Here is a 118,196-nt window from a genome sequence, read left to right on the forward strand (position 1 = left end):
ACATTAGGTTTTTCTTTGTCAAATGACACAAAAATAACCACATAGGAATCGAATATGTTTCTCAGAAATGCACGTACTAAGCTAGCCACAAGGCCTCTTTCCACTTCCAAGCTCCATTACTCAAAATAGCTCTATCTCTGAAGTATTTCCTGAAGCTGCCAAGACACAAAGAAGCAACTTGCAGCCACTTGTTTCTCACCTGCTAGGTGATGGTGAAGGGGTATGGAGAGGTCTTGATCAGATTAAACCTTTCCTCCACCATAAGCACCAGACATCAGTATGTAGCTACTTCTCGTACCGTGCTTTTCTTCAGCACAGACAGCACACTTACAGGGGTGAGTATTGTAACTTCTGACATGTTATAAACTTTTTCTGAAGGACAACATAACAGATCTTAGGCAGGGTATCTCTAATGCCACTGCAAAATAGAAACAGCCACTTTCAGTCCTCAAATAAAGAGTCCATAGAATTTTGCTTGATGAAACTGTAGGAAACAAGTTATAAGGAATCACACTAAATCACACAAGCTGCCTAACGAGGTCAGAAAGCAGTCACCTGAAATGGGACTATCACCAGTCAGAGATTTAGATGGACGTTTAGCTTCCTTACATTGAGTTCTTTGGCTAGTCTTTGTCAGGGGGAAAGTATTTCTTGCCATACTTCCTGAGCACATCCTCACTTTCTACTGCATAGCACAAGCCATGATCACCTTCCTGTTCATTTTTGTTAACATTAGACAAGAGGCCAGCTCAGTAAACCAAATCTTCAGAAACTGAAGGGAGAACAAAGGCAGCACAGACTCTGTCATATGGTAAACCTTACCAAGTCTCCCAAAATGCCGTGCTATAGTATAATTGAACCGAGTGCCATCAAACACACACAGGCACCCACCACCAAGAGTGAAACAGCAGGAAACTGGAGCTGAAAAGCTCACGTCTCCTCTTCTCAAAAGTCAGTCCTGTGGTGCTTCAGGAAGCAGGGCTCCAAGCCGAGCACCAGCAGACCTACAGGATGATGTGGACTTTGAGAATTCCAGAGTTTGCTGCTCCAAAAATACACTGTTTGACCAGCCTGCTGTCAGAGACGATTCCTACTAAAACAAACATTTAACATGTGCAAATACTAAAAGATGAATTTCCTGTTTGAACAGTCAGCACAACAGAATATTGCCAAAAGAATCATTGCAACATCTGTCAACGTAACCAACCACCTACCAGCCAGAAAACAGGACAACCATGATCTGTCATTAAGAGACACAAAGAATGTCTCAGCAAAGCCTTCCTATATCAAATTCCACCATGGAAACAAATGACAGCAGGACAGGGTGCAAACAAGATGGTTGCTGTGACCTCCTACCCTTCCCTTCATATCCAAATAAGCCAGTAACCAGTGTAGGAATGAAAGCATCTTTGATACTTAGCTCAAGGAACACATGAAAGTAGCAAAGGAATCACCCTCTGGGCAGTTACAACTTCGAGACCCATTCTGCTCTCCCCAAAATGTACCACGTTGCTTATCACCACAGTGCCACTTCCCTCAGACACCAGAGTTAACAGAGCTTACAGGCCTGGCCAGATGTTCACAGAAGAACATAAAGACATTGTAATGATGGCAATGACAAGTCATTAGTATCAACAAGAGACTATGCTGCTTTTTTTTTTTTTTTAATAAACATTTCCAAGGTATTTGGTCATTTTCTAAGCATTCACATGTTCATCATCACTCACTTCGAATCAACTGATAATAAAAAGGTTTAAATTAAGTTCTGAGGGAAAAGCTGTTACGGCTGACAGCTCATTGCACACATCTGCTCAAAAGAAGCAGGTGTGTTCTGGTATCCGCAAGAGTATTACAGACCTCGACAATTCCTTCTTCCAGGACAGCATGGACTCACTCTGAAAAGCTGTCTGTGTATACAGTGGGACACTCTCTGCCATGAGAGATATTTCTGTATTGAGAGAAATTCTGCTGACGCTTCTATGTTTTTTTTTTTAACCTATTTGAGGAAACAAAATTTCCTCTTCAGCCTGAGCACCTGAAAAGTTATTGCAGGTGTGTGCAGTGAAAGGGTAAAGGTTATAATTATTGCAGCTGTGCTTTAAAAAAATATGTAAGAAAAAACAACCAAAACACAAAAACAGAGGAAAGCAAATTAAATCTTGCCTAATTTGACCAGCAAATTAATGAATGCTCCAGTGCCAAGGAGAAGGCTTCTGGCCACAGATGGCCAGGGAAGATTCTCCTTGTGAACTTGCTGCCGGTGGCAATCTGGTGTAGAATTTTCTGAGCCAGTTCTTAATATTGTGGTATATGGAACATGAGGGAGGAAAGAGGGAGGAAAGAGGGAGGAAAGAGGGAGGAAAGAGGGAGGAAAGAGGGAGGAAAGAGGGAGGAAAGAGGGAGGAAAGAGGGAGGAAAGAGGGAGGAAAGAGGGAGGAAAGAGGGAGGAAAGAGGGAGGAAAGAGGAGTTTATAATATCTCACCTGGCATGTGCTAGAGGAAAACTAGCAGTAGCAAGACACAGCTGCTTTCCAAACACTCTGCCCGTGGATACGTGCACCAAACTTGCAGGGAGAAACTGAGCTACCATTTCAGCCAGAGCTTGCACGCCTAGGATTTGTGAATGTGAATGGGGCCCTTAACCTCCGAAAACCTTTTTCCTGTTTCTATTTTAAACTAAAAGGATACACTGAGGACTTGTAGAAGAAGGTATGTCCATAAATATCAGGGCATCTAAATCACTAGCAAAAAATGTTGCATTTGCAGTTTGTTGCAAGCGTGCTGACTGCTATTTGTAACATCATAAAATCACAGAAAGTAAAATTGAATGGAAAAAAAATAAGCCATTGCCACTGCTCAGGACTGACACCTGCACTGGTATATCAGAGGCTTCCAGGGTTTTACACTGTTTCCAGCTTATTTTCACACACTGCTGATGGTGGTTTCCCTTGTTTGCTTTGGGAAATCGCCCCCAGACATAATGCACCTCATTATGAAGCAGCTTTTCTCGAGCTCTGTATTCTTTTTTCCTTAAGTTTGCCTTACCAGTCTTTTCCCTCATTCTAAATTACTCCTCTATTACTTTTATATTTAATATTTTCCTTCTCACTGGTAATCAGTGAACCAGTTACATTCAGAAAAACCCAAGATCAATACAGCTAATTTATGGGAAAATTTTGTAAATCACTGGCTGCATAAATAAAAACCTCACCTGATGACCACTTACCTTTCCTGCAAAATAGCAAAACCTATTTTGATAGCTTGGATTCAATTATTTGACAGGAAGTTTGGAAGATAAAGAGCCAAATGCGTCTTTAAAGACAGGGTACGGCTATAGAGCGGTTTCCTGAAGACAGGACACTCAGTTTGAAGCAGTTAAATCCAGCTGGCTGAATGATCCATACAGCTGTGGCTTCCCTCAGCTCTTAAATAAAATATTAGGGTGTGTTTCTATTGTTTGTTAGCTGTCATCAGCCCATCTTTCAGCTGACGGAGGTTAAAGGCTGTGTAGATTCCTGGGACAGCTGTTTGGTAATTGTCACAGCCAGTTACTTGGTAACCCACAAACAGCAATCTCAGGAGGTAGACTCTTGGTTGCTAAGCGATAAATTCAGGTAAAATAACCTTTTCCTGGATTTTATTGCAACTACAGGCTCCAACTGTATAGTCAAAAGCTCTTTCGTTCTTTTTCTTCCCAGGGATGGGATTTAAAATTATTGCTGAATAACTTTTCTAGGATCTTATGTGGCATTCAGCCTGGGTTAAATGAAGTGGCACTATATTCTGCTCCTATTTAAATAGACAAATCTACAACAGACTTCCTACAGCATTTTGCAGTGGATGTAGTTAATTTGCTGGGTATAAGAGAGTGATTTACACAATAACAGGCTGAGGAAAACAGAAAAAGAGGCAGGACCTTCTGCAAAAGGGACTTTGTGTTTCTATTTCCTTTGCTTTTTGTGTTTGGGATTTATTTTTATTTTTAAGAAAATGCAACATAGAGATTTGAGCTGAGCCAGATGCTTGTGTGACTAACGCTTGCTAAGCAAACCACCAAAGACCTCGCCGCCCTTGGCAGCGTTATAGGGGTCAAACTTCCACATGTACATGTGTTTCTTTAGCAATTTTTCCCACATGTGTTTCAAAAGCAAGAGTTCTTGAGCATGATCTTAGCTTTGGTGCCAACTCTTGGTGCTCTTTTATTTCTTCACCTATGAAACAAGGATACTAGCTAGCATTATTTTCCTACATCACAATTTTACTTATGAAGGTCTTTGAGGATTAAAGTCTTCTCTTGCCCAACAGACTCATAATTTTCTGATGTTTCATCAGCAGAGATACAGTTGTGCACAGTCGGGTTGGCACATCACTGGCAATGCGTGAAAGAGAGAACAGGTTCACTTGGCCCTGGCTCTCAGCAGTTCGTCCTAAGTCCAGATCCAGTATTTGTGTGTGACCCCACACAGAGCAATGTGGGCTGGCTCTCAGGGCAGACTGATGGCTTTCCATCAGGGAGAAAAGGGCAGCTGCTCTGCCCTCTCTGCTAGGGGACTGGTTAACGTCCCTGGCTGCTTCGGTTCTATCTTACACAAACATGCTTTGCATTTCTGTCTGTTCTTTTCATCTGTATTTTCAACAAAGATATTGGTTGTTACTGGAAAAAATCCCTCCTTCCTCTTGTTGTTATTTATTAATTCTCATCTCCATCTTCAAGGAAATTTTGATTAATAAATCAAGCTGGCTGATTGGCTGCACTAACCCCATCTTGCCATTATAAAGCAGGACAGAAAAGTGTTATGATTAGAGTTTGGCTGCTGGGTGCACAACAAAAGTTCTGCTTGGGCTTTCAGTTGGAAGCACAGTGTAGCTGTCCACAAAACTAGTGCAGCCACCTACATGTGTCTATTAGCAAGCATAAGTGGCCACCAAAGGCAGTGGCAGTAGCCCAGGGACTAGCTGACTCACTTGTCCAGGAGTGTCTGACCAGTGTGAAGAAAAACCCATCACACTCCTTATAACTGTGCAGTGCAGCAGGCATGGCCTCTCCCCCAAAACCTGAAGGAGGATAATGTGATGGTCCATACTCTGGGATCACTCTGTCTACATTCCACTTTCTTTCTGGCAACGTGGGCAATGCTGAGACAACTTCCCAGACACACTGGAAGGACTGTTACAGGACTCCTGAGTGACTTATATTCCTTTCAAGGGGAAGAAATCTAAGGTGTTCCCTTGTCCAGATCCTCATACAATAACCTGCGATGTGGGAACATTAAGTTTTTGAAGCTATCAGTCTGGCATCATGCAGCGGAACTTAGAGGAATGATTTCTGTGGCCAGTCCTGCTACAAAAACCCAGTGTGTAAGACCAACCCCTGCCTAACTTTTCAGGGACTTGAGCATGTTCACACTTGCCTTATTCACTCAACCAGTAACAAATGAACTCTTTGAGCCATACTGAAAAGCTGCCTCAGCCACTACCTGAGTTGGTACTGTGAGGACTGTTCAGTGTGATGTTTGTGTGCTGGTTACACTGAGCAGAACATCCATCCCTCTACACAGAAGAGTGACAGAAAACACAATGCAGCATCTTAAAGGAAAAGAAAACCACAAAGAATTACGATCATGAGGAGCATGTACATAATGTATTTCTGTGTTGCATGTGTGCATTGTCTGCCAAGATTTCAACCAAAACACTCAGAACTGTGATGAAAATACACCTTGCTTAAGGAGGAGCATGGACTACAGCAGAAACTATTTTAGTATAGGTAGGCCAATTGCCTTGTTAATGCCCACACTTCAGGCGGGTTGGCTCCAAGGAAATATATACAAAGGAACCATCTCCTTTTAGAAGATGAGTCCTAAAACCTTGGGAAATGGGGACAAATTCTGAAAGCACTTTCTATCCTGATACTCTACGAGAAACTAATGAAATACATTTGGTAATATTCAAATTTAGACTATTATTTCTTCAGTATCTTTTGTGTTCTAACCACTGAACTGCTGGTGCTATGCTGAGAAAGGATAACTCAGCTAGCCAAACATCTTCCTTTTTTTCTAATAAAGGTTAAAGGAGTGAACTTAAACCAGTGAATGGGTTTTAATGAGTAATACACGGACATGTAACAAACGCTTTTATATACAGTCACTGTCACAAAAATTGCTGGAAAAGTGTTATTTCAAGTCCTACAAAAATTGCTATTGACTATAATGACAATTTGGCCTGTATCTATATGGAAACAGTAGAAAAGTGGTGGTTTACAGTGAAACAATAGGCACATTTTTCAGAGACATTACATTTCTGGTAAAGTGAGAAGCCCAGTTGCTGATGGCAATGTCCTGCCCTTTCTCCTAAACAAAAATTAGACTAATTATTTTGAAATTAAAATTCATGGTTCCCCCAGTCTTACTTTTTTTTTTTTTAAGTTACATATTCAAAACAGTTGCAACAGACATTTGGAAAAAAAAATGCATTAGTAAGGAAGCAATTGCTCCAGTCAAATATGGGGGAGGTGGCTCACTCCAGCATGATCCGAGGCTTTAGTCAGTACAGGCTGTTTCCTGCAGGAGTAGAGACAGCTCACGGAAGGTCTGCTTGAACTGCCCAGCCCTGGTCATCAACTAGAGTACCCACAACACGCTACCTTTTCTGCTCCTGAATGTGTCACATCACAAGTGAAGATATCTGGCTGAGTTTTCTTATTGATAATTTTAGCTTTATGCTCTGTCTCTACAATGCCAGAAACATAAAATCTCTAAAGCTGCATTATTGTTTAACGTATTCGATTTGCATGCAATCAACAGATAGAAAATATCAACTGCTTTGGATGTGCAATTGGCAGAATGGGTACATTGGGTGCAATGTTTTAAATGGAGTCCGCATAATATCTAGTGGAAAACTGGAGTCTAAGGGTAGTGTAGGTAAAAAGAAGAATGGGAAGTGGCTTTCAAATACAAACACAGAAGGCAAAATATAGTAACTGGGAATAGCAAAGGGTAGGCATGGGTCAGGTTTTGTATTTACAGGAATTAAAGAAAATACATATGCATTTGCACACAACTCACCTAAAAGTGTTAAAAGATGTAATCAGATTAAATGTAATCATATGCTACATCCATCCACAAACCATCCATCCTGATGCATTTCACTTCTTTAAAATAGGGAAAAGTGGTGGTATTCAAAAAAAGGAAAATATTTTCTTCTGTGTAATCTGAAGCTGATCCAGCACCTACGGAGTCAATGAAAACATTCCTGTTGACTCCAATGTGTTTCAGATCAGCATTTTAGTAAGAAAAAGTCTTATACCAGGGAAATCTCTATTACTAAAGGAGAACATCTCCTCATCTGTCTCATAGCCCAGTCTTCCTGTTCCTCAAAAATACTTTTTTGAGGAAACATGGTCCCACCTTTTCTGAGACATTTTCAGGCAGCTCTGAAAGCTGAGTAAAATTAACTCTATACAGCTATCATTCTGATAAAGCGTTAGCAAATGTATTTAAAAATCCTATGAAGATCCACCTCAAGAACTAAGCATTATATCATATCTCTGTGTTATGCAGAAAGGAAACAAATGCCCTTTTTTTTCTACAGCATATTATCATCTTGTGCCTGGGATTAATTTCTTCACTTAAAATGATGGTATTTTCATATTATTCTTTATTTTATTGTTAATGTTTCAGAGGAGAATTAACTTTTTGATAATTAAACTTTTTAATAATTAAGCAACGCCTTCCTCAGAATGGCCAGGTCCTCTTTCTGTTTGCTTATTCTCCTGCTGCTTTGTCACTAAGCCTACCTAAAGCAGTAGTGATTAAACAAGCCACGACTTTTTGGGACACGGGCAAATGTAGAGTAGAGCAGAGAAGGTGAAGATTTTTAAGTCATCCAAATGTTAAAATAGCACCCTCCTCACTTGTCATTTTTGTACCTTGACAAGATGTCCAGCAAAAAAATTTTGCATTTTCAGTCTCACAAAAACCATGGGTTCTCAGCAATGAGGCAACGGAAAAAATCAATACTTGCCATGTACCATGTAACCAATAGAATAAGGGCAATGATTTATGTATGGATGGATGCAGACTGAATCAGCTGGGGCCTCAAACGGAGTGAGAGAGAGAGAAGGAGAGAGAGAGAAAGAGAGGTGTGGGGGTGAGCTGGACTGCAGTGATTATTCGTACACTATGGCCAGATTTTTTTCTTTCTGCAGCAATAATCCCCCTCTCTAGCACTGCAGGACATAGAGGAAACCCTAGCAATGTGTGGAATATATGATGGACCAGCTTTTCTCTTTTTGCCTCAGAATAATGATGCTATGTTGAATATTAAGGTACAGTAAAAAAAAAGAAGAATGATATATGGTCTGCAGTCCTTCAGTCTTCCAGCTACCTCCACCCTAATAAAGACCAGCCCAGTGGGTCAACAAGAAATAGTTTAAAGAGAGTCAAATTATCAACAGGATAAAAACGTACCATCACTGCTTCATGACAAGAAAAAGCAGGAAGGGCTTTCTGAAGAGAACTACTGTGTACCCCAGGAGTTTCTGCTGAGAATATAGTTTTGTAAATTGGATTACCAGGGATACAGCACCATAAGGTATTTAATGACTGTGGTAACTTTTAGGATATCTAATACTGCTCTTGATTTAAAAATAAAACCATCAAGATAAAATTTATTTATCTGTTTGTGTAATGTAGGCTACCAAAAAACCACTTATCCAAACTATATTTGATGCTTTATTGCTGTACTATTAATAAATATCTAGTAGGTGACAGTAATTTGCTACAGAAACGTCATACTATTTTATTAAAAATACCTCCTCTGTAGTTTGTGCAAATTGCTAAAATAATCTATAAACATTTTGCAATGCCTTGGATATTCAGACTGTATTTAAATTTTTGAGAATATGTTCATTCAGTACTTTCAATATTGTAGTTTTACACATAGTAATCTTGTTATAATTAATATTTCTGCTGCAATTACCACTAATGACTCAAACAAGTCTTTTTTTTCTCCCTATAGCATTTATACAACATTTAAACCTTTGTATTGTCCCTCTTTCTCTTGAAAGGCATAATAGTTTTAGAGAATGCCATAGAACAATAGGAGGCCACTAGTTAAATACACCAGTTATGCAATGTTAGATCAATTAAAGCCTTAAGGATTGTAGTATGTTTAAAAGCCTTATGTTTTACAGATGTCTGAATTTTTCAGGTCAGAATAACACAGAAATAATTTCATTCCTGACTTCACATGACACGTGCATTTTAATATGCTGGTGAGATTAATCATTAGCTACCAAACTACATTTGTATGTTTCATGCTGAAAATATCAATGAACATATGAACAAAATTTAATTTCAAGATAAATAGGGTTTTATTCTCTAAAGAATGTGATTGTATGTCACCAGACTTGAGTTAAAAACATTTCTGGCTATTTAGCTTTGGTATTACATACCTAGTTCTTATATATAAGTTATACTATGCGTAGCATAACATAACATACACCTGTATGGACATATCTAAATAACAGTAGTGTAGTAAAATAATACCCCAGAAATAGTGTCTGTATTTAATTTCCAATTCAGTTGACAATGGGAGGCAATAATATATTTCAGAGAATGAAAATATGAAACACATAGTAAAGCAGAGCGAGGATATACATTTTATTACTAATTTAGTCAGAAAATTCTTCTTGTGGCAAACACTTAACAGGAACAACTAACAATTCCTAGATCCCTCCATCTTTATTACCCCACAACTGATAAATTAAAACATTTCTAAAGGCCTTAGATTTCTGTTAGGCTAAAATAGAAAAAGATGTAGTCTATGTACCAATTAAAGCATGACAGAATACAATCCACAAGTGAAGACACCTTAACAACAACTTCTAATGCAGAAATAATACACTATGCATAATTTAAGGAGCTTTCTCAAACTCCTCAATGTCCTGAGAAAAGAGCAGGTTATCAGTATGCCTACCTTTGAATAACACATTGTAATTCTTCTCCTTCTGCTTTCTCTCTCTCTCTTCAATAAACAGAGCAACAGAAACTCCGCGGATAATGATGGACTTTGTTGACTTTTGTTCTGAGCTTCAGCCAGAACGCCATGGACCCAGAGCATCTGGAAAAGGAGAGTGAGTAACATGAAAATCTTGGCACCAGCCCAAGGGAGGAAGTGAAACAGTCAATGAAACAGGTAATAGTTCTCCACAGCACCAAAATCAGGTGAGTTACAAGAGCAAACAATGATTGGGAGCCAGTCGCAAGGAAGTTATTGTTGAAAATTAATGAAAGCACATTGCCTTGATCCTGGATCTACAGCGGTTTGATAACTTGAAATACAAGCTTATGTAGTTAAAGAAATCTGACCAAAGCCTGTTTAAGTGTCCACACAGTTGTGAATGAATACAGCAGCAGGCAGCTCATTTTAAAGCAACAGACAAGTTCACATTTTATAAACAAAAGGCAGGATGCACTATCACTACTGCAATTCTGCATACAGACACCGGACACTGCTCAAAAATTTCACATGGCAAACAAACTTGAAAAAACTAAATAACATTGTTACAATTAGGAAAAGATTAAGGAAATTATCATATTTTCAAATGAGAAAATTATTTTAATGTTTCACATGAAAGGCTTTTTCATGCGCAAAGTACTGTTTGCTTCAATCCAGCACACTATGTTCTCTTTTCTAATTCCCATTTGAAAATACACTGAAGTTGAAGAGCACCCTCATGGTGAAAATCCAGAGCTGTATTAATAAAAGCTGGCACATAAAAATACTGGGGGAAAAAAAACCTTATTCACTATTTTAAAAGAAGGAAAATATTTTTATGTGATGTTCACTACAACACATTTCCTTAGCAAGTTTCCTTAGCTTTTATCAGAAAAAATATTAAGTTAGGGTGCAGAGCTGTTCCCATTTACACTAATGGTGTGATTACCAGTAGCACTAATGAAAGTATTTGAGTTGATATCTTAGCATTTTAAATATCTGTGCTTTGAGAACAAGACCAAAAAAGGGACCTGGTGCATGACTTCATGCAACATTCTTAAAAGATGTTGTAACAAATGTGTTATTTTGAACTCATTTTCAATACCAGAAAATATATTCGCACAATGTGCATTAAAATGTCTTAAAATAAACACGTTAAAATTTCTCATCTCTCTTAAAAGCAATATGCGGATTTAGAATTTTTTAGGTATGCATTTATAGAAACACATATTTAAAACTTTTTCCTACATCAATAATTGTAATTTGTGACATGAATTAGGAAATGTCGCAGAATTTACTTAATTAAAATGCTTTATCATGCTTTAGAAACTGAAACATTGTAGACTAATAACATGTACATTTTTATGTCTTCATGATTTTCTGTCTTTGCGTGATCAAAGAACCAATGATTCTGCTAAACTACTTCTGAAAACGTACAGCACTGGCAGCTCCAACAGAAACTACCACTTACTGTAGGCACTGAACTGCACAAAGTTCAGCCTAAACCAAAATGAAGCAGGCCAGTGAATTTAACAGAAATGTAATATGTATCGCAAGGCATCAAATTAAATAAAGAATAAAAGGAGAAAAAAAAATCAAAATAAAAGCATTACAGGACCCAATCTTGAAAATGCCAGATATAAAAAAGCACCGTGCACTGTGCAAATAACCTGGGGTTTTCTAGGCAAGGCCTTACTATTGTGATAAAAAAGGTGCAAAGATAAATGACCCTTGTTATTTGCCATATAAAAAAATCAAAAATATTTATGTATCAATATACTTCCTGACTATTTGCATAACTGGTGGTTATCATTTGCAGTTACTGTAATTGCATTTGTTCTTTGCTATCATTTCCCATACTTACACTGTACAACATCTGACTCTCTTTACCTCATGCAAACCATCCCAGCTCTGTCAACAGTCTTTGAATTTTTAAAGAGGTACCCTCGTTCCCTCTTTCATTCCTCCTGAAATTTTCTGACCCCAGATTTTAAGATAGAGCAACTTCCATGGATTAAACAGTTCTATAGAAGTCACCTAATAAAACACTATTAATTGTAATAGATTTTTCTTTCTTCTTCCAGTGATATTTCCATGGCAACATTTTCACATTCTATTGTTGAGGGTGTTCTTCATTCCCAGAGCGGGTTAACCACAGGGCAGGAAGGGCAGGCTGTTGGTCAGCCTTTATTTTCTCTGGTCCTTCAACAAAGGTTAGTTGAGGTCATCAGAAGCCAAAGGGTAATTACTTTTCCTCAACAGGGTTAAAGTCACACAGATTGCTATTGAGACAACTGTATGGACGACCTTCAGTTTTTTGTGTTCAATCTTCTTTTCTTTTAGCAGAGCAAATGTTAATAAGGATAGCAGATTGGGTAAAAGCCCAGTGAGCTATACACTACGTACATTTCGAAACTTTTCTGTTCTGCTACTATTAGTGCCATTTTTAACGAGGAAGCAATTAGCTGAGCACAAACCACAAGAGGTTGCAAGGTTGCTTAGTGATTAAACATGAAAGCTATCAATAGCTGAAAAAAGATCTATTCTGTGAATTCTCTATTCAATAAATTCTAGCAATATTCCAACTCAAATAAGAAATTTCTAGAAGAGCAAGCACCCCCACATTCTCTGTTTCACTAGCCTCAAATTCATCACTAATGTCACTTGTTCCCTCAAAAGGATGAATTGGTTGTGCAGGGTTTAACTAGAGAAGAATTTAGCACTCAGTATATCAGTCCTGGCTCCTTCCCTGAGCTTCTTGCAGGACAGCCATCAGGTCAGGAGTGTCGTAGAGATGTAGGAGATAAAGCCTGACCAGAAATGCAGAGAAAGCCAGGAAGCCAATTGGTTTTATTAAAGAGTTTGCATGGGTTTGAGGGAAGAAAAGTAGGCTGGTGGCACATCAGCATCTCCATCACAACATATTTAGTTCTCACCATACTAACGGAATGGAAATGCATTCAGATTGTAAAACAGCTTACAACAGAGAACTAGTCCATAAAAAACGCACAATATCTATGAATAAGTGAAACCTCAGCCATGGTCAGTTGTTACAAGTCAGTGCAGGTAGGAGTAGAATGGAAAGAATCCTGCTGTTTTCCTCCACAGGGCTTTGGCCCAGGTGGCCCTGGCCACGTGGCCCTGATCCAATCTTTTCCACCCATGGTGCCATGCTCATCTGTCCCAAGGATGCCCATCAATGGAGCTGCTCAGTAGTGGATCTCCACTACTGGTTCAAATCACCAGACATCAGGACTGGAAGCACACAGGCTGGATCTCAGGGTATTTGGTGGCCCTCCAGGACCACTGAAAGCCAGTGCGTCCCTACTTGCAGCCCCTGTCCCAGCACTTACTGCCAGACAGCATTCTTGGCTCCGCTGCTAGAAATTGAATGTCCCAGTGGCTTTCTGGGCACCACTGATCTCATTACTAAAATTAACAGCATTGTTTTTCCTTTTTGTGGCACATTTTTAAATAAATATTACAATAGTAGCAGTCAATAATGCTAAGCAAGTAAAAAAAGGGGGGAGTGTCACATCTCAGCCTCATCTTTAGCCTCTTATCTTCTGGCTGTTCTTTTCAAGCTTAATGTTGACAAAATTAAGTACATAAACAATGCAAGGATCGGGTACTGATCATTAAATATCCATTATAAATAAGGGAATTGCAACTCAGCTTCTTGATTGATGCATTACTCTGTAAACTCAGCAAAAGTTATAAATAATCACAATGCTGATAAATGACAAATGGGAGATTTGGTAATCAATCAATTCAAATGGAGCTAAATGGAAGAATAATGCATCATTTATATTTGGCTATATTGTATAGTATGTAAATTATTGAATACTTGCTATACCACTTTCACATCAAAGGGGTAGTAGACAAATAGATGATCATAAAACAGAATTATCAGACTCTAGCCTTGTAACACTGTTTAACCATCTGCGCTACACACAGCACGTTGGTGGCAAGCCAGAGGACTTCAGAAACCTTCTCTCCAGTTTTAACAGGGCAGATATTTGTTCAGAAGTTACACTTCCCAGGTACAGAAATTGCTACTTTCAAAGGTAGCAATTCCCAAATATAATTCTCAAATAGAAATCATGTTAAACAGGATTACAGACAATATCATTCAATTAAGGATAAATGCATTGTAAGGGCTATCCACCAAGTAAGACCTTCAAACACAGGAATTTAAGAGTTATATATATATGTGTATATACATATATATATGTATCATATGTGTACAAGAGAACCAAACACACTACATTATGACAAGCTGTTTCTTAAAGGCACTCAATATTAATTCCATTATGAAATGACTCTACATGGCAATCACATCGTTACAATTTTTTCTTAACTCTGTTTGTAGTCTTACACTTCACTAAATTAATTAAGATACTAAATTTGTTGGAAAGACAATTTCCATTTATCCTTTTCTGATCGTGACACTAGGAAATGTATCAGCCCCAAACAGCAAAAAGTCACAGACTACCAATGGCCAGGTTGCACTAGCACCAGCTTTCCACCACATAAATTCTGCAGTCTGGGAAGGTGCAGGGGGTCTTTCCTCTGTGAGGAAATCAGGGATCTCCAGCTCGGGTCCTGAGGAGGGCTACATCCTATCCGAGGGCTGAATTATCTACCATACGAGGATAGGCTGAGAGAGCTGGGGTTGTTCAGCCTGGCGAAGAGAAGGCTCTGAGGAGATCTTATAGCGACCTTCCAGTACTTGAAGGGGGCATACAAGAAAGTTGGAGAGGGACTTTTTACAAATGTATGTAGTGATAGGACTAGGGGCAATGGGTATAAACTGGAGAGGGGCAGATTTAGACTAGACATAAGGAGGAATTTCTTCACAATGAGGGTGGTGAGGCACTGGCACAGGTTGCCCAGGGAAGAAATGCATTCTATGATCCATGCATTCTGAATTTCCCAAATTTTATTCTCACTCAACTTAAGAAAAATATTCATGATCCCTTTCCCTTCCACCCTGCTAGGAGACTTCAGCATACATGTTTTGAAAAATATGGGCTCTGCAAGTCTTCAGACAGCAGAGACCTCTCAAGCTAAAAAGGCTTCACAAATGTTTGAAAAATATCTTGACAACATTGATACAAAAAAAATAATTTCTTTCATAGCAGAGGGCAGAAAGATGTCCCGCTGGAACGGTAAACAAAGTGTGTGCACGAGTGAGCACTAGCTCCTGTGCAGAGTCCCCTCCTATGCTGCAAATGCAGGCTGCTGAATATGACCTACACTGGCCACTAGCTGCATCTGTGGAAGTCTTATGATGACCTGAAAGCTTCTTTTAATACCATGATCCATGAGCGTGCCCATCGATGAGCTGCTTTTTGATCTTTAAGTTCCACCCTGGTCATGGTAATTTCCATGACTATTCTTGAACTCTCTCTTTCCCATTGGTTCCCTCATGCACACTGACTTTTCTGTCACCAATTCTATAATCAACTAATGTTCTTAGGAATAACGGCTTATTTTTAATATTGTAGAACAGGCAACAAAGTTTTACTGAAAACTAAAAAGCAAAGCTTTAAACTGCTTCTCCAAACTTGGACCCAAAATGTCGACTGGCCACAGAGAGGAAGAAGCCTGAAGTGAACCACTATAACTTTTATGTTAGAAACAACTGTCTCTCTGATGACATTCCATACCATGCACTCAACAGCAATACGCTTCTCCTAAAGTATTAAATATACTTCATATTAAAATTACTCTTGTCTTAGTCATATAAAGAGAGGTATATTCCAACTGTATCTTAGTTTAGTAGCATAGTGTATTATGTAGTGCAGATGCATTTAACACAGGCTTTCAAAAAACATAATTGTGCTCAAAACAAAAGGCATATTTTGTGTCTTGCAGCTCTTAATCAGAAATACACAGATCCACTTGCACACACATTTTTAGATTCACAGCTAGAACGATGGAAAAAATTAGCTAGGATACATGTCTTGGAGCTGAAAGAAAAACTATGGCACCTAAAGTTTCATAAAGAAAAGGTAAATAGGTTTCCCAAATGGTAAAACTGGAAAATATGCAAATAAAACAAGCTGACATGTTCATGTTATCTCAGAAATACCCAATCTTCACTAATAATTTCCTATTTCATAGCAAAACCAGTAAACATTTGTAACCTGCCTTGGAACTGGCTACTGCAATCTCTGACTAGCACAGACTTGTGCTTAATTGAAAGGATATTTGTTCCTGAACCTTCTCAGGGCTAACTTTGGCTTTTCCTGTCATTTATTTGACCAGAGTGCAGCTCACAGAGGTCTAGGATGCCAGTGCAGCCACAGGGAGCCACAAAATACACTGCTCTTCCGTCATTCCCACTTCGATCTTTCAAGGTCTATCCCATAAACAACATTTGAGCTGTAATGCAACAACTGAGATCACTCACTCTTGCAACAGGTAAAGGAGAAAGACATCAATGTTAGTCTAATAAGCTATCTTTTCCACTTCACTCCTTATGCCACCAAGGCAGATAGCAAGTCTGTCATATCTTATTTAAACATCCTGCGTGTGTTTATTTGAGCATTACAAGGAAAAGCACACGCAGGAAAAACGCATACCCTAGCATGGCATGTAGCTATTCACCTGTGACAAGTACTTTCCTCCACACTGTCACCCTCAGCATCTTGATTTTCTGTCAGCTTTTAAATCCCAGCTAATTAGAAGATTCACTACTCCTTACGATACCTGACTTTCACAGTTTCTAATTAGTCATTGTAGCAGTCTATTACCTAAATTAATTGTGATATCCCACTTGGTATGTTAAATGAAAACAACATCACCATTTCTCCTTAGCATTATTTACCTCATAGTAAAGTAGTTTTGTTCTGTGGAGAGCAAGTTTTAACTTGGCAAATCAACTGGAAGTCATTCAAAGGAAGAAAGGTGAAAGGAAACAAAACCAGGTTGAATATTAACTCAAATTTTCTTTCCAAAATTATCCCTCAGATTAAGGGTCATTATTGGGAAAATCTGTTCATAAAGTGGCACTTACAGATACCACTGAAGGTCTGTGTACGAGATTGGCACATAACAACTGCCCGCACAGTTTGGCACAGTCTGGCACAGTCCTTACTCACGTGGCAGTGTTTACGAGGACAATTATTCTCTCCATTCAGCGCTGCAGATCCCCGCTCTCTATTCTGCACTGCAGCAGCTATGGAGTCATCCATGACGAACAAACCAAGAGGTAAGAGATGGATGAAAATTAGCCCTAAATTTAGGGGAACTTAAATCCAGACACAAATTAAATTATGGAGCGTAGGACAATAAGGGTTGGTTTCCATTGCAGGAGGAGATGAGTGAATGTGTTATTTCTTCGGAGTAACACAGGTTTCTGAAAGTTATGGAGCCACCAGGTCCACAGCTTTTCAACACTGCAACAGCTGTTCAGCAGAAACTTTAATATCTGATAGATCTGGAGCTGGTCAGTGAGCAATGCTGCAAAAATTACATCCTGTTGTGAAGAGAACTGGCCAACTTGCATGGGAGCCTTGCATGCTGACTAGTTTGGAAATATAGCATGGTGTTGCCTACTGTTTTGAGCTCAGCCTGCAGACATTATATTAAGGATCCTGTCACTGGCTCTGCATCATCTTCCACCAGGGAACCAGGTAACAGCTATGAAGTTAAAGCAAGTCCTAATTCACCAGAGAAAACAAGGATGGCAGGAGTTTGTATGAACAACAGTAGCGCTAGACTAGGGGCTAATTTTGTTTGCCTACCCAACATCACAGCAGGGGACTCTTAGGTATCCACTGCACAAACTGTGTGATTGACCTGGATGGCTAGGCAAAGTGCAAATGTGTATTTATGCAGCATTTGAGTATCTGCAACGCATACTGAGCCACTGGTTCTGGCAATGGCTCCATTTACAGCTACTGCTGTGTCTATCAACTCACTCTTTTCCCAAGCCTTTTTGTCTCTGAGTTAATTATACTTTGCAGTACTTTCAAAAGTTTTAGCATATTGTTCTTGTCCCTTACTCTGATTGTCTTCCTTTTCCTGCCCTCTCTGTCTCCTCTTCTACTACCAGCTCATTAATACTCGCTGCTCATCTCTCATCCATTTCTGCTGTACCTCTCACTACCGTACAGCTCAGCTAGGTCAGGCAACCTGGGCCAAATGATAAATCTGAGTGGAAAATGTGTCTTTAAAAGTATAAAATTCTCTTTATAACCAGGTAGTCACCAGTCCATACCGATGATCAAAAAGGTGCTAAAACAAGTATTCCATTAGATTTTCTTCTTGCTGCTATTGTCATTAGAATATTTTGCTGAAATCAGTAAGTTTAGGCAAGACTGAATGACTAGCTAATTTCATAACAGAGTATCTGAAGCATCTCCCTAAATTTGCTTAAGGCAGTTCACACTACTAATATTCACAGGACTAAATTAACCTCATCTCTCAGTGCAGTAATTTATGCATGTAGATATCTGTATTTCTGCATACTAAAGGCATTGCTGCGTGCAAAACAAAAAAAAAGCAGGTTATCATCTGAACAGTTCAATATCACCTGTCTATCTGAAATGTCCTTCCCAGGGTAATTATGCATTCAAAAGCTTGAACAGTGCTTGAACAGCACTATAATTTTAATAGTTTTTTGTGAAAATCTGTTGTAGTGTATATTAGTAATGGAGCAGATTTCTCACAATCTCCACTGCCAATCATTTGTCTCATAATTACTTCAGGAAAGTAAACTAGCAAGATGCAAAAGCACTACTTTTCCCAAACAAAAGGAATTTCAGAAAAGGATAAAAAGACTTTTTAACTTTTGCCCGTCATTTTTTATCCATTATTAATTAGGCATTACTCTCCTGTGGTTGCTGTCCTTGCCCACAGAAATGGGAGATTCAGAAAATAAATTACGATCTTCATCCTGTAGATCCCAAAAAGTACTGAGCCCTCCAGAATAAGTAATCTGCTGAAACATTTTACAGAGCTGAAAACAAATTTACTTTTACAGAGTTAGAAAACAAAGTTGCCTATTTTAGTGTCTACCAGACTTCTATCAGCATGCAGCATTTTACAGGAAAGTTTTTCAAAACAATATTTTTCTGAGTGCAGGACCAAATGATCTTGTGAACGTTTAATAACTGCTTTAACAAAAGCTTCCCCTGCTCCATTCATTTTGTTGTCAGCCAGTACTCTGGCAGCAGACAAAGAGTTAATGTCAAAATACATCTTCTGATACCCCAATTGCTTTTCCTCATCCATTGTTTTCAAACTTCTTTTGAATGGTCAGAAATTTTCTGCCTGAATAAACTCCCAACAGAAAAAAAGAACTGGAGCAAACAGAAAAATGAGTCAAATAAAGACAAACTATGTGCTCAATATATTAAGAAGACCTGGTTATAAAATCACAAATTTCTAGCACCAGCAGTTATTGTGAAAGTAACGTAATTTAAAAATGCAAATTTTGCCCTCTTTCAGCAAAATTGTTTAAAGATAGCAACATTCTGTACAATATCATAAATCTGGCAAATTTAGCTTTGGGTGACTAGATAGTCAGAACAGAAAAGAAATTAGCCCAAGTCTTTAGAAAACTTCCATAAAAACACTTTTTAAAATAACAAAATGCTGTTTTCAGAAAGCTGTTCATGTCACAGCCTTCCTTTAGGCTGAAATTTGATGCTAGAAGTAGCATTTCTCACTAATACACAAGAGCTTCTAATTTCAACCTTCTGTTTTGATCACTCATAGCATTCTCATATTACTATTGGTAGCAAAATATATATTCTTATAAAAAACAAGAGTAGTGTATTTCGGTTATGGTTATCTATTGATTCAGTTACACTTGAATTGATCTCAAATTGTTTCAAGCAACTGTTCTGCACCCAAAACACCACATGAACCACAGAAACCAGATCAATAGATTTCAAGTGAAATAATTGTTTTCCTTTGTTAGACCCCATTACTTCTTGAATGAAGAACTGTTTGATTGACCTCCAGGAAAGCAGCAGATGTGAATAAGCCAAGCACCTCAGGCCTTATCATTTAAAGTGAGGCCTTGGAAATTACAGGAAAGTACATTTAACATGTGCTCAGTTAGCTGTGGGAAATGCACAGCTGGAGGAGCCACAAAACTGCATTTTACTCAGATAACATGAAGGCAGTCTCACAGGCATGACAAAAATAGACTTTTAGAGTAACACATAAAAATATTTCACTAGTTAAGAAAATATTTCAAAGATTCTTGGTGACTCATTTTATTTTCACAGTATCGATACCCAGGAAGGTGGTTAAGTCACCTTCCCTGGAGGTGTTTAAGGCACGGGTGGACGAGGTGCAAAGGGGCATGGTTTAGTGTTTGATAGGAATGGTTGGACTCAATGATCTGGTGGGTCTCTTCCAACCTGGTTATTCTATGATTCTATGATATTAGTGAATTTTTTGTCTTGTTTCATGAAATTTCACAGAGCTGTTCCACTGAACTCACTTTTTTGACAGTCTTAGTACATAATTTTAATGCTTTTTGAGCATTTCCAGATTACCATATTCAGACACACAATGTAGGAAGCATAAACCAGTGCAGCAGCTGAGAAAATCAAGGTGACCTCATTAGTTTGACTGTCAGGATTCAGTTTTATACCAGATTAACAATTTATTGGGGTGCCTAAAGTGATCATAAGGAGTGCTGCCAAACAGAGTGAGAAAGACTCTCCTAGGGACCGAGTATGGGTTTGAGACAGGGGCTGTGCTGACCCCTGTGCAACATAGCCTTAGGAGATAAACTGATAATAGTATTCCCAGGCTGCCAGATCTGCAGTTCTGCACAGAGGGTCCTCTAGCTGTGGCCGTGCTTCTGCATGGTCAGTGCTGCTCCGTCTACTATCATGCATTTGCAAGCCTGGAATAAAGCTTAATGACCATTTTTCCTACCTGGAACATGTCCTTTTGCACAAGGGAAAATGTTCAGGAACCATCATCGCTATCCATGACCATGGGCAGGAATGGGGCGCCTGTAGAAAAGCGAGAGTGTGATTGGAAGATGCTGAAGATGTGTGGTATCTGAGGGCATGGGCTGGTTGAACAGAATGGAGCAGGACACCTTGTGATGGTGATTATGGCAAGGCATTGCCAGAAGTAACAAAATTGATCGGCCTCAGCCTGATACAGCATGCTCTTTCCTTTATACATATTTAAATGGCAAATGGCAACAGCAAAATTACTGCTTAGGTAAAGCAAACATTATGGTGTTAGCCCAGTAGGAATCAATAGCAAGCAACAACAAAAAAAATATGTGCACCTACTTATAAATTGCAGTTTTAATTCACAAGTCTATTTTTAGATAATTTCTTTCCTCACTTGATGCTCCTTCACACAAGAGAAGTAGGAACTCAGAAGGAGGAACTCAGTGGTGTTATTTTTGTGGTCTTAGGACTAGAGTTGTGGTCCTTAGTGGCAGTCCTCCCAGAATAGAAAAATTTTATTTGCTTTAATTATATTGCAAGTCAATTAAATACTGAAAATTACAGCTCAGAATGTTTTTGTAAGGAAGTCTTGGTTGGCTCCTTGCATACATTAGACCAGATCTGGGCTTCACTCTTTTACGAGCACAATTAACTGCAAACACCTTGTCATAAACATTTTAAAAGGTCAAAGAGATTGTAACAATTTTGCTAAAGAGATAAATGGTCAAATAAAACATTGAATTGTTAATTCCCAAGTGACAAAAAGCTGCATGAGTCAGATCAATAAGAAGACACAGAACGAATTCTGGGATAAAGGGCGGGTCAACCTTGAAGTGTTAATAACTTGCTCCCATCATTTTGCTCTGGCACATCATATGTTCTAGTAGGTAACACTGCTGTTAATTGGAAATTAATGTTCACAGATTCACAGAAATAAAATTGGGCATCAGAGATTATTGAAACAAAAACTTCAGAAATTATTAGCTCTATTAACACAAGGAAAAACAGTGAATTTTATAAAAGAGGCAAGTATAGTCTTACTAGTATCTTTAATGCAATGTGTTAGGCAGTTGCTGGATAGGGCATACTCTTTTACTCTCTGCAGATTTTCTCTTTTCGACCTTGTTCTTAATGCCTGGGCTCTTATTAAATAGTAGCTGTCAAAAACATACAGCCTTATTTGAGTTAAGAGAATTATAAGAAATCCATATATTAAATGAAACCTAAGTATACTGAGGCAGATAGTCAGTTGCTCTGTACTGCCTAAGCTGTTGCTATGGAACTGGGGCAATTTGTATTAGCCTAACATTTGTCCCACAGAATGCAAGTGCTTGTGGAAGGTCAGATATAGAAATCAGCATCCATGCGAAGTGTGTGCTTGTCTAAGAGAAGGGATATGCTTTCTTCATCTTTCTGAAGTAGATAATTGAGTGACCATTATGTTCAGCTTTTCTGTCTGCTGAAAATAGCATTTTGTAACTATAGCTAGTTCAGAAATTAGTCTTCCTTTTATGAGGAAAATCATGCCTTTCTCTCCATACTGACCACTCAACTCAATAAAATGCAAGTTTGGAATTGAAAATATACCATTGGCACTCAAGATTGACTAAATTTGAAGAAAAGGTTCATGAAATCAAAACAGGGGATATGGAAGAGGGACTTTGAGAATTGTTAGAAGCTGCTGTCTGTGTTCAATATGATAGTACTTGGACTACAGTGGAAGTCAGTTGAAACACACTTTGTTATGAAAAATACACTCATCAAATCTCATGACTACCTTTAGATGAGATGCCTAATATTTTTTTCAAATTGTTAGTTTCCTTTCCACCTTATTCATAAAATTCCAGTAGGGAACATGTAAGTGTCAAGTATGTCACTTGAAACTGTGCCGTGAATGACTGCTGTCTAGAAACTAGCTCTTATTTACCGGTGATGTGGAATGGGCTCCTATTTTCAGTTTATTTTTAGAAAAATATTAAGGACAATTTCAGGCTGTTGCAAGGAAACTACCTGGAGAAATTTTTTTCTCAAATATATTTAATTTTTTAGACCCTTCCAGAGAATATTGTAATATTAGACGTTATATGCAGAAAAAATTATCTCACCATTATTTAATTAAGGATGATTTGGAGTAAAAGAGAGACATTTCCTACAGAAGACTAAGCAACTCATGGGAGACATGAGATTTTAAAATCTATTGGAAATAAGCAGCTCCTGATATTGAGCAAAAAATATCTACCAGTATCCATGGGAAGGAACTGAGTAACTTAAACTATTCCAAAGCATTATGTAATGGTATAAAATATAGACAGCAATGTTTATATTGATCCCACTGGAACCTTGAATGCAAATGAACATTTGAAAGGTCAGTAATTTTACTTCTGCCAAATTGGATGCTAGTAATTTGCATAAGAAAGTCAGATATCACTGTGAATTCCCCCAGTCACATGTAAATTTAATCACCCCATACCTCTAACATGGATCTTATGTCATTTGGCATGAAAAAAAGTAGAGAAAGTGCATAATCCCATAAAGCACACAACTAAAAGACACACAAGAAGAGACACCATGGCAAGTATCTATTTTATGAGCTTTATAAATACCATGATTTATAAAAATCATATATAAATCCCTCTGTACTCGGCACTGGTGAGACCGCACCTTGAATACTGTGTTCAGTTCTGGGCCCCTCACCACAAGAAGGATGTTGAGGCTCTGGAACGAGTCCAGAGAAGAGCAACAAAGCTGGTGAAGGGGCTCGAGAACAAGTCTTACAAGGAGCGACTGAGAGAGCTGGGGTTGTTTAGCCTGGAGAAGAGGAGGCTGAGGGGAGACCTTATTGCTCTCTACAACTACCTGAAGGGATGTTGTGGAGAGGCGGGAGCTGGCCTCTTCTCCCAGGTGACAGGGGACAGGACAAGAGGGAATGGCCTCAAGCTTCGCCAGGGGAGGTTCAGGCTCGACATAAGGAAAAAATTCTTCACAGAAAGGGTCATTAGGCAATGGAATGGTCTGCCCAGGGAGGTAGTTGACTCGCCTTCCCTGGAGGTGTTTATGGTGCGGGTGGATGAGGTACTGAGGGGCATGGTTTAGAGATCGGTGGGAATGGTTGGACTCAATGATCCAGTGGGTCTCTTCCAACCTGGTGATTCTATGATTCTATGAAAAGATATCTTACTCTGACAGCAAATTTCAGGTTCTGTTTGCCACTCATTACATGATTTTATGAATGAAGGTACACTGTCCTTTTCTAGTGCAATTCTGAAATACCTGTTGGGATTTATGCAGACTGCAACCTAAAAGGAATTTTTAAATTTGTTTTATTATTTAAACAAAAATTGACTCAACTAGTTTCCAAGTCATCTTTGATGTGTGATTTTAACTTTAAAAAAGAGAAGGGCACCTTAGTGTATTTTTACAGAAATGATATTTTCAATTTCTGTCTTCTAAAAACATCACTTGATATATATAATATTAGGCTTCCAGGCTCACTTGATCAAAAGCAGTCACGCTGCTAAAATGAATGGCTATGGGATCAGAACTTAGTTAGGTATTCCTAGGGTATTTAAAATTTAAAGAGAAACCTAAGAGACTTCCACAATTCTAATATAATAGTAATAAATAATAACTACTAAATGGATCTGTCCAACATGGGGAAGGAGATCCGGCAACAGTAACATAATTCAAACTAACGTTAAAGGAGCATTTCTCATGAAACCAACTGACATCCTCTAAAGACACATGAAGAGCACAAAGTGACACCAAGTGACATCCTGCTCCTCAGCAGCTCCTCAGGGTTTTATAAGCACTTCAGCAGAAATCCCTGGGGGGGGTTCAGTCCTATTCATCTACAACTGAGCCACCAGAAAGCTGCCCTGATCCACAATTTTTCCATTGCCATAATCTCCTTCACTAGCCTCTTTTTATCAAAGTGGGGAAAACAACTGTTGCAAAATGATACACCAGCACCTATTGGCATCTGTGCTGCAAACTACACTCTCCTTCAAGGAAACAGGACACATACAGTGACTATCGTGTGGACTTGACTCAGTCCACAACCCCTAAGAAATCAAAGGATTCAACACTGACGGCCTAGGGGTTAGCAGGATATGAAAGCTCCCCAGTAACGCTCCTCTCCACTGCAAAATTACAGGCATGCTTCACTGCCTTTTGCACCCCAGGGCAGAGGAGAAAATGTAAAGTCCAAAACTACCTTTGCTCTTCTGTTGCTGTTATTGTAAAGACACCCATGATATGGTCTGTAGATTTCTGGCTAGCACAAAGATCCTATGCTGTCAGGCCTACAAAGAAAGAAAGATTTCTTTAGGCTGCCTTAAATGGAAAGGCAATTTTACTGTTGAAGCAAGAATCCATTAGGACAATAGTCTATAGGGCTACTTTCGTACCCCTAGTTACAATATAGATCTGCTCAGCTGGTATTAAGGGTTCTATTTCATTTATCTCCCTTCTCATCTTGATCACATGATTACATTTTATGACACAGAAAACATACAAATGAGGTACTTCTACTCCATAACCATCCTAGCATCTCTATAAAGTGCTACCATTTTGATGCAGTTTTTTGTTTTGGTTTGCTGTGAATTTAAGGTTTTCAAACAGCCTACTTTCATTAGAAAGTATGTGCTTTACTTTTATATTTGCAGGGTGATTCACTCTATATTAAACCAAAATGGAGTGTATCAAACAGATTATTTGAGCAAATAAGTTTGTAAGACGTTATGGAGCAACAGCAGTATAGAAAGTTTTGTTATTTAACAAAAAAAAAAAAAGCTGTTTTTAAAATCACATCTATTTAGCATCTTTTAGTTCAGACATACTTTTGGATGAAATAGTATTTGTATCACCTCAGGTACAACATGGAATGAAAATATTCTGTGTTTTGCCTGTCATTCTTTTTACCAACACAAGCCACCCTTTTAACTAACTATTTTAATCTAAAGGCTATTCAGTCTGCCAAGCAAGGAAAAGGAATAGCACTTCATTCATGCCTCCTAGTAATCCTGATGGAATATAAATGTTGATTTATTAAAGTGAATGCCACTTACCAAATATCCACAAATTACCAGATATCCCAGAGTGACTGCTACACTGGTTTAAATGCTTCAAAACACTAACATGATTTTTTTACAAATTGAATGTCATACTCACAAAACATAGTCATTTCTCACAAAGCACAGTAACTTTTCACAAAGCATAGTAACTTAAGTAGAAAAGCTCTCCTTTCTCACAAATGCAGTAAGGCATGCTGAAGTGTAACTAATTCTCGTGCAGTTTTATTAATTACATCAAAAGAATGTGATTTGACCTCATAACTGTGGTCATTTTAAGCAGAGAGACAACTGCTGTGAAAGTGCACATCTTATGCACTCCCAGCTTTTCTTGTTCCATTAAAAAGCTTCTGTGTCCCTCCTGGGACCCAAGTGGCAGCAGATACAAACAGCACAAACCAGCAGGAGTAAGCAAAGACCAGGTGCTCCAGCTTATTGCAGCTGCAGTGCATGTGGAGGGGGGGGCGGGGAAGAAGCTATTGCTTTTGCTCACCAGCTCTGAAATAGCTATCTACCTGGAGATGCTCCATTTCTCTCTCACAATGCATCTTTAAAAGCGGATCTTGTCAGATGTTATGCTCTCTCACAGTTAAACAACTAGCAAGGCTCTTTCTAGAATAGCCATGGCCTAAAGCACTTCAGTGATTAGACGCACAATCGAGAATATAGTACATTTAATCAAAGATGTTCACGGCAGAAGGAAATACATAATTGTAAATGTTGCCTAGCAAGTGATTGAAGAGAATAAGAAGCTATAGAATCATACTTTAATCATGGTATCACTGTGCTAACACAGCAATATAATGTGATGGAAAAACGCACATCTTACACTCTATCACTTGCAAAAAATACGGATTAATGGTGTGATATCTAACGGTAGAGATGAATAATGATAGAATTAACAACATACACTTTGACTGGATTTTTCTATTGATCAGTGTCCACCCAGCTCCTGGGACAAAGGGATTCAGCTCTGATTTGTCCTTGTGTATTACCAAAACATATATATGCAATGAATCTGTAAAAATAGATACTTTACATACAATTGCAATAGCCTCCTAATATTAGGCAAATCATTACATCACCACATACTGTTGTTCAAATCATATGTAACAGCTGGCATCCAAAGACATCTACAGGTACAACTGCCCACAAATATGGCCTTAAAGTCACTTCTTTATCTAAGCTGCTTCTGACATGCACCACAACAGTGTTTTGTGTAGTACTTGCTTGCACCCAAAGGGTACATTTTAATGACCCTCATCACAGGGAGGGAGAAAGCAAACATCCAAATCCTGAATCTGATCACCTCCCTGCCTGTGTCACCAGCCTCAGCACTTGCCAGTGTATTAAGCAAAATTGCACAAGTATGAAATTGCAATGAGACCAGAATCAAATGCTCACTAAAATTGCACCGCTGACCTTTTAAAATGGCAATATAGAATTGCTCTGACTGAAGAAACTGTAAGGGGACAATGAAATTGCATTAGGACTTTTTCAATCTATGCTCACAGTTAGCCACGTGTCTCTTCTACTAAATAAACATCAAGTGAGATAATGCGGTGCCAGTCAGTAGAGGCAGAACAACATAATACAGTAAAAGGAGACCCAGATATGTTGTTTAAGACATTTAAGAGTCCCTGCCTTCTGAAATTCAGACTTTGAACAAAAATTTGTGCATGATTATGCACTCACTTCCTATGGTCAAACACAATCTTTTCATGTGAAAACCAAGCACTGGCAAAATAAATGTCCAGCTAAAGCCACAGAGCCAGATTCTCAGAGGCAAAATATCTACTTCAGTTAATAAAGCAGTGAGAGAAAAGGCAAGAAAGCCACTAAATGTCCCTATTAAGAATGGCTGTGACATAGAGGGTTGTGTTATTGGTATGGAGCTAATACAGCTGACACTGCAGTGCCTAACACAAAATTACCTCAGTTCCCCAGCTGCTCTGAAAGTGGCCAGTGAGGAGCCTGAAACAAACAACATGTAACAATTTTCCACTCCTTTCTTCTAAATATTAGCAACCGCTGTGGTTCTTAGGCATTCAGCTCTAAAATAGCAATTTGTGCAGGTAGGAGGTCTGGATACATGGCTGGAAAAAACATGCTTGCAGAGCCAGATAAGTGCAGATAGATCTCAAGCAGCCCTCAGCATTGGGAAATCAAGACATTTCTTGTGTTAAATACTCATTTCCATGTGTGCATGTATGCCTGTAATAACCCACAAATCCCTCTGTTCTGATGAATTGTTAGTAACATGTTAAAGAAAAATATTCATTTGTGTCTCTAAAGTTCCAGCAAATTTTGACCAAGTTCAGCACAGGTGCCAATTTAGGGTTGAATATAAACTAATGAGACATAAAAATGCCCCCTTGGTAATTCTTTTACAGTGCAGCAGGGGGCCATTTCTTCTCTGCCAACTCCTCTTATTAAATGTCCATCAATGGGAAATTTGGAATATCTTTTATGAGTGTTTCTTTAGGAAAATGGCTGAAACCTCTGACTGCATCACTTCAAAACTCTTGCTAATACACGATTCATATAACTTAGTTCTTCAAAATCATCTTTTCCAATTTGGGTTTCAGATTTTTTTCTGCACTTCCTGAAGCACGTTACACACTTGTTTTTAAAATCTTTAGGAATACCGAATAATTTGTTCTCCTGCTCAGTGCCTACTGAGTTTTTGGGGAACAGCAGGATTTCTTTAATGCTTCTTATTGAATTTCCCTACTTTCTCATTTAAGGGTAGAAAAGCAACTTCTATTCCACACGCCTCTTAGCAGATTGTAGTAAAAGAGGAGAGAGGGGGAAAAAAAAAACACTAAAGCTCTGACAGATGGTACCCAGCGTTTGACTCATGCTGGGCTCAGCAGGACCTATAGTTTAGAAGGTTAGGACTGTCAAAAAGACTGTGCTTATCAAGTGAATAACAAAGTGTGGACTGCCAGGCTGTTTCCTATAGAAAACTTGTATTTTACTTGTAATACTCAGCTATCTTGCTGGTGCTTCCCAAACTTTAGAGGAGCAGATGCATGCTTTTCTATTTAAGAAACAAGTTGGAAGCTGACATCCCAGGAGCAGCCGGCAGCACAGTAGGCCTGACTCTAGGAAGTTGTGCCCCTGTGCTAGTGTCAGTGCCGCGGTTTGGGGACCTCAGAGGGGATTTGAGAGCAAGGAGAGAGAGAACTCTTCCTCTCCATTCGCCTTCTTTTGCAGTCAGTGAAAAATTAATCTCTTCGATTACTGCCCCAGTCAGATGATTGCTTTAGCAATGTAACTGTGGTAAATGGTGAGCAAAGGCAGAAACGTCTGGACACAAAGCGGCATTTACCGGGCTTTTCTTTTTAAGTAATTTCTAAGCTCACATCAGTCAGTATCTATGCCAGTACAGAAGTATCTAAAGTGACTGCAACTGTTAGTGAGCAGAACTGAAAGCTATACTGAAGTCTGGAGAAATACAAATAAAAGGTTAACAGCTTGTGCTCATGTTTACTGGTAAGTCTGGACTTTTAATTTTGGGGGTGGGGGAAGCTTGCTGGTAAATGTGGTGTTACTGAGGATATGTGGCAGGCGCTGCTATTAATCACTGCTATAGCACTGTAAATATTCTTAATGCTTTCTTCCCGAAAATAATGTCAATTCATTTGTTAAACAAGAACATTGTTTTAGTCATAAAGTAAACTGGTACCAAGAGTTAGCAGCTGCTGCTCAACAGTTAGAATTAATGAGATATTAATTATACAGCAAAATACAATCATTTTATTGCCAACACTCAAGCTTTTGTCATTGCCTTGTTTGCTTTCTATTCAGCTATGAAAAATGAAATGACTTAACTTTGATGTTTATCAGAGTATAATTAATTCAATGTGGATTCATCACTATGTCTGTAATCAAAGTCATTTTATAAAAGACTTAAAACTTGTTTGGTACTGAATGAGGAAGGCGGAGGAATCATTCCTGCTTTACAGCGAAACAGAGTCACAGGCATGGAGAGCAGTCTGACTACACACAGATTATTAATTTTGGTTACTTTGCAGCTAGATAACCTGCAGCATAATAAGTGCGTGGTCAAAAAATCTCATATGGTAATTGCTTATTAATTAATATCATAGTGATCATAAAGCTAAACCATAAGCAATGTGGTGCTCCTGAAGAATATAGCTCAGGGCAGTTTGTATGAGGCAGTCCATGTTTCAGAATGTTTTTACCTGGTTTGTATATCGAAAAACTTGCCCGAAGTAAGGCAACAATGAAGAGGATTTTTTTTGCTCCTCTTTCAACCTTCACTATAAAGCAAAAATTCTGGCCTCAAATGTGGCTAATGTATTTAAGTGGGGATTTATTTAAGGCCTCCTGCCTCAAAAAAGGGAGGGGGGAGCAGGCTGGGTATACAACCTGTTGCTTTTATTTGTACCTTATCTCACCTCAGTTCAGATTCCATTCTCCAATTCAAATGTCTGCCAATATACTAATATATCATAACAGAAAAATTATTTTCCAAAAATTCACTTTGTTTTAGTTGTCATGCAGCTCAGTCTCAAGCCCAAGTGAAGGAAGTCATTAAGCAATACATTTCTGAAACACACGTAAAAACATGAATAGTGTTCTCACTCATCACTTCAGGGCACATATGTATCCTTGCAGGAGCTGCAATTCCCATCCCCTTATTCAGCACAAACCCAAGGACCTACACAGCCATTTCAGGGAACAGGCAATTTTCCTCCTGTTATCTGGGCTCAATACAGCCAGGTGTTGAACTCCCCACTGCTCCCTGCAAAGTGTCCTCCAGGAGCTGATTGAAAATCACTTAGGCTGTGTTAAACTGCTTTGTGCTCTGCACGGCACAGGAGCCCTGGCCTAGGAGCTGTTTTCCTGCCCTTTCCCCCGTCCCAAAGCAGGCCCCAGAGAGGGACTTGGCCAGAGAGTTAGGGTTCAGGGCAGTGACACACTGTCCAGCCCAGTGGTTACCACTGAGTTTAATCCTGCAGATGTATACATGAGTGATTCTTGCTGCCATGAGATGTTCACCAGAAAGACTGAGCAACCTACATGCAAATTGGTGTTTGTGTCAAGGATGTGGTGAGGAACAGAGAGAAGACAAGCAGAGACAGTTTCATGGACAGATACAGGAGGGAACCTGAATTAAATCTACAAATAAAGCAAGAGGAGCATTGGAGGCTTTATCAAATGCCCAAATTTCCCTGAAAACATCCACCACAGGCTGAAAGATCGGTGTTTCAATAAAGAGCCACAAACACTATCAGTCTTAGAAATTGCATAGACATAATACCACTTGCATTTCAGAAAATGAAATACTGTTTTCAGCCAGGTATTAATATGATGTTCTTTCTTCTGATGACATGGTTCAGTCACCCGTAGCCTCTAATTCTTCACTGCTACGTATCTGTTGTAAATCCCTGGGAACCGCTCAGCTGCTACCCACAGAAACTTTGTCCTCACTCTCTCCGCATCTGCCTGGGATACAGCTAAGGAACAGGGCCCAGGAGTATCTAAACTACAAGTTAGGTACGTGCTTTCTAACACAGGGAGCAGATGGGCTGGCCTAAGAGCACCTACTACTTCCAGACCTTTGAGAAAACCACATCTATAAAACATGACATTAAATGAATTCCAAAAATGAAGGTCTTAAATACTTTCATTGTTCTCCAGATACCAAAAATAAACAAAAAAAAAAATTAGTTATTAACCATGATCCTAGGGGCTTGAACCTGCCCATTGGGTTGATAGTTAATGTCATTAAACCCAGGACAGTTCCCTCTATGAGCTTAGGAATCTTGTTTCATACCTAGTTTAGAGCACACTGTGCAAAATAGGTTATCTGCTATTACACAGGACCTTTTTCAAAGCAGACCTCACACTACCAATGCAATACAATAATTTCAGAATGTCCCAAAAAAAGGATAGAGTCATATTTAACCCCCACTCATTCTTTTCAAGGAGATGAACACAAGCCTTTTATTACAAGCTTCACAGAATGTCAGTTATACGTTATTTTTATTTATACCTTCATCAAAGTAAACATGCAAATAGCTTCTATAAATTTTATCAAACAGACAGGAGAGGGAGCTCTCTCTTCATCCCACTAGGTTATGAATGGATTTTGCTGAACTTATCAAAATCTAACCACATTTTTATTCCATATCACATGTTACTCCTTGTCATTCTTTTGTCCTGGAATTGTCTCCTCTTAACACACAAGACTGTAACATGAAATGTTCCTGTGTACCACAAAAAAAAAAATTTTATTAATAACTACATTTTTAAGGCACTTTTAATTTTGCTATAAGAAAAAGCCAGGATGTAACTCCTATTTATGAAATTCTGCTTCTCTACTTACTGATACACATGCAAATGTATATTCTGCATGCATTTCCGCACTAGAAGTATAGTTCTATACTTTCCAACTTAAAATACCAAGCAAGTTATTTTTTCATTATCACCATCCTTTACATGTTGACAGATAATTTCGTATTTATCCTGAGATCCATCAGATCAACCTATGAATTCTGGTAGATCCAAGGGCATTTTTGAGATAAATCACTGAAATATCAAATTCAAAAGAAATACATACAGGCAAACAAACCATAGCTAAAAAAAAACCCAAGACAAAAAAAAAGTCACAGTAATCTTAATGTCTGCATGTTCTCATTGCATTTATTTGAAATCTCCTCCTACATGGTCTTAATTCACATCCCAAAGACAAAATTTTGACAACAGAAATGCTTGTATTCGCATCTGGATATAATGCTAAAATCAAACTGTGAGTTACATCTGTCTCGTAAAGGCTATATAATAAGATTTACTTAATCCATTTGGAAGAAAAAAAATGTTTTTGTCCCCCAATTTGTTGCGACATCTGAAAGTTCATGAGGTTACGACCCCTCTTTAAGAAAGCATCTTCTACCACCTGCAAATACCCTAGGAAAGCAGTTTGAAACAATAAAACACGTGCTAGTTAACCGTTACCAGGGAAACAGTTATGCTTCAGCAATGGGAGGTTTCAGCCCCAGAGTGGCTTTGTCTAAAGAAGACACGGCCCAGCTGTTACCAAATAACCATTGTTGTAGATCATTGGGAAATAACAGACAGTGCACAAGCAAAGCCCTATGAAAGTTTCTATTTTCCTCACTGCCAGAGGTACATCTGAGTAAAATGACAAAAGAACAGGCATTTTAAAACATAAACCAATAAATATTAATAGTAAAGATACCAAAACCAACCCATCAATAGTGACTTGTCACTACATGCATACAAATCTATTCTCTTTCACACTTTAGGACAATGCTTTTTCTAATGCAATAACCTTAAGTCACTAGGTGGCAAATACTAATGTTATTCATTAACTATAACATCAGAAAGTTTGAGAACCTGGGGTTGGAGTTTTTCTTTGTGCTTACAAGTGAACCAGCATATAAAGCCCATCTTTTTTTCCTTTACGTCAATGGAATACAAAGGGATGCAGCAACAGATTGGTCTCCTGGCTCATTACAGGTTTTTTTCAGAGGTGCACAATACTTAATTTCATTGTCTTGAAAGACAGCATCATAGTTTTCAGTCCAAATTTTCATTTCCCTTTAAAATGGAATTTGGCTGACCATGCCCATTAGTTTGTAGAATAGACTGTATCACTTAAAAGGGGTATTTTGCAGATTTTGTCAACTGGGTTTTGTCTGATTGCATGTTTTAAACAGGGAGAACCAAATTCTAGACCCCAGGCAGTTTGTGCAGAGCTGCCAACAACAGAAACAACATTTCATTCTGGTATTTAGGAGAGATTTTCCCTATTACATATTTATTCATTCACTTACGCTACAAAAATTATTACTGACTATATCAAAAGTTGCTGTGCTGAAAGTAACCAGACAGGAGGTACAAGGCATCTCCATTAATTGTGCAAAGCCTCCCCAGCAGCTGTCAGGAGGGTCGGCACACGTGCAGGGACTGAACGGATAGGACACGCTAACTAATAGGCTGAACGCAAAGAATAAACACACAAAAGTCGCAGTGAAACTGAGATGTTCCATAACCTCAGTTGCTTTCTACAAGATACAAGCTGATTTCTCTGATACTGAAGGGTGTGGTGAGGGGAAAATGTGGCTCTGAGCGTTCATTTCCACTTTCCTAGTGCTCCACTAGCATTATAAAAAATTATGAGAATGTAATGTTCTCTCAAAGAACCTTTTCAACCTCTCCTGATAATCTGCTTAGCAAGGACACAAGCTGTTTTTCATTTGTTTATACTGTAAAAGCAGTCACTGTGAATCACATCTGATGGAGACTTTTTTGCATGGACTTTTCAAGAATTTGGTACAAAACATCCTTTCACTTGTAAAAGACAAAGGGAAATAAATAGTGGTCTTTAGTCACCTTCTAAAGCACATTAAAATTTTTCATAGCAAGACACCAAAGATCTGTTCCTCACCCTTCAAATTCTTTGGATCACTTAGCACTGGCAAAAACAAATCCCTTAAAATAAAAGCTCTGCACCAGAACTGAGTAAATTAATCTGAGAGGTTTATAGCTTCCTTTCCTGCTCACAAAAAGAGTATTAAAGTAGGTTAAAGTAGGTGGTTTTTTTATTCTTTTTTATTTCTTGTGCTTACTGTTTGGAATTAACATAAGTGTTAGAAAATATGCACTTCACGATGAATCTCCTCTCATTTGTTTGTGCTTTTTCATTTTTTAAACACCCGCACAGTACAAGTCTATTCATAATCTGTACCTCAAAGAATACCCAATTTAAATATAAAAACGCACTACAAGATGTAACAAGCGAGACAGTCATAAATGAGGCAAGAATTACATCAACTGAAGGGGAAAGAAGGGTAGTACCAAAGAACCTCCATGTGGCTACAGCAATCAAAAGGGCAGTGATGATGACTGGAGGAAGCTAAAAATTTCCTCTCCTTTCTTTCCTAACACAAGCAACTAGACAAAAAAAAAAGACAGAGAGAAAGGGTTACAGAAAAGAAATCACTGCCACTTGATTAGAAACAGAATGTATTTTGAGAAAGAGAGGGGGAAATTACAGTCGCTCTTGTAGACACCAAAAAAACGTAGTAAAGACAGGAGCAAGAAGTACTCATTCACAGAAATTTAGAAGAAAGGTGATATTCTCAGTTTCAGCCAAATCAAATGCCAGGGGGTTGTGAGGCATTTGAAATGCAACCTTTGGAAAATAGAGATTCACACAGACTGTGAACACAGAGTATGTCGGAATCAAACAATATTTCAATTATTATCAATACAGTTATCAAGCCTTCTTGAAAACTTCAAGGAGTAACATCTAGTCTTTCAGCAACAGAACTTCTTCAACATCTTATTCAAAATTTGGCTAAAAATGTTACATGGACTAGTAGAGAGAAAATATTTCTCTCTCTTCTTCAACCTGGAAAAAGTCGCAGACTGGGAAATCTCTGCAGGCAAATGTGATGTCTTTATAGCAATCTCACAATTACCTGTAGAGATTCCACAATCTGGCATCTTCATACACAGTAATTATAAGGTATACAGTTCTTCATCTTCTGTACCTCTGCTGAGTTGAGCTGAATTCAATCCAAACTGCCTAAATAGCAAGTAGCTGACTGTAAGATTTTCTTCTTAATAATTTTCATGAGCCAAAAGTTGAAACTAAAAGCATAAATACGACATAAATTAACCCACTGGACACTGGAAAAATACTGTTAATATCCGTATATTAAGCGATTAAGTTGTTATATTTCAACTACAAAGCTTAATATTCCATTAATAGGCTACACATACTGTTAACCGAACCTGAATCACAGTTGGGTTTTCATGGGTGGGTTCATGCAGCGCTGGATGAGTTCAGCTTTTTTAAAATCATGAGGCATTGAAGAACTATTTAGTTGATGAATGTTCTAAAATCAAGTTTTGGACATAGCAGCAGCAAAAATAAGCCACTTTGAAAGAAACATCTCTTTTTCAGATAAGAGAATATCTAGCGATGCAGGCTTTTATGAACGGAAAAAGTAACTTTTTTTTCTCACTTAAAATGCTCCTAGAATTATCTGATATTTAGGAAGCTTTAGTTCATCTTACTTGAACAACATTCAACAAATGGATAAATACTTACTAGGGCTCAGAAAGCCAGCAACTCTCAAGAGGAGATGAAAAGAAGTTCTTGAAACATCAAGGCATTTATTCTGCTCAGAAATGCATTCCTAAAAGCTTATTTGTGCACAGAAATAATCCTATGCCATACCTACAAATGGCTGTATCTTCATCATCATTCTCAGAAACTATATTCTGTGAACTACACATAATATGAATACAGATGATGTAAATGAAGCCCATGAGAAGCTGACTGTACACATACCCTCTTTGTGCTTAACGTAACATTGGACCGAATGGGCCCATTTCACCTCCCAGTGACTGTGCATTACAATTTGTGCCTGCAAAATCCAGAAGATAAACCTCTGGAAAATTAATTCCACCCGAACAAGACTTATATAAAAGATGGATAGAAGAACAACTTGGCAAGAAAGGACATCAGTGATGATGCTGAGCTGTTCATGCAAGAAGACAGAGGCAAGCAGGACCACAATTTTTATCTGGGTTGCAAGTCAGATAAAGATTATGATCTGCTCAGTTAATGCTGTGCTAGAGGAGTCTTAACAATACTAGTCACTTTGAAGACACATCATATCCACTTGCAGTCCTGCTGAGAAGCCAAATATCAGCCTGGGCTATACGGATGTCATTTAAGTTTCATCTCAGCTACTGTGGACATCAGGGGAAGCCAAACTACCTCTTCCACTGATCTTGCTGCTTTGCTACTAGCTCCAGGGGAAGGGAGCAGCAGAGAGCATGTCGGTGTTTTCAAGTGCAGGGGTGCTATTATAGGAGAAAGGTGCATAGAGCAAATATTGTTGAAGTAGGAGAGGCGAGAGCATGACATCGAGGGAGGGACAAGGAATGGGTCAAGCTCTCACTGCAAAACTCCACAAAATCCAGCAGCTGTGCTCCACCCCTTACTGAAAAGAATCAGTTCAATGTTTTTTAATTCCAAAATGATTCCCTCATTTTTTTTTATTACTCCCTCATTTTACTTCTGTTCTACCTATTTACAGGAGAGAGATACTTAGTCTGCCCAACAGCTTTGCTACGTTTCTTTCCAGTTCCAAGCACTTCCCAGAAAATGAGTATCCTTCCACTAGAGTGGTTTACCTTTATTCCAGATCTGAATTTGCATAAAGACTGAAATAAAGGTGTGAGTTTAATCTATTCTTCTCAAGTAAGTGTTAATTGACAAATGATGAGGGCAAGCATGTGCAACGACCAAGATTATGGCTGATAATTGTGCATGCAGCCACAACTGGCATGTCAGCATCTGCAAATAAAAATTGTATGATAGCCTAGAATAACTCAAAACAATGGCAAAGCCCCATTTGTTTTAATTTCATTATTGTTTCAACACAAGCCTTAAATATTAGTTCTGGGACTGGAGGCAGAATTGCAATTGGAACCAACACATTTTCCTCAATCAGATCCTTATAAATTATCCTGACTTTTTATTAAAGCCAACTTGTTCTTCTCTACTGTGTCTTCATGAAGTCTTTTAATAAGCCATAAATTTGCTCTGCAATAAAAACATCAGTTACCTTTATGATTTTTAAAAAATAACCTGACTATTCCACTCTAATATTTTAAATCCATCTTCAGTTATTCAGTCAGCCCAAGCCCTGCAGATATATCAATATGGTGTCATACATTTCAAAAAAATGTTGTTGATGAATAATATACAACCTGCCCATCCATTCAGAGTCATAAAGAAATGCACCACAGAGAAGCTATGCTGGCAAATCCAGCCTGGAGAAAGAAATCTAAGCTTCATTTCAATAACTGACTCAAATTGATGCTAGAATCACTCTAGGCTAATCTGAAATTTTACTCCCTTTATTATTTTTATATGACTTTTTTGGTCACTCTTCTGATTAAGAGGCTCTTTTGGTTCATCTTGTACATTTTAAGTTGCTGACATCATTCTAAATCCTTATTTTGTCATGCTGCCAGAACCACCGATGCTTTCAGTCCTTTATCTTCTGAATGTTACCATTGTACTAACTAAAATATCAAGCATGAAAGCAAATTTTTCTGCAAGTTTCAAGATCATAAAACTGGAGTGATCATACCAATGCCAATAATGTGTACTTAATATTTTCTCAATAAAATCTGGGCCCCAGTGAAATCAATACAAGCTTTTGCATTATTCTGTGAAGGATTTCTCTAGAAGCCTTTCATCCTTACTCTAATGACCTATTTCCATTCATTAGCAAATACCTTTAAACAAGACATAAAAATTTGTCACCCAGTCCTAAAGCTAGGGAGCTTTAGATGGGCTTGAACCTATCATATCGGAATAGTAGAAAATTAAATAGCACATGCTAAAACCATCCCTTTTTACAAAGAGAAAAAAAATATATTCTTAAACACCTGTTACCAGTGAGAGTAACATGCAAACTAGCAACACAACTCTTCTGCAGCTGCACCAAGCTAAAATTGTGATCGTTGCCACAAACTACTACAGATCACTTTTCCTGTAGAGCTGCCCAGGTTTCAAATACTGACCTAAGACTGTCTATTATTTATTGAATTTTTTTAAAAAAATCAGATTCTTCACTTATAGCACCATGTAGAACTGGAGCACCACCTACTATTTATCCAACTTTGAATGTAAGCAAAACCTTCATTTTGTCTGAACTTTCCACTAGACATTTTCATTACAACTCATAAAATGAAAAATATTGAAGCTTGATTGTTTGATCTTCGAGCTGGAAGTTCTAAACTCTCTTTTAATCAGTCTCATTTCATAATCTTTTTACATCTGTGTTAAGAAAAAAGGAAAAAGAAAATGCTATGTCAAAACATCAATATTGAAGGGTCAAGCAATGAAAAATTACAAAACGCAGGAATTAAGGTTTTCTGTGTGCAATTACTCTGCCCATCTGTGCCTTTGCAGTGTGAGATAGATTTTAAATTGTAGGATTACATATGTTAGAGCAAGATTAATATTCTTTTACCATAAGTTTTTATGCATCATAAAGAAGTGAAAGGTAGTCAAAATCTTTCAGAAACTTGGAACGCCTTCTCACTTACAGAGAAGCTAGAAGGCAGAAAACGGAAAATGGATGTTTACCCTTGGAAAGACATCTGACCTATGCAGGTACCTTCTGTATGTTATATTAATCTATAACTGTTTACAGTGTATTGTAGTAATGCTTCTCTGAATTCCAATCTAGAAACGGTCTCCTTCTGCTCCTTTGGAGACTTTCCTTCCACAGAAATTCTGCAAACATACGGTTGGATGCCTAAATGGTTCAAATTAAAAAAATAGCAATCTAACAGCCATCCTCCATCCACCACTGTTCAACTATGATTTCAGTGCCACATCAAAACTGTATTTGCATGATAGTTAGCACTGCATACAGGGATAGCAGCAAGGAAAAGATGCAGGCCAAAAATGACAAGCAAGAAGAGGGGTTACAAGAATTTACACCCAATCGTTTTAACACTTTTGTCACCAATGGAAAACAATTTAAGTACTACAAAAGAAAGACAAAGGAATACCAGTTCTCACTAGTGTTTAGTAGCCCGCCATACACAAAGCAACAGAAAAGACATGACTTCTGGTTCCTGTGCCTTCTCCTTTAGCCACAAGTTTTCCTCCACTTTCACAGATATGCAGCAGATGAGAAAGTCTGGTCATGTCCATATTTGTCTGGAGCTTTGTTTGGGACTTTCTGTATCACCTGATGCCTCCTTTTGTCCAGCAAATACTGTTGAACTGGCTGAGCAAATACAATCAGACCACCTGCCAAGGCTGCCTCTGGTTTGTTCCGGTAGAAAGCTGTTTTATCTGAGGATTTTCTGAGTCGCTCTCCCCTGCCAGTAGCCTACTCCAAGGCTGCACTAGGCACAGGATTTCTCCCAGAGAAAAATCAACAGCTTTACATCAGCTACTGTACTGGCTGCATCCTGTGCACCTCATGGTTTTAGTATGCAAGGTGAGGGAAGCAGCAGATCCTTGTAAAAAAAAAAAATATCTGATCCAAATACACACCCTGTTGCCTTTCGGAGGGCTCACTCAGTGTAAAGATTTCACCAAGAATTGCCTGCAGCCCTGCAATCTGCCCCTTTGTCAGCCAGAGGCTTCCTGCCTCTCAGTCACTCTGCAGAGGAGCGTCCCAGAGAGGCCCATGGAGCAGATGTGGTGTGAATGCTGTTGCTGTTACACCTGGTCTGCAGCCCTCCGCCTGCAGAGTGCAGGGCAGCCCTCAGCAACATGCTGGGGCTTGGCTGGTGCTACTTTTCTTTAAGACATCATGAGCAGAATATTGCCCATACAACCTTTAGGGAAAAATGCAGTTCTCTCTCCTTGCTACGGTATTCTGCTGTTGCAGCAAATTAAGATTAAATCTAAAGTGAATTATCTTACTTACTCTCTTCCATTTGTAGTCAGCTTATATTTTACTTCACCCTTCAGAAAACAGCTTTTCTTCAGAACAATCTTTTAATATCTACTTTTCTACTTATAATTTCATCAAATGTCCCCAGTATATCCAACTTCTTTTTTGATTCTTGTCTGTTCTTGTGTGCAGTTCTGGCACCTTGTTTCTAAATATATGAGATTTACTGACAGAACTTCATAATGACCAAACACAAAAGCAGGATTTGGTTACAGTTCTCTGCTCACATGTGCTACACCTGCTTGAAAGCACTGATCAGCAAAGTTACAGGAGCATAAAAGGAGGTAAGTGTAAGGAGCTGAAGAAACACGCGCATCATTTTTAGATGCTTTACATAATTGTATTTTGCTCAGCAAAAAACAGTAAGTTCCCTTGGATTTATATTTTGTTGTATTCCCTGTTATACAAGAGTAGCCAAATAAGTAGAGGCTGAACCAGAAAGAACAAGTTTGTTTTATCAGTTTACATGCAGATTGGGGCATGCCAAAGACCACGGAATAAACTAGGTCTCAGTTCACCAAACAGAGTTGCTTAACAATGCTTCTCTTAGAGAAGATGCAGAGAGACCCTAAATGTTTTAATGACAGACCTTCATAGTACCAGGTGTTGTCTGTGGAATTATGCCATTTTTTTTCTGTGTAGGACATTCAGGGAAGAAACTTAGCTGACATGAATACACTTGCAGGCCTAACCTGGATGGCTGTGAATTGGCTTAATCTCAGCTGGCAACTGTGAGCAGTTAAAAACTCTCTCACAGTGGTATCTGGGATTATGCTAAACACAGCAATTTCTTTGCTCTAATGGATTAGCAGACCTGCATGGCACCTAAATTACAGAACCTAGAGATACTGTTTCACTACACAAAATCCAAACACACCATGCCCACAAGGTTAATGTCATGGTTTATCCAAACTGTTAAGTTCACCGAACTCCAGGCTCTGCTTTGGTAATTCCTACCCCTCACAGCTTTCCTGTTGCAGCATCCTGCAGCAGTAGAGTAATTTCTGTGTTAACATCTCACTTCAACCCCTGTTACTTGTAGAAATACTTTTTGAAGGCATTGGTCTAGCACTGAACAGCAGAGCAGGTGAGGGCTTTTCTATGTTTAATCCTTCACATCTGAGTTATTTAAGATAAAGTTCTGTGCCTAAATCTTTAACTTCATCCCTGTCTTGTCACAAGCTCAAAGGTGAGTGTTCCACCATAATCACCAGCTACGTTGAATATTCCATTACCCAAAATGATTGCAATCAATTTTTCCCACACTTATGACCTTGGTAATGTCCCAACTCAAACCAGTCAGGGTTCTTGTCACTTTTTTAAAGCTGAAGTTCACATGCTGAAGAGGAATAAATTATTACCTACCATTTCAAGAAACATAGTATATCCATGTCCATATTTACAGTACTAAGCATTAATGCAATGTTTGGTAAGGGAGGTGTACAATCTACCTTTATGTAGTTCTCATTTAGTTTTTATTTACTTTTAAAATGTAAGTTAAACTAAAGATACCATCATAAATTAGCATATTGAAACAATATGTTCCATCTCTGATTCAACCACATTAATTTCAGAAATCATCACAGTTTCATGATAAAACCATCACTGACTCTGGTTGGATATCAAAAATCATTACAGCTAGGTACCTACCAAGTAATCAAACACAAAAACTGAATACATGCTGAAGCATATATCCAGTATTGTGGAAAGCAAAAAACCCACCTCGCCACTCAAATGCCGTCATAGATATTTTTCCTAAGCTGTCAATCAAATATGCCTGTTCCTTAGCCATAGTTATAACATTGTTGTTCACATCTGCAGTGCTTGCAACTTCATTACTTACAGCCCAGTCCAAAGATGCGGAAATCAATGCAAGATTCCCATTAACATTCGATGGCTTTAGATGAGCCTACAGAAACCCAGCAGAAAGGAATATTATACATAGCTGAAGCACATAAAATATTTCACCACAATTATATGGCTGAAAGCTCCAGATGGTAAATCCTTAGAGATATCTCCCTAAGTTTTATTTACATGTGAGATTCCAGGGACCATCTGTAGTCTGCCAGAAACTACTTGTGTCACGTTTAAGGATCAAAGGAATCTGATAAAAGATGGCTGACACTGATGTATAGAAGTTTGTGCTCAGCAAAAAAAGGTATGACAAGTTACTTTTAGTCCTGCAAAATTTTAGAAGAAAATCATTCTGAGATAAAGTGCATTACCTGAAACAGCCCTGGTGAAAGGATGCTATTTCTACCTCATAAAGCGCTAACAGAAGTATCTCTGGTGTGTATATGGTCTTACTTATCACTCTCATTAGTCATCAGATGTGACCTGACATGATTCGTTTTCCCCCAGAAAATGTTCTTTACAGGCCCCTATTTACTTCAGCATTTTTCTTCCACACCCAAAGTTCAGGTTAATGGAAATATCTAGATCACTGTGGGACAGAGATTGCAGAATATTTTAATTGACAGATGTAGTAGACCGCATGACATTCGTGACACTGATACCATATAAAAAAATTAGTTACTGGCTTACATATGGCTTGCAAAGAATGTTGTAGAAAGATCAACATGTTTCTCAGTCATATACCTGCACCTAGAGCCACTGACAGACACTCTTAACAGTTGACATGAACAGAGGTTAGATACCAAGACACAGGTCCGAAACTAAATTGTTCCTTTAAAATGTTGGTTTTTTCTAAATCCAGAAAATGTGTGAGATATAGGATTGTAACATTAGGTCTGTAGTCCTCATTGCCCATATGCTGCATACAGAAAGTCCATACACACAAGGTTACAGTTTCCCATTTGCAAACTCACCCTACTGTAAGCCTACAGCATTTCCTGCATTTTTGAGAAGGAGGCATTTGCTGACTAATTAAACTATTCAACAAATGAACAATGGTTTTTAATAAAGCAAAACTTGTACAAGATGCATAATGTTCTCTAGCAGTGCTAACTAAAGTGACTCTTGGTAATATTTATTCTTAGTAATACTTAGATAAAAAAATGTATAAATTGCCTAAAAAACAGAGTAGTGCAATTAAGCAGTTTTCTTTTCCTCCTAATACACTGGCCTTGTTAAGCCTCAACATCTGAAGATTAATTTTTTTTAAAAAAAGACATTAAATGCGGACACTGCAACTGAAAAAATTAGGACGTAACCCAAACCACTGCAGAGTTTTTGATGTCGCAGATACTGCATCAGGAACTGATCGGATAATAATGAGTCACCATCAGTTCCTAATGCATTGCCTTCAGCATCTAAACAAGCATCTATGAGTTTCTAACGTGGATAGCTGCAAAATTGTAATGTTTACATATGTGCTATCTGTCCACCCACCAAACACTTGACAGCTCTCTCACAAAAATAAAGGCAGTATTACCTACAGAGGGAAATCTAAAGGTATTAGTGCTGTTCAGTGAGACACCTCACTCCCTCCCAGATTAGGGCAGTGCAATTAGAACCCGATTGGAAGAAAAAATTGTAGGAAAAGAGAACTGTTCTTGCCTGAGGTGGTTACCTCAACAATGTATTTCTCTTCATAAAAGGTTTGTAAGACATACCTAAAACATAAAGATGGTGATAATGACAATGGTCACTTATATTGTATCTCATTTCAAAGTACTGCAAAATTACTTACAATCCATCTTGTATCATTACAATATATGCACATAAAATAGGCATACCGGCTTATATGTACGTATCTATGAGACCAAGGAGAGAGAGGAATCTTTTCTTCACTGATGAAACAGAAGCCACATGGAACAGGAACGCAGCCAAGGACAGCATATAGTCTTAATGCACAAGAACTCACTCAGGAACTGGATGAAGCCTGTCAAATTTTAATAGCGTGTGACATCTGGGTAAGTAGAACCCACTTATAAAATACTAATTTGACGGATCTTTGCATCTCTTTGGGTTCTTGCATTTCCAACTTGTTTTAGACCTCACCTGAAGAACACAGCCCTTACCAGCACAATTTCTATTGATCCCATGGTTTCTCAGATGAGCATTGGCTCAGAGCAAAGCCTCTGGACTCTCCAGGACATCTGTGGATGTGCTGAAGGTCTCACATCTCTATTCTGATCACATTTCACCCCACAGAAGTTGTGATCATCAATCTACAGCTGAAAACTGAGGCAGGAAGATGTACAGCAGGATATCAAAAGTAGCATTGAATTTCCTTGTACTCACTACTCATAAAGATAGCCTAGGAAATCTTACCTGCACTCTGACAAAAAGAACATCACCTCCACAGTTCTTTGAGGGCAAAGTGGATGGCTAAGAATGTAATTATGATATAACAGAGTCAATTGACATGATTTTACTCATTATTCCTATTCAGACCTGAAGCTAAGACCTTAAAATACAACCTCCTGGCTGTTTCCTCACGAGTTCTACCCATTTCTTCTACACAGAGATTAGTCTGGTCACAAACTTTGAATAAGAACAGGGATCTGGAACTCATCTCCATCCCACAAATTGTAGGCATTTCTTTCAAAGATGTGTTTCATTATGTTACATTGTCAGGAAGCAAAATGCATATTCAAATCCTAAATCCAGAATCCACGTATTCAGACATGACAAGTGCTGACACAGGCCCACAGGTTAAATCCTCACAGTGAACCATTCCACGGAGAAAGAAATTTGCATAGCACAAAAGCATTCTAAAGGCACCACGGTACATGCAGAGACATGGAGCACCTTCTAAAAGGCAGGAAACATGGCTTGTGGCAAGAGTAATTTCAGGTGTAAGACAAGAAGCCTGAGTAAGCAGATGTTGTCTGCAAGGTCAGAAAGGTAAGTGCCAGTTTCACAACACTGCAGTTTATATAGTGACACAGAACTTATTCTAGACCCTCTGGGGAATCGGTACCACCTGTGTTGATTTCTCTCCTGATCAGATTAAACTGTGACCTACAATCTCCTCCCTTCAAGCAGATCCCAGACTCTTGCACATGGAGATCCATGTTGTCTCCACCTGGCACTAAGGTTCTGAGAGAACAGTCCGAAGGAAATCAAAGTCATTTCTTAACCCTATTTTTTTCCTTCCTGTGAAAAGAACCACCACTTAGAAACACTGTCTTTTCACTTACTTTTTCCCTATTTGCTATCTTTTTTAGAACACTTGAATTCAAGGGGAAATACACCAAACATTTTTATTTATTACTTCATTTATTTTGACCTTTTCTAGTGCCAAAAATGTATTCAGCACATCATGTATGAGTGAATAACATAGTTCCATGAGCCAAACATACACAAAATGGGAGGAATAATGGCTCCAGAAAGGAGCTAGCAATCAAAAAATTAAATAAGTTAATAGTTATATATGTATTAAGTATTTTATATGAGGAGGAAGGAAGAGGAAGAGGAAGAGGGAGAGAGAGAGGGAGAGGGAAAGGGAGAGGGAGAGGGAGAAGGAGAGAGGAGAAATAAAATTGGTCCCATTCATTACATTCATCGATTCCACGAGCTCTCACCTGTTTCTGCAGGAGATACACTAACCTGGCCAGCCAGCAATGTGTGGATAAGGGAGCAGAAGTGATCCTACATCACACAAATACGCAGAATTTCATGACAGATACTGGTTTAGGTGCTGTGGCAATTTTAGCCAGTTTTCTCCATGCCCATACACAAAAGAGCAAAGATTTATTTGAAAAGTTTAAAAGAACTGAGATTTCTGCAATTAGCACTGCCTGGTGCTAGTCATGCTCGGATCACAGAGCATACTGTTACAATCTTCTCTTCTCAAAGCCCAAGACTCTCATTTAGACAGAGGCCATGCCAGCCCTAACCAGTAAGAGTACATCCTTCTCAGATATCATTAAGCTGTAAAGCACACAGCTAGTTTTCTTAGTTCTATAGGAGCCATCTTACTTTTCTTTGGTCAATCTTTAAAAAAAATCTTCTTTCTTAAAACAAGCCTTAACTTTAAATTTTACTAAATGCCAATGCACTCCATGAACTTAACAACTTTGTGGTCATATAGCTACAAAGAAGGGAATGTGGGAGAGAGAGAAAGTAAGCATTTACAACAACAGCTGCCAAAATTCTTACTCCTTTTAGGTTTTATTTTAATTTACTAGACTTGAATGTGACCATATTCCTTGATGTTTGTTCTGAAGTGCTCTGAAACCCAGTGCTTTTTGGTCTGTTAGATGTACCAAGTTTCCTGTGCAGTGCAACACAGTTACCTCTACTCTGGAATTGCTAGTACAGGGGCAGTGGGACTGGCAGATACAGGCCTTCGCTTTGGACCAATTAATCACCATGGAATCAGCACAGTATTATAGGTATCATCAGATCCCCATCAGCCTAAACAGAAATGCCGTGAGAGAGTAAATGGGTGGGAGGACCGAAGGGAGCTTATGTCATTGAATTCACACTGTAATCTCCTTCTGGATTGTTTAGGCCTCCCATCTCTCATCCTCTTCTTCTCTTCCTGTTTCTAGGAAAGAAAATAGCCTCCACCCTGCTAATGATCCCTCAGGGGAGGCAGCGTCAAGAGGCAACACTTGCTGCAGCAGAGAAAAGCCACGGCTGCTGCTGTCGTGGCACACAGCATCAGGCTAAAAGTGTCTGCAGCCTACAGACATCAACTCATCTAAGTGGGTGAGGAAGAAAGCCTCCCCCCATGGGACCCCAGCTGGTTCAGGGAGGGAGGGGAACAGCTTTTCAGTGAAAGCAAACCACTGAGCTTCCCAGAACCCCAATAATGTCTACAGATTCTCCACAGAGGATTTGCAGAATGACAGGAACAAACACATTCAAACAGAAAGATGCATATCTGGAAACATCATTTGAACATGATGTTTCACAGTGTAAACCTAGGGCAGAGGGTTCACGAAGCTCTTGCTCCACATACCCACCAGCAGGCAGCAATGGTTTCCTCTTGCTTTGCTCATTCATAACTTCTTTGCCTCCCTCCTCCCTGCTGAACACTTACAGCCAGCTTCTCAGCTCCCTCACTGAAGCCACTGGAAACAGGTAAAGAGGTCAACAGGGACAATTTACCCTTCCTCCATTATTTTTTTCTCTCCTCTTTCATACTTCTACTCCAGTTCAGCTATTGTCTAACCAGCCTGCAGTGACAGCCACAAAAAAATGGCATTAACTGCACTTCTCCTCACTTACCTTTTCCTCACTGCCAGGAGAGTACACAGTAATTCTCACCCAGGGAAAACTTTTTCATCTCAGAGAGAAAGCAACTTTTCCATTACTTGCTCCTGTTTCCTGATCCCGCCTCTGCCTGAAGACAGTGTGCAAATGCAACATTCCACCAGGTTTGTCAACCACGGAACACCACATTCATTTATGAATTTGATAAGCCAGTAATTAAATACTGACATGTTCAATCTCTCATTCTGCTCTCGCTGCATTTGAAGGCAATAAAATCCACTCTGGTATTTCCAAGGAATCTCTACAAACACACCAAAAATAACTGAGGCAGGCATTCCCCACAATAAAAATTATTATAATTGTGTCAGACCAAAGATCCATTTGATTCACCTGGCAGTAACCAAAACAAGGTGCAAGAACAAGGTAGTACTTTCCCAAATGCTCTTGCAGACTCCAACAATTTGTGACACATGAACTGCCTGAGACATATGTTCCCATGCATTTAGTATCCTGAACAAATTTATTTTTCATGAACCTGTCTTGTATCCCTTTGAACCCGCCTTAACTGCAGCATCCATAGTACCCAAGGGAAGGAGTTTCACAGTTTAACTACATGTAGTAATGAAGAAACACTTCTTTTTGGACTTCTACTCAGTAGAGATTCCTTCAAACTTTACCTTGTGTGAAAATCTGGCAGCTGAGTTTACATATGGAAAACTGTTTGTAAAAAAAATATGTGCAAATTTGACCACGCTATTCCACAATTCCTACTTGAAATGGGAGAAAGGAAAAAAAAGGAAAAACATGGGGGCAAAAAAAAAGCCTAGGCAATAAGGAAATAAAACAAGGTGACTGTCTCTGGTAAAACAGGTCATTGTATCAAAAAAAAAGAATCTGCAATTCCTACTTGAAGGACACAAAGAAGTCTTCCAGAGGAGTTTACACATCTTTTGAATTTCTGCCCAAGCATCTCAGCAAGTAGAAAGATGTTTTAAATGACAGGCCCCCTCTCTCCTGACTGCATACTTGGAGATGTTCAGATGATCTTTTATTCCATCAGGCTCATTAAATAAGTTACACCCAATAAATGTGCTCCAAAGATACCCATTTCAGACAGTAGGGCATGAGTAACTAGCACGGAGGTCTATGGTCTCCCCAGTTTTGATTAATCCACTTCCCACTTGGACCATCTCTCAGCACAGACAGAGAAGGCGCACAAAGCTGTCCACCCTTTTAGATGACTCCTCAGTCCTGATGGAGCAACAGCTTGGGGCACACACTGCAGTTCGCCACCCACACACATAGGTTAATGCACTTTTTGATGATTCATAAGCCCAGATCTAAAAGCAGAATCAAGCCTTTTGTTCATTATTTTGGAATGAAACATCAACTAACATTTTTTACAGATGACTGTCAAGGCAAAACCCTGGACTGAAGAGTCCCGCTTATCTAAAAAAAATTTCAGCTACGCCCTTTAAGGCAAAGCCATGTCTATTAAAAGAAATAAAGAAAATCCCAGAATCATAATCCTGGAACATACAGCCGTTTACTGTAATCCATGCAGTCCATTATGTCTAGATTTTGCAGGGCTCCTCTGCATGGTAAATGCTATTACTGTGCTACATAATCCCTACTCACTGTGGACTAGTTAAGGATGGATTTGTATAGTCTTAACTGCAAATTCTTCTGCTTATGGGTGTTCTTGCTGAGTCTTTAATAACATAGCTTTGAAGTTTAATTACTGTCTTAACAGTTGCATTTGAGATATATACAAGATGAGTAATAAGCTTGTAAAGCAGGGGTTAACTTTAATCAACAGGAAAATCACAAGGAAAATTTTATCCATCGATAGCTTTGACAGAATTAACTTTAGTGTCATGCACATCAAGTCCAACTTTCAAATTACTGGAGATCTGCCTTCTTGCTCCTTCCAGCTACTTCTAATCATTAATTACGAAAGACAGGAAGAGTGGCTGGGAGAGCGGTGTTGGAGCGTTAGAGGAAAGAGAGGCAAGAAGACTCACAACTGGCATTTAATTTTACTACTAATATAATCAAAAAAACATGTGTAGCACAGCCACCCAAAAGACGATTGCCCACAACATTTTGGAGGAAGAGTTACATCAGAAGGTGGCCACAGACAAATATATTGGCACACAGCTCAACTAATGTAATGCACGGAGCTCAAATGAGAGAGACTGTGGACACAGGAAAACTGCTCTGACATAAAGATATATTGCCACATTCCCTTTTGTAGAGAAAGGGGAAAGATTAACAACCTATATGTCAGCTAACAGAGGACAAATCTTTATGAGGGAAGCATTTCCAGAATATTCTAGATGATCAATCATTGTCTTTGACCTCTCTACAATACTGTGATAACTTCGCAGCTATACTGCTCATATTTGCAAAAAGAACAAAAAGGAAGACATTGAAAACGCAGGTCTAATTAGCAATCTCCTCTTTTATCTTTATTGTTTTCCTGATGACATTGACACAATTTTAGATAATAATGTAAACAGAAACTTCTAGAGACCAAGGCTTTTAAGCCAGTAACCATCCCTTTTGTGACACAGAAGGTTTTATCAGATATAAATAATAACGCATTTTGATCAATTTTTCTTACTCAGTCTATAAACTTCTTTTCCTGACATTTTCTAGTCTATTCTGGCAGCCATATTATTTCTACATATTTAACATGTGCTACTGGTTCAAATCAATTTATGTTATATACAAACATTTATACACACATTAAAAATAAAGAGTATTAAAGTTGCAAAGTCTAGACTCCAAATGTTACAAAGTGGCAAGATTCAACTTGCACATTTTTACACATTTACAAAAAATTTGTTTCTACCTCTTAATAGTGTCTATGGAATATGAAGGGAAAAGTCATCAAGACTATATAGGATCTTTTGATCCAGACTCATTGTAATGCAGTTTGTGCTGTCCTAAGAAAAGCTCAGCACCTTTGTATTTCATTTGCTTTCTATTCTTCAAATGTCATATATGACAATAAATCTGGAGTGTTACTTCTTTAGAAATGCAGTACTACAATTGATAAAGTACTTTTAATTCTGTGAAACAAACCATTAGGGTAAGATGCATTTTTACACAATTTATTCTAACTATATAAAATTAAAAATCCCCTCCTCTGCCATCTGAACACAGCCTGTCTGGTCTCTCACCAGAGGAAAACTTTCTGACAAAAGGTAGAAACTTCTGTTATCTAAATCTTTCTGTAGAAAACTCACAGAATTAATATTCTCATTCATTGATAACTTGACTTTCATATCTCCAATCTTCTTTCATATCAAGACATTACAGAGAGGTTTCCAAACTTGCCACTTGAGACGCAGAATTTATCTCCATGAATCATTAATTTTAGGCCCCAATAAAAGTACAAGATCATTTAATAATGCAAATGATTATAGCCCATCCCTGAAGTCTGAGCACCATGAAAGTAGCATCTCCTCCACTGTATCAACAGGGACAGTCTCGAAAACATTCTGCCCAGAGACCACCAGGTTTACAAACTCTGCTGAGAAACCATCAGCACTGCAAGTTCTCCGAGTCCCGTTTATGCACTGAGCTGACTGAGATTGTAACCACCAAAAACCCCAGCTGTTTGTGCCAAAGTTCTTTACGTAGATGCACAATTGGAACTTGTAAATTATATGTAGAAATAGCTAAGGCTCATGAAACTCCAAAACATTAGTAGTTTGACCAGCGTGGCCAGCAGGGTAGTAATTTCTGTGAATCCAGTATCTGGGGTTCTTGGAATTTACCAGCCCTGCTGGCAAAGCAGTCACATCTTGTAACTTCCATTGGGACAGGAATGAGGTTTGAGGAACTTACAAGCTCCCCAGGGCAGATGGAAGAAGTTACAAACTCAGTTAGACAGATACCTAGTGTTCATGGAAATATGCCAAGCCTTTTCAGAAAAACAAATCACAGCTCATGACGTTTACAGTTTTGTCACTGTTGGAACAGTAAGGTCCACTGCAGAGGTTATGCTCCCCACTGAATGCCTGAACAAGAATGTGTCTTTGCTGGGAATCTAAGTTATATTCTTGGCTGTGTATCTACAGGACAATATGAACTGCCCTAGAGATTCAACGGCTGCAGCTTCTACTGTATGCCTGAAGGATACTGTAAATGTTGTTCTCATGCAAATTAACCTCCACAGTTCTTCTGAGGAAGATAAAATCTCTATCAAGAATCTCACACAAAATAAAACAGGCACCACAGAAGCCAGCAACTACTTCAAGTTCCAGCCTCAGAGCAGTTCTGGAAGGACTAATGAAAGGTGAAGACGTTCCTAAGCACAAAGTAGTTGTTTGCTCCTCTGATGTCTGTTGTCTTTTTTTTTTTTTTTTTTGGAGATAGCCCAAACTATCTTCTTGACTATCATGAATGAAAAGCACTGAACTGCAAAATCACAGGGGGAACACTGATCCTTGGAGAGGCAAGTGGATATGAGTGATGGGACAGATGACAAAAGCAAGGAAAGTAACACCTACTCCTGGATCTGTTGCACAGTGAGATGGGGAACAAAATATCTCACATGAAGGGACATATGTAACAAAATATTATCAAATTATTACTTCACTGTTGCTTCAAATAAAGCATACATACTAGCTGCAGCTATTATGGGCTTTGGCCTAACATTGGGACTGCAGAATTCTGAGAAGTTTAAAAGAGTCAGGCTGTTCTTATAATAACATTATATGTCTATCAATACAGTGCATATGAATTCATGGATATTCTACTTTCTGAGCACTGCCATAGAGTCTAACTAGTTATCCCTGGAGTTTTCCATCTCCTGTCTGCTTCCAAATATCTGTGAAATCACTAAGCAGCTTCTGTGGAGCATGCGCATCTCCCCACATCAAAAATCAGTGTTAGATACTACAACTCAGTCTCTCCACTCTATTAGAGTCAGAATGGGCCAAAAAATACTCTGACCAATGGAACTGGGCCACTATGTCCATTCTTACATTAAAAGCAAGAGAGCAGCCCTTGGAGGGGAAAGGTCACAGAGATCAGTCAACATCTGCCCACCTAGGAAGAAAAGATTTTGCCTCATTTACAGCACCTTAGAAGGCCAGGATTTTCTGGAGAGAGGTCTTGGACTCTGTGGCCTCCGACACTGCCCTCTGACTTCCCGGTTATGCAGCTACATCAGACCCACATTAAAAGGGAATCTTTCTAGCTCCTAATCCCAGAGATAATCTGGAGCACCACTATCTTTAGTAATTCTGGTTCACAGTGTGTGGGAAGGGGAAGCCCCACACATTTAGCTGCTTATTCTTTTCAGCTTACTCCAAACCTGCTCTGTGTAGCTCAGCACAGAGAAGCCTCTACAGAACCCACAGAGACAGATACAAAGCAGATGCTACCAGAAAGACCCTTACACAGCTGCATGCACACTCTCTCTGTGTATCCATCTGTGCATGTGTTTTTCAGCACATGTAGATGTGTGTTCACAGGTCTGCCCTAACTTCCGGGACTTCTGCACCCAGAGAAATTGATTTTTGCCTTCTAAGAAGCATCACATTCATCAAGTGGAAAATAAAAGAGGCTGTAGGAAACATGAATAGGAGGGAGATGTACCAAACAATCCTGGATAAAGGAAAACCTGATTTATCAGCACTCTTTAGACTCTGCTTATAACACTGACTTCCCTGAGCAGAAGTCTTCCCTCTCATTTCAGTCTTTTGAAGTGTCTGCACAGGCAGTAAACATTGATTAAAACTGTTTGCAATCAATATTATCTTTACTTCTCCTTTTATCCACACTGATATTAGTACATGCAAAGAAACTTATCAACAAGAACCTTTCATACACTTCTCCTCTGTGCCCTACTCTTCCTCCATGCACATATCTCAAAAAATACACTGGAGTAATGCAGCCACTCCTAAATTCTCTTGTGGTCTATTGTTTGTGAATTCAAAACAGCCTGTTAGTCCCAGAACATGAACCTTAATACAAACCATTGTATTTAGGATTTCTATTCTTGCCAGGTTCAGATTTTTTTTCCTGAATTCATCTTACCCAATTTTTTGTTGAACCAAATTGAAACAGAAACCACATTTTGCACAGAACATGAAGATACAGCAGCAGCTTCAGAAAATACCATACCAGGACAGAAAAGTTTAATGCTTACTAAACAGTCTAGCTCTTCCTAAAGTCACATGTAAAAACACCTTTGTAGTCATTACAGAAATTCACAAGATTTCCAAATAACTGTTACATAGAGGGTGAGTTAAGTGCTTTGACAAAGCAACAAATGAAGACTCACAAAGGACATGTTTGTAAGTAATAACTTGCTACATCACTTACATAACTTACTCTGATTCTTTTCTTTTTCATGCATTTTTAAAGAAGTAAATTGACTTAAGGGGGGTAGTTATTACCACAGTTTAAAGGAGGAAAATTAGTTTAATTGCATATATTATGTTAGAATATGCTGGCACTCTCCATAAAGACATTATCTTCCTTTTAAAGGTGAGTCTGTTCAGAGGATTCATATTTTTGGCTCATTTAATCCATGAAAGTTCCTTTCTTCGTGAACCAGAGCAGAAGACTATGCAAACTAGAAGTGAAGAGGATTAATGCAGCATTCAGGAAAGAGATCTTTCCTCCAGCAGAGAACAACCTTAGACAAACCCATCAATTTTAACTACTCCAATCTAGGGCAAGTTCAGCTATGAAACTACATCCCAGTTTCACAGATGACCTCTCGTACCAAATTGAGCTGAAGTAAATGTCCAAATCCAAACTATTTTACTACACTGAAAATTTTTGGAACAAGCTCCAGATATAAAGTCTGTGGACATAAAGTCTTCTGTACATCATACGGCATGAGAACTGTGAAAGTCCACCTCCCAAGAGGGCACTATGCCTGTGCTCTATGTCTAATATTCCATCTCCACCACAGCTGGTCTGACATTTGAACTGTAGCTATAGAATCCCCTCAAAAATAATTACACATTTTTGTTGGCCTTCCAGTAAACATTCAGCTTTTCAATCACCGTGAGCACTGGAGACAAACGCACCTCATGCTGCCACTTTGCCACTAGAGGGCAGCTCTATATTTCTAGATCTTTTACATTATCTGAAAGAGGAATTAATTTCATTGCACTCCTAAACAATGGATCCACAACGCATAACTTCGTCTCAAGAATCCTACAAAAGCCTTCTTTGCTTTAAAGCAAAACACAGCAGTTACCATTTAATTCACTGGTTTATCATGCATTTATCTTTGAGAGGTATGCAGAAACCCTGTATGCAGATTGCAAAAGGAACTATGCTAAATTGACTTTCTAATGGAGAGCACCATTGAGGAAATATCCCTATTTTGCCAGGGTGCTGTTTGTTTCCATGGTGCATTCCTGATCTCATAGGCTTAGGGTATTTTCTGCTCCTTCTAAGTCCATCTGCTTTAAACAGTAACAATAGTAATTTATTGAAAACCATGTTTTTAAAGGTCAGCATTCTTTTAATGTGCATGTTGACGTAAAACCACGAATCTATGTTAAGCAATTTTCACCAGAAAAGAACTGGCTGGTTCAAGTTTTCTCCTTATTTTCCTTTTTTTTTTTTTCCCTTCTCTGCTATCAAGTACCCTATCATCTGGATAAATCTCCACTGATGTTTAGACCATGCCATCAAAGCAACATTTGCATTTAAATTTGCTTGTTTGTACATTCTCCCCTTTAAGGCTCGCCATCAGGAAACAAATGTTTGCTGTCTTGATCACAGGAGCTGTGCTACACGCAGAGTGTGATCCCACTTACCCCATCCTCAGCTGCCTTTCTTACACAAGTTTTGGGGGATGGCAAGCTCCACAGTAACTTCATGTTCAACTTCCTTGGGGCTCTAGCCATAGATCTGCATGGACATACACCTAAAGCATCCTTCAAATAAGCCCCGCAGAGGCTTTGCAATCGCATAATTTTCTTTTTCAATGACTAAACAGACAATGCATCATGCTACTACATCTCTTGTTCTCTTTAACTGAGTTCTCCTAATTTTTGTCTCTTATTTCTCAGAGAACTCAGCCAGGAGCTAGAAGGATTACTGGGGCCTCAAAGCCAGCTGTTAGTGTTATGCCACCATAATCAAGGGACTCATGGATTGAATTTCCAGCCTCATTTAGGAACTAGTTCCTCTTTGGACCCCATACACAACACACCTCACACTATCACATGGCACTTGGTGCAAAGGAAAACGGAAATTTTTCTGGGACTACCATATTAAATTACTATGAGAACACCCTACTAATAATAATAACATGTTGTACAAGTTTCTTTTCCCATTAGAAGCCCTACAAGTCAATCCCTACAACTAAATACTTGTACTGGATACCTTCCAACCATGAATGGAAAAACACACGGACACAAAAGTTTACTTTAAAAGACACCAGAGGGGTCACTTCCAGATTAGGCCAGACTGAATTTTCTTCACATTTTGTGAAATTCTTCCGGAGATTTGTTGGGGCATCCCACAGTTCTCAAACATAGTATGCAGATCTTGCAGATGCAACAGTTGAACACTTCTGTTTAGAAAATACCAACCTACAATAACAAATCTTTTTGCTATTCACAAGAGAGACATTGAGTATTGCAAAACTTGATAATTACTGATTCATGACAGATTTACGAAAAACATCAGCTTAAGTAATCAGGTCAGGGCACTGCTGTTGACCACAGTGTTGGCAAAAGAAACAATTTCTTTCCTCATATCTTTCATCAAAGTTTAACATTTCACAGTATTTAGCTTTTAGCACTTCATTGGTCCAGACCAGTAAACAACTGATAGCTTGTGAACTAGAAGTTAAATTGTGAGCAAACATCTCTATATAGTACTATCTCATAATTCGCTTACACCATTCACATATTTTTAATTCACTACTAAAAATACTGAGGATCCCTAATAGTTGTAAAATAACCTATTACTGATGTTAATAAATTCACAAGATGATGAATCCCTTAGCCTGCCAGAAAAGGTATGCTATATCACATATTGTTAGCTGGGAACAGAGATCTAATTCAGATCTCAAGGTGGAGAAAAAACAAACCTACTCTTTTTTTGTGAAGGAGATGTATGTTTCATCTGCATTTTCTCCTGGAATATGAATGAGGAAAAGTCAAGATTCGTTTTCTCTAAAAAAGATCACTGCAGATAAATCCATTCCACTTTCTTCCATACCTCCATGATACTCTCTGTCTGACACTGGGGAATAATTCTGAAAAGGCAGCAGTGCAGTGAAAGAAGGCCTTCTGACTCCAAAGGAAGTATTGCTATAGCTCCTATTTAACTTCCTATAATGCACAGTTAAAAAAAAAATCTCTCCTAAAACTGAGAAACTGTTAATCTATTCCAAGTAATTATTTGTTCTGCTGTAGAGAAGATATTATCCCAACCACTTCACCCACCTATGCTAAACGTGATTTACACAACAAAGCATCATCCAGTCCAACTTTCAAACGTCACAGCTTGCTACTCTTCAGGCCTACATCACATTTCCTGCATTATAGAAGGCTTCTACTATATAATGACAGCTATGTTGGACATAAAAGCTTAAGTTAATTGGATAAAGCGTGTCAAGAATTTGGAGTCATTCCATCCAAAGTAATGCCTTGTACCACAGCCATAAACTGAGATCTTCTATACAGAAGTATTCTTTATACAGGTTTGTTCTAAAATGCATGTTATTTGACTGCTAACTTCGAATCAGTATTAGCTGTACAGGAATGTTGCAAAACCACTCAACCCTCTACCTTCAGAGAAACAAAACTATCTATCCTCTTATAAAATTTTCTGCTAATTAAAGAAGAAAGTAAAATCTTTGATGGAAGGCAGGAAGCTATAGGAAGAAGAGCTGGTAAGACTGTTTCACAGTCTTCTCCTTAGAACTGTCATTAGAAAGTTTACATCCATTCACAGAAGCATTCTATGTATTTTTTAAAAATTCTCATTTTCATATAGTTCTATTCATAAAATTTAGGTGGTGTCATCACAAAACCACCATTAAAAGAGACAGAATTAACTGTTATCTTTGCAGACTTTCTATGTGAACAGACTATATTAAGCACAAAGAAGTCCCTTCATTATAATAAGATGTGTCCCTCTAGATGAGACGCGGACATGGTACCAAAGCAGTCTTGAGTACTTGGATGATGACAGTCAAGAGTTCAGAGTTCATCGCCTTTTACTCTGAACTGCCTACATGCAAGTTAAAACACATGCACACTCACACACACCAGTTACATTCTATTTCCACACAGAGGGAAAGCTGATTCTGAATTAATACTAAGTTCAGTAAATATTACAGTTTCCTGAAAACAGTCCTAAGCAATGACTCCAGTGAATGACACTACAGTCCAGAAGTCACATTTTTTCTCTTTTTGCTTTTTGTCTAATCTTCTTTAGAATCAGCATAATGAAGGGAACTGAAGAAAAGCATTAGAAAAAATAAGGAAAGATCCTTTTTAATAACTGCAGTGCCACAGTCCTAAGGCCAAAGTAATCATCTCCATCATTTTTGTGCAGCAGAAATTTATCAGCTAACAGCAACTACAAGACCTGTCCCCAAGAACCATTGTGCAGTTACTCACAAAAATGTAATGGGCTCATAACCTATTGCAGTCAGACCACACAAGTTTCAGCACATCTCCAGTGCAAGGGAGACAAAGAACCTGACCCTTGGTCCTAAAGCAACAAGCGCCAAACAAGCTATTTTACAGTCACACGATCAAATAATCTACTTGAACAGACTTAATTCATTCATTTTCCAGATTACAAGTTTTTTAGTGTCCACCACTTACTCAGAGATAACAGTCGGAAGCTCCAGCAACATTCAGAGATTTGTAGATTAAATGCCTTCCTGCACGATTTAGACATTCGAGGTACTTAATAACTGAGACAGATAATTAATAACTCAGCTACAGTTTGCTGACAAAATGTTAAACTAAGAGCTTTCCTTTGATTTGAGAAAAGCACAGGAAAGCTCAATCAATTATGCTTTTTCTGCTCTAGTGTTTTCTTGCAAAGGTTAAATTTATGTTATAAAAGTCTGTTCTCTTTTGGAGATACACATCTGAAAAATGACTGATGAATACGAGCATAAATGACCAAGGCCTAAAATTCTGACACATTCTAATTATTGCTTCTAGAAGTGAAAAATTTCTGCAACCACAGTTCACTGTTTAAGGTGCTGTCAAACATTACGGGGAAAAAGGCAAATGTTTTCAAGACGAAGCTGAAAAGCGAAAGAAAAAAATTCTACATAAAAAGAGATAGAAGATAATAAATAAGTCTGGAGATAAGTACCGAGTAGGATGCAGGTAAATACATTCCGCTCCTTTTCACTGATGTAAGTGATTTTTTTCAAATGCCCCCTTCTCTTTTTGCTACTGTTTTATAAATGCATGGAAAGACACAAGGACAGATCAGCACTCCAACTCAAACATGGTTTGCAGTGTCCAGTGCTTCTATTAAAGCATGCACCTATCCTTTATCTTAGGTACACTGCATTCACATGCAGCAAACCACTTTAACCAGCTTCAAGAAGCCTCCTGCAGGAAATGGAAGCACAGCGTATAGATCACTCCCTGGCTAACACAGGAAATGGCAGAAATGTCATTTCTGAAAAGAATTAAACCCCATGTGGGAACCTCTTTGAGTGTGCTCCATGCAGTCACCTGACAGCCCTGGGAGCTACCAGCCTGCCTCAGAGCCTCAGGGCAATACTCCGGGCGTTGTTCTGCAGCCTCCAAAGAGGGACACTTTAATATCTTAATCTCCAGAACTGTATTTACGACCTGCAGCTGTGGTGCCAAAGAGGCCCACAGCCCGGTACACACTGCAGCTATTGTTGGCTAAACAGCTCTGAGGTTTCTTGAGTGACATAAGCAAGTTAACCGAATTACACTGGGCTGCTCTGGATGGGGGTGGAGAGGGTATTTGTTTGTATCAGTCAGTGTACTTTGGGCCTTTATCACTTTTGGTGTTAGCAGTCTTGTAAATTTTAATAGCCCTTAAAGCACAGTAAGGTGTGAATGAGTAGGAAATAATTTCTCAGGGCTTTGGGCTCCTAGAGAATGAGGACTTGAACCGATTAATTAAAAAAGAATTTCTGTGCTAAATATAATTTTAAATGAATATATACTGTAAGTTATGCGCTAGTTTATTACACAGACGAATTGTTTGGTATTGTTCTGCAGCCACTTAAAAGGGATACCTCAATGATTTAGCAGTGGTGTTCCCTTTGTCTCACTCCCAGAACTGAGTTCTTCCCTGATGTGGTTAAACTCCAGCACAGCATATTTTGGGAGCATGCAGGGATATGGGCTTTTCTGTGCCAGCTTTTAGTTGTATCATCTTCCAGCCTTTTCCAGAATTTTTATGCCTTTCAACCGCATGTATCTGCAAAGAGAAGCAAGAGGATAACCCCTTTAATCCCACAAAAAGGAAAATCCCCACTGCTGTTTTTCCTCTGTTTTCTGTATGACAGCATACAGACTAGCACTAAGTAAGTTTAATATTCTAGGGATTTAAAATGCACTGACATACATCCTTTACTATTAACATGCATATATTCACCAGAAAAGTTGTGTCTCCAGACAATAATTAACAGGTTAAACGGGCAGGTTGTTTGCCAAGTTCACCCACACACAATATAAATAAAAAACGCTGCTACTTTTCCAGTATTAGTAACATTTTCTGTAAAGGGAAAGAAAAGCAAATTCAGAAAGTTAGGAACATGCTTATGAAACCAAATTATCGTTTAATGTATCTACTGATCCTGCTGTTTATTAATTCTGAAAAGCAGAACAGTCATTAGCAAGAGCTCTGTCCCACAAATCTGTTCTTCTAAGGTCTCTTCCACTGCAGCACTTCTAATATGTCTCATTTTTGTTGTGCTGAAAGATCACACTATCATACTCCTAGGTACAAGATGTTCTTCAGAAGGCTTTCAAAGGCTTTCAAGGCTTTCAAGGCTTGAAAAGGCTTTCAAATATGGATGCCAGTATTGAAGGTGTTTAGCAATTTCTGAAAACCTGAAATATTCTATGTACTCTTGACTGAGAACCAAAAAGTTGAATTATTCAAAATAATTCAAAAAAAAATGGAACACTGCAAAAAATTAAAACTAGGGCATACTAACAGCTTGAATATTTAAGTTTACCTGCCAGTTCAAAATCCATGCTAGTCATACACACATATTCTATACCAACCAGCTCACATTTACCTTTCTCAGAAATGAAAAAGACTATAAGATAAAAGAGACATCTGTGGCTCAAAGGAGGGGGAAATTGATTTCCTGCAGGGAGGGAAGATAAAGAGAGGACACAAAGTTTTTACTGCCCACCACAGGCCCTGTCATTGCTGCCCAAAGTCAGCCTCACAGATAAGCATCCAAATTCCATTGACATTGAAAGGGATTTTGGTATCTAAGACAACTAACTGTCTTTGGAAATCCTAGACACATAAGTGAATGCATTCACCAAGCTTCCCTATGCAAGCACCAAATACTTTCTTCATTTCACAGAGTGTACCAAGAAACAGATTAAATTATTTGCACAAAGCTTCACAAGAAGCCAAAACTAGAGATGACAACTGTCTCTAACATATTCTGGGTAACACTGTATTTGAATTCGGGCATTTCTATTTTGCCTCTTAGCCAAAGCAAGGAACTGCACTGACACAGTTCAATCAGAAGAAAACTGTATATTCCAGTTAGCATTTTCAGTATCAGGAAGGCTGTCTATCCCTCAGATGGGTTATGTTTCTGTAAAAAGGCTCTAGAAAATTCTCATTTTAATCAAACTGGCTGAAATCTAGTGCATTATCAGACTTAAGCTCCCATATGCAGCAGCACTGGTTTTCCATAAACGGGGAAGAAGGAATCACAACTCCAGTGTTACAGAAGTCACCTATCCACAACTCTGCATGTTTCCCAGTCTTCTCTTTCTCTTATCTGGCATGAGAAAAAGGGAAATAGAAGAGAAAGAAAATCACTGGTAGAGAGACCAATGGAAAAGAGCTGCTACACAGAAGAAAATAGTTGAATAAGTTAGAAATATCCATACAGGCAAAAGACAGGAAGACTGATCAAATTCCATATATAATGGCTTAGCAAAACAAAATATTCACAGCAGTAGTGGTGCAATTTAGGTTATGGCCCAAATCTGTTATACTTGAAATTCTTACCACATTAAATAGTCATTACCTGTACAGTTAATCCATAAAACCAGACATTTTGGGATTATGAGTAAGCATTTGCTAAGTTAGGCTTTAAAGTTATGCCCTTGAAAACTCTGAGAAAGCATCTATAAACTGCATTGTCTCATTTTTCAAAGGGAAGCCTGAAATTAACAGCACACCTAAGCATGACCATTGGGAGTGGTGAACAGTCATGAAAAACACCAATTATGTAAGACACAAGAAGCAGTGAACCACACACGGAAAGTAAAATGGACTCATCCTTCCTCCACACTATCACATCCTCATTACATGTGTTGTTTTCAGCTGTGTCAGAAAAATACACTTCTGAAGCTCTTCAGTTTTCTAATTTATTATGGCTGTACAACTGCACCAATTAAAATGTCGGACAGCCTCTGAGGAGACACCTTTCTCAATCACTCGCTCTCTCACTGACATCATCTTTAACTGTCAAAGGATTCTGGTGAGAATACAATTACCACATTCTCTCAGAAACACACAGAATGTAAGATCGTATCCCTAGGAACTGTAGAAGAAAATCAAATTGCATGCTTGATAAATCACATGCAAACTACATGCTTGATCTTTAGTAAAAGTTAAAATAGAAAATGGCAACAACATCCTACCTTAATATCCTCAGACTAAATTTCTAAATGTCTAATAATGCTCTAAGCCAGCCAAAGGTCTCAGTACAACAAAATTCATATAAGAACTCTCTTACAGGAGATAATTTCAACAAAATAAAGCCTGAATTCTAGGCTACCAGACTTTCTAATCTAACTCTCACGGTTTTTCACTCACCAAATTGCAAGGATTATAGGGCAGGAGTTTAATTATGTATTTGTGTCATCTGTCATGTATGTACCCTACTGTAATACAAAGCAGCAAACAAGTAATAGCAATAAATAAACATTTAACTTCAATGAGAGGCTTAAGAAGAAAGAGAGAATGTCTTCTCTGCCCTTTGCTACTGACAGTGTAGTCCTTATTATTTTTTTTTTATTTCAACATCTGTGATCAGAAACTGCTGTGGCACATTTTTACCTTTCATGTCAGCTTTCTATGAAAAGTGAGAGCCATTTTTTAACTCAGTTCTTCTCTCAAATTGATTTACATTAAAGTAACACCTTGTATCACATGCAATATGCTCACGATACCTCCCTTGAAGATAAATAAACTTGTAAAATCTTTCCTCAAACACAAGTTCAACATTTATCATATTTAATCAGCAATAAAGTCAGACAACTAATTCTTCACAATTTATCCTTCACCAACACTATGTCACTTCCAAGTTGAAACGAGAAAAAAATTTTGACATTTGCAGGCAGTGTGGCAGAAAGGCAGCCTGTCATGTTATCAAAATAATTTACGTTCTAAAATTCGTGTGAGTCCGACATGAAAATAACATGTCCACCATTGCAGCTCTTAGTTTAGACAACTCCAGTGTTACTTGATGTGACATGCTCAGGAAAAGACATCATCTTAAATTGACACTGATAGTCCCCAGAGCTGACGAATACAAGTTGCTTAAATTCGCTGTGTACTTGATTTTCTGTTTTAGCAAGCTAAGTTTGAAACAGGAAAGGGAGGTCAGATCTGGGAGTAGAATAGATTAAACTGCAATTTTGTTTTCCTCATTTTCAGGCTAGCCTCTAGTATCCATCTCAGCCTGCTCTAAATTATGTCCAGCTGTCTATTGCCCCCAGGGACAATTCTAGCAGCCAGAATTAGCTGGAGTGCAGTGACATTCTGACCACACACAGTCTGCCTTCAACCTACCTATCCTTGGGTTTTTGAGGACAATGGGGGGTGGCAAGAAGTCCTGCCAGGAAGAAAATATGTGAACAGTTAAGTCGTAAACACATTTGAGTTAAAAAATGTATGACAACTGTGGTTTTTAAAGAAAGCAAAAAAACTGAGATGTGACACAGAGTTCACTAAAACAGTAGGGAATAGAGTGTACCATTTTCAGAAGAAGCCAAAAGCAAATAATTAGGGGCCAACCTCACAGGGCCGCTTTGATAGGAAGCACTGTCAGCAACAGTTGCAAGGAGCTGTGGCCTCAGCAATGCCATGTTGTATGGTCAGCAAGAAAGAATGGATGGTTTGACTACTTCTTACATGATGTCTTCAGACATTTCAGATATGTAAGTTGTTCTGCTGCTGAGCAGCTCTGTTACATACCTCATACATGCCTCAACGCTTCCAAGGATCTGAATCCTGCTGTCCTACATTAGGCAAATTTCCAGTTGCCTCTGTGGGAAATATCTGAACTACAAAATCATGAACTGAGTCTACTACCTCCCTTTAAAGTATGGAGAACTATCCTTGGCAGAATATGGTATTTCAGCAAATCTATAGCACTATGATTGTCTGGCATTCATACATCCTCTAAAATGACATTTCCACTATTCTCTGCTTCACTTTATATAGAGCGCAAACAACCAACTGCAGTTCAGTGATACAGGCAAGGTTTCCTTAGGTGGTAGATTAAGACAAAATTTACTTCAATTTTTACTTAATCCAGAATCCAACAAGTGAAATTCAGTTGTCTTTGCATGACAAATGTGACAATGCCTTCAAAACACACTAAGTGGTGTTGCCAGTGGTAGGTAAGTAAGTGATGTTACTGTTTTGCATTCATTAGATTATTAGAATTGTCTGTAGTGCTTTCTGCAAGCATGGAACAGTAAAATTTCAAAACATATTAGGTGGCACGTAGCAAGTATGAATACATTTTACACTAACAGGAGTCAGTAACTTAGAGCCAATATAACAGTTTGAAGTTCTATTTTTAAATAAAAAATGACGTATGGGCTTTAAGGGAATATTTTTTGGAGTGGGAAAGTAGGTGTCAAAAGATAGCTTGTTAAATAGATCAGCATATGAAAGTACATGCCAAATGTCCTAATAATCAAGTCAGCCAAAATTTTCTCTCTTTGACTATGTTGTTGCGTACTTTAATTACCAATGTATTGTGTGGACTGAAAGCCCTACAGTTTTTGGAGTCCCACTTACCTGTAAGCACAGAAACTGCAGTGAGAGAAGAAAAATCCAATATTCCGTGAAAATGACTATAAAACAAACAAACCAAAAAACAGATAATATAATGTTACAGCTAAAAGTACTCCAAAACTACCCAACTTGGTGCTTTCTAAAATGAGTATGAAAAGAAGCAAATCTGGCTCAGAGACAAAATTCACATGCAATGTACACTAATACAAAAAAAAAGAAATTATATCTTACATAAGATCAAACATAATTTAATGCTAAGACTTTAAGGGACTATATAGGAAAGCTATTCTCTAGGCCAGCAATGCCAGAAGTCTGCAACCTAGTATGACATTTTTTTTCAGATCTCAAGTTCGCCAGGCCCTCCATGGTCAGCATTAAGGACGTAAAAAATTTTTCTTAAATTAAGGATCTCGCATTCAAATGAAGTAGAGGAATAGAGTATAGCTGCCCTACTATGGCACGGTGCCCCCAGAAGCAAAAATGGGGACCTAAATAAAGGTCCAGCTTATCCCTCTGTACAAAGAGTAACCTGGTATGTTGCTCCTCACCATAATCATGACACTAAGATTGCTTCTAAATCTCTGTAATGCCTGCTCATCTTCCCTTCAGTCCAGTAACTTTCCCACTGGGTAGGGAGATAATAGTATTTCATATACAGAAGAAACTCCTTAAAATTAACTGAACTTACATGGTGTTTAAAGGAACAGGCATTCCCTAATGAAGGACTCCTCACCATTTTTATTTGCCAAATTCAAAATGGGGAGGAAAACACATCAGTCTTTCTATTTTAAATTTCAAATAGCTTGCCTAGCCAGATAAATACTCCATACAATTCCTGGCAAAGCCACAATTCATCTTAAATTAGCAAAAAATATGTATTTATACCCAGGCTTTCAAAAACATGCTCCAAGGAGAAAGCCAAGCGTCCAGAGCACACAAGTTCATCAAAAGCTCAGGTAAGCAGATGGTGAAGCTCATTTGTCATGGACTGAGACAGACACCACACCTCAGTGGTCTCAGGATCACAGCCCTACATGCTACCATGGGTCAAACCATACCATATACCACACTACATACAGTAGGGTTACTACAGCCCTAGCATGATCTACGTAAGGTAAATTAGCAAGTGCAGCATCATTCCCCTCCTACCCACCTCTGGCTCACAGAACCAATTAAGGTTGGAAAAGACTTCTAAGATCATTAACTGTCAGCCCAACACCATCATGCCTACTAAACCATGTCCCAAAGTGCCATACCTACATGCTTTTTGAACACCTCCAGGGATGGTGACTCCACCACTTCCCTGGGCAGCCCATTCCAGCGCTTCACCACTCTTTCCGTAAAGACATTTTTCCAAATATCCAACCTACTTCGTTATCTGCCAGGCCTCAAAGCCTGCCACATGCGACCTGCAAAAGACCCTGACCTGACGGCTGCCCTGTGCTTTCATGGAGACACCAACTATGACATTGCTGGCTGCCCTCATTGGGGCACCCAGCTGCAGCCGTGCCTGGCATGAGAACGTGGCTTTGGTGGGATTCAGCAGCCTTTCCCTCACAGCTCCCCTGGGCAGGGATGGCGGGAGGGACTCCCCTCCCTTCCTCACAGCACATCTTTGGCTACAGCTCCCTCAGAATCACAGAATCATAAAATCACTAGGTTGGAAAAGACTTCTGAGATCATCAAGCCCAACCACACCTGGCTACTACTAAGTCATATCCTTAAGCAGTTCAACTAACCATCTTTCAAATGCCTCCAGGCATGGGGACTCAACAACTTCCCTGGGCAGCTGTTCCCGTGCCTGAGAACCCTTTCAGTGAAGAAATTATTCCTAATATCAAATCTGAACCTCCCCTGGCCCAACTTGAGGCCATTTCCTCTTGTCCCATCACCTGTCACTTGGGAAAAGAGACCAACACCCACCTCACTATAACCTCCTTTCAGGGAACTGTAGACAGCGATAGGCTCTCCCCTCAGCCTCCTTTTCTCCAGGCTAAACAACCCGAGTCCTCATAACATAGAATCATAGAGTCATAGAATCATAGAATCATGGACTCATAGAATAGTTTGGGTTGGAAGGGACCTTAAAGATCATCTAGCTCCAACCCCCCTGCCATGGGCAGGGACATCCTACTTAACACTTGTTCTGAAGCCCCCTCACCAGCTTCGTTGTGCTTCTCCAGACACGCTCAATGTCCTTCTTGTAGTGAGGGTCCCAAAACTGAACACAGGATTTGCGGTGCAGTCTCATGGGGGAATAACCTCCCTGGCCCTGCTGGCCACGTCGTTTCTGATCCGAGCCAAGATGCTACTGGCCTTCTGGGCCGCCCAGGCACACTGCGGGCTCACCTTTAGTCAGTCACCACCCCCAGGGCCACTTCCCCAGATCTCCCCGAGGCGTGTGGCGGGGCCGCCGCGCCCCTCACGCAGGACTCGGCCCTGGGCTCGGCCGCCCCTCCCGCCGCCGCCCCGACACGGGTCTTCCTGCAAATGGGGCACAACAACCCCGTGCAGCGCTACAGACTAGGAGAAGTCTGGCTGGAAAGCTGCCTGGAGGAGAAAGACCTGGAGGTGTTGGTTGACAGCGACTGAACATGAGCCAGCAGTGGCCCAGGTGGCCAAGAAGGCCAATGGCATCTTGGCTTGTATCAGAAACGGCGTGACCAGCAGGTCCAGGGAGGTTATCCTCCCTCTGTACTCGGCACTGGTGAGACCGCTCCTCGAATCCTGTGTTCAGTTCTGGGCCCCTCACCACAAGAAGGATGTTGAGGCTCTGGAGCGAGTCCAGAGAAGAGCAACAAAGCTGGTGAAGGGGCTGGAGAACAAGAGGAGTGGCTGAGGGAGCTGGGGTTGTTTAGCCTGGAGAAGAGGAGGCTGAGGGGAGACCTCATTGCTCTCTTTAAGTGCCTGAAAGGAGGTTGTGGAGAGGAGGGTGATGGCCTCTTCTCCCAAGTGACAGGGGACAGGACAAGAGGGAATGGCCTCAAGCTCTGCCAGGGGAGGTTTAGGCTGGACATTAGGAAAAAATTTTTCACAGAAAGGGTCATTGGGCACTGGAACAGGCTGCCCAGGGAGGTGGTTGAGTCCCCTTCCCTGGAGGTGTTTAAGGCACGGGTGGACGAGGTGCTAAGGGGCATGGTTTAGTGTTTGATAGGAATGGTTGGACTCGATGATCCGGTGGGTCTCTTCCAACCTGGCGATTCTATGATTCGCACCTGCCCCGCCTCGGGGCTCCGCGCCCCGCCCCGACAAGGGGTCGCTAGGGGGCGTGCGGGGGCTCCGGCCGCCGCTTCGCTTTAACTAAACGAGGGGGTGAAGGCGAGCGGGCGGACGGACGGACGGACCCGCCGGCACCGGCGCCGCCGCAGGTAGGAGCGGGCAGGGCGCGGGCGGCCGCGCTGCCCCCGGAGCGCCCGGCAGGTGCCCGGCGGCGCCTGGTCCCCGCGGGGAGGTGGCTCCGGCCGTGCCCCCCGGCTCTCTCCCCCTTCACCCACCCGCCTCGCTTCGACCGAAAAGCCGCTTGGCCGCCCCCGAAACGCGCGATGCGGGTCGGTCGCGCCGCTGCCAGCCCGGGGCGGCATTCAGCGCTCTGTTCTTTTAAACTCCGTCTCCTTCTTCTCTCTCTCTTTTTTTTTTTTTTTTTTTTTTTTCCCACCCTCAGCTGGATAAAACGCAGCCGGGCTGGGAGCGCAGCCGAGCCGCCCTCTGGAGCCGCTGGAGCGAAGGGGCCGCGGCCCGGGCTCTCCCCCCAGGTAGGGGCTGCCGGGCAGGACCCCGCGCTGCCTCCTCCAGCCCCAAAATGATCCCCGCTTTGCTTGTTTTCTCTTTCTTTTCAAGGTTCACGATGTTGACAGCGATGTTCTTGGCTGCTTTCATTCTTATTACGGTGCATTCGCAGGAAACTGAGGAAACCATAACGTACACGGTAAGATTTAATGGAGTTGGAGATAATCGCTGCTTTGCGGGGATTCTGTTCTAAATGACCCTTAAGGAAAACCAAATTTCTTGCCAACGTATACTACGCGATGCAAAGTTCTTTGAGTTCCAATTTTAACCATAAAATAAGCTGTTCGTGCACGGAAGCTGGCTTTCTAGTTGAAATGGACAGGACTGAGCAAAACAGGCTATAACTGCCTGTTCTGAAAAGCTTTTCTATGTCCCAAGCTTGATAATCTGGACAAAATGATGAGGTTTTAATATTTTTAATCCATTCTCATAAAGGTGGGTTCCTACGACCTTCATTTGAAATATATGGGATTTGACAGATAATTAGGTCAAACATTCTTATCTGCTTCCTTTCGGATACTTCAAGCCATTTTTAAGGAAATGTAAGTACTTACAAATTCAGTGCTCTTAATGAAGCACCTTCGTCCTGGGGTGATCGCAGGACTGTTACTTTCTGAGCTGGTTTTGAGCAGTGCTTTTGCACAGCTTGATAAAATGGTACAAGAATACTGGAAATGGATGTTGCTTGTAGCCAAGGAAGAGGGCAAGGGGTTTAAAGGCCTTTTTGTAAGGCTTTTTGGTTTTTTAATCTGCTTGCGTTCAGTCTTTGGCTTGCATAATGCATGTCATGGAAGGAGTGGCAATTACATCGGCTCAGGCTGGGGAAAAACCTGCATTTTCACATCTGATTACAGTTGTAATTCCTGCAACTTGCTTCATATGGGTGGACCTCTGAATATGTGTACAGACATCAGCGCAATGCCACACAAGCAGAAAATTCTGCACACATGCAAAAAGTTAGAGAACCACAGCCAAAGACCGAGATTGTGTCTCATGCAAGTAATCCCAGTGAAGTAAGTGGGATAGCTCAAGCAAGTAAATATTGCAGAGTTGGACCTTATCATAGAAAGCAGGGCTCTAAGAAGCCTGAAGTGAGCATCAGGAAGCCAGTCATGAAATACTTTTAACACTAGGCATTAGAAGCAACGCAGGTTTGGAGGTTGGGAGTACTTCTATTTAGAGGTTTCTGTGATTTTTAAGTCCTTCTGTATAAAGGGAAACCAGAGATCTAAATACCTTTTGAAAACCCAGACTAGCATATTGATCTCACCTCTCTCCTTTTCTGCATTTAGTACATGTTCTTTTAAAAAAAAACCCTAAGCAGTGTTTTCTAATAAGCCTACATAGTTCTGTTTATATCAATCGGAAATTTTTAGCATGCATGCATGCTTGGGGTTTTATGCTCCATTTTCAGAGATGTCTTAGCAATTAAGTGCTTCAGTGATCATTAGACTTTAATCATGTAAAACTAAATTAAAAAATTCAGTTTTTGGAAATCTTGCTCTTAGGATGCTACTGCTTCTCATGTATATATTGTATTCATTTGGGGCCAAATCCTTATCTACTGTAGGAGTCCCTTCAGCGGCAGTAATACATGGGCTTGGCTCCTTACAGTTCAATAGACAGTACTTCTGTTGTGCATTAACAGGAACTGGGTGATTCAGTAAATGCATGAATTAGCTGTTTTCCTTTGAGTTCGCGTTTTCATAGCTACAGTAACTTTGGTGTTGTCAACTCAGCATGTAGTCATTCCATTAGAGATTGAGAGTTGTAAAACAATTTGATGTCCACTTACCCCTTTGGAAGAAAAAGCCTCCAAGGTTACAACTCGCTGCTACATTTGACAAGCGTCACCTGCAAATGAAGAAGATCTTTTCAATCCTAATGCTGAGTCAATGTCCATTAGTAACAAGTTCCTCAAAATAATTTGAGGAGGGTATACAGAACAAGTGGATCTCTGAGTCAGAAGGTCAAATTTGTCACTGCAGTGAAGGACTTGCAACAAGATTTAACTTGCTTGACTGTGACTAATTACGTTAGCCGACTCAATTCCTTCTTTCTATAGAGTCATTAAAGTAATATCCTAAGCAGCATAGCATTCATATGCACCTATATAGTACAGCTGAGTTGATTCACTGATGTTTTAAATGTGTCTGCTACAGTTGGTAGCGATGTGAGACTTTGCTAATAAGGTTCTGTAACTGACACCCACGATTAAAATTACTGCCCTCCAGACAATGTAATGGTTTGGGGCAGAGGAAATGAAGATGCCTACCTAACTGCAGGGCCAAATATTTAAAATTCTTCCTGAACTTATTAGTCTGCGTTGATATGAGTAGTTGCTGAGTACAGTCTTGTTTGAATTTTGCGAAGTCTTATATAAATAAGTAGTCCTGCTATTATAAACTCTTAACTGTTTATTGATTGACTCAATATAAATTGTTCTTCCTAGTCTGTAGTTCCTGGAGTCATGTGATTAAAAGCATGTGAATGAATTTCTAGCTGTCACGGGATCCTTCCCCATTGATAGAGTGCTAATGGGAGAGAGGATGAAGTACAGGGGCACAGAAGCCCATTAGTCCTTCTGACAAACCGGCTCCAGGAATGAAAGATGTTCACCTGTTGGCAGACAGTGAACAAGAACAGAATTCAGAAAAACTTGCTGCTTTTTCATAAGAAGATTTGATATTGCTCTTACACAGCAATGCTGTACCAAAAGCCATTTTTCTAGCTTACCAAAGGTTGCTAATGTTGCATTTCCCTCTGTGTCAAACTTTGAGTTCTTTGAAATATGCTTGTTCATTCTTCCAAAATAAAGAATACCAAGTGGCCTAATTTTCCTTTTTTTTTTTTCTTTTTCCCCCTCTATAGCAATGCACAGATGGATATGAATGGGATCCTGTTAGGCAACGGTGCAAAGGTACAGTAAATAATTTTCAAAGACACACTTGCCATTGGTATTTTTAAGTATTTCATTACACATCCCTGTTTTGGACAGGCAGGTGTGCTTGCACGTGTCATTGTGTTATTTGTATTAATGGCTGTTACAGAAGTTTCAACTGTTAAAAGCATGACTTGTGTTGTTGCTAACCACAGATATTGATGAATGTGAAATAGTCCCAGATGCATGTAAAGGTGGGATGAAATGTGTTAACCACTATGGAGGATACCTCTGTCTACCTAGAACAGCACAAATTATTGTAAATGAGCGAGAAGAAGCAGCAGCTGAATCCACTAGTGGTCGAAACAACGTTATTCGACGGACTCCGGCTGATCCTCAGCGTGCCCCTCCAAACCCAACTCATCAAATTCAGTGTGCAGCTGGGTATGAGCAAAGTGATCACAATGTGTGCCAAGGTAAGCAAGCTGCTGTATGTTTTGCTTTCAATGTAATTGGAGTGTATGTGATAACAAATCCAGTTCCTGGAAAATGACAGCCTATAACTCTTGCATTTAATAGCATCTATTGTTATGCTTAAACTGGACACATACACAATAAAATGCATGCATGTTGTTATTGTTCAGGGTAATGGAACTTGCAGTTTGTTGCAGCCTTACAGTCTGTTCCATGTATTTCCAGCCAACGAGTAGATTCAATCTTGTTGTCTGTAGATCCTGAAAAAAACTTAGTGCAAGTAAGCAACTTCAGTCAGATATTTTGCATTGTATTAAGTATGTCTCTAGGAGAGATGGTGCTTTGAAAAAAGCGAGACATGGCAAGTCATATTATGGACAATTTCTGAATATTTGCAAATCTGTATGTATTTTTCAGTAAGAGAACGCTGAGTGGAACAAAAAAAACAACCACCATGTGAATTTTGCTTAGACCAGGTTGTAATGCAGAAGCATACAGTGGTTTTATTATGTGTGAAGAATATTTGTCAAGCAGTAGGAACCAAACACCTGAACAGCTTGTGCTCTTCTGATCTCTATGAAAGTAGTTCTACGCAGACCCTGCCAGCTTACTTCCAGTCATGGCCTAGCCAGTCTCTGAAACTATGGCAGTGAAGAACTTTCATCTAAGTGTACATACGCCACACACAGTGCCAAAATTCTCAGGGTATTAGCAATCTTTATTGTATGCATTCAGGAACCAGACTCACAAGCACTACTGTAAACTAAGACTGTTTCATTTATTATTTTATATAAATAGTTTACTCTTATACTTGCTGAAGTAACAAATGTTTTGTCCACTGTTTTGTTTTCTTTCATACAAAATATATTCTACTCCTTGTCCATAAACTTGGTTTTCTAGCACATTAGTAGGATAGTCGTGCAAAAAGAGGCCAAAACTTGACCCCATGGTTCATCTTTTCCACTTTGTGGCTCACAGCAGTATAATCACATAAAATAGTACTTGAGTGACTATAATCAGGGCATGCTGTAATATACAGTGGTAGTTTCTTTCTCAGTGGTATTCATGTATACAGAACGTTATTTATCACTAGTAAGTAAATTCCCTGTCATTCTGAAGCCTAGTAATCATCATGGAGGCTGGATAAGTTATTTTTGTAGACAAAGCCTCAGAGTTGCATTTCTGGCTTATCTGCTAATGTTCAACATTTCTGTCGCTCTAATTCAAGACTGTCAAGTAAAGAACCTACCACAGAAGGTCAGTACCATGATCCCCTTAACCCTGAGCATCCACTGAGGGTTATCAAGAGAAAATCAATGCCAAGGATAGGAAATGACTTTTTTTTTTTTCCCCCTCAGTTTAACTTGACAAAGTATTAGCAGAACCAGGAACCAAATACCAGACTCTCTTGTTTGATCCAGCACCCCTCCTTCAGGTGATGCTTTGCTGTGGCTATTGCTTATCTTCACTGGTGAATTGCAATGAACTGCTTCAACTTCAGCATGTAACGTTTTTGTTCAATTAAAAAATGCAAGTAATGCTAGAAAATTTTTGAACATGAACACTACTTTTGCTACAATGGCTTTAGGTATATAAATCAGGGATAACATAGGAAAGTTTAACAGCATGTAGTACCAATACCTTATATTCCAAATAAAGGTTGAGAGTTAGGGTTAACTTAGAGCCTGACAACTGGTTAAGATTTTTGTTTTGTCAAGGAGAAGATTGGTGGTGGTACATTAGTGTTATTTAACTCCAAGGTCTGACTTCCCAAAACTTGCAACTAAATATTTAGGTTCAATTCACAAATCTTTGGTTAATTTATAACAACAACCAACTGTTGTTACAGTACCAGAACTTTTTAACTAGCAGACACACAAATTACGGTGAAATCTTGGGCTTGACTGGTTCAGAGTTTTGCTACTAATTTCCTCATGCCAAAATTTCAATCTAAATGCAGAAGGCATCGAAATATTAGTGTTTAAAAGCTGAAATGTATTGTACATTGAATGAGTTCCAGCTGGAAAACGCTAGTGGACAGTGCGCTTGAAAGAAAGGATAAAAGACCTTTAGAGCATTTAAAGCATGCACTCAACTTCATGATCTTCATGCTTTTCATTGCTGAACATATCTTATAAAAGATAATCTTGATCAGCAATGGTCCCACTGTGGATTTATTTAATTATGGTTAAAAGACTCTGCTATGATAACTGCTTGAGGCTCCTAGGGAGTGTAACTTACGCATATAGTCACACTTAAGCTTGTTTTATTGTTTAGTAAATCAAATATGAAGTCCAGCTCCTTCTAATTGTTTGCAGATGTATGACATTTTCCTTCCAGTCCAGCAGCACTAAGTATTTTATTACCGATGTGAAAGTGTGGAGACCTCTGTTTAAAACAATAACATGCTCAGAGGAGCTGTATTTCTGACATAATACCAGAGTACCAGGGACTTTCTGTTTTAATACACATGTCCACTCCCTTTTTAAACACTGAGTAGTGAGGGATGATGAACTAAACGCACTCGTGTTGGTTTCTGTGCTTGGAATAAACATGTATAAATGACCTTGTTGGACTTTTAACAGGTTTCAGTGACGTGCTGATCTTCATTGCTAGGTAAAGCACGATGCAGCGTGGCCAGATCTTATTTCTATTGACAGGAACGAGAAGCGTTTTGAGAGGTGTACAATTCTCTGCACTACTTAATCTACCAAAATATGGCCATTTGCCTGAGTGAGAGATACTTAATGCCACCTTCTCTTCTGACCTGAAGAAAACAAGTGACAGCTACGATATTTCACTGTTAAGAGTCTTCTGTCTGCAATGCAGGCTGTTATTTATTAAGACCACGTAGCACATGAATGGCACAGATGGCAGGTTGATAGCAAAGGACGCTGTCTTGCAGAAGAAAGGTCCATGAAAATGACTGTTGTTTCTGATGATACATATCACTTTTATAACTACTAGTGATCAGAAACATATTCTTGTATGATTGTGTTAATATTAGAAGTGTGGGTAGCAAAAAAATCCCCCTAAGATACTGTAGGGGAGCAGTAAGTGCCTGGAACCCAAAAAACTGATTAAAAGATTGGGGGAGGTTATTCTGGCGGAAGATCCGTTATGTAGAATATGTACAGAGCACCGAGTTTTGTGCTTCACCTTGAAGTCAGAATTTAAGGCACAGTTAAAGTGGTTTATGACCTTATCTAACCCCCCCCTTTCCCGATTTCTACATAGTCAGTTCACACTACACTGTCACTTCTAAGTTTGCCTTTAATTCAGAGCACTGCTGGATTGGTCACTACGGTAGATTCTGGTGTGTGGCACCTGCCAGCACTTTCAGGAAGCCACAGGGATGTTTTAAGCTGTCTTTGTGAGAGTATCAGTCAAACAGCAACTCAAAAGCAAAATACAGGGTAAGAAATATTTAGTTAGCTAATATTCACAGACACTTTTTGCCTGATAAAAAACAAACAGCTGCACTCTGTTGCCTGCATACAAGACTGAATTGTATTTCTTCTGTGTTGTTAGGCTTTCTCTGATTTGCGTCTGCTCCTATTGCAGTCAAAAGAAAATCACCCAATTAATTCAATTTTGTCAAATCTAGTCTGCAAGAAACTGCTAGCTTTTTCTAGAATGTTAATGACACCTGAATGAAAGAAAAAGACCAAGCAAAGCTACCAACTAACCTTTAAACTTAAGAAGGGGAAAGAACTTTTTATTTTTCTCTTGCCTACCTATCACACTGCAAAACAAGCAATAAAGTAAGCAAATTATTCTCTCCGCTAGATTAGATTCCTATATTTCTCCAGTCTCTTTATAACCCTTTGTGCTACTGTGACTGTAAAATACAGGGGAGAGGCAGATTGTAATGGAAGATATCAATGCTTTCTTATATGGAAAAGAGAAATGCTGCCTAGACCTGGTGGATGTTGGTTGCTTTTTTTTCTTCTCTGGGTGGTGGGAAGGAAAGGCATGAACTTATTTTCTGTGCTTTCATTACTTTTCCCCTGTAAAATCATTTTAGAGTTCTCTTCATTGGTAGAGGTTAGGGAATTATTTTTTTTTGGTCAAGTTTTCCAGTACTTTTCAAAGTAACTTACCGTATGCAATCTAGGGGTTTTTTTTTCAGGCAGTTAACTTGGCGTAAATAAGTAAAATGAGGAATCTAGAGATGCAAAATTCAGGCTTTTTTTTCTTTTTTTGTTTAATCTTTTCTAAGGAGGAAGGGACATAGTGGAGCAGTTGATGATGGTTTGTTTTCCATACAGAAAACACTTTATATTTTATATATGTGTATAAAACAGGAATGTGCAACTGGCATATAAAGGAGACAAAAACTGGATAAGTGCAGGTGCACTTATGCAGCCCTTTGCAGAACTGGTTTGCGTTGGAGAATCTGGGTGTGCCTCTGGCAGGGTGCTCTTCATTGACATTTTGGCTGGGGTGCAGACAGCGCTTCTGAAATGCACCTCCTAATGAGCTCCACTTAACGGGCTTTGATTTGCCTCACTGAGCAGTCTTGGAACATGCAAACCAGATCCTGTTCAGATGAAACTAAACCCGAAATGCACTGCAAGAGTGCTGCTAATATACCACAACCACTAACAAGCATGCAGGCTCCAGGACCAGACTAGTGAGAGCCCAGAGACCCTCAGAAATGCACATACTGGAACACTGGAGCCTCTGCATCAACTCTGATCTGCTGCTGTGGGTCCATGCTATTTGCTAATATAGACATTACCTAACATACACCTATAATAGTTACCTAGGCTAACCCTAGAAATGTTTTGGAGAGTCTTTTGTAAAATATTGCACCATCCCAAGTTTTCCAACTTCTTGTATTTAAGGAGTACTTTAAAAAATGCTTTCGGGACCACTTTTGAAATAATCTGTGTTGTGACAAGTTTAGTTGCAGAGCTGTTCCTCTCAACAACCCAAGTCCTGTTTAGTTTGAGAATACGGCAAGGAGAGTGGCTGTAGTAGGAAACAAAAAAAAGATCTAGTTATCTCTTTTAGGATGCCATTAGTTTATCAAAGTGCTTACTCAGGCACCGTTAATATGTACATATGTTTGCTGCAGTACTTCAGCAAGTAGAGAATACTCATTGCCAGCAGAAGCCACCCTAAGAGACTGACCTGGTTACGCATGCCATTTGAATACTAATTACTTGGAAAAGCCGTAGGAATTTTGCAGGTTTAAGCGAATCCAAAGAAGGATACAAGCTGACATTTTCAGAGCTCTTTGTACTTAGTGTTCATAGATGCCAATTAATTTCTTGTACGTTTGGGTACATCATGCAGAGAACGTCTTTCATCAGCCCATCCTGGACCAGTTGTTCAAGCTGTTAATCTGTGAAACTGCTGTGTTTTGTTGCAAAGAGCCCTTTTTGGAGCATCTCTTTAATAGCCTTGAGGGACTAGAGGGGAGGTTGCAAAAAAAACATCTTGTTTCGAGGGCCTGAGGGCCTGTTTTGGGGCATTTTCAAAATTTGGCCACTCTGAATCATCTTCCCATCTGTGCTATTTGCACAGCTGTGAGTGTCATGTCAAGACCTTGGATAGATATTCCCTGTTCTGTCTGACCGTTTTACTGTGAACATCCATCACAAGCATAAATACTAGCAGCTGCTTCACTTCCCTTAGTGACTTTACTGCTTTTCCATTATTCTGACCCCTGCAGGAATACACTCCGTACGTTGCAGCTAAAGATTCGTACCATATGCTAATCGCACTAAGTGGCCTAGATTCAGGCAAGCTTCCGAAAGTTGTATTTACCTTAACTTCTTGAATTGTGATTATGTGGGCAAGCACTAGAATTCAAGTTTAAGTAAACTTATTAGCAGTTCTCATGGCTTCTTACTCGAGAAAAATGGGATCATACAGTAGTCACCTCGACTGTCATACTAGCGGGTTTGATTTGTTGATTGTAAAGCCTGTTTGCTTAGTAGCTCTGAGGAGGCTAATGTTTTGACAGACAAAACATAGCAAATGTATTCAGAAGGCACAGGGCCTGAAGAAAGTTTAAACCTCCAGACATCTGTCCTCCTTCAGAATGTCACTAAGCTGGAGGTCCTTTTCCTAATGCAACCAGGAGTAACACCAGATAGCAAAGGGGAAGAACATGTTTATATCTAATCCTGACTGGACATCCCAGCATACTTGGCACCTCATTAAAAGGCACAGAGTATTTATTTATCTCTTCAAGGAATCCCCTGTATCTGTTGCAGACGCTTGGACACAAGCATTCTAAAAGTCATTAAACCACACAAGGAATGATAGCTGTCATCTGTTGCATTCAGTAGCATCAGATAGCATAAAAGATGATTTGTGAGAACACAGGCTGGCTTTTGTTCCCTGTTTCAATACCTGCTGTGAATGAATTGTGGTGTACATCATTGCAGTTTCTATAGCAGTAACAGTAGTGTGAGGTAATTTTATAGTGATACCATTGCCACTCTGCAAATAGATTTTTTTTCTCCCATACTTCCATGAAAGAGTTATGGTGATGTTATCAGTATGTTTGCTTTGAGCAGGTCTGCAGTTGTTTCATCCCAGACTCCTGCATTATGGTTTTTAGTCAGCTGAGAAAGGCTCTATATGTTCCTCCTTTCTCTAGTTGTTTGCTCAGGGTAATTTTCTCTCAACCGACATTTTTTTCTCCATTTTCAAACCTCATTTCTGCTTCAAAATACTTAGTATACAATGGAAATTCTCTTATCTGTGTTTTGTTTTCATTTTTGAAGTTTGGGTTTCCAATTCACCATTTCTAACCCCAGAACATTTCTAACGGATATCGGCATTACAGATGCAGTTTTTAAAGGTCCAAGACATCTCTTGAGCACCTCTAATGATGGGACGCTAATTTAGCGAACTGGGAAACTAGTTCAAAAGCTGATGTTTGAAACTGTTGATTTCCTTATTTTATTCTCTATCTAAGTGTGGGTTGTTTTGGGTTTTTTTCATTTCTTTTTCATTGTGGAAAAGGAAGATGATAGCTACTCTTCCTCTCTGCCTTCCTGTGTGTGCCAAAGTAGTCCAACAGGAGGAACAAAGCTTCCTGCAAATACAGAAGTGGTCTGTTTGATTCTTCACCGTACGCCCTAGTGATGTCTATGTTTCCTTGTGCATCCTTTACTAAGAAAGGATACCAACTGCACTATAGCCAAGCAAACCAGTCTCCACCATTACTTGAGGTAGTTCAGTATGTGCTTTAGGCTTGCTATTTTGCCATTTTCCTATTGTCAAGCACAGTGAGAACACAGCACCATAGGAACCCATATTAGTGACATATTTTTGGCCTGGTGGAAGCCACAATAAGAGAGTAATATTCGAGTTCACCTTACCAGGTTGAAACTTAAATGTTCTGTGTATTTTTTGATATTGTCACCTATTCTCATACAGCACTTTGTCACGGCAACACCTGCGGCCTGTCCACATGTTAACAAAATAAGAATTCTTTATTTTTGTTTGTGTGTTTCATATAAGTTGAGCTTGGCTGTTTCCTTTCATTATGCTAAAAGAATATTTATTCTCGTTTTCTCTTTATGATGCTTTTTGAGCTATTTTTTCTGCACTATCCTCATTTATGTATGTTCTGTAGTAATCCATACAAGATACAAGCATCTTTTCAGCTGAAAGGTTCTTACCAAAAGGAAGTTTGCCATCATACCTGTTATAAAGTTCAGTTTCTTCTGTCCACAAGATTGACAGATCTGAACTTGGCTAGGAAGATCTCTTCTCTCTGTATATGACAAGAATATATGGAATAGGTAATCGGCCATATAAAGTTCATGGATAAAAACCATGAAATTTCACAAAGATATCTGTTTTCATCTTTAATTTGCTAAGTTTTTTTTCTCATAGCAGACAGAAAGTAATATTTTTACCATAATTCAATATACAGCAAAATTTAACCTGAAAAAAAACATGTTAAACACACAAGAATCTTGCTTGTACCTTCTTTCATTTACATTTTAACTTTACTAAAAATATAAAAGGGATCTGCAAATTACAGGGCTATGAAGTAGTTTAGCATACAGGTAGCTATTATGAAATACCTTTTATGCTTAGTCATACTTGTGTTTTTGTTGATCTGAAATCATGCTAAAAGTTGGTTCTGTTTTAAGTATAGTGGAGAAATTTCTAATCTTTGTTATGTTTAATTCTACAGTAAAACCTGTAGCTTTGATGCTGAAAAAAGTTACTAAGAAAACACGTGTTACACACACTTTTGTAAGCTACACTGCTAATAAAAAGTTCATGACACCCAGGAATTAATTAGACCTTTTCTGGCTTAATGTATCCCTTAGGCTTTTTTAGAACTAGATATGCTGCAGACTTTTATCTGTTCCGGTTACTGAATACCTTAATGCATAACTTCACCGCACTGAAAAATGTCCTGGGACTATTTTGCAGTTAGAAGGTGGGGAGAAACGTTTTGGAGGGGGAGGGTGTTGTTTGTTTGGGGTTTTTTTTACATGGCTTTCTTATTTTCATTTCTTACTGTAAACACTAGCTTTCAGGAGGTGGGAAATACAGTACTTGTTTGGTCAAGGATAGTGGTGGTGATGACAGAAATAAGTAAATTCTTAAAAAGGATGAAAAGCATTCCATAAATGAAGGTGTATCTCCTGTAAGGAGATGTTTACTTTGGGAAGCTCTGAATTTGTCTTTATTAGCTCCTGATGAAAAAAAACCTCCTGCCTTTTAATATATCTTGGCATTATTTTAAGCCTATTCAAATAAGCTCTGAAAAGGAGAAGATGTGGCTGAGCTTTCTAATACAATCTGGATTTAATCTGAAATAAATTTCTAATCTAATACATGACCCAGTGTGATGTGATATAAGCAAATCTGACATTGCACTTTGGCATGTTTAGTTCATGCCTGAACAGATGTTCCGTGTAGCTTCCTGAGTACAAACAGAAACTGTTCAAGGATTTTTATATTCATATGCCTGCATGGGTGGGATTTCTGTTAACAGGTAACTGGTCATAATCTGTCCTTCAAATCTCTGTAGATAGTGAAAGCAACATGGAATACAATTGATTTTAAAGTTTCAAGCCTAAATGGCTCCAGGAACAGGTTTTGTCCATGAACACAAGTAAAATATTCTGCCTAAGTTTTCAAAGTAATTGGTCACTGTCTGTCCACAAATCTTTTCTTTCAAAAAGATGGCCTTTATAAAGGAGAACTGGCCGTCTGCTGGCCTTCAAGTAAATAATCATCTCATCTGTTTTGATATTATTGACACCTGAATTCCACTACCAGCTATAACTTGCACCAAAAGAAAAACTTTGATAACTCAGGTTGTGGTGTAAAAATGGTGTTTATATGAAGATGCAGAAGTTTGCTTTTCAATAATTAAAATTCATGAATTAAAGGAATCCGGGGGAAAAATTACATCTCATGGGATGAAAAAATACCATGATGCCAGAAAGAGTAATACAGATAATAGATTACTGCATATTCCTTAGCATTAGCAATTTAAAAATAAATCCTTTTCAATATTGTAACAGCTGCCTGTTCTAACAGAAGTAGTTAGAACTGGAAAATGCAAGGACTTCTGACAGGTAACAATTTTCTGTATGGTTTTAAAGAAGTTGCCAGTAAGCTAACATTTAATAACAGACTTGCACAGAGGAAAGGAATAAAACATGGCAAAGTGAGCAGAAGTTTAAGTGTGCCTTGACCTAGCTTATAAAACTGTCTTGATCAGAAAGATGGAAAAAGCAATCTTTTTCTTGTCTGGACTTATTCAGTGGAGAATTTTGAGTGTCTGGGCTGCATTAGAAAAGAGCTGGAATTAAATACACTTCTAGAAGCAACAAATCGGTATTTGGAGAAAGTCCTTCTAAGTTGGTAAAGGTAGCTTCATTTCAAGAAATAGATATCTTTGTCAAGTGCCTTAAAAGTAGTTACTGAGTTCTACATCAATTTTTAAACCATTTTGTCTTGCACCTGTGTCACCCGATCTTACTTTTACTTTTATATCTTGTAGTATTTACAGCTCTTTGTAAGTAGAGATGAATTTGTTCTCAAGGGACTTTCTTATCAGAAACAAGTTTTCACATAGCTTGATAAAGGCAAACCAGATAAAACAATGTATTGCTTGTCGCACTTAAGGCTAGTTAAAAGCAGTGATTTCAATAGGCAGTGATTCAATTAGTTCATAGTCAGAAATAAGAAATGCTTTGGACCATCTGCTGATCTGCCCCTGGAGACTCTGGAAGATATCTTTATTTCTCCCAGAAGCTGTTGCAGACTAAGTCAGGAAAGTCTACAAAATGCAGAAGTCATTCCTATTTCCCAGGGGTAAAGAAAAAACACATATTATCTGAATTCACCTTGCTTGTATTTACTCTGTGTGTAGCTCTTCCTTAATCTTATCTGGCTTAATTTGAAGGATCAAGACAAATTTTCTTTCCAGCTCACTGCTTGTATGTTACTTGAGTAAAAAAGAAGTTCAGGATGGTTGCAAGACCCTAATATATTGCCAACACTTCTAGGCCCAGTATTTTTTTACCTCATGCAGGAAGCACTGTAAAAGCAGATCAAAATGATAAGCCTAAATCAACAACATTGTACTAGTTGAGCATCTCTTGGACTGCCAGGGTTTGCAGAATCATAGAACAGTTTCAGTTGGAAAAGGCCTTTAAGGTCATAGAGTCCCACTATTGATCCAGCCCTGCTAAGTCCACCACTAGACCATGTCCCCAAGTACGATATCTACTCATCTTTTAAACACCCTCCAGGGAGAGTGACTCAACCACCTACCTGGGAAGCCTATTCCAATACTTGACAACCCTTTCAGTAAAGAAATTTTTCCTAATATCCAACCTAAATATCCCATGGCACATCTTGAGGCCATTTCTCCTTGTCCTGTGAGAAAAGACCAATCCCCACCTTGCTACAACCTCCTTTTAGGTAGTTGTGGAAGGTGATAAAGTCTTCCTTCAGTCTCTTTTTCTCCAGACTAAACAACTCCAGCTACCTTAAGGACTCCTCATAAGGCTTGTGTTCTAAACACTGCACCAGCTTTGTTGCCCTTCTCTGGACACACTCCAGCATCCTGATGTTCTTTTTGTAGTGAGGGGCCCAAAACTGAACACAGTATTTGAGGTGCAGCCTCACCAGCATCGAGGACAGGGGAAGGATCACTTCCCTAGTCCTGCTGGCCACACTGTTCCCGATGCAGGCCAGGATGCTGTTGGCCACCTTGGCCACCTGGGTACACTGCTGGCTCATATTCAGCTGACTAACAATCAACAGTACAGCACTTGGCTTTGTTGAACTTCATGCAACTGGCCTCAGCCCATTGATCCAGCATGTCCAGGTCCCTCTGACAGCCCGTTGGATATTAAACAGAACTGGCCCCAGCACTGAGCCCTGGGGAACGCTGCTTATGACCAGCTGCCAGCTGGATTTGACTCCATTCACCACAACCCTTTGTGCCCAGCCAGCCAGCCAGTGTTTTACCCAGTGAAGTGTATGGTATGACGTATATCCAGTCCAAGCCATGAGCCGCCAGTGTCTCTGGGAGAATGCTGTGGGGGCAGTGTCAAAGGCCTTACTGAAGTCCAGGTGGACAATGTCCACTGCCTTTCCTTCATCCACTAGGTGGGTCACCTGGTTGTAGAAGGAGATCAGGTTAGTCAAGCAGGACCTGCCCCTCCTGAACCCATGCTTACTGGGCTGGAATCACCTGGTTGTTCTGCATGTGTCGTGAGATGGCACTCAAGATGATTTCCATAACCTTCCATGGCACCAAGGTCAGACTGACAGGTGTGTAGTTCCCTGGGTCCTCCTTCCAGCCTTTCCTGTAGATGGGTGTCACATTCACAAGCCTCCAGTCAACTGGGACCACCCCAGTTAGCCAGGACTGCTGATAAATGATGGAAAGTGGCTTGGTGAACACTTACGCCAGCTCCCTCAAGACCCTTGGGTGGATCTCATCTGGCCCCTGTGTTTCCTATTGTAAACACTAGCCATTAATACAGAAAATATATTCATAAGTTCTAATCTGTTATTATGCATGTTGAAAACTATGATTTTGGGGAGGGGGCTGCTTTTCTGTGTGTGTTCCAAGACAAAGTATTCCTTTATCAGAAACTGTGGCTCTGTATGCCTATAAAACGGAAAAAAATCCCCATTTCTAGAAGATTTCTAGATTTGTACAAAAAGGTTGCTTCATTATGTATTTGAATCAAAACATCCTCTCCATTATGATTACACTCAAATTGGAGTATTCACCGTTAAGAGAATCTCTTCCTTACTATGTATGCAGATTTATAAGGCTCCAGGCACCTTTGAAATAAATTGAAAGCACAGCTATGTAATAAAGCCAAAACCAGAAACTAGCCAAGGAGATCCACCCAGCAACACCCTCGAACACCCTCAGCCTCTTCCCCTAAGCATAGTTTTAGAGCACTAGTCTCGATCTTGTCTCCACTTTCTCCACCCAGATGAAAGCTTCCTGGGGGATTCCCCAGCTAGCAGAGAAGCTAGAGCTACACGAGTGGTTGTTCCTAGTGCAGAAACTTGCTTGATTTTCATGTTTCAAACAGCTCTTAATAAATGCAGTTGCTTCCAATACTGCTCAGCCCTTTTCAGGGGGAATATTGCAAAGTGGAGGCAACTCAGAGGAGGAGACAGCAACAGTTAGGGGATGAGGAGAGATATTAGCAACTGAGAAAAGAGATAAGCATGGCAAAACCATACAGAAATAATGAAGGGGTTGGAGAAAGCAGACTTGCAACTGCCATTTCCCACTTTGAATAATAACAATTCAAAACTTCATTTATGATGCTGAAAGGTGGCATAGTCAGAGGGCCACTGAAAAGGAAATGCTTCCTGAACTCACTACTATAGGATATGAGTGAGACCAACAATTTAAGAATATATTTAAACAAAGGTCTGGACATCTTATACAGCGAGCCCAGAAGTTTAAAAAAGAAGAACTTTTGAGAGGGATAAACATTTATATGTTTAAGAAAATCTGTAATTGTTAAAGAAGGTCAAGATGAGGATAATTGGTGAAAAGTAGATGGGAAATATCTGTACCCCTCAGAGATATATTATGCTACCCAATTTGAAAAAGCACAACATGTTAAATTTTCCATCTTTCTGTATTTAGTGACTGCTACCTGTGGATTGTGCATAAAGCCTTTTCCCAAAAGCTTTGATTAATCAGTCTGGTGGACACTGGATGTTCAGTATCATAGTTCCCTGCCCTGCAAGCTACAGAAGGTTGAAACTTTTCTTTAGCACAAACCAGTGTAGTTTTGTTAAAAATTAAAACCACTGGGAAATTTAGACAAAAGCTTCTGGAATTCTGACAAAGTGATGTATAAATAATCTGATCTGATTGTTAGCTGTGAAGTGCAAATAAAACATTTCTGTATTGAAAGGGAATCAGGTATTAATATCAGAACATTTTCATCACAGGAATCACAGTTGGTTATTGTGGGGAAAAGCATGCAATACTGAAATTAAGTGACATCATTTTGTACTGCTATGGCTTTCAGGGGCCTTACTAAGGCTCCATTCTTCTGGACAACATATGTATGTAGAAGGAAATCTGTCTTGCTCTGAACAGCTTAGTGGCACATGCACTTGAGTATCTTAACAAGAACACACTTTACACAACACGATTGCTGTGTTTAGCATTGCATTTGGGACAAAAGCAGCAGCAGCTTGTATCATTCTTTGCATTTGATTTTGTGTTTTAGTATCTGTCATGTCCAACCTAGCCAAAAACTGGCCTCAGCAAATGCTGGCTCATAGATGGCTGTGGGAGCCCCGGGGGCTCCATACACATGCCTCATCTGTGACCAAACAGGGGCTAAGGAGCCATTTCACAGCGCCTTGTCCTCAGGGTGGAGTCATACTCCTATGACAGCTATGATCAGTAGGCTGAAAGCAAAATATTAAAGAGACCAAAGGGACCAATTGGGATTTTCTCAGACTGAATGGCCACTCAGGGTGTTCAGCCAGAAAGTACGATCCTAAGTGTCTAAAAATATAAAAAATAGCAAAAAGGCGACACAAAAACGGTGTTTTTTTCAATTTGGCTGTAACGTTTCAAGCAGGATAGCCATGGGATCTGCCTGGATCAGCTTGAGACCGTCTTTGCAGAACACCGCAGAAGCTCACGCAACGCACCAACTAACACACACTCCAGCTTTATGGCATAAAGTTGCAGAGCCGTCTCTGTCCCACACATTCAAATTCAAGAAAGCATTACTGTCCCATTGGGATGCAATTGGGATGGGCTGGGTAGACAACAGCCCTTAAAAACCGGAATGATACTATGCAGGTTTTTCCATCCCTATCATTTGTCCTTAATTTGAAAAATTAAATGCTTATGTCCCATCATTAACTATTCTTAGCACTAATTTCACAATTTGGCCCAATGATGACCAAATGGCTTCCTTACAGGGTTTTGGGGTTTGGGTTTGTTTTTTTTTCACAGTTCACAGCTGTCCTGAATTTATTTAGCTTGATGCTTAGGTTGCATAAAAAAAAATGTTTTGTGACTCAGCCTCCATAACTGTTTTATTCGAAAACCTCGCTTCACTCAATTACTGCCTGAAGAACAGTGTCTGTAAAAAGTCAGAAGAAAGAAGAGTAGTACAGTTCTCCATTCTGGTTGGTAGCCTAGAGTACATTTACAGCATCATAGAGAGATTCAGGTGAGAAGGGACCGTGGGAGGTCTTTAGTCCAACATCCTGCTGAAAGCAGGGTCATCTCTGAGATCAGACCAGGTTGATCAGACATGCAGACCAGGGATATTTATCCAGTCGGGTCTTGAAAACCACTGTGGATGCAGAGCACACAAGCTTTCTGGGAAACCTGTTCCACTTCTTGACTGCCCTAATGGTGGAAAAGTTCTTTTCTTATATCCAGTCAGAACCACTCCTTTCAATTCACCCTAGACTGGTAGACAAGAGAGGTGTGCTAAAGATGCAGCCTTCTCTTTTTTTTTTTTCCCCTCCCTTCATGTTTCATTATACTTCCAGCTGGTTTGCTTTGGTCCCTCAATTTTACATATCAAACTGTTTAGAATTACTTATTATTTCATTTGGCTGTAGCACAGGGAGGGTGCTGGTCACCTGTGAATGTTTCCTTCTGGAAGGCACTGTATGCACAGATGCAGTAAGAAAGCTCACTTGAGAAAACCTTCTATCTTCATACTTTTAAAAGGTTTGGCTTGCATTTCTTCTTTTTTTTTCTTCAATAACATTAAAAAATACACCCTTCTTGGGTTTTATCTACCACTAAATCTATTTCATAGTGTACATTTAATAAAATTTTTATAAAACTATGCTGTATTTATGGGAAAGACGGGTTTGTTTTCTTACAAAAGGTGAAGGTGAGAAAGAGCTTACCACTTAGGGAAAGGGAAGTTTCTGGAGCAGCCTTGAGTTTGAATGAAAACAGGTTTGTGGGAAGCAGAATAGCTAGTGAGAAGCTGAATGTCATTCCCATCTTCCCATGGCCCAACTCTTGCCACAAGTGAATCTCTGTAACTCTTTTAGTTTGAATTTATTAAAAAAAAAAAAAGGACTATCAATGTGTATACACAAACCAGGAAAAAAAGGTAGTTTCACTGATCAGTGTCTCTACTACCTAAAAAGCAAAGTTCTGAATGAGTGTGAAGATTTATTCATAGCTGGTGCCTACCAAACTTCTTAGAGTACTGAAACCATATCAAGACTGATTCTAATAAACAAAACCACTGTTTATACTTTGGAGTGTCATATTGAGACACATTTAGTTGTGTTCCGGCATTTGAAGCACATGCTTGGATCCCAACGATTTCACTGACATCTTTGCACATGCCTAGATTTACACAATTACTTAATGCTGTCCTGAATTAGTCCTTCACCTTGTTGGTAGGAATTTTTATTTCAAAAACCCTCACTAAAAACTCGCCAGAGCAAGCCTGCAATACCAAGCACTGCCCAAGACTATCACGGGTGGGTAGGAAATGCTTGAAAGTATAGGAGGAAGTGGCCTTGATCTGAAGGAATGGTGTTTATTCAGCTTGCAGTTACACTGCTGGGACATAGTTTTCACATAATTCTGCTGAGTATCCCAGCTCGTCTTGCATTTAGCAGTGCTGTTCCTTTTAGATACTCTTCACGTAATTTTTGTGTCTATTTAATTTTTCATTCTCTCTTCCTCTTTGCTTTACTTAAACTGGCAACAAGTGCCAAAAACTGACTGAAAACAGCAGTTCACACTGTGATCCTGGATAAATTACTATACAATTAGCAATATTGCAACGTGAGTTTCAAAATGTTAATGAAATAAAGCTGCTCCTTTAGGAAACTAGATACTTCACAGTTTATGATTTATGGTGACTCTAAATAGGATTCTGAACAATTTACAGTGCCAGATGAAAAAGTGTCGTCACTTTTACTAACTAGATACTTAATGCCACTTCTGCTTTGCCTTGACTAAAATAACCATCTCCTCAGTATCCTTTCTGTAAAATCTTATCCTTTCTAGAAACTGAATTGCAAAATTGTTATGATCTGAAAATCAGATACATTTTCTTCCCTAAGAGGAGCAGAATGATGCAGTGGAGATGACTGGTTTGGGACAGAATGACACGTAGCTGTATGTTTACAGAGAGTTCTTTCCATGAACTTCTCAGATTCATTTTCTGGCTCAAGAAGCTTTGCTCTCTACCGCTGGACATTTTGGGTGAGCACATGTACATGTAATAAGTATGAAGTCTTATGGGGTAAATAAAAATTACTGCACAAATAAGTAATAATAAATCAAGCCCAAGGGGTTTAGGTCAATGTGCAGAATTAACCTATTTACTGAACATTCTGTAGATAGGAGATCATTGTTCTTTGTTTTGAAAAGATTTCTGGTTTGAATATGAGTTCAGCCATTACTTATCTGTTATGCTTTGCTTCCTTTTTATTTTCCTTTCATTGAAAATGAGACCTAATTTCTTAAAAGTCATTTGGCCTTGATCCTAAAACACACTGAACACTTCCCGGTCCTTTTGAAAATAATAGGATACAAGAACTTGCATGACTTAGTTTTTATTTCTCTGATGTGTTTTTGAAAGTTTGAAATCAGTTCAGAAGGTCCTATCTTCTTGTTATTTGAGACACTGTATTTTTTTTCTTTCATATTGATCTTTTTGCATGTCCATGAAAGAAAAAAATGCAATGTCTCAAATAATAAGTTTAGATCTAGCTACAGAGGATGTTCAACTAACTGCTAGAAACCAATCTTGTCATTGGTCTTCCACCAGCATTTGCACATTAATTGGTAGCGTCTAATTAATTGAAACCAGCCTTTAAATAAATGGAGTTGGTTAGGTGTTATATGCAAAACTTTTCAAGCTACTTAACCTGACATGTTTATAGTCTTTTAAAAGACTTGCCCTACTCTTCAGTAGTGCCTGTCCAGAAATCTTTTGTTTTGCATAAGGTTTTAGATATATTTACAGGCCACAAATATCATTGCCTACCAGACTGGTTCTGGCTATCCTTTGAAATCTTCCACTTTCTCCTCTCTCAGATTGTAGGTTGCCTGAAAGTGACCCTCTTCATTTCAGAGTCTGAATATCAGCAGAACAGTAGAATCCTTATCCATGACAAGGGCTTCTGTAAGCTAACAGCATAGAGAAATACAAGTACTACGTTAGGCCTCTTAAGCTTACAGAGTCAGTTTGAAGTTGATTAGCCTGGGGGAAGGCTTAATGTAATAAATGGGTCTGGGTTATTCAAGCTAACATAAGTAGAATAAATAATAATAAGATTGCTAAAATTATCAAAAACTTTATTTTAAAACACTTCAGCTTCAGAATTTTAAGCAATTTTCCCCTTTATCCTACTGGTAAGGAATTAATTGACTTACAGATGTTTACTTTTCCTCCACTATTAATACTAAGTACTTATCTACTTCCTTTTAATTCTGTTCTTTGCTTTTGGCATTAATTACTTTGCTATAATTAGTCTCTCCTAGATTCACCTTCTGTCAGTTCATCTGTTGCCTCATCAGTTGTTGGAGGATAGCACTTCCAAGAAGAAGGAGCCACTAGTTGGATATTTTTTGCCATCCAATAAAAAGAAACGAGTATGGCATGGACTTTCCCCCTGAAGTGCACAGCTGCAAAGCCAAACTGACAATCAGTCATATGGGAATTAAATCCATCTGGAAGGCATTTGAGGCAGCAAGACATCTATGAAAACCTTGAGTATGACTGACAGCTTTTTCCAATAGCTTTGATGGAAGTCTAAATTGAGAAATCTCGTTTCCCATCTTGCAAGAAGTTATGAGCAAAATTTATTTTGACCAACCAATATTGGCCTGTATTCAAGAGCATATGAGGCCCTTATGTTCCCCTGTAGGCTTGTGTTCATTAGTTAACCTCTGCAGTGGTCCTGGAAAGGCTAGATTAGATTTTAATCAAACATTTCTGACTGTCTTAGAGCTAGAGACAATCGGGCAATGAAACAGTTATGCTGAGCAATGTACTGATAGTATCCTGGGCATCCCTCAGAAATGCCAAGATGCAGACAGGCTACGTGCCCTTGGCAATTAGCTCATACACTCACTTTGCAAGAAAATCAAAATCTTGCACCACATGCTTTTTAAAGAGGGAATGGAATACACTGAAAACCAAGCAAAATATTTTCTGAAAAAAAAAAAATAGATTAAGATAAGGAAGGGCCTCAGTGCTACCTTTTCAGGAAGGATGGCTATAGCTTCCCACTCATCTTTCTCCTAGAGCCAGAAGCGAAACATCTCATGCCAAAAGGTATTAAACTTGTCCAGTGAATCCGTCAGGGCCTATTCCTTCCCATGCCCATGTCAGCTATAAAGCCGATTCCTATTTATTCCTGCAGGTCTCTGGGGGCAGAAAGCCTGGTATTGAAGGGGGTCTGTACTAACAGCTGTCCCACAGTAGATCTCTTCCTACATGCATACAGAGGCTCAGTGCTGCTTTGAAATGCCTGCCAGTGGCACCGAGCTAAAAGACTTCCCTGACACCAAGCAATTCCTAGTATCAGTGTACCCATTGAGGACTGAAATGGTTAATTTCTCTGTGTCCTTGGCTACACTGACTATTTAACATCAACATGTTCTGTGGAGCACCCACACTTTGTCACAACCACAAAGAGTTTCAAAATTAACAATCTTCTGTAATTTGCCTGTAAACTACTCTTTCAGGAATTTCATCAACTTGGAGTAGAAGGAATTATCAGAGGAACTTCTTGTCCTCTCATTGGCCATCTTTCAAAAGCTGATTTTCTCAGCAAACTGTGTTTTGACAAAGTGTGTTTCTCCCGTGTGCTCACTTACCTGTGTTCTGCACATTTTAAGATCGTCTTGAGACTTGCACAGGGCTGTATCTATTCTAGATTGTTTTTATTGGCAACTAATGTATACTATCATGCATTCACGTGAACAAAATTACAGAGCCCAGACAACTTTTGTACAGAGTTCCTTTGGCCACAACTTCTGTGGGTTTCATTTGGCAGAAGTGATATCAAGCAGAAGTCTTTCCCTTGGTGTCTGATGTAAACTAAAATACACCTTATAAATAGAAAATACAGGCACCGAGAGCAGTGCTTTTGGGCAAACAGCCACCTTTGGGCTATGGGAAAAATTCAGTTAGATATGATTCATAAATATAATGAATAGGGTGCCATAAACTCACTTTGCTCTTCACAAACAAAGGCACATTCTGTGCCTTGAAAAATTAGAAGGGCAGAACCCAGAGGAATAGGAAAAAAAAGAAGTGGTAAGTAAAAGTGGAAGATTTAAGAGGGAGAAAGGAAAATGGGGGCCTGAGTTTTCAGAGTGGAAAGTATAATTTTGAAGACCGTCAAACAATGCATGGAATAAAACAAGGGGCTTTGTTAGGCACTGAATCCCTCTGCACCTCACTTCTGAGGAGCTCCAGCTTTAATTTTGCAAAATTTGAAGTGCAATACATTTCAAAAAGAAGTTAGTTTGTTCCTTTAAGCTCTAGTTTAGTTGAAGGCTCCTATTGATTACAGCTGGAGCTGGATCAAGCTTGAGCTGACTGTGTTCTCCTGGCAGGCTCATTTGTAAATACCTTTCATCTCATCCAGCAGTGATAATGATGTGCTTAGATGATGTGGCAGCAATTATTTATCTGCTGCGTTAGGTTTTCTACTTTATACTAGCCAAGTACCCTAAAGTCAGACCATAGAAAGGGATGCTTACATTTTCATTAGAGCTTGACAGTTTTTTTCAGAAGAAATTATAACAGCTCTATTGCAATTTAAGCAGTTGTTTCTTCACTCTCACTGACAAATTTGGAAGCTAAGGGCTTTCTTCCACCATATTTTGCAAGTTTAAACATGTTACAAACAACCTTTTTATCTGATAGCACACCCCAAAGGAAAATCCCTCAAAACTTCCATTTTTCCCAGGTTTCTGAGCATCCTGTCTGCTAACCAAAGGCAGAGCAGAAAACAGGGGCAACATAGGCCTTGGTTACTCTGAATAGATTTGCACACTTGCTAAATACAGTGTAAATACTGGAAAATAAAGCATGGATCTTGTCAAACCTAAGAACTTAGCAAATATAGAGCATTAGAAACAGAACTAATAGCAAATAGAGCTGAAGTATCTACTGCCAAGTCAGTGAGAGATCCCACGTCCTGCCTGGCAATCACTCTAAATACATCCTTTCTCCCACTTCGTGTGACCTTTTCAGGTCAGCAATGTTGTGTGTTAGTTTAATATTTTAAAACTGGAACTTTACTGGTATTTGGCCTACATTTTTCTATTTATTTTCTAAACAAATGATAGCCACTCCCTTCTCAAACTAACCTTTTAAGCTTCGCCAGAAGTCTGTGAAGATCACAAGGTTTCAAAAAAAAAAAAAATTAAAAAAAAAATCACATGCTCAGGCAAACAAAAGCAGGTCCCTGCATTTCACCATTCAACAGCCCTGCAAGCAGACTTCAGGAGTAGTCTAGTTTCTCTAGGAAACACTGCTGAAATCTCATTTTCAGTGAAAAGTGCCAGGATTATGGTAGCACAGCATCTATTCTGAGGCAAACCCATGTAACTTCCCAGCCAAAGACCAGGGGAAAAAAAAGAGAGAAAAGCTGTCCCAGTTGCTACTTCTACTTGATTGCTTAAAGGCAGCTGGGAAGTCAGATCCTTAGCCTCAGAGCAAAGTTGATCACAATTTTAAGGCAAAGTAACTTTGGAAGCAAAACTAGCCCTCTCTTCCCAAGGAAACTTCTGGTTTTTAAAATGTTAGTTTTTATTTATTACTGGCTCATTGAAAGAACAAAGTATTTCTTTGGTGTCTTTTTTCTTTTTTGTTCCCGAACACAGAAAAAAATGTGGCTAAACCCCAGAAAAATCTTAGTTCGGGGCCAAAAATAATAATAATTTTCAGTTTTAAGATTTTTTTTGTCAGGTTTTTGAAAGAACAACAAATACTTCCCAAGCACCACTCCAACTTACAATCTTCAGTAGACTGCACACGCTGAAGTTATTTCAGTCACCCTTCTTGTCCATCCCTGCTCTGCCCACAACCCACCATAACCTCCCCTGGGCCCATGTCTTGTTCCCAGGCACCTGCAACCACAGCAGGACACATATTCCTGCACCACACTGGGTGCACTCAGCCACCTCAGCATTTGCTATTTAGGCATTCTTTTAACAACTCCAGGTATAGTCTGGATCAGAAAACCAGCAGCAAAGTAAACATTGGCAGGTACTTACTTACCAGCTCTCTGGTCAAAAAGTGAGCATCTAAACACCTTGGTGATCTAACCAGATCACACTGCTATTTCTGAAAGTGAAAAGCAGCTACATTAGTAGGGCTCTTAGATGCATGCCTTGCTTTTTTCCCTATCATTTTATTTAGCTTCCACTTAGTCACCTCTATCACGATACATCTTTTTAACTTTGATGTTCATTTTTCTTCCTTCATAAATATTCATACTGCCTTTTTTTTTCTTCTACCTTCAAAGAATAGATTTTTTTTTTTAACTGTGATGCCTCTGCCTCTCTTGATCATGCCTGGCTTCATCTCTTGTATCTTTTCTCTTTCAAATAAAGAATTTTAAAACTTCATTTTAAGCTGTCTTCATGTTAAAACTGGATTTTCCACTTCAGTTAAAATGGAGAGCCAGCCAATATGAATTCTTAAGGCGAGAGAGTCAAAGAAGAATTTACAAGATACTTTTCCTGATGGTTTTGTTAGCTCAGTACCACATAACACAGCTTGTTTGTAGCATAGTCAGACTGATATTGCCACAGGAATCTTGACTTCTGCACATCCATTTCACTTAACTTTATTTGAACTGTGCAACCTGAACATTGTGTTTTTCTATCCCAGCTCTTCCAGTCTCCTCCCATCCCTAGAGTATATTTTGGACCAAGTCAACTGATGTGTCTTTTTTAAGTACTATTTCCATAATTTGCTTTTGTTCTTCTATCATTCAAAAGTTGTAGAAGACATGAAAGTGAATTTCTTTTAACTATTTCATTTTTTATTTCACAAGAAGGTAAAATATAGATCTGTGCCCACCAATTATACTTTGAAAATAAATAAGTTTTAGATACATTTCTTCAAAACAAGGCATTTGTGGGTATGTACAGCAATACGCTAAAAGTATCACATAACCATGTAGGAAAAATTCATAACTAAATAATGCCTTCAAAGGCATTTCTGAAGTTGGAACGGCATCAGGAATCTGCTTATTTACGTAGGGAGCTGTGGAGATTGCAGCATGTTGGTACTGCCAACAGATAGGATGATTAGTGCTAAAAACAATATCATCATTTAGATAAGCCTTCTCTTTCTGATAGTTGCTAATGAACTCGATTTGACCTTAAATACTCTCTGCTTGGGAACTATGGTTATAATTCCTAAAAAAGCTCATTCAGCCTGCAAAGGCTGAAGGAGAATAGGATTTTATTGATAAAATTGGTCCCTATATCAAGGATTTTAAGTTCCTTGTTTTACGTCTTAAGTCCCTTATATCTTCAGATTCTTTGTTTCTTAGGTTAGCAAAGTGTGCACTGATGAGCTATGCATTCACTAACCACAACAACAAAATCAGGCTCACATAGTTTATGCTAAGTGAAACGGTTTGCATGCTGTGTTAATTACATTTTGTTCAGCTGATAGGCAGATGCCTTTGTTGTCAGAAAGACATGCAGGTGATGGTAGTGCCACACAGACAGACCAGGTTTTCACCAGTCTGCATCCCCCATTGCAGAACTTTTGCCAGCAACTCCCACAGGGAGATGCCTCCCTCACTGTAAGGAGACTTTGTGGTTCCTCACAAGTGGAACAGTCTGATTAGGAAGGACTGAAACAGTTGACAACATGCTAACACATGGGAAAAGCAAGATTTTTTTTTGCAGGAACCATTTTCTGTGTTTTCTCAGAATAAAAGCTGATTTTTAAAGTATGCTCTGAAACATGCTTCTTGGGTAGAATTTTCCCCTTTCCTTTGCAGGGACCCATCAGCTGCCAGTGTAAGTGCTGTGAAAAGGCTTGCAAAGATTTAATGAGGGACTCTTCAACTTCCTAATTAAAAACCACAATAAGCTTTTCAGGTCTTTATTTCCCTAATATAACAGGTTGTAGCAGTAATAGTTTGTTCAGTCAAGCCTAGCTAAAGGAAAATGCTTAGGACGTTTCCAAGGAGAGAAATAAACAAAATGGAAATGAATAGGGAACTTGGAACTTTTAAGTGTATGTAATTAAGAAAAAATACATCCTTCAGATAATTCTGGAAACTATTAGGAGATATTCATAATTCATAACCAGTTGTTTGGTTTTCTTTCAAGCAAGGGGGCAGTTTTACATCAAACACTGACTAGCTTTTCCATTAACTTAAATAAACAAACCAGTATGCTTCAAGTTAAGTGAACATCTTTTCTTTTTTTTCTTTCATTTTTAATAACTGGGTGAATTAGAAATAAGAACAAGACATTTACTTTCAAATAGGAAATTATTTTGCATGCTATTTCTTCATGTTAAAAATACTTTGGAACACTCACAAAAACAATGTTAAGCTGAATTTATGGAAACGTTCCATATCAGTTTTGAAGATGATATGCCAGATGTCGGGGAGAACTCTTTCATCTGCAATAATGGAATAGTTTAATCCACCCTTGTTGTTTTTGAGCATAGTCCAAGTGTATTGGTCATCATGGGTGGGTGATCCTCACTTAGGCAGGCATGAACCAAAAAGCACAAGTTGTTAGACCTCTAGTATAAAGTCACAAGAAAGCAACAGCAGGAAATACTCTACTGAAAGTAAAAATAAGCTATTGCAATGTAAATCAAAAAGTTTACCATTATGACAACTCACATTTTGAAGCACTCCGAGACTTGCAGATCTATTGCACTGAATTATTGGATTGTAACTTGAAAGCAAGTGTGGCTGAATGTATGGCCCCAGCAGAAATAAAGCCGAATTGTAAATTAATGTAAATCAATCAAGAATATGTTATCTTTTTCTTTTTGATGAGCAGGAGGACTAATGGTTAATGCTGTGGTCTTCTGTTGGGAATAAAAATACTCTTTCCTTTGAGTAACTTTAAACACAAAGACATATATTAACATCCCTGTTATTGTTGAAGAAACATTGGATAGAAAACACTATTGTTAAATGTCTTTTGCAAAAAGTTCTTGTGGCCTTGTATCAGACTAACATTGTTGTCATATTAGCCATGCCACTTTTCTTTGTAATAATCATTTTAATTACTGTATTACTTGAACAGTGTTTTACGTGTCACATTCATTTAACTCACCATGGTTGTGATTCGCTAACAAAGTTTACCTTCTCATCAGAACACATTCCTATGAGCTATGTTGAACCATGGCATGTACTGGTGGGGGCCTGGAAAAGTACAGAGCACGACATAGAGAAAGCTGTGATAGAGCATTAGTTTTTTTAACTTGCTGTACCATTTCCAGCATGGACAGCTACTGTGCAGAAGGCATAGGAGCAGAATATGCGTTTAGGCACTGATTTGGGTTAAGCTTCTTTACCCGACTGTAACAACTTAGGTTAAGATACAGGATAGAGAAAGCAGGTTCAGTATAGCATCCCCATCTTCAAAGTCATAAGCAGTCTCAGAATTAAGAACCATTTACCTTTTGCAGTGTCATTTACAGACTGCATGGCATACACTAGAGAGGAAGGTAGCATCACAGATGGAAGCAAAGTGGAGGAGAAAGGAAATAAACAATCAGTTCAAAGCTTCATTTATTTTTTTTTCCTTTTCATGTGCCTGCTACTCCCAAACATGTGGGAGATGTTCTAGTGCTGAAAGCTATGGCTTACTCCTTTATTTAGCTATTCTATGTGATAAGTTAATTCACTTTGGACATACCAAAGACAATACATAACTGTGATAAAGTACTGCAGTCCAGTCTTGATTATTACAGCTTGATCCTTTGTTAAGTCTGTTGAGTAAATAGAGAAAGGATGCTTTTCCTGTATCTTCATATTCATGAAGTCACTGTGGTTGGGGAACTTTCCCAAATTCATGGTAGTTGCTAACATTTTTGCAGCCCAAATACAGAAGTCATGCAAGGAACTATTCAGTTTCTCTGCATTCAACATTTTTTGGTGCATTTTCGACATTAATACTTTGTATTACTTCTATTTTGTTGTGCCATGATGTCCAGGAACACCAAAAGACAAATCTACAAGGAACTTTCTTTGCTATACTTTCAAATTTGAGAAAGAAAACATTTCAGTACACCAAAAGAAATCGTGGCATTTTTCATGAAAATCTCATTAATTTAAACATTCTACCTCACATATTTGCTTAAGTGTAGGTCTTGGCTCTTACATATATTTTTCCTGTGCAAACAAGTATTTGTGCAGGTTACCTTCGCTCAACTGTGAAAACTTGTTACCAGGGCAATCAGTCCAATGTACTTAACATGAAAGGGCCAAAGGAAAATTTAAAAGGGAAAAAGTAAAAAACAGCAATAAAGAAGGAGTTTATGGGCTGCTACAGAGCTGTACAGAATTATAGACACTACCTCATGACACTACTGGATAGTGACTGCACTGTTAGAGTGCAGGTCTGTATATTAACAGGTTTTGCCACTCCAAAAGTGAGAAATCTCTCCAAATATTTAGTGTATTGGTACCTACTGACCTGACGTTATGTAACAGATTTTCTGCTGGTATTTACCACCGCAAAGCGCAGCCTCCCAGCACCAATGAGTTAAAAGTTGTCTGGGCATCCAGCCCAGATGAATAACATCCCAAATGTTGAAGGAAGTAGCAAGGGAAATAGAAAAGCCTTTGACAGAAATTGTTGATAGCTCGCTAAGGCTGGGGAGGGAACCAGGGAATTTGGAGGTTGCTAATGTTGTTCCTATGTGTAAGAAAGGATCAGGGAGGATCCAGGAAACGACATAGCAGTGAGCTTGGCTTCAGTTGCAAGGACAATATAAGAAACACAAATAAGGGACAGAATACTTAATTGGGTAAAATAAAGTAAGGCCATACTCATGGAAGAACTGTAGTGGTCTAATTCCTTCAAGTATTTTACTTCAGTTGGTTATTTCTGAAAAGTAGCAATAAAAAATGTCTTACAGACAGAAGGAGAGCTAAGGAAGTGGACAGAAAGCAAAAGCTTTTTCGAAATTCTGAAGTTAAGTGAATGCTCCACAATACCTGCAGTACTGTCCAGATGACTGTATGTCTGGGATCAGACTTACTGGTGCCATTGCTTATGTGGGAGGCAGTGTTTTCAGTGCAGATGAATCTACTAGAAAAATAGACCAAGTCATTTTCTGGTCTCACTCATACTGAGAACTCTAAAAATTTAAACTGATTAACTAAAATATTTATCGTTTACATTCAAAACAAATGGAGAACAGCTTTGCTGGAGTCAATGACAAGTGCAACACTGACATCAGTGGAATCATTCCAGGTTTAGATTTGTACAAACCATTCAGAAGCTTGTCCATTGGTGCTTCTTAGTGGGGGTAGAATTAAGAATTTGAATCCCTTAAGGTCATTTTAAGAGCCTTCATTTTGATTTGGTGGAATATTCTGATTACAAGACTACTACAGACGAGAATAGAGAAAGCAAACGAAAAACATTTTGTGAGTTGTTTGAACAGATGAACATATACACAAAGAGTGCATGAAGATGCCATAGAAAACTGCAGTATGTTAAGAGCCAGCAAGCAGCATGAAGCTGAGCACTTTGGTCAAAGGATTAAGACATACTTGAGTTAGTTAAGAATACAGTTCTTCAGCCCTGAGCATAACATACAGGTATGAGCTAGAGAAAAAGATGTTTAAGAGGAAGGACAGATGGGAATTGCTTTTTTTTCTACAAAAGCTTGAAGGACTGGTGAAATACATCTTATGAATTTATGTACTTCACATAACGATATGAAGAAAATTACAGAGATTAATCTGTTGCATAAGTGAGCAAGGAGCATGAGTCAGGGGGTTTGGGAAAAATGAGTCACAGCATGAAGGGAACAGAGCCAGGTTTGTAGCTCAGAAAGAGAGTCTAGGAAAGAATTTTATGGATGTAGATAAGAGCCTAACAGAATGGACTGTAGTAGAGAAATAGAAAAACTAAGTAGCTCTAAAACAGGGGACCATATACTAGATTTAGAGAAAGCTATAGCTAAAAAGCAGGTTAGGCAAGATTTTTATACACAACTAGTGGTTGAAATATAGAGCAGGCTGCCAAAGTCAGCAATGGAAGGACATAATTGTGTAAATCACTTCAAGAGGGAGCACGGGTACATTTTTGGAAAATGAGGGAATCACTGGGTATAGCTATTAGTGAGGCTTGTGGAATTATAACTATGAAATGCAAGTTGATTTATATTTTTAAGGAATACAGGAGCAAACTCTGCTGCCCTCCATGGTTCTCACATTATTTCTGTAGCACCCTGCAAATTTCAAACAGTAGCCTGTGCAAATCAGAGCATTACCTTAACCTATAGATAGTTATCAATCAGAAAGTCTTCTAAAATCAACTTTTTGGAATACCCCTGATTGCCGCAAAAGGTGGTATTTATATTAGGATGAGTCATGGGAACTGATGGCCTTTTTTACCATAGTACAGTTGAGGACTTCCATAAACATTACTTTAATGGAAAGACCAGTGTCCTTAATTGTAATGTTCCTCCCTCCCTTCTCTATTGACTCTGACTCTTTACATCAATTTAAGGTTTTTATGGAGCAGTAATCATTGGAACTTGATAGAGGACCATACCACCTAACCCATTTTGGGAATGATAAGGTTCCACCAAGCACAAGCCTGCAGGAAAACAGAATATGAGATTCATGTAACTAAACACTGTGTTGTGATGCTTAATGGATCCAAATTCAGACTGTTCAGAGAACCTGAATCCTGTATTTGGCAGTCCCAGAAGTACTTGACTTTGAAACTGAATTCTTTCAAGGTACTATTCTAGATGTAACACCTATAAATAACATGTGTAAATTACTCAATCCAATCACATCATAAGTTTTGTTAAATCTTTATAACTATTTAAAGTACATTAAAACCCATAATAATGGTTTTTTTGAGAGGACTATTGAAAGACTACATAATTATCTGAGTTCAGTTATTACCATGATCAAGGCACTGAAGCTAACCCAGCTCCATTTTCAAGTAAGATCAATCTACCAAAGGATTGTTAGAGGCACTCGAGGCTATCAAAGGAAATTTTCCAACTACGCAGGCTGTAACTGTCCAGAGAATAACTGTCCGAGGATAAAAATCTGAGCAGCATCTTCGATTGGACTCAGAGATACAGTGAGTTTAAGAATTAACCTGTATTTCACAGGTTGCATGCATCAGTAATCAAATACCATTTGTGTTGTTTCATTACTCAGTAAAAATTTACAGCTTTTGTTTATCTGTAGCGAACAGCACAACCTTTTAAAATGTTAGCTGAGATTAGAAAATACAAATGAAAAAGAAAGGGTAATTTTAAAATATAAGAAAATTTTCACTGCTGGTTCCCAATGTAATTTAAGTTGCCTACCTGGGTGAGTGAATGTTTGTTTTTAAAATCTAGAAATGAAATTTAAACCGTGCTTAAGTTAGAAGCTTCAGCTGTGGCATCAGTTGCTGAAACACTTACAGAAAACTTTATAATGATGACACTAAATTTGGAAAAGAGGTTGCAGAGGAAAGATGCTCAAGAACAAGCTTGTAAAAGCCCATTATTTTCTTTCTAGATCTGTTTCTTACACTGCACTCATCACTGTGGTATCTTGAGCGCTTTCCAGTAGTACATTAAGCAACATGACAAACATCTGTCACATGTTTGTTCTCTCACCCTCTCCCCAGAGAGAAAAGTGTGTGCAGGGGAGTGTCTTGTTTTAATATTTTTAATTATTATAAATACACATGCACATAACACACGTTATTAAACATTTGTGCAGGCAAATTTGTCTTGCTCATAGGATTAAAGCTGGTGAGCTCTGTGATGTTCCTATAGGAGTTTCTATCACACCCTTACCCCAGCTTGCTATGCCTTCACAGATGCCATATCAAACTGGTCATGGGTGTCTGCAGAAGGCAGAAACCAAAACTGTGGATTCCCAATGCTCTCATTTACTGTTCACACTTAAGTCCAGGGATTTGGTCAAGAAAGATCAAATTGAATGAGATGGTAGGGTTTAAGGATTTGTATAACCGCCGTCTCATCCCAGTATTACTGCATTTGATACAGACTAAAAGCAGGAATTGATGCAGCTTCCAGATGATGCAGCTTCCAGATGATGCAGCTGTCACAGAATCAGAGGGCACTGTACAAGTTCTGATGAAGAAGCTAGGAATCTAATGCATTGGAAAAGTCTGATTTAAACTGGAAAATATAGTTCTTGGAATAACAGAATAGAGACCTGCGAGTTCTTGATTTGCATACGGAGGGGAAATAACTGTGAGAACAATCTGGAAGCTTCAGATCAGTCAGACCCTAAACAATTGCACATAAACAGTCTGCCCATTCAGGAACCATGAATACATAAGTAGGGATCTCAGATCAATATTGGCACCACTAGTGCAAGTTTATGCTATTTCATATGGGGAGAGAAGCATGTGCATGTTTATTGGTAGGTAGCTACCTCTGCCATCTCAGAGAAAAATGGAACTGGTCTGCCTCGTCCCAAGGAGACCTCCACCTTCTATTTTGGTTCCTTCCTATGATTTCCGCTCCTCTGTTGCTCCAATAACTCTCAGGACAGTTAGAAAAAAAGACTGTTCTTCTAATGTAGGATGACTCAGGTCACTTTGAGTGCCAAGAAGCTGAAAACTTCTCTTTGGGCCTTACTCACCAAAGGCATAGATGCAGAGATGTGTGCAGCAACATCACATTGCAAAATCTACCAGTGCTTCCTTCTGTACTCCACAAGGGCTGGACTGCTTCTGGTACCACACCAGTACAATTCACATTCGACACCGCTTTCAGCACTGAAATTTTCCACTCACTTCCTCACTTGTATATCATCACAACAGTAGACATATCTGTAGTTATTCCAGTAATAAGAGATTTCAGAACTGATTGTTCCAGCACTGAAGCGTTTCTAGCTGCCTGTTGTTCTTCTCCCACAATATATTCCTTGAAGCACTTAAACATGATCTTCAGGCCATCAGCCTTCCTCGTAACATTCAGCAAAACCAGCAAAATAGCAAAAAGTACCATGATGATGTAGAGCAACAACACTGATAAAGCTCTTCTAAAGTCCACCAAGAATACACCACATACCAATATGCATTTTCGTGGCATGTAGAAGACAGGACGTAGTTACAACTAGTGTGCAACCCAGTTCAGGATCCTACCTTGAGTAAGAAGTTTAGGAGAGCTCTAAAGGAGTCCTTGAAACAAGTCTCAAGAAAAGATTGCTCTTATAAACACAGATCTTTTCAGCCATAACATCGAATCCTCCAACAGTGTCCAAACGGGGAGGCAACTAGCAGTCAAACGGTACTTTTTGCATAATTGTTTTTCTTTAAAACTGAACTTACGATTGGAAAAATGAAAGACCTTGAGTGCGTAAGTCAGTCTAGTTTAGCGAATAGAAATTAAGCTAAAAAGAAATCAAGCCATGGATACAAATGGCAACATAAAGACTTGTAATGCATTTTAACTAATCCAGCTTAAAAGGTAAGTCATGTTAAGTTTACTCATATATGAAGTTCCTAAAGTTCAAATAAACTCTTTGTTCCAGTACACTCTGCAACAAAAAGGATTTGAGCTGTAAGAGTATTATATCTCTTTTAGTTTCAACATTTGTAATGAAAGGAGCAGTACATGCAAAGCCCAGTGAAGTCTCTGCAAAAGGCACTGAACTCCACCATGCTTTGGCTCAAGCATTTAATGATGTGTCAAGTTGGTATGAGACAGCCAGCAGTAGTCCCTGAAAGTCTTTACACCTGAGAATGTGCTTTTCAGCTGTCAGTACAGAACAATGCAGTCAGCAAGTCCTGCATCAACACAGCAGCTTTAGGGCTAATATTATGCAGAAATGCAAAGAGCAGACTAACATAAAGGTACTTTATTTTTCCTGTCAGATAAAGAGAAGATATATGTAAAATATTTGAACATTTGGGGAACGGACAAACACTGAGAATTAATTCAAACTGTTGATGGTTTATTTTTTATTGAATCTTGTGGTCAAAGTTGTTTTCATTTGCTATGAGAAAGAATCCATCATTTTTTCCAATGCACCACCCAGAATCTGCCACTGGTGATGTTCTAACGTCCCCAGTGCCTATACAAATAGAGAGGTCAGCTGAGATTTGTAAACTAGAGATCATAAGTTTTAAGGAATTTGTTTATTCAGCCTAGAGTCTCCAAATTGTGTACAATGCCAAAATTAAAAAGTCCTTTCACTGTACTGTATCAGGTTACAATAAAAAGCTCTCCAGCATTTCAGATGTTCAGATGAGAAAATGAATTGTAATTCCATTTTAAGTAACCCATTTGTCAGCACATGTATTTTAATTATAATTAAGTACCTCCAGCAGTTATAATGAATAGGCAAAATCAAATGTTATTTTTATACTTGTATAGGCCTGCATTTAGTGTGAACTAAAAGCTACCTAAATTACACTGAAAAGTATTGGTCTAGTATTTGCATTTATAGCTGTGCTGTTCAAATACACGCATATGTAAACTGTTTCCAAAGACTTTAACAGATTGACTGAATTAGGGGAATTTTCATGGGAATGACAAGAGGCAGATCTCTTCCTGATGAGAAGGCCACCACATACCAAGTTCCAAGTCCCTGTCCAAAGTACAGAGCACGGGAACCATGCAAAAGAGATTACCGGAGCCTTTTTAGTATTAGCAAAACATATTTCTAACTCATCTCATTCTTGAGAAAGGCCTGAACTACATTTGCTAAAGTTTTCTGGAGTAATTCAGCATGCAACAAACACCCAGCATGGGGAAGAGATGTGGAAATCAAATTATTAAAATATGATAAAAATATGATAAACTTGCAAGGAGTTTACAGAATGTTTTATAGTGATAACTACAAAATATTAATGGCATTTGACAAATAAAAGTATCTGTTTGCTTAAAATAACCATATCTGAGAATATTTCCAAATGCAGTATATGAGAATTAAAAGCTATTAGAAATCTGGTAATGTTTTGTGTCCTGCAAATGGAATGAGTGTTGAGATTACATCTTTGGATTATATTGAACTTTATTGCCTTCATTTATAGGTAGCTTGAAAATGCATAAAGCATTTCAACTGAATTTTAAATAAGCTTCATGACTAATACTGCATTTGCTTTCTTTTCTAAAGACATAGATGAATGCGCAACTGGAACCCATAATTGTAGAGCTGACCAAGTATGTGTCAATTTAAGAGGGTCTTTTAGCTGCCAGTGTCCTCCGGGCTATCAGAAACGAGGAGACCAGTGCGTTGGTAAGTGTTGCTCTAGACTAAATTATTTTCTTTCATTATCTACAGTTGCAAACTTTATATTGATTATAAAGTGTAGAGATGTGTGTACTGTAAAATAGCTGTGTAACATTGAAATGCTATGGAATAATCACTTTATCACAATAATTTGTTACTAAAACATGGGTCTAGAAACTATTTTTAGTATGATTGACTTCACATGTTTAATTGTCCTAATAGTTACCATTGTGTTTATTGTATATATTGGGGTGTTGCCTAATGTCCCAGATACAGTCGTAAGTGTACTATGGTGGCAAACTAAAGCGTGTCTTTCCACTGACCTCAGCAAGACTTGACTCCAAATCCGTAGGACAAAGCTCTACCTTCACACAAACCTAATCCCTGCTCTGCACAGCCCCCTTCCACAGTCTGTTTCAGTACTCAGTTTTATGATCATAAATGAAAGAGATGGAAACTCTGAATGCAGGTATATGCAACTTATAAACCACTATGCTTTAATCTTTGTGCCAAAATAAACTATCAGCACCCTTGGGACCTATACAAGTATAGCATTAAATTAAATCCAAGTGCAGTGAAAACACTGCGTTTTACCTATTCCATCCTCATTTGGGGACATCATGCAAAAGCGCCAACTGCTCTGTTCCTACAGTCCTCCTTCAGCCTTTATTTAACACCTCTTTAACTATGATTTCAATGGATGAATTGCTTTTATAGGCACTCCAGCCTTAAGCCTTAGGTTTGACAGACATAATAAAACCAGCTATGAAATAAGAGAATCAAATATATACATCATGAGGTGGTATAAAGAGGTGGTCTTGAATAAGACACCTGACTAGTTTTATGCAGCCTAGGAGAAGAGTGTTGGGCTTGTGAGGGGGGGGGGGTTGTCCACAGCAGAACAGAAACACCAGAATTTCAGGTTTACCTGTTTTTTCTTTCTTTTTTCTTTCTTTTTCTTTACTTTTTGTAAAGTGTTTAAGAACTTTTTTATTTTTAATCTCTTTCAAAAAGACTTCTCCTCCCATGGCAGGAGGGATGGAACTGGAGGATCTTGTAAGTTCCCTTCCAACCCAAACCATTCTGTGATTCCACAAAAAAAAGCCTTTCAAAGGCTATAGGTAGTCACTGCCTAACATGAGCTGCAGGAAGGAAACCAGGGACATTTCAGTGCACATCTAAACTAACTTACATTTCTGGGCATGACTCTTTCTTTAGGCTTCTGAGCCAAGGGCTATAGAAATCAGCCCACAAATTCTTATCTCTTTCCCAAAAGATGGGGATGAGGTCCTGAATGGATAAATGGACATAAACACACATGTACACGATTTTTCTCCGTTCTCTGTGCAAGATTAGGATGAGTAGTTTGGAATGTAGATAAGAGGAATAGTTTTGATAGGTCATTGATTTATTTTTTTTTTATATATCTGGGTTTTATCCAGATTTTTGAGAGCAGGTGAAGTATATTACAGCTATGCAATAGCACTTTCAATGTCAAGACCTGTGGTACTACCTGAAAATCTTACAGGATGCATATTAAGCACTCAAAAGAAAAGCATCATAATGATACACCCTGATATCTACATATAAATACTTTTATGCGTCTAAATCTATACATGAAGATGTCTGGAAAGTGAAAATTCCCTTCTCCTATTTAGGTCAAAACCAAGAAAAACACCTGTGTTACATATTACACACTGACCTAAATTATAAGTACTTCCCTACACTTAGTACTGTCAGCATTTCAGAATAAAGCCTTTCTTTGGGGATTTTATAACAGCTTAGCCAGAAAATGTTCTTGGGGCCAGATCTTGATAGAGGTTCTCCATATGGGAGGAAATGTTTCTCAAATTTGAAAGAAATTTTTCCAGACTATTTTGGCTTCCAGATACAGGGGGGGAAAGGACTCATTGCTAACGATTGATTGATTTTAATCTAAATTCATTCTTCATTTCCATCATTTTTAAGTTGTTTTTTAAAATTTGTTTATTCACATATTGCAAAATTAATCTTTTCTGAATCACAGAATTACAGATAGAATGAATTGGTTTCCAGCATTACTTCAAACAGAAGAATTGATTAGATAATGCTTAGCCCTTAGATCTGCATGTAGCCAGTGTGCCTAATCCCACAAGTAAAACTGCCACTGAATTAGAGTGAGATCCTGGAAGCATTTGTGTGCCTAAATGTAGCACCTAAGCAGCAAAGCATTGCTCATATGCCTGTATTGTATAATCAGATTTTTAAACAGCAGTTTGTAAGGGCTTAGTCCTGTAAAAGTGAAGGATGGAAGAGATCTGCAGTGCCTTCTAATTTATTCCATTTCTATGTCTGAATTTCTCTCTGCAACAGGAGTTACAGCAACAATTGCTACTGTACAGATAGCCAGGAATTTTCCAGTGTAAGCTTTTTCATTCAGAACCATCCAAAATACTCCACTGCTAGGTTTAGCCCCAAACAGTGACTGTAAATTTGACAAAGAAAGGGTTAAGTTCTGAAGATTATTTTTTCACTTGATATTAAAACAAACACTTTCCTCATTATAAAAAAAAATAAAAATGTCTTGGCCTCTTTTTAAACACATCTATGGTGGAAACAGCTGGAGGTAGGAAACTCAAGATCTGGCATGGATATGGGAAGTGCCTTTCTTTGTTCCAGTGAAAACTGGTCTTATTTGTCTGAGCATTGAGCCTTTGAAATCTCACATTGTGTACATGTACAGAACATGGTGTGGATTTATTCACCAGGCTCAAGCAGGCCACAGTTAAAGACGGCTGCTGCACATACATGCACAATCAGCATTGTGGCATAATACAAAAGTGTTTTCCAGACAAAAACAGAGGCGGTATCTCTTCCAGAATGCAAGGAAACCTTGTAAAATGCAGAGAGATAAAAGAATGAGCTGTTGCTTATTTTGTAGGGCTCGCAGGTGAAAACCCTGCTCCAATGCACACTAGGAATGCTGCAACTTGGAAAGGCAGGCTGCTCCACTTCAAAACCAGAGCTAATCTGCAAACAGAGTCTGTGGAAAGTTAATGCTGCTCGAGATAGCACCACCTTCAGCCAGTCTGATCACCTTCCTTGGCACCAGTGAGCGCAGCCAAAAGGTGCTAGTGCTGCTGTATGGAAGGGTATGCAGGACAGGCAGGGAAGGGAACAGGAGTGATGGCAGCTCCTTGCAGGAGAGCAAGCCAGTTTCTGGGGGAACCCTACAGAAGCACAATCAGCTGTTTACTTTTCATGCCCATTAATCTTCTTTGTCGTTTCCCTGTACTTGCACAGAAAATTTGGGTTCTTCCTAAACCACTTGAAAAAAAAATTAGTATATGCTAAGTGTTCTGTGTGCAAATTTTTGGAAAGGCAAGAGCTGCAAGCCGCATTTGCTGTGTTGGTCAGCATTACATCTGATCATGAGTAATCTTGCTTGTAAAGCAGAACATTTGGGGTTTTACCTATAGAAAATAAGACTAAGCAGTACTGTGGACCTAAATAAAATTAAGCTGGAGTGTTTATTGATCTAGTAGTTGGAAGACAATCAGCATAAAATGGGTTTTTACAGAAGTTAAAGTAAAATAGTATTCCCATTGGTACCCACAGAAGCAGTACCTAGCTCACATAAGTTTTTTTTCTGCTTTTAATCAAGTGCAATTAACTTTGCAGTTTCTTCGGATACAAAACAGCAACAGTGAGCTGCCATGATTCCATTTGAACTAATTTCTCTTTTTGATAACTCAGACATCGATGAATGTACCCTGCTCCCGTATTGCCACCATCGATGTGTGAACATTCCTGGTTCCTATTATTGCCAATGCAACGCCGGTTTCCAGTTAGCATCCAACAACCACACCTGTGTAGGTAAGAACTACTCTGTGTAGTACTTACACATGAGCTCACTAAGTATAGAGACAAATATTGACATATGACTTGCCACAGTTGAAATTTAAGAATCTTCATCCCATCTTAAAGGAAATAAATACCAACCAGTAACACATACCGGTTGCTGTATTGAGAGGCTCTCCTGCAAGTGATCCGAAAAGTATGGGAAGGCTAGAGAGTAAACTTGAGCCTCGTTGAAAACCTGTTATTTTGTTGGTGTAGTAGGTTGCTGAGGAGCATCTAGTTTGGCAACTAGGATGCCCCTGGAGTTTTATATTCATTATTTTATCTTAGATATAATTATTCTTTCAGTTCTGGTGGATCGCTTTGCAGTATCATTGGCTTTCATTATATTATTCCCAGTTTATACAATACAAAGGCTGGAACTGGAAACCAAAGGAACCAGTGCTATACCTCTGCACTTAAGCGTGATTATCCTTAGCACATGATAAATTTAGTGATGAAAGAAAATATCTATGAATGTCACATTTGACTAAATAGAAGATAATGTTAAAAATGAAAGCAAGGGTCACTAAAGAAAGTGACCCTTTAGAAGTGATTCTCCCTTTAGAAGTAAAAAACACTAAGGGAAGCCTTGGAGTAATACTTTAAGACTGCTGTTAAGTTTTAAATTGTAAGTTCTGTTCCAGGAGAATTAGATAGACTAATAATAAAAAGGTAACTGTCTGCTGAAGTGCAGAGAGAATGGCCATTAAAAAAAATAAGATTGGTGATGGATGTGGTCAGAAGTTCATTATGGCTATAATTATGGCTATAATTATATTTATTTATATGTAATGTATTTAAAATGTACATATTTTTAGATATATAAGTCAATATGGGTTTCCCAGCTTCTACCATTACTTTGAAGCATTGCCATGGATAACCAAGTACCCCAGCACACATAGCACTCTGATTTGCTGGCCTCCCAGCCCAACAAGATAAACTACCACCAGGAAAGGCAAAGTAAATCTTAAGAAGAAAATTTGTAAATGGATGGTTGCTGCATCAAGACAGACTGTCATATCTGCAACAGTCATCTGGCAGAAGTGATACTTGACAGCTGTACAGATTACATTTGTGTTACAACTTTTGCATATATTGAAAGTGCGTCAATATTTCTTGGAAGGAAAACAAACAAAATTATGGCTTTGGCTAGCTTCTTTATTCCTTCTGGTAGCACTGTCGTGTACATTATTTGCTCCGTTGCCAGAAAGTAACTAAAAGGAAGAAGAAAAAACTTGGTCATCGGGTTTCCCCTATTACCATTCATTTTCATGACTAAGAGGCTCATCATGTAGAATATTAACACCCTCCTCATTGCTTTACTTTTTGTGAATGCCTAATATTCATCATCTCTGTCAGGTTTTATTTGCATCTATAAATGACTGAGTGTTACTGACATTTATAAACATTTGTAAATGCCAGGAACTCAAGATTTTTTTCAAATGCATCTCTACTAATGTTTATATTTGATAAACACACATATGAATGGAAAACACACAGGGGAGGACTACAAGGGAAAATAGACTAAAACCCACAGAGTGAATGGCAGAGAAGCAGCAGTTAGTCAACAGCCTGTGAAAAATGAATGTTATAGATTGCAAAAGTGATTACAGTTATATAAACTTACCGTTAAAAATTGCTTCTCTTCTCATACCGTAGTGTTCTCACATATTTTCTTATGAGGGGCACATTATGGAAAAAATCTAGCATAGAATCATACCTTCCCCCAATATGGTCTAAGCCTTAGGGCATTGCAAAACTCCACTGCCCTCAAAGGCTTATGTTATAATTGTAATGGAATTTAAAAGAATGAATTTTAAGAGTAATAAATAGCTCATATAAATCTTAAGCACTGCATGCTGAGAGGTCTTATCAGTATGTGTTCCTTATATCAATTATTTATAGAGACTTGGCATTTCATACCTGAAAAAAAGACACTGGAATGTGGAGTTTAACAGCCACACTAAACATTTTTGGAAGAATTCATCGCACATTAGAATAACTCTCATTCCTGGAAAAATGCTCTTTTTTCTACATGGAATGCAAGGCATAGATCTGACATTTTTCCAGTGGCTGCAGGTCTATATTGATACAGTCAACTGAACTTCTGAGAAGCAATAGACCCAGACTAAGGACTAATCCACTTAATCAGCCTAATTACCAGCTACGCAAAATAAAGATCTGTATCTTTTCCTTTCAGACATAAACGAATGCGATGCCAATAACCCATGTGCACAACAGTGTTACAATATACTGGGTTCTTTCATTTGTCAGTGTAATCCAGGATTTGAGTTAAGCAGTGACAGAATCAACTGTGAAGGTAAGCAGTTTTTTTTTTCTTGGAAGAGCTATTTTTTTTTCCTTTTAGTTATTTTCCCATAAGTCTTTCTGTGAATTAAGGGATAAAATCCAAGGGAAGCCAAACTATGGGTGCAGTTTGTAGCCAAAACCCTCAAGACATTTTTTTTTTATGTTGCAAATGTGGTTGCTAATTCACACTTTAGTAGCTGCATTCAGGTATGTGTAGATATGGGTATCTCTTTAATAGTAAGTGCAAAACAGGACAGATATTACTACATTTCAGATTGCAGCTGGGAAGATTAAGGCTTCTGAATACTTATTTCACAAACTCACTTGATTTGTGTGTGGTCTAATGCTGATGACCATTAAATGAATCAGAAAGGAATGCAAACCAAAAACAAGTGCAATTTTTTGTGCTGTTAGGCTCCTCTGAAAGTAAAACCTCAATTTTTTTTATTTTAAGGAAGCCACAATTGTGCTTTTGAGGTGCTTTCAAGACTGTGTATACAAACAGCGTGTCTCCTGATGATTATACAATCAACACTTTATTTCCTCTGCCAGAGCCTCCACAGGGGTCCTCTAATCTCCTTTTGGACACATGATGATCTCACCCTTAAGGCCCATATCCTTTCTACCAGTCTTTGAGCCAAAGAAGTCTTTTTGGTTTACCACTGCCCTCCTAAACAAGCCAGCAGAGCTATTACAGATGCTCCCTCTCCAAACTTCTTAAGCTAATCCTACTCACAAGTGAACAGAACAGGGAGCAACAAGTACGCAGCCTTCAAGGACATCCCTGACATAAAATCAAGAAGCAGCTCAAGCTTCAGAAGTTGTAGGAGGAAGCTATGCTGTTTTCCAGCCATACCCTACTTTTGGTAGGCTTAATTTTCTTAATCTCTAGGAAAGGATTTATGGCTACACAATGATAAAACAAGCAAAAGAGAATGTTATACAGTGAATATTACACAAAGACCGAAAAAAAAAGAGGTCTTCTCCTCTTTCCCAAAGAGCTGCTCCATCAGGGTAGGGAACAAAACAAAGGCAATATTTTTGCCTTACTAACTAATCTCACATCTGTGTTTTTTTGTGAAAGTAATCACATTTTGGAATACTAAAAGTATAAATTCTTCCAAGGGTTATTTTCCCAAACCTTTCCTGAAGTCTAATTTAGCTTTTTCTTCTTCAAATCAAAAATTCTCATTTTGGAAGATTAGTGCTAAAACACAAGTAGAACTTGCCTTTCTGTTTGCAGCTGTGAGCCACTAAACAGTACATTTCAGTCTTTTGATAACATTCTTTAGACAGAATTCTTTCTTTTTTTCCTATTAGCACCAGCATTTAGTCATTATGTTTAGTTCTGTAACAAGGTAGATGTTAAAAAACAACAACTTTAAGCTCTTTTGCCCTCTCCAGACACTGATGAATGCAGAACCTCAAGTTATATGTGTCAATATCAGTGTGTCAATGAACCAGGAAAATTTTCATGTGTCTGCCCTGAAGGATACCAGGTAGTCGGAGGCAGAACATGTCACGGTGAGTACCCTTATCTCAGGAGTCTCAATACTGCATTATTAACACCACCATTTTGTGCGAGATTGAGAACAGCTGCTATCTAAATGTTTATATCTCATGACAGGATTACCATTATGTTAACAAAAGATGTATTGATAAAGCATCTGATAATTAATTTCATGTCTTAAATTAATTCATATTAGAATCCTTCAGCTCAAACTCTTAAGTACTTAAGATGCCTAGGATAAAATTTCTGTTTCTGTAGGCCTCGAGTAAGACTCTCCTTGGATGTCTAGGTAGCAAGTCTAAGTTTTAGAGATCAATATCTCTGAAAAAAACAGGCCATTTTTCACAGGCACTAAATATGGATTTATATCCTGTTTCATTTGATAGAGGTTCCTAAAGCCAGCAACAGTAGAAACGAGCAATATATTTCTTATGATAACAGAAAAAAATGCAAGACTTCAGCAGCTTAGATAAATTGTGGTTAGAAGATAAATGTTCTGGTCAGATGCCACCTAATGCCAGAGTTTTAAAGTTTGTGATTTTCTTCACTTATGCTAAATGCCTCTGCATCTTATTTTCAGAATACTGCAGAACAATATATTAAGTGCAAAATCCATTGCTTGTGTAATCCAGGACTGAACTTAACAGTCATTATTTTTAGAAATAAATTGGTGTGCTAATTATAGGCAGAAGGGATGAAGAAATAACTAATTTTTAATTATATTTTTTATAAAATTCAGATTAATTCTTTCTCCTTCTTAAGAACAGCAGCTGATACTGAACATTGTGGGGTAGTTCATTTGACCATCAAAAAATCTGTTTGTGCCTTCCAAGAGATTATATTTGAATAAAATCTTTCTGTGACTCTATTAATATCAGGAGACCATACAGGCAGGCAGTAGCAGGGTTCTGGGACTGACAGGATAATAGAGTGTTAATACAGCTTAATTCTGACATTCCCCACCTCCAGCCAAGTTTATTTTTCCAGGTGAAAAAGAAAGCTCTGCTTGCACAGTAAATGACTTTTCAATATTCCTTTTGAAGCTTATTTAGTTAAAATGTAGCCATCAATTAAGCATTTTAGTTAGACCATGAAACTCAGGCAATTAAAAATGAGAACCTGCGAAAAGCAGGAAATCACAGTTCTTCCTTTATTCTTTTTTCTTCTGTCTACAAGACAACTTCTGCTATAAAGTCACTCTTTGCTAATTAGAAACTTCACAGTGTTTCTGCAGTTGCATTATGTATGATTAATGTGTATCTTTAGCGAACGAAAAAAAAATTTCAGACTTTATTAACACTCAATAAACAAATTTATTCCATTTCTGAATAGAGAAATCCATTATCAGCAGGCACCAGAAAAGCAGGTAAAGAATACAGAAACCTCTTGGGTTTCAACAGAAAAGCAGGAGGCTTTGTTGTTTCGAAGACATTGTGTTTGTTTTTGTAGCAAACACATTTCCATCTGCTTTGACATAGTCCCTTTTCCTTCCTCCTAGATATAAATGAGTGTGAGACTACTAATGAATGCAGAGAGGATGAAATTTGCTGGAATTACCACGGAGGGTTTCGTTGTTACCCAAGAAATCCTTGTCAAGAGCCCTACGTCCTTACATCGGAGAAGTAAGAGAAAAATCAGGGATTTTTAGAATCTTCCTCAAAGGGCAACATGACCAAATATAACAGAAAGCGAGTACCATTTGTCTGCAAGTATCAAAGTTGTGTCTACTTCTATTTTTCAGTCGCTGTGTCTGCCCTGTATCAAATGCCATTTGCCGAGAGCTGCCTTACTCTGTGGTGTACAAATACATGAGCATCCGTTCAGACAGAACAGTGCCTTCTGATATCTTCCAGATTCAGGCAACCACTATTTACCCCAATACTATTAACACATTCCGGATCAAGTCTGGAAACGAGAACGGAGAATTTTACCTAAGAGTGAGTATTGGTGGGAGTCGGACCCTGCATGGGGTATAAAATTACTGGTGCTACCACGGTGTTGTAGGGCCTTGCCATTTTGACAAACACCTCAAATGTTCCCCTAAGAGTATCGCTGTATCCCAAAGCTTATCAAATATTTAATAATTTCTTGTTAAATGTGCCTTGTTTCCAGATTTAAAAGCCTTGTACTTTTCTACCTGAAAACTCTAACCTGAGAATCAAACTGTTTATTTTAAATAAATACAAGACTAGAAGGGATCATGAATATTTGCTAGTTCTGGGACTCCCATGTCAAAGTCACATGAGATACCTCTATGGTTTTCGTTCTCTGTACCAAAACCCCATAGATATGTATTTGGGAGAGGAAAAGATTCCTTCTGCAATTACGTTTGTTAATTTTCTCATTTTCACAAAAAAGTAAAGAAATCACGAATAGCTTGGGATGGGGTGCTGATTTCTAGAGTGCAAAGTCCAGGCCAGCTCTCAAAAAAGGGGTTTATGTTGAGATGTACTTAAACCTTTGTTTTCCCACAGTGCTGCAAGTATTTCAGAAAACCACAAAAGTTCAAGTGACTTACAACAGCAGCATTTCCTGTTGGTATCATGCGTTCTAGTAGATACACATGAATGAAAGAGCCTATAACATCTGCTCTTAAGATTTTTTTGGAAGAAATTTGATTTTCTTGGATGCTTGCAATATTTACAAATTCCTGGGAAATCCTTTTTGCTTCATATGTGACCTTACACTCAGTAAAACAGAATCAGCACAAAAAAACCCTTAACACAGAAATTTATTAATTGAAAGGTCTTCAGTTTTGTTTATTTTTCTTCAAATGTGAAGATTAGGGGGGGTTGACAGTACACCCAAGTGTACTAAGATATGTTATTGCCTGTTTACACCATGTTTCCCAAGATGGGAACAAGGAACTACTCATCCATGCCTGTCCTGTTCTGGTATAACCTACAATCCAGTGCTTTTCTCTGGATTTATTACACATCAAAAATCCATACCTACCTCCAAAATACAAACTGTTATTTGCTTAAAAGAACAAGATCACATCTGGTTTACTTTGGGATAGACCCCTATTTAGCCTTCAGATTGATTTTCTTGAGACTAACAATTCCAGTCTTCTGTTGCCACCCAAGAAGGAATTGCCAGCCTTAAATGAGGAAGCATGTGTTTGTTCCTGCTAAAGGACAAGGGCTTACTTAGAAGTTATCCCTGTTGTTTCAGTAAAACTCTGAGCTGGGTCTCAGATACAGGGCATGGATTGGATTTATCAGTATGCCCTACTCGCTTGACATGATGAGAAAATAACTGTCATAGGTGAAGGGAGAGATGGAGTTTGCCTTTTTATTATCACCTCTAAATTACAAAGCTGTTTAACAAACTAGCAGCATGCCACAGACAAGGCCCGTCAATGTTCCCCAGTAGCATGAGCCCGGACTGGGAGAAGAGCCTTAGAGTGGTACAAGGAGATGGCAATAGGCACACTAGTTGCAAAAATCCACAGCATTTACGAGGGGAGCTCAACTTCTTCTGGAGTACGAGTCATGAGGTAGACTTAAGAGTTTCCCTCCACTGAACAAACTATATCACTGCTAAACACATTAGGTCTCTTGTTGTACTTACTGTCCATATATTTTAAAAGCTGATAGATAGGGATAAAAACAAAGATCATCCTGGGATAGATTACCACTTTTCAATTCCTTTAGGCAAGTTAGGATAACCAGGAACAGATTTTGCAGCACAGTTTATTCCTCTCAGCCTTAGTCAGGTAAAGTTCTCCCTGCAGCAAAGCCAGGTGCGAGATTGGTCATGGCCATTTAAAAATGTTAGAAGAATACTAGCATTTTGTATCTCTGTGCTGAGACAGAGCATTTTTACAGTGTAGTAACACACAAGCGCTCTCTTGACACAACAAGGGAATCGTTTTAGATTTGACTGAATTAAACTTTTTGTTGTTGTTCTTTCAGCAAACCAGCACTGTAAGTGCAATGCTTGTACTGGTGAAATCACTAACGGGACCAAGAGAACACATTGTGGATCTGGAGATGATAACAGTCAACAGTTTGAACTATCGTACAAGCTCCGTGTTGAGATTAACAATAATAGTGGGACCTTATGCATTTTAGTGGTTTTCAGTAACCCTTCACTGGCACTTAAAGCAGCCAAAGAATATTATCTTAAAGAAAGCACTTACTATTTTATTTATAGATTTTGCTCTTTTTTTTTTTAAGATTTGTTTAGTAACTTGATATCTTTAATCCACACATTACACCTGTAATTCAAAATTAGTAGATGTGTTCCATAGTATAACATGGGCATTGTCACTTTCTGTATAAAGATCTAAATCTTTTTTATTACCTTTCTTGGACTAGATGCATACTACACTTTTGTATGAGAACTGTATGTTCATACTATTCCTGTAAAACTTCACACACCCTTCCTAGCCAAATAGGCAATTAAAAGGAGATCTTCTGTGTTGTTTTTATTTTAAATTTTAATGCAGCTACACTGACAATCTCAAAAAGAAAAAAATTATATAGTATGAATGATACACAGTAATGGTTATCTGATAAGCTAAAGTATATTTCTTTTTAACTACTTTGTAACAAAAGATAACAGTCAATAAAAATCTATTTCTGTAGACATTTATGTGCTGTCAGTTGGTTTTTCTAATCAGGGTTGGAGGTGAAGTCACATTGTGAGAAGTGTTTTGCATTGGGTTTTTATATGCAGATCGTGTTAGCTGTACCATGGAATAACATTCTGTTCTCTCCAAGAAAAATAGGCCATAGGAAGAAAAATTCTTCACCAACGAAAGAAACTCCAAATGGAAAAATTAGTAACCAAGCTGGGCACATATGTCAATGCTTTCTCCTGAGAACAATGTTGGTAGTTCCTGGTTAGAGGGATACAACATTTTCAGACAGAACTTAACATGCTATGTTTCCAGAAATATTATGTTGCATACTGAGTGCATTTGCTTATTAAATTGTATCATATTTTCAGGCACTCAATCCTATTCCAGCTCTTCTAACTCAGATGTGTCATGTACAGTGTTCATAAAATTTATTTCTAATTCAAGAACTAATCACATCTTTTGTAATAAGTAAAATCTTATTTCTTGTTTAAAATGTAGTCATTAATCCTTTGATGTACAAAGTTTTTAATAAAGATCTCTTACTATAGCGTACTTACTCTTTTTGAGATAGTTTATTAGCCACATTAGAGGGCCGAATCATCAGCTACTGTGGAAGTCAAAGCCCCACTGAGTTCTGCAGAGTCAGAATGACACAAATCTCAGTCTATACAGTATTACCTCATGGAAAACTAAAACTATGATTCCTTTGTAGAGGGACAAAGATATCACCTACTAAGTTCTAGGTTTATAGACACAGAAAAAAAAAGGAAAAATCTACCAACATACACACATTGCTAGTTAGTTTCTTGTTTACAGGAAGGAGCCTGTTTACTTAAAATACATTTTCTATATAAAATATTTGTGAATAGTGCACAAATTATACACAAAAAGTCCTCTTTGGGTGCAGACATATAGATCCATACTGAGTG

At 38.8% G+C, this 118,196-nt stretch overlaps 1 protein-coding gene and 1 long non-coding RNA gene across 2 annotated transcripts; both read left to right on the forward strand.

Annotated features, from left to right (window-relative positions):
- Positions 1–43,820: 43,820 nt before the first annotated feature.
- Positions 43,821–51,839, forward strand: LOC138717029 (uncharacterized). Its single transcript, XR_011336807.1, has 3 exons — positions 43,821–45,330; positions 46,983–47,142; positions 51,741–51,839. It is a non-coding gene; the product is annotated as an uncharacterized lncRNA (long non-coding RNA).
- Positions 51,840–68,630: 16,791 nt separating this feature from the next.
- Positions 68,631–117,814, forward strand: EFEMP1 (EGF containing fibulin extracellular matrix protein 1). Its single transcript, XM_069850225.1, has 11 exons — positions 68,631–68,651; positions 68,737–68,824; positions 71,557–71,605; positions 71,782–72,042; positions 104,861–104,983; positions 108,713–108,832; positions 111,060–111,179; positions 112,574–112,693; positions 114,178–114,301; positions 114,421–114,616; positions 116,597–117,814. Exons 2-11 carry the CDS (start codon positions 68,744–68,746, stop codon positions 116,753–116,755), a joined length of 1,353 nt encoding a protein of 450 aa, XP_069706326.1. The 5' UTR covers positions 68,631–68,651; positions 68,737–68,743; the 3' UTR covers positions 116,756–117,814.
- Positions 117,815–118,196: the final 382 nt, after the last annotated feature.

The sequence above is a fragment of the Phaenicophaeus curvirostris genome, chromosome 2 (genome assembly GCF_032191515.1).
Source record: "Phaenicophaeus curvirostris isolate KB17595 chromosome 2, BPBGC_Pcur_1.0, whole genome shotgun sequence".
Classification (NCBI taxonomy): Eukaryota; Metazoa; Chordata; class Aves; order Cuculiformes; family Cuculidae; genus Phaenicophaeus; species Phaenicophaeus curvirostris.

Excerpts from the sequence above, each read along its gene's own strand:
- EFEMP1 (XM_069850225.1), top strand. The coding sequence starts at position 68,744 with ATGTTGACAGCGATGTTCTTGGCTGCTTTCATTCTTATTACGGTGCAT. Across the intron at positions 68,825-71,556 it reads AGGAAACCATAACGTACACG|CAATGCACAGATGGATATGA; the intron begins GTAAGATTTAAT and ends CCCCCTCTATAG. Across the intron at positions 114,302-114,420 it reads TACGTCCTTACATCGGAGAA|TCGCTGTGTCTGCCCTGTAT; the intron begins GTAAGAGAAAAA and ends TCTATTTTTCAG.